Source organism: Girardinichthys multiradiatus, chromosome 1 (assembly GCF_021462225.1).
Source record: "Girardinichthys multiradiatus isolate DD_20200921_A chromosome 1, DD_fGirMul_XY1, whole genome shotgun sequence".
In the NCBI taxonomy this organism is placed as follows: domain Eukaryota; kingdom Metazoa; phylum Chordata; class Actinopteri; order Cyprinodontiformes; family Goodeidae; genus Girardinichthys; species Girardinichthys multiradiatus.
In genome coordinates, this window is record NC_061794.1 from 42,319,215 (window position 1) to 42,463,393 (window position 144,179).

General features: G+C 38.5%; 3 protein-coding genes across 8 annotated transcripts; 2 read left to right on the top strand and 1 right to left on the bottom strand.

The window, feature by feature from the left end:
* Positions 1-1,344: 1,344 nt before the first annotated feature.
* Positions 1,345-8,394, bottom strand: cd40 (CD40 molecule, TNF receptor superfamily member 5). 4 transcript variants are annotated; one of them, XM_047371063.1, is made up of 9 exons: positions 8,241-8,394; positions 7,677-7,758; positions 5,725-5,844; positions 5,498-5,641; positions 5,291-5,384; positions 3,778-3,836; positions 3,316-3,405; positions 3,205-3,236; positions 1,345-1,817 (listed from the first exon to the last, which is right to left on the bottom strand). In XM_047371063.1, the coding sequence occupies exons 1-9, from the start codon at positions 8,277-8,279 to the stop codon at positions 1,566-1,568; spliced, it is 912 nt and encodes a 303-aa protein (XP_047227019.1). In that variant the 5' UTR covers positions 8,280-8,394; the 3' UTR covers positions 1,345-1,565. The 4 variants fall into 4 exon arrangements, with proteins under 4 accessions (XP_047227019.1, XP_047226940.1, XP_047226856.1 ...); XM_047370984.1 differs by having other exon boundaries at positions 1,345-1,820; XM_047370900.1 differs by having other exon boundaries at positions 3,199-3,236.
* A 5,357-nt stretch (positions 8,395-13,751) lies between these two features.
* LOC124872927 (formin-H) lies at positions 13,752-78,103 on the top strand. 3 transcript variants are annotated; one of them, XM_047373366.1, is made up of 17 exons: positions 13,752-13,932; positions 14,523-14,630; positions 15,347-15,433; positions 15,889-16,062; positions 16,151-16,308; positions 17,312-17,500; positions 17,695-18,328; positions 19,108-19,270; positions 36,136-36,247; positions 37,630-37,720; positions 57,299-57,385; positions 62,739-62,891; positions 67,279-67,408; positions 67,568-67,600; positions 67,768-67,865; positions 71,502-71,585; positions 77,571-78,103. In XM_047373366.1, the coding sequence occupies exons 1-17, from the start codon at positions 13,861-13,863 to the stop codon at positions 77,670-77,672; spliced, it is 2,475 nt and encodes an 824-aa protein (XP_047229322.1). In that variant the 5' UTR covers positions 13,752-13,860; the 3' UTR covers positions 77,673-78,103. The 3 variants fall into 3 exon arrangements, 1 of the variants encoding a protein (XP_047229322.1); XR_007039401.1 differs by lacking the exon at positions 67,768-67,865 and having other exon boundaries at positions 77,571-77,634; XR_007039400.1 differs by lacking the exon at positions 67,768-67,865 and having other exon boundaries at positions 67,279-67,600; positions 77,571-77,598.
* Positions 78,104-108,833: 30,730 nt separating this feature from the next.
* cbln4 (cerebellin 4 precursor) lies at positions 108,834-118,639 on the top strand. Its single transcript, XM_047374678.1, has 3 exons — positions 108,834-109,755; positions 114,074-114,190; positions 118,409-118,639. Exons 1-3 carry the CDS (start codon positions 109,489-109,491, stop codon positions 118,604-118,606), a joined length of 582 nt encoding a protein of 193 aa, XP_047230634.1. The 5' UTR covers positions 108,834-109,488; the 3' UTR covers positions 118,607-118,639.
* Positions 118,640-144,179: the final 25,540 nt, after the last annotated feature.

Sequence of the window (144,179 nt, forward strand, 5' to 3'; positions counted from 1 at the left end):
GCTGTTTGCATTTTTCCATTCAAATGCTGATGATTTTTCTTTGGTGATGAGCTCCAAGTTTTTTTTTTTAGATTGGAAAGTCTCCTTGTCATCACCCTAATCTTTAGCTCTCACTAATCCTTCTCTTAAGTCAGGTTTCTGTCTTTGCCACAATCTGTTCTAAGGTGTGGATCTGGTGGTTTAATGTCTGTTGTTGGTCTGTTTTTAACCTCTCAGTAGATCTTTGTTGCACTTGGTTGTATGAAAAGTGCTCAAGTTGTACATATCATGCCTTCTACAGTGTAGATTACACTTCATCTATCATATCTCTATTTAAAGAGAAAACCCTAAATAAGTAATTTTTTTGTTTATCCTGTGGTTGTATATACCCATTGCAAGCACCCTCAATTTTGTTGTACCCCCCAGTAGGATGACAGTAAAGACTATTATATTCTATTCAACAAAATTTTTTTTGTCATTAAGGGGAGGTAGAAAAAGAATTTGAAAACTACAGCTAATAGTGGCATATCGGGGTGATGAGGTCCCCATAAAAACATTTTTACGGCTTTTGATCTATAATACTTCTGCCAAGATGACTGGCACTTTAAGGGTGAAGTTTGAAACACAAACGAATGTGTCAGGAAAAGTTTCCCTGATATACTTTTATCAAGAAAAGACAGACACTTAAACTCTTAGAAAGACACAACCAAATTTAACTTGCAAGGAGTTCAACCAAATACAACCTGTACAGTGCCTCATTTGTCTCAAGTTGGACTAACAGGGAATGCATCTCATTTATCTACAGCTTCCAACCTCCACACATACTTCCGTTTTACACAAACTATCATCTTTGCATCGTTTGGATCACAGGGCTCTCCCTTTATCTCAGGACTAGGGTGAGAAAACCTCTAGCCAATACTGTTTAGTGGAGTTTGGGCTTTAGTCTTTGAAGGTCACATCATTCCTGTGAGAACTTACATCTGCACATAAGTCCATACTCAGTTCAGGGTGTACAAAGCAATGTAACAATAATGCTAGTATAAGTATAAAGGACCTTAACATTACAAGCATTTGTTTCTAACAAAATGTTAATCCTTTTCAAAGTTGTCCTCAATGTTGAGCTAATTTTCTACCACCCAGGATGCACTATTAACACTAACTACCAACCAGTTAATTTTATCTTATTTTACTTCAACAAATTCCCTGGATTGAGAACCTGTTTCCTTAGTTCAATTTGCAGCATTACGTTTAGATATGTCTGCTTAATTTATTTGTGATTAAGTGAGCCACATTTGGGACCATAAGTTCACAAGATGAAGCACACAATCCTCTAAAAAAAAAAAAAAAGGAACGAATGCAGTATACTAAACATAAATAACATAATTTATGTGTTTCATTATAACAATCAGAACATCTAAACAGAACACAGAATTATACAACAAAAACAGCACAAGATGTTACACATTATTCCACACAATTTACATTGATTCAGCATCATTTACAGGTACCTTACAGTCAAATAAATACAGCTGTGGCTTGGAGAAAGTCTGTTCCTATGACACAACAAATAATCCTCAGTTATATAATTAACTGTAGCTGGTGGTAGAGGAGGCCGATATCTGTGATTCCTGACGGGGGAGACATGCCGCTTTCCCCTCCTCCACCACAGGACACACAACTTTTCCGTTCTCGCTTCTTCCATGTTCCTCAGAGAACACCGAAGGGATGCTTGAGTCTTCAGTTTCCACTGGTGTCCTTTCCATCATAGGCCTCATTGTTTCTTCCCGTGGATCATATTTCACCGTCTCACGTGTTGGTCCGATACATTCAACACACACCTGCTAGAGCATAAAAGAAAAGCAAACAGACATTTAGAAAAATTACATTGTGTTTGTTATGAATAAATAATATTTAAATTCATATGTAAACACATGAAAGAAAACTGTTACAGTGGATTTATTTAAAACTTTGTGCAGGGATCTCATTTATACATACTCTCTCAGGAATACAACATGAATGCTAAAAAAAAATAATCACTTATGATTCACGGCTAATTTAGAATTTTAATAACCTTAAGATTTTTCTATTTTCTTTTTGTCTCATTTGTTGGTTAAATATTAAAGGTAAATGCCCCTCACAGGTTTATACTTTAATTGATCTGATGCTGGAGGCTCAGTTTTGTAAATAAAAAGAGAAAAATGTAAAAGTTGAATTATACGTTTAAATTTAAAACCAATTATGTCATTTGTCTTCAAGGAAGCAAAAAAAAAAAAAAAAAAAAAACACACCCAAAAACTTGAAATTGTTCACTAATAGTTTTAAACACTGTTTGGCTTACCACTTAAAAATCTTCCATTCCCTTTCTCTTACTATGAATAGAAATAACTACTACAATACTACTACTACTATAATATTGTAATACTGTTGTGTGATCTGTATGTTCAAAAATGGAATTTAACAAGATTTTATAGAAAATAAAATAAATAAAAACACATCCCTCGCTTATGAGTGCTCTAAACATGTTAAACAACACAGGTGAAGAGGTTTTAGAAAGAATTAACAGCTGGGGGCCCAACAGTAACTTTTTTTGAAACGATTATTTTTCAATATTACATTATTATGATTTTGTAATGTGGGGTTATGCTACTGCATTAAAAAATACAGAATTTGAACCAGGTGAAGCTAAAACTAGGCCACTTCAGGCGTTCTGGATAGAGAATATTAACAAAGGTTTTTCATCTTAAATGCAAAATGTACATATTTTTTGTACATTTTTTGCCTAGTTATTGCTCTGAGTGGGTTGTTCCTTCAGTAAATGGCATGCTTTAGAGTCTGAATATTCCACTTAGCGATTATTCGATTACTAAATTAGTTGACGATTGTTTCAAAAATCGATTAATCGCGATCTATTGTTTCGGCCTACTTGACACCATCTCCAGCGTTGCTTTACAAGTTCCTCTTATATTATGGGTATCACTTGCTAATTGTGTTGGACTTTATAGATGCTGAATGTGTTATTGTTGGGTGTTTGTAGTTTCCAGTCCTTAATTTGCCCATGAATTGTTTTATAATCTGTATTTTTAAAATACACAGAGTATACGTATCAATTCAAGCACATCTATTTTTTACTTGTATGCAAGGTTAACAGGAAGTGCAGGCAGTTTTCTGAATTTAAACACATACTTATCATTTTGATGAGCAAATTAAAGCCAAACTTACATTTACCATTTTTTCCCCGTTCTTTAAACTTCGTTTACCTAGCAAAAAAAGAGATAATTTGTCAAGACCGATTAATGCGATTTACAGCATGGTACGAGCATTCAGAGAGGAGCTTACTATGACGATGCAGAACCCATCCAACTATTAAAGCTGCTATAAAGAGGGCCACGACAGTGCCAACTATTATATGAAGCCGCTTGTTGCTCTCTGTAAGAGAAGCAGACAGCAAAAAGCAACAATTACATAATGCAACATGAAGTCATATTTAACACTGTCACAGTCATCTACTTATTTACATTTTTAATGTTCGCAACAAATTTATTAAGCAAGCATAAAAGAGGAAGTATAAAGTTTGTTTTCATTTGAATAAAAAATACATATTTAAAATTGTTTCACTGTTCCACAAACGTAATATAAACATTGCATTAGTAAACACTGCTGCTCCCTCACTCAAAACCAATATACCAAACGGTTTAACAGGCCCTTCAGTGAGAAGGTTTCGTTCTGAGACTCAGAACAATTTCTAACCACAGAGGCAGCAGATAAAGGTGAGAAGCCTCTGAGTCACATAAAACTCACCACATTCGGTGTCAGATCGGTCTGTTCCAGCTACTCCAACAGTGAATCCCAGCGAACATCTGTAAAGAGTTTCATAAAGTTTACTTCCTGCTGTCTATTGTGAGTAAAATTCTAACTGTTTGTACAATCACTGGTAAAGCTATTCACACCCACTGAACTTTGCCACAATACAGCCAAAAACATCAGTGTGTGTTATTGAGATGTTATGTGATAGACTGTCACAAAGTAGTGCTTAACTTTCAGTAGGATGGAAATGAAAGGTGGTTTGCAAAATCTTGCCTTGTATTTTAAATTGGATTTAGGTTTTTACTTCAACTACCACCATTTTCTAGCCCTGACTGTACATTTAAGGTAACTGTTCTGCTGGAAGCTGAACCTCCACCCCAGACTCAAATCACTGGCAACCACTAACATGTTTTCTTCTAGGATTGCCACATACTTGTTCCATTTTCCTGGTTTCTCCTAAATAAAAGCATCATGCTTCTACGACTGTTCCACAGTGGGTGTAGTGTATTCAGAGTGACTCAAATGAATTACATACATTCTGATTCAACTTTAGTCCCAATACAATGCAGCGATACTCAGATTAAAAAGCCAGCTGGTAAATGGGTTTCTATCTAAAGAAATCCAGCATATTGCTTTGAGACTTTGCAGCAATTCCTCCTCCTAAGCGAGCACGTGAGCAAGAAAAATGTCAAATTTGGTCTTAGAGCGCTGTGTCGCCTGCATTGCTTGTTGTAGACTTTAAACGGTACTGTTTGTGGTTTTTCAACAAATGTTTTCTTTTGCAGTTTTAGTCTTTTAACTTTCAGAAGTTGAACAGAGCTCCGTAAGATATGCAACACTTGGGATGCAGTTTGAAAACCTAAGTGTGCTTCAAAGTTGTTCACATCTTTATCTCCAACCTGTCTGGTGAGCTTCTAGGTCTTTATGATGGTGTTTGTTCTTACAAACCTCAGAGGCCTTCACAGAACACCTGGATTTCTACTGAGAATAAATTACACACAGGTGGACTCCGTTTCATAGTTGGATGACTTTTGAATGAAACTGGTTGCACTGGATTTTCGTTAAGGGTCTCAGAGTGAGGGCCGTTAAATAAAAGCGCAAGCCACACTTCTCAGATTTTCTTTTGTAAAATGACCTCAATAGCATATATTAAACGTTTGTGGCTAAAACGAGACAAAATTGGAAAAAGTTGAAGGGGTAGGAATGAATAGTCTTGCTAAGCAGAGCGGCTGTGTGCTGTGTGCTGTGACGCATTCTTTATAATGTAAAAAACAAACCACTTTATATGTGGTACATGAGCTCAAAGTGGCTATTAAACGATTAAATATTTACAATAAAAAATGAAAGACCTAAAACTTTAAAAAAAGAGAGATAATAGCTTTCACCATTGTCAAAAGTCTCAACACAGAAATGAGATAGGTTTTATTTAAGAACAGAAAATAGATTATGTGAACCTCACTTAATTTTACAAGCATTTTGTGTCTCAGTTTACAGCTTCGGCACTTACATTTTGTGTTTAACACAAGGTTCAATCATGGAGGTCTCATTGGAGAATGTCCCTTCTGCACACTTTTGACACACTGTATCTTGTGTTTGGTTCCCTGAAAACCAAGGATGATCATTTAAAAAAATCGACTCAAGAGGAACACAAAAGCACAGTCTGTTAATTGTTATGCAATAAAATAAATGAATATAAAAATACATTTTGTCGTACCTACGTACAGAACTCCCTCTCCCGGCCCGCAAGTCTTGTGCGGCACGCAGGTAATACAATATTCGCTTGAGCAGTGGAACCCTTGGTTGCAACTGCAGATGATTTTCTGTTTACTTTGAGGGACAGGAGCCTCAAAGTTTTTATCTGAAATAAAAATGGGGCCACAGTTGTAAGAGACATCTAGTAAATGAAAATACAAATTTGTGTGAACTGTTGAAATGTCTTACTTGGGTCACAATATGGCTGGGGAGAACACTTGTCTTTAGTGGTGTATGTATCCTGAAATTCGTTCTCGCCACATGACTCACATCTTGGATGCTTACAGTTATTAGATAACATTTTTGTTCCTGCAAAACAAATGATAGGGCATTGATTTATTTTCTTATTTGCATAAAAAACAAACAAAAAAAACCCCCCTAATCTTACAGAACCTGTTTCTACCCGATGATGACAAACTCCTTCCAACATCTCCTCTACAACTTATTTGTTAGTAAAAGAGCAATCAAAGAAACTAAAATTCTTTCTTTCCAACGCATTATTCTGTGCAGAATTCATCCAAAAAAAAAAAACATGAGTGAACACATCAGCATAACATTGAAGCCCTCATCTACTGTTACTGAGCTGCATGTGGCATTAGCTGGATTTTGTGCAACTATTAGCTCCATTTCAACGTGTTATAAACTGAGTAAATAGTGCTGATGCTACGCCAGTGCAAACACGACCCTCAAGAGTAATAAGTAAGAGGTATTTACTCTTGTGTCAGTTCACAGTTCTCACAGCATAAAAGTTTTCTCACAGCAAGCGATTTGCCAGACAACAAACATATCAACCACCAGCTAATATTTATCCTAGGGTGGACCCTACTGGTCATCGCAGAGTAAAGTCCTGCATGTTTTTGAGGTTTCCCTGCTTAAACACACGTCATATAAATGAATGACATGTCTCTGCATAACTTGATGACAGGCTGAGGAGATAATTCAACAGCTTCAACAGGATTTATATAAAACATGTAGGACACCAGTCCTTTAGGGTTGGAGTTTTCCACCTTTGTTTAACTTTCAAAGTAGGGTGAAAAATGCATTTGAGGTCAAATTAACAAGATTTGACACTTTTCTATATTTTTAGTTTTTAGTATGTCTTTGACTGTGATAGACTGACAACCTGTTCCAGGTGCTCCTCACATCTCACCCACTGACTACAGGAGATGGCACCAGATGGATGGATGGGTCCTGCCTGGGCTGAACAGACCATGTAATAGTATAAGTAATATTTTCTTGGCCCACACTGAGCCCCCTAGTATCAGCTAAGCATTGTTTAAACACCACAGACTACCTGAGTATTATAGTTGCCATGTCCATCCCTTTATGACAACAGTGTACCCATCTTCTGATGTCTACTTCCCAAAGAATAATGAACCATGTCACAAAGCTCAAAACATCATGATGAGTTTACTGAACTCCAATGGCCTCCAAAGTCACCTGATTTCAATCCAACAGAGCATCTCTGGGATGTGGTGGAATGGGGGATTCAGATCATGGTTGCGCAGCCAACAAAATCTACTGCAATTGTGATGCAATCATCTCAAAATAAACCAAAATCTGGAAGGAATGCTTCCGAAACCCAATTGAAGCTTTGCTACGAGGAAATAAGACAGTTCTGAAGGCAAAAGGTGGTCCACCTGGATACTAGTTAGCATTAATATCACTGAAATGCTCAACATGTTGTATTACTTTAACAGCAGTAGAAATAACTGCTGTTTTCTTTTTAAATAACAGCAAACACATCATGTTAGACTTTTTTTTTTTCTTTTTTTCGTATTTTCAATAAAGGCTATTATGCCACAGGAATACTGTGGAATCCCATACTTAGCCAGGCCTACTGAACAGAAGAAATGTACTGTCCTTCATCTTTATACTCTGGACCAATTAGGACCAAATGCCACAGCCAGAATGTGGAACTACCCAAAGAATGGGAAAGTTAAAGGGAAGTACTAGAGGAAAAATTAGTGAAAGCAAAAGTTAAAGTGTGTGGTTCTGCAATAGCGTCATGTTCCGTTTTTTGTACATCTACAGTATAAACATCATATATGAACCCCAACCTATTAAGCCTATTAGCAACAAGAGATGCCAAGGCAAGCCAAACCCACGCTCACTGATCCTACTGGTTGCTGTTTACATACCTGGTCCACACATCTGGCAGCACTGCCCACTGTTTTCATACTGGGTGAAGGGGTCGCAAAGGGGCTGGGAGGCGCTCACCGCCTGCAAAACAGGAAAAAAAAAAAAAACAAACTCATGATTACACGCCTGACCTCATATGATCTCTGGCGCAGTTTCTGACTGACTGTAGCTTCACTTCCTCAGTCCGCACTGCTTGGGGTGGACTGGAAAGTACCAAAAAAATTCAACATATCCAAAGCTTCAGAGGCTGCAGGTGCAGTTAAAAAAAAAAAAATGTTTTTCATGCCGTTAATAACGACATTTTACGTGTTAGGTGTCCATCGTGTCGAAAGTGAAAGTAGGGAGCGCTCTTAGCGTGAATTGACACAAATCGGCCTAAATATCCGAAATTAAAGTAATGCATTAGAGCTGAAGTTAAATAATGATTTATGAACCTTATTTATAACCAGATATAAAACATATAGACGAAAAAAAAGTTTTTCGAGCTTCTTCCAGTTTAAAAACGGCCCTTTTTTAAACAACAGTACAGTACAGACATAAGCATACTTATGATTACTACTCACCAAGAGAGCGCTCAGAAAAAGCAGCAGGAATTCAAACATGTTGATAAAAAATGACGCAGTCCTGTTTCCTCTGCAAACGCTTCAGACAAACTGCTCTCTGCCTGCTTTGCTCCACGCAGTCTTCAATGCACCCTGGGAGGAGCCGAAACTGGTTTTCCACGTGATTTTTATAATTTCTTGACCATTTCCTGTAAACGCGAGCTGGATCACGGGGATTTTCCCTCTTCACATCCTAGCTTGTTCTACTGCAAAGTATCAACATAATAGCCAAAAACATGAAAGTTATGGGATCATTGTGCAATTCAGTCATTCCCTGCAGTATCAAAATGGGTTTATCGTGCAAATATGTTATGTCATTTAAGCATAAAAGAAATACTATCGATATAAACACTGCCGGAAAAATGACTTGGCTTATTCTGGTTAATCCTAAAAAGTATTTATACTTATAATATATAGTAACTATATTTTGTTTCATTTTGGCTGCTTCATTCTATTACACAACATACTTGTCATAGCATGTAACTCCTTCCTCATGTGACAAAACCTGACTTGTTTAAACTGTATCATTTTGTCTTAAACAAATGTCTCTTATTCTGCATGCTAAATATAATAAATACAGTCTAATGTTGTGTTCCAAATATTCTAAACGCACTTAAAGAAATGTTAAAACGCCTGCAGCTAAATAAAATGATAATAAATAAAGTAAATGTGTTCTCAACTAAGCCATTGTTTCTCAGGAAATACAGCATGTTTTTGTTTTCTTTGCCCTCAACTAAACTGTGCTTGATTGTAGGGATTCCCCAAAAACTTTTTATCGGGGTGGTTTCCCACCTCTCACTGCTGTGTAGTATTCCCCTCGGTTCCTGCTACAAGCAGTTTTCTAAAACACGCTTCCCTAAACGATCAGTTCAGTCTAACAAGCCTGGATATATTTTAGAGCTGGAATCTACATTACCTTACCTTTGCTAGTGGTATTATGTAATGCAGTGGGAGAAACCAATGAGCACAAGCAAGTCTTTCGTCTCTCTATGGAAATTCCCAGTTATTGCCCTCCTCTGGCTGTGTGTTAGAAATGAAGTTATTGTTCAAGAAACCTGTGAGGAATAACACCACAACACCAACACCAGATGTGTACTTTTTTTCTATCTATCTATCTATCTATCTATCTATCTATCTATCTATCTATCTATCTATCTATCTATCTATCTATCTATCTATCTATCTATCTATCTATCTATCTATCTATCTATCTATCTATCTATCTATCTATCTATCTATCTATCTATCTATCTATCTATCTATCTATCTATCTATCTATCTATCTATCTATCTATCTATCTATCTATCTATCTATCTATCTATCTATCTATCTATCTATCTATCTATCTATCTATCTATCTATCTATCTCTCTATCTATCTATCTATCTATCTATCTATCTATCTATCTATCTATCTATCTATCTATCTATCTATCTATCTATCTATCTATCTATCTATCTATCTATCTATCTATCTATCTATCTATCTATCTATCTATCTATCTATCTATCTATCTATCTTGTAAAAGCTTAGTTTTCCTCACTATTGTCTCTGTACCGCAACGACTTGCAATTTACTGATATTATGGCTGTTTTTTTGTCCTTTTCTAAATGTGTTTATTTTTTTTCTTAGGAGTTTATAAACAATTTCATAAAGTTGGTATGAGTCAGATTAACAATTCAATATGGTAAGCTTAACATATTACTATTCACCTAAATCAGGGATGTCCAAACTGTGGCCTGGGGACCATTTATGGCCCTCGGAATGATGCGGTCCTTGACCACAACTCAGGAATTGTATTAACCTGGTTTTCCAACTCAGGTAATGGATACAGATACAGAAGTTAGACTACTTTGCTTGTTTCATAAAAAAATTGTGTGTTTTGTTTATTGGGTAACAATGAAAAAAAGTTGCTACTATATATAAAAAAAGACAAAAATCAAAATTTGTTGGCGCCTTGAGTGCTATCAGTTAGACATTACGGCCAACATGGCAAAATGTTTGAACACCCTTGACCTAAATGATGAGATAGTACAAATACAGTGACCAACAAATCAGATAAATTTAGTACATGATACTGGTAAAAGCAAGAAAAGCAAGTATGGTTATATTTAAATTTGCATAAAACAATTTTAAACAAACTGTATGATCCCTGTTCAGATGAGATCCCGTGAAACATGTTGTGCAAAAGGTGTGGTTTGGCTATAAGCAACTATAAATAAATATAATTAATAACTAACAATTGTTAACACACTTCTTAATACAGATAGAATATAACATTTTCAGTCAGATTTACAAATCAGAGCACCAATGTTTGGCAACAGTGACTGGTCTAACTATTAGGAACTATTAATAATTATCAATTATTATTATCAGTAATTAACAATTAATTATTACCAGAATTACTAATAAAGTTAGAATATAAAATCTTCAGACTTACAAATCAGTGCACCACCTGATCAGAAATCAATAGCCAAATAGTTTTCAGTCAGTGAGGGATTTTCTTGTGAATACCAGCCCAATATGGAAAGGAGAACAATCATAGAACAATATATGATACAGCCACTGGCGTTTGAAACAGCAAGCTCTGCACATATCTACAGATTAAACATTATGACTCAAAACATTTAAATTTATTAACAAAAATGATTTTGCTTCAGGTTAAATACTTTAGCTAACAAACTCTTCTACCAGAGTATACACACCCAACTACAGTACTAAGTAAAAATGAGAAGAATGAGGAAAACTAATATCTATAAAAAGGGAACAAAAAAATAAAACATAACTCATAAAATGATGCAGTGATACACTCACCAGCCACTTTATTAGGTACACCTTGCTATTACCGGGTTGGACTCCCTTTGGCCTTCTGAACTGCCTTAATCCTTCGTGGCATAGATTCAACTAGGTACTGGAAACATTCCTCAGAGAGTTTGGTCCATATTGACATGATAGCATCACACAGATGCTGCAGATTTGTCTGCTGCATCCATGATGAGAATCTCCCGTTCCACCACATCCCAAAGGTGCTCTATTGGATTGAGATCTGGTGACTGTGGAGGACATTTGAGTCCAGTGAACTCATTGTCATGTTCAAGAAACCAGTCTGAGATGATTCGTGCTTTATGACATGGCGTGTTATCCTGCTGGAAATAACCATCAGAAGATGGTACACTGTGGTCATAAAGGGATGGACATGGTCAGCAACAATACTCAGGTAGGCTGTGGTGTTGACACGATGCTCAATTGGTACTAAGGGGCCCAAAGTCTGCCAAGAAAATATCCCCCACACCATTACACCACCTGCACCAGCCTGAACCGTTGATACAAGAGATAATGGATCCATGCTTTCATGTTGTTGACGCCAAATTCTGACCCTACCATCCAAATGTCGCAGCAGAAATCGAGACTCATCAGACCAGGCAAAGGTTTTCTAATATTCTATTGTCCAATTTTGGTGAGCCTGTGCGAATTGTAGCCTCAGTTTCCTGTTCTTAGCTGACAGGAGTGGCACCCGGTGTGGTCTTCTGCTGCTGTAGCCCATCCGCCTCAAGGTTCGACGTGTTGTGCATTCAGAGATGCTCTTCTGCATGACCATGTTGTAACAAGTGGTTATTTGAGTTACTGTTGCCTTTCTATCAGCTCGAACCAGTCTGGCCATTCTCCTGTGACCTCTGGCATCAACAAAGCATTTGTGGCCACAGAACTGCCGCTCACTGGATATTTTCTCTTTTTTGGACCATTCTCTGTAAACCCTACAGTTCATGGTAGTTTGTGAAAATCCCAGTGGATCAGCAGTTTCTGAAATACTCAGACCAGCCCGTTTGGCACCAACAACCATGCCACGTTCAAAGTCACTTAAATCACCTTTCTTCCCCATTCTGATGCTCGGTTTGAACTGCAGCAGATCGTCTTGACTATATATACATGCCTAAATGCATTGAGGTGCTGCCATGGGATTGGTTGATTAGAAATCTGCGTTAATGAGCAGTTGGACAGGTGTACCTAATAAAGTGGCCGGTGAGTGTATATCACAGTTCAGTGTGAATATGTCCATTTAAGAACCAAGATTTGCCTGAGTCTAAACTTGGGGTTGGTGTTTTGTCTCTAATATTAGCTACACAATCTCAGGAATGAGTTTCATTTCAGAATTTCAAATCAACAGGCTGTTTCAGTATGATGTAATAGGAAAGCGTAATAATATTTGTCTAACTGATCAGTCATACAGAAAGAACCTCAATAGATCATCGGCCACCTCCAAGCCAAAGTCGAGCCCACTGCTTGATTCTGCACGTTGCCATTATGGGGCACTGTGAACAAGCCTTCATATGACTTTCGGTCATGGTAAATTCTGCTCTGGCCGGAAGCTTTCAAAATTTGACAAAAAGGTGAATCAGTTAAGAAACCTGTGATGTGGTTGCCAGTGTGCAGGGCTAAAGTGATGTCATCAGATGACCATGCCAATGTGTTCAGGATTTGCCCACATGATGCACACAAAATTTAGGGGTTTCGATGATGGATGAGGGAGATAAAGCTTTTGAAATTTCATAGGGGGTGCAGTTGATCCAAATTCCAATGTAATCCAACAGAGCTGTTCAGGGGATGTCAAAGATCAACCATATTCAGTTTGGAGTAAATCAGACCATGGATGTCTAATTTAAAGACAAATGTATGCAAATGGAGATATATAATAATTTGTGATGCCGCCAGGCCTACAGAGTCCAGTCAACCTTAACTGTTCCCAGTAGGATTCAACATCACCTTTTTGTGTGATCAGACACTGCTGGGAGCTTGTATTAATGAGAGTGTAATTGGAGGAGATTCACCAGTAAAACATGTGACTTCTTGTTGTAAGTGGGCGGGTCTAAAGTGATGTCAGCAAATGCACCTGTGAATGTGCTGAGAGCTGTGATGAGTCCAGCTCTGACCTTAACTATGGAAGTTATTTATATATCTTTATTAATATTTCAAAATGATGTGCTTCTTAGTGGGGTTATTACATAAAATCCAAATAAAAAACATTACATTTTGTGAAATGACAAAATGTTGAAAGGTTTAAGAACTATTAGTACTGCATGGCACTCTACATTCTTTGAAGTTTGGAGGGGATTTTTACCTGAATTGTGCAGGTATGATATTTTAAAACAAGTAAGGAATGGTATATTTAAAGTTACAATTTATTCTCCTACAAGCTATGGAGTATTGGTGTACATATTTGACATATCAATTCCACTATCAACTTTTATTAAGTTATTAAGGCTAATCTAAAGTAGTGTCCTGACAGAAAATAAAGACATTGTCATGCAAGTGAAGACATGTTGGCTGAAATCTCTGCCGCTCTCCTCGGAAAACCTCGGCTATGTAGGCGTGGCTGACCAGACAGAAGCTATCATCTAAAAAAAAAAATTGTAACATGAGATAAAAGAGGGCGGTAGCAAAGAGAGTGGTTCAAATCAGTGCATTTCCTCCTCTCTGGTTATTGAGGCTCTCTGTTCAGTTTTTGCATGATATTCAAAAATAAAGCCAAACACTGCAGCAGTAAAGAAGCACCGTGATCTGTTGCATGGATATTTGTTTGGGATGCCTGGTTTAGGATCAAAGAAGAAAGACAATGTGTCCAAAGCGGCCAGACCCATCGGAGACTTGCCCCAGGTAAGAATCATAGTTAACAGTAGCAGGCTGGAATAATCTACTAACAGTAACTACCAAACCCTTTTCCATGTTAATGACAACATTACATCTGCATCTGTTCTGCTGATATCTGCCAACAGCTTGACATTATGATTAGTTCTGCAGAAGGCAGCCTTCTCAGTTTCATTCACGTCACATCAACACAGAGAGTTTTGGTTAGGTTTGTGGGGCTCTTTTAAGCATTTCTTACTTCCTCAATTCAACCTGACCTCCCTAAGATTAGTACTTTCTTATAATGGGGCCGCTTATTTACTCAGAAATGTGTCACAGAATAAGATTTTTAAGGAAGGTTACTGGTAAACCATTTGTTTGGTCTGATAATTGACATTTCATCATAATGTTTTTCCACTGAGAAGTGACTCAAACATGATCTCAACATGAAAGATAATTTGCTTACATGTCTTTATAGAAAATCAGAAAAAGTCATGAATGTCACTAAACAATGTGGAAATCACAATAACAGCCACAAATCGTTACTCATATGTCATGTTCATAAATATCAGTGTAGTGTGCTTTTAATCAAACCTTTAATCTCTGTGTATTAATTTCAGCTGAGCAACGAAATGCAGCTTAGCATCATGAACAGGGTGAAACATGGAGAGATATCTATCGACGATGCTCTGGACCAGGCAAGAAAGGAAAGAGAGCAGCTTCTCCATGTGGGTATCCAGTCTAATCACAAACAAAAAGCTGATTCCTGTAATTATAGTGCAACAACAATGAATTTCATTGGTGTTTGTAACTGTCCTTATGTGGAAGAATTAAAATAGTTTTTCAGCTCAGGGCTTAGATCGGCCATTTTGTCTCTATTATGATACCAACAGGAGGTGTTTGAGAACAAATATGGGACCTAAAAAAGAATGAATATTAAAACAATTTTTACAAAGAGGAGAACATATAATTGTTAATGCTCTATTGCAATCAGATATGTCCATAAAAAGCAGCTTTTAAAATGTTTGCAAAATTTAAAATGTGCCTGTGTTATACTTGCCTTAGTTATGCTTAACTTTCCAAAAATACCTGTCATTGCAGGTGTACTCTTAACTTCATTTTTTAGGCTGATGTTTTAGATTTAGCATGCAGGCACTCAACTGTTTTTGTTCATTACAAGCTTGAGCCTCACATTTGTCTTTAACATTATCTTTGCTAGTATCCTGCTCAGCCAGCTGGATCAGTTTGAAACCAACTCTTCTTCTGAACAGCTTCCTTCTGCCACACTTATTTTTACAATATAATTGAGGAGTATCATATGTTTCCTTTGTGCAATGCTGTAGCAGGAAACAATAAATAGTCCATTGTTGAAAAGTACTGTGCCTGAAATGTTGGCTTCAGCCTTTATTGTGACTTCCTCTTTGCTTTATAACTTCTGTTACAGGAACAGCCTCAGAAAAATACAACACAGCAGTACAACTTCAGTGTGCACAAGCACAGCCACTACAGGTGGCAGAAGCGGGTTTTACAGGTGAGTTCGAGCTGCTTGTCCACTAGTGGCAGGGCAGCAGGGCCTATTACGCCCTGTAGGACCAAGTTTATGCTAAAGTACTATGCAAAATATGTCTCACCTCTTTTTTTCACACCTTTACAACCATAAACTGCCATGTATATTTTTTGAATTTTAAGTAGTAGACCAACACAATGTAGTGCATAATTGCTACTGCAAGGAAAACCCTACATGGTTTTTCAAAAATGTTTTACAAATAAATATCGGAATAGTGGAAGCAATTCACAGCACAATGCTGCCATGACAATGTTTCCCAGTGGGGATGACATATTTAGGTCAATGAGCCGTGTTACTTTTTCACCAGAGCTTTTCCCAACTGGGACTGTATGTAAGAACCAAGGATGTACTATATGCCTATCTATATGCCTATAAGGATTGTGTCTCATGCCCACAAATTTCAAACCTTGTTCTTCTAGATTGATTTCAAGAACAAAATGTTGTGCAGCATAGAGAAAGGCATTATCAACCGCCAACTGCCTTTCTCGATTGTCAAAAGCTGTGATGATGGAGTTGGCTCTAGGTTTTCCATTTCATTTAAAGGACACCATGACTATGAATTGGAAGCCACATCCCTTGAGGACAAACACAAGGTAAAGCTGTGGCTTAATCAGATGCGTTTAAGAAATACAAATCATTATGTTGAGATATTCCATGCTCGCAGTGTCTCTTGTTGTGTAGATGATGCAGCTTGTGAATCAGATCATTCATGGAAACATATACAGTGGTTCTGAAGATGAGAATTCAGAATCGCACCAGGAGCCTCAAGCATCACAGAGCCTGAAAGAAGGTGGATTGTTACTGTACAGAGGAGGACTGGCATCATTCAAATGGGTGAAGTACGAATGCATCTTTCTTATTTCAATTTTACTAAAAAAACAAGTGACAAAAAATTAAACTAAAAAACTGACCATAGGACAGTTTTACTGAAATTTAAACATGAATGAGAGCCATGAGACAGTGGTGAGGTGTGCTGTATGTGTGACAGAGGAGTTCAAGGTAGATGTGGGACTGGATCAAGGAGCTGCTCTGAGGCCCTTCTTATTTGCTGTGCTGATGGACAGGCTGTCCAATGAGGTTAGACAGGAAACTCCATGTGATGTGTCCAGATGACCTGTGATCTGTGCTGAGAACAGGGAACAGGTGTAGGAAAATGTAGAGACATGGAGGTTAGTCCTGGAAAGGAGAGTAATGAATGTTAGCCGGGACAAGATGGAATACATGTGTGTGAATGAGAGGGACCCAAGTGGAGCTGTAAAGTTGCAGGGAACAGAGATAAAGACGGTGGAGTATTTTAAGTACTTGGGGTCAACAATCCAGAGCAATGCTGGGTGTAGAAAAGAGGTGAAGAAACGTGTCTAAGACAGAGACGGTGGTACTGAAGAAGAGACAGAGCTGGAATTAGCAGAGATGAAGATGTTGAGGTTCTCTCTGGGAGTGTTAAGGATGAATAGGATCAGGAATGAGTAATCAGAGGGACAGCTCATGTTAGATGTGTTGGAGATAAGGCCAGAAAGGCCAGACCCAGATGGTTTGGACATGTAAAGAGGAGGGATAGTAAGTACATCAGTAGAAGGATGCTGAGGCTGGAACTGCCAGGCAGGAGGCCTAGAGGAAGACCAAAGAGAACATGAAGGTAGGGGGTGAGAAAGAAGAAGATGCAGAAGATAGGTCACTATCGCAACCCCAGAAAGGGAAAGCTAAAAGAAAAAGAAGATCTGCACTAACAGAGCATAACAGTTCCTAGTAGCTAATAAAATTGTTGGGTTGTGTAAAGCTAAAACTTACAGTTAAGATCGTTGTTTTGCTGTAAACCACAGATTTCCCCTTATGTTGTTTCAGATACGAAGCTCAGCTCCACCCAGGGGAGCTAACACTGGTCCCATTCAGACAGCGAAGCAACATAGATGGTGATATGACATCCTCAGTTCCTCTTTCCACTGTAATTCATTTATCAGATGGCGACACCAGTGTACAGAAACCATATGGTTTTGACACCTTTGTTCTGTTCACCCACAGAAATGAGTACCAGTGAGTAAGAACGTGCTTTCCTTTAATTTTAGGCTTACATTTTGATACCAAAGTTTTAGAGTTTTTTGCACGACACAGTTATTGTCGTGCTCTGTTTGATTTATAGCATAATAAACATGAGGTCTTTAGTGTTACTTATCAGTGTTTTTCAGCTAAACAGGGAAGTTTGGTGAAGTTTTATTGATATTTTGCAGGTTTAAAGTCCCTGCACCAGAGGAAGCAGTTTCTCCTGGTGCTGTACAGAAGGAGCGTGATGACTGGGTCAAAGCCATTGACAAACTGTGTTCACACTGGAAGAGGAAGTCCAGGTCTGAACACATGTTTGCAGAATCAAAGTCCTTACAACAAATCAGCATACCTGAACATGTGATTGACAGTAACCCAGATCTTGAGTCACGTAGTGAATTTGCTGCTGAGAATGACAATAAAAATTCAGATTCCACATTCAGAGACAGAGACTACTCATATGCAGGGGAAGCAGGTCACAGTTTTCCCTCTGCGGATACAGAGCCTGTCCCCAGACCTCGGATTGGCAAGACTGCTGTGCATGTTATGGCTGGATCAGATCATTTGAGCCCAATCTCGTCTCCAACCTCTCCCTTTGCTTCTGTCCCAAAATTACCCTTCTCCCCTCCACCATCACCCTGCCATGCTGGCCTCACATCCTTTTCTTCAGGCTCAGATTCTCAAAAACCAGTTTCCCCGGTTGTGAAGGAATCTCCACCACTGGTCATCCCAGCTCCGCCACCTCTGCCTGTCAAACTAATAAGTACGTTTAAAAAATCCCGTACAAAGGCTTTCCACTGGGACCTAATTGGGTCTGAGAAGGTAACCATCATTTTTTTACTTTATCTTCTTTCACCAGAAGATGCTAAAATACCCCTACAATAAATAATATGTTGATAACCTTAAGAAATATTTCATCATTTAAAACTCCTCGCCAATCTTCATGAGCTTTCTGACCTTGCCACTAAGATCTACTGTATGTGCAAAGATGAATAGCCAACGATCCCTCTTTCTGTGTACTCGAGACTCATAGGAGAAGACTAAGTGCTGTTCTGTTGACACAAGTAGGTTGTCAGTAGTATTTACAGCAGCAAAACCAGTAGTTTCCCACCAATGATTTTAATAAAAGCCACTATTCATTAGTAGAGATGGGTAGTAACTAGTTACTTTTACTCTTCTCTTGGAGTAGTTTATTGCACCGTAAGTTGTACTTTTACTTGAGTAATGCTACTCTTACTTTAGTGAAATTTCTGGCTATTTTACCACCTCTAATTACTTCACTGAATGAAGAACAAGGAGGTTTTAACCAAAAATGCACCACAAACTCCCATCTTCTATTCAATTTAGTTAAATTCAGCTTAGTTGTAGAGAGTTATTCCACTCTTACTTGGGTACAATTTCTGGCCACTCTACCTGCCTCTGTTTGCTAGCATGAGATCCCCCCCAAATAAATTTATTGTAATTTTTCAAAAATGTTCAGTGTGAGTTTATGCAATTGTAATGAAAGTATATTTTTAAGGTGTTTTTTACACATCTTTGCTAGGGGCACCAATAAATGTATGTGCGTTTAAAAAACAATTATAATATTTTTATTTCAACAGATTGCAAAAACATTTTGGGTTCAGGAAAAGAGCATAAGGCCTGAAATCGACACATCACGTTTGTACGATCAGTTCGCTGTCAAAGATTTGGGAATATTTGCTACAACGGACTCGAGTAGTTCCCAGCACATAATGCTCAACCAGAAGATTGCACACAATTTCAGTGAGTAATTTGACTATGATTTCATGCCTGAGTTTGTTTGGGATGTTATTTGCAGCAACATAGTGATTATTAAGATGTTAGTGGGAAGATTAAAATTCATTAAGTCATTTCTTTGTTGTGAAACCAATTCTTCCGCATTAAGGCCGATAAAGAAGCTAATTTCCATGGGTATTAATAGGCAAGATCCCGGGAGGAGGACAACAAATGACTCATAAACTCTAAATGCCAACTGTAGACAAAAGGGAAATAAAACAGGTTTACTGATGTTCTGCTAATTCTACAATACCTCAGTTTCTCATTGAAGACTGGAACACTTTGGCTGTAAAGCAAAGATGGTTGTTCTGTATGACTGCCAGCAGGGGACAGTGTTGAAGCAATCTTTAGGGTCATGTCCAGCCCAGCGGCAGAGCCACAGTGGATTGTAAGATATTCTACCTCTCATCTAATGGCTTTTCAATTTTGATTACCTGAGGCTTGTATATTTCAAGACCTCACCCGAGGGACAGCATTTCCAAAGCTTCCCCTCAAAGGCCCTCCTTTTAGCTCAGTTCCAGTTGATAAGGCGTACACATGTGGCAGTGGCTGGCTGCTAAATAGGATCAGAGTGAATGTGCAGACTGGCAACATAATTTGAGTTCACATGTTTATGAAAAATAAATGGGAGGGTATCTAAGAGACAGTGGCAGACATTTCGTGCCCTCATGCAGAACACACTGTTGTTTGCTGATAGTGCTCCTCGACTTGTTAACTTTCAGTTGTGTCAGGAACTGAGTGATGACAGCCTGCGGGCAACCCGGGGCCATGCATCCCTCTGCTTCCAGCTTTTTGAAAAATTGTGACATTTGATAAAATTGGGAGTAAGCCTGGCTTGATGTTCCTCCTTCCATTGCTTCTCTTCACACCAACATAGAACATCACATCTTTGCTTTGAAGTATAATGAACCTTTGCAAAACTTTATTCACAGTACTGAAAAAATAAAAATAAACTTGTTGTGTGAGAATAGTTTCTGAAACATTTATTTAGTAAAAACAACACATAAATATAATAGGACTCAGTTTCTATCATTGAAATATTAATCTTATAAAAGCATTTTATAGTAAGCAGTACATTTAAAAATGCGTATTAATGCATGACACTTATGTGTACTTTAAAGTGTCTTGCAAGTCTGATTTGGAAAGTATAAAGTACCATAAAAGGTTCTATCCAAAGTAAATAAATACAATACTTGTGAATTCTGTGTCTTTGCAAACATATTCATACTTCTCTCTCTTTCTTTCCCCATTTTGTCACATTGTAATCACAAATTTCAATATATTTTATCAGGTTTTATGTGAAAGGCCAACGTGAAGTAGTGCATAATTGTGAAGTGGAAGGAGGGTATATGGTTTTCAAAATATTAAGAAATAAAGATATGAAAAGTGTGGTGTGTATTAGTATTCAGCCCCTTATATTCTGACGCCTCTAAACAAAGTCCAATCTAACCAGCTGCCTTCACAATTTGTGAGTAGTTCAATCTTAGAATCTCAGGACCCTACAGGTTTACTAAAAATTATACCTGTCACATTGTTGCATATTAGTATTTTCTTTCAGTGGAAGACTTGTTGCCATAAGAAAACAGAGCTCCCACATTGCCCTCCTACCATTTTAACACTAGCAAATGTTGGTGGCAGCAACATGCTGTAAGGATGCTTTTCTTGACAGAAACAGGGAAGCTGGCCAGAGCTGATGGAAAGATGGATGAAACTCTCCATCCAATCAAACTGAACTTGAGCTCTTTTGCAAAGAAGAACTGGCAAACTTGCGGCAGTGACCTTTCTACGAAGTCTTCACTCAGAAGACTTTGAAGAAAATCATGATTATTTTTGCTTGTAACATGATAAAATGTAAAATGTTCAAGTGGTATAAATATATTTGCAAACCACTGCAGAATACAATTGTTCATAGGAGTTCTCTCTGCATGTCCTCACAGTCTCACACACATTCACTGCTTCTGTTCGCATCTTTATCACCCACAAACCTGGCTAAATGTATACTGTTTATGCACTTCAGGTATCATTTCTTCACATACTATTTATCCATCTGATCCCATCACACTGGGAGGCCCAAACACATGCAAGCTTTCCTGCTTTTTTTACACTTACAGAAACACCTTGGCTAACAGTGCGACTCCATCTTGATTAGATTATAAATTACAAGTATACAATAACTAATTTATGAAATAATCAACAGAGAACACAGGTGATAATTAGTACAGGTATGTAGCATCTCATCCCTGCTGCACACCACAGTGGAAACATAAAAAGGTGGTAGTCTTACAGTGCCTTGACTGTGGATTAAAGTATCCCCTGAACTTTTTCCACATATTTTCTGATTACTATAATTTTTAAGTATTTTATACAACAGATCAACACAAAGTAGGGCAAATGCAAAAGCAAAAAGACACATCTTTTTCTTTTATTTTTACACATCTGAAAAGCATATTGTGTACTTACATTCTGCCATGTCACCTGACACTGAAATTACAGCAGCAAGTCTTTTACTGTATGTTTTTACCAGCCTTGCAGATTTCGAGGTTGCAATTTTTACCTATTCTTCCGTACAAAATAACTCACTCTCCATCAGATTGGATGGAGAACATCTGTTATTTTCCAGTCCAGAACTTTAACTAGGCTATTCTAACGCATGAATATACTTTGATCTATTCTAAACCATTCCATTGTAGCTCTTGTTTTATGTTAAGGGACATTGTCCTGCTGGAAGGTGAACCTCTCCCATAGTCTCGGGTCTTTTGCAGCCTCCAACAGGTTTTCTTACAGGATTGCTGTGTATTCAGCTCCACCAATCATCACATCATCTCTGACTAGCTTCCCTGTTCCTTGCAGAAGCAAAGCATTCCTACAGTATTTTTCTGCCACCACCATGTTTAACAGTGCAGTGTTAGTTTTCCTCCAGACATTGTGCAGGGAAGCCAGAGAGTTCAATTTTGGTCTCATGTGACCGAAGCACATTCATCCATCCATTTACAGCATCCCCTACATGGTTTGATTAATAGTCTTGACTCTTTACAACTTTTTGGATTAATACTCTCATTGCCTGTCAGCTTAGGTGGATGGCCATGTCCTGGTAGGTTTGAAGTGGCACCATACTCTTTCTATTCTCAAAAGATGGGCTTAGCAGCGATCCATGGAGGTCTTAATTAATTAGGTAACATCTGAAGAATTGGATGCACTAACTATAATTTGGAGGTCTCAGAATGAATGCATGCCACTTTTGTTTTTGGAAAGATTTTTATAAATCGTGTTTCATTTTCCTTCCGCTTCTCACTTTTAAACATTTAAGACCAAAATCCTTCATATCTCTGGCAGATTTATGTTTAATGTAATCTTTGTTGTTTCATGCATGTTTCTTCTGATTGGAAGTAATACCAACACTGTGGAGTGGCCAATCCTGGGTCCCAGCTTGAATCTCATGGAGAATCTGTGAAGGGAGCTATATATTAGGGTGATGGGAGGAGGGCCTAGTAACTCAAAGACTTGGAAGCTCATCAGGATACATTGTCAAAATACCAGTGGAAACATGCAAAAAGCTGGTCAGCAATTACAAGATGTGTCTGGTTGCTGTAATGCCAGTTAAGATTTTTTCCTTTGATTTTGGAAATGAATATAAGTAATTTACTTAAGAAAATGTGAATAAAAACAATTTGTTTTTCAAAATTGTTTCCCCTTTCACATTAATGGTCTTTTTAGAGATGCCTGTTTCCTTTCCTATCAGACAAAAAATTCTTGATTAAAAGGAAAATAATTTTAAATCTAAATCTTGCAGGAGTTTGAATACTTTTTGGTTTAACTGTCCTGTTTTGTTTTAGCCTATCACATTAAATTGTTTATGGCTACAGTGGGACAAAATCTTAATAAATTTAAGGGCCATAATGACTTTGGCATAACACCGAATTGTTGATGTTTTGCCCGGTTTTACCTCATGAGAAAAAAAGTGCTTACAGGCAAGTATGAACATCAGTTGCATCAAAGTATCCACAAGAAAAAAACTGCAATGATGTGGACATTTATAGGATTTAAAGCTCATCAGGAGCAGAAAAGGCTCAGTGTGGCTAGATGACATCCAGACAAATGATCAACATTTAACTATAAAAAACATCAGCTTGTTTTGCATATCAGGGCCTGTTTTTGCCCTTTGAATGTTACTCTTCACTGATCCCTTTTATATGTTACCTACCTCAACAGCTCATATAACAACACAGCAATTTTATTTCCAACATTCAACTATAAGTCATGATATTGATAATACTTGAATTGTTTCTCATTACTTTTAATTGGGTTTGGAGGCAAAACAGTCATTATAACTTGAAGCAGATTATTACCATGGGTCTTTTTAAAATTTTTTCTTCATTGTTCTTAGTAACTTTACATAAGGGTAAAAGTTCTTCTACTGCTTTCAATGTCAATATTCAGGTAGAAAATATCATATATAAAGCAGAACAACTTGTGTTTGGAATTCCCCAAACACTACGGTGTTGATGTTTTCCATCATCACACTCTTATGATCTTCGTTTTCAAATGGAATTCATAATCGTGTCTGTAAAAACACTGAGAAAGTGAACTGAAGCATTTGTCCTGTCTTGTTCAGCAGAAAAATATTAGGCACAAAAAGATTTATGGTTCATATTGTTATTTACTGCGTTGGAGGCTTGAGTTAAATTTCTTTAGTTCTGGCTGTGATAGCGGACAAATTTTGTGGTATGAAGATGATGTTTTAGTTGAAAACTGAAAGATTTTTCTTCAAGATGTGTCTCTTTGAATATACTACATATGTTAGTAGCTGATCGAGAGAAAAGAATAAAAATAGCTTCAAAACTGAATATTTAAGACCAGATTATGACAAAACAAAACATTAACAATACGGAAATGCACAAATCTGTTTAGAGAAATAAAAACAAATTCAAGTCTACTGATTTCTAGAAATAGGTAACCAAAGGTCTTGGTTTTTTCTGTGTGCTTTGCTCAGACAAACCCTGAAACACACAGAACTCGCTCATGCATACATTAATGTTCTAAAACTTTGTACACGCCCCTGTTAAAATACCTTGTTTTTGTGATAGAAGATGATAAATGATTTTAAAACATTTTCCATGTCTAATGTCACATGCTGTATATCCGGTACAATTAAACTGAGAAAAATAAACAAATGTGTTGAGGTAAAAAGAAACACCATACAGACCCATTAAAAAAAATTTATCATTAGAATATGTTATATTATATATAGGTTTTGGACTGTGGGATCCTGGCAGATGCCTAACAAACAATGATTGAATTCTGAAACTGAATCAAAAGTTATTGTACAAAGTATTAGTTTAGGGCTGTGCTCACTTATGCAACCAGGTTATTGCAACTAAATAACCTGAATTTATAGATTTTATCCCCTAACTAATATGCTTATTTTTCAGTTGAATTGTGAAAGATGGATGTGCGTCACATTAAAGCTGGCATTTTAAAAATGGGTGATGGCAGTTTTTATATTGACTTACATCACACTCATTAAAGTACAGACCATAAAATAAGCACTTGCAGCTGACAAACTGAAAAAACGCAGAGTTCCTTATAAAAGATAAAAAACAAAACATAGGGATATTTAGTTAGCAGTTTCTTTTGAAATGTTAAAAGGCTGCTCATTACCTTCCCCTTATTGTTGAAAAAGCAGTTTCCTATATTTGACTGGGTAATCTTTAATGCAATTTCATCCCTACGCCAATAAAACGTGTTTGGAGGGCTGCATCACCACACAGGCCAGCCAAAAACACCTACAGAGCAGATGAGAGGAAGACATTGAAAGGTTTTGTGTGAATGTGTGAGAAGGACTGCTGTACATTACATTACAGCACTTCTAAAGGCTGCGTCTGCTTGCATCATGTTTAATGTTTAAGTCAGTTAGATGCAAGTCAAAGGAATAGAAAACATTTGGACCTTATTGGATCGTGTTAGTCCCTTACTGCTTCATGATGATAGGGTGTAAAAGTAAAATCAACAAGGTAAAAGGGCATGACTTCTTATCTTTCCAGAATAAAAACTCTTCCATTTGACAATTTTTTACATCCCTTTCTTTTGCATTTGAACTGAAGTGGTAGTCTGACAGTTATAATTGACAATTACCTATTGGGCCATTAATAAAAATTGTCACAGTGAAACTGTCATAGAAGTCTAGAAAGAAATTGGCTCTTTAGTACAAATGTGACAAGTTGCCCGAAACTGATTCAATCCTGTAAAGACTCACAAAACACAAAGATGCCGATTAGAGAAGTTAAATAGCAGATGTTTATTTCTTTGACGCTCGGACCCCGGAGGAAGACATGAATGCTATGAATGACATGATCTTGAATGAATGATTTAGGATTAGGATTAGAGATTTCTCCCCCCCCCCGGGATCCGATACTGGTGATGGAGGCCCGATAATAAGGGAGTTGGAAGGAGCTAGGAAGCCAGATGGTTACGATGGGGTGGAGGAGGGTTGAAGCTCGGTGGTAGAGCAGGGAGATCCATGGTTGGAGGTCCTTAAAAGCAAAGCCTTGAAGGGTGATTGACTGAGGAGGAATGCAGACTTGACACTCATTGGTTGGAGCGGAGACGCATGATGGCGTCATAGTACGGAGCCAGTCAAGTCAAGTCAAGTCAAGTTTATTTATATAGCGCTTTTCAGCAACAAGGCACTCAAGGCGCTGTACATAAGGAAATAAATTTACAGCGATACAGAAAATCAAACAACAGAGGTAATTTAAAAAATTTAAAATAAAATAAAGAGAATAGAATGATGCATAAGAAAATGAAAGGAAAATTGGACTGAATACGTAACTAAAAATATTTAGATGGGACAGTCAAAGGCCACTCTAAACAAATACGTTTTTAATCTTGATTTGAAGACACTTGGGGTTTCGGCGCTTTTACAGTTTTCTGGGAGTTTATTCCAGATTAGTGGAGCATAAGATCTAAAAGCTGCTTCTCCATGTTTGGTTCTGGTTCTGGGTATGCAGAGTAGATTTGGGCCAGAAGACCTGAGAGGTCTGGGTGGTTGATACAATGACAACAAGTCTGTAATGTATTTTGGTGCTAAGCCTTTCAGTGATTTATAGACTAACAGAAGTATTTTAAAGTCTATTCTCTGAGTTACAGGGAGCCAGTGTAGGGACTTTAGAACCGGGGTGATGTGCTCCACTTTCTTAGTTCTAGTGAGGACGCGGGCAGCAGCGTTCTGGATCAACTGCAGCTGTCTGATTGACTTTTTAGGCAGACCTGTGAAGACACCGTTGCAGTAATCAATTCTACTAAAGATGAACGTATGAATTAGTTTTTCAAGGTCCTGCTGAGACATTAGTCCTTTAATCCTGGAGATGTTCTTTAGGTGATAGAAGGCCGACCTTGTTACTGTCTTTAAGTGCCTCTGAAGGTTCAGGTCTGAGTCCATCACTACACCCAGGTTTTGAGCCTGACTGGTGGTTTCTAGCTGTATAAACTGAAGCTGTGTGCTAACTTTTAAACGCTCTTTCTTTGGTCCAAAGATTATTACTTCAGTTTTGTTTTGATTCAGCTGAAGAAAATTTTGGCCCATCCATGCATTGATTTCTTCTAAGCATTTACCCAGCGCTTGAATGGGTTCATAGTCACCTGGTGACATCGTAATGTATAGCTGTGTGTCGTCTGCATAGTTATGATAACTTACATTGTTGTTTATTAAAATCTGAGTTAGGGGGAGCATGTAGATATTGAATAGGAGGGGCCCTAAGATGGACCCTTGGGGAATGCCACATGGGATTTTTGTGGTCTCTGATGTAAAGTTACCTACTGACACAAAATGGTCCCTGTCCTTCAAGTACGATTTAAACCAGTTGAGTGCTGTACCAGAAAGGCCGACCCAGTTTTCCAGGTGCTCTAATAAAATGGAGTGATCAACAGTGTCGAATGCTGCACTAAGGTCCAATAATACCAGCACTGTGGTTCTTCCACAGTCTGCATTTATACGGATGTCATTAAAAACCTTGACAAGAGCAGTCTCTGTACTGTGGTGAGCAGGAAGCCTGACTGGAAGACATCGAAGCGGCTGGTCATTGTAAGGAAGTTGTTTTAATGTTGAAACACAGCTTTTTCAATAATCTTACTGATGAAGGGGAGGTTTGATATAGGCCTGTAGTTCTGTAGTAGCAGCTTGTCCAAGTTGCTCTTTTTCAATAGAGGTTTGATAATTGGTGCTTTCAGGGCCTGGGGGAAAACACCTGACAAAAGGGACGTGTTTATTATTTGTGTTAAATCAGATGTTATGACAGGCAAAGCTTTCTTAAGGAAAGCTGTGGATAAAACATCGAGACAGCAGGAAGAAGAGCTTAGTTGCTGTACAATTTCTTCTAAGATTTTGTAGTTTATTTGGTGAAATTGGGAAATTTTGTCAAAATCAGTTCTAGTTGGAGACAACATTGGTACTGGAGTTGATGTGGATGTGCTGACTGCCCTTCGGATCTTTTGGGTTTTTTCAGTAAAGAATTTAGCAAATTCATTGCAGGCCCTGGTAGAGTGGAGTTCAGATGCTACAGTTACAGGAGGGTTTGTTAACCTGTCGACCGTGGCAAATAATACACGAGCATTGTTAATGTTTTTGCTGATGATCTCAGAAAAGAAAGATTCCCTTGTATTTTTCAGTTGTAGGTTATATCTGTATAGTCTCTCTTTATAGATAATATAGTGAACCTGGAGTCCAGTCTTTCGCCACCTGCGTTCAGCTTTTCGACACTCCTTTTTTTCACTTCTGACTGGTGGAGCACTTCTCCATGGAGACATTTTCTTCCCAGAAACGACTTTCACTGTAATTGGAGCAATTGAATCAATGATGTCTGAGATTTTAGAATGAAAGTTTTCTACCAGTTCATCTACAGTGTTACAGGGCAAAGTGGAGGTAGAAGAGTAAATCTGGTTAAAGGTTTCAGCAGCATCGTCCTTAAAGATGCGTTTTCTTATCATGTCTCTTTGGCAAACTGAGTCATTAGAGATGATGCTTTCAAAAATAACAGAAAAGTGGTCAGATAGGGCAACATCAGTTACAGACACCTTGGAAATGTTTAGACCCTTAGTGATGATCAAGTCCAAAATATGTCCCTGTTTGTGCGTTTGCTGCTTAACATGTTGAGTCAAACCAGAATTTCTAAGAGTGTCACATAGATCTATTGCACTTCTGTCTTCAGGATTGTCCATCTGAATGTTGAAGTCTCCCACAATAATTAAACACTCATAATCAACACATATCACAGATAAAAGCTCATTAAAATCACTGATAAAGTTTGTTTTGGACTTAGGAGGCCTGTAAATATTTAAGAACATTGTTCGGACCGGGCTCTTTACCTGGAGAGCCAAATATTCAAAAGAGTCAAATTTGCCCAGAAATACTTTTTTACACTCTAATAAATCTTTAAACAAAGTGGCCACCCCTCCACCTTTTCTTTGCTGTCTGCTCTCACAAAGAAAATTGTAATTCGGAGGCGTCGACTCTATCAGAATGGGAGCTTCATTAAATTCATGTAACCATGTTTCTGTTAAAAACAGAACATCAAAATTGTGGTCAGTAATAAAGTCATTGATTAAAAATAATTTTCCTGACAGAGATCTAATGTTCAATAAAGCCAGTTTATATGACTTAGTTGCTGATATTAACTCTGTGTCTGGTTGTACCTGACAGTTTATGGCTTTTTTTGATTGTTTATTACTGGTGGAGGTGAGTCGTCCAGATTGAATTTTTGTCGAAACTCCATTTCAATCCTGTAAAGACTCACAATAAAAACACAATGATGCTGATTAGAGAAGTTAAATAGCAGATTTTTATTTCTTTGGTGCTCGGCCCCCAGAGGACGACATGAATGCTATGAATGACATGAGCTTGAATGAATGATTTAGGATTAGGATTAGAGATTTCTCCCCCCCAAAAAAGGGCCGAGGCCGGGCTGAGGCTAAAATAAATGATGTGGCAGTTCTGGTAGCTCTGGTCTGACAAGCGGGGATGGATAAGATGAATCAAGTTGAATAGATGAAGGACAGAGTTACAAAGGTGCACAGAGGATGAAGTTGAGCCGCGAAGGTACTGAGGAAAGTGAGACAGCAGAGGCCTGAGAATGATAGGTCGAGCCATGAAGGTGTTGAGGATGATGAATGAATTGTGCCGCGAAGGCAGGAGAATGCTAAATGGATGCTGGTGAGTGAGCCTGCGAAGGCAAGAGAATGATAGATGAATTTACATAGACAAGAGAATGGTGACAGAGTCTGCATAGGCGTGAAATGATAGCTTATGCAGCGATGAAGTATGTACTGAGCCACGAAGGCATGAAAATGATAAATGGATGCAGGTGAATGAGCCTGCGTAGGCATGAGCATGATTTAGACAGAAGGACAATGACGCAGCTGAACCTGATGAAGGGGAGAATGGAGATGACGAGGCGGTGAGAGAATGAATGAATGAGGATGACGACGAAGGACCATGGAGAAACAGGGACAAGAGACATGAATTAAGATAAGACGATCTGTCTAAGATGATAAATACGATTTAATGAAGGCCCATCCATCACCAGATAATGAAAGAAGTTGTTGTTGAAGGGAAGCTGTTGAGACTCCTTGGGTGGCTGCAGTAATGGCTGCCCCTATTCTAAATGAATGGCTAGAAAACTGGCCGGGGGCAGGTTGCGTTGGATTAGAGTCTGTCTAAAATATATGAGGAACCAGGAGGCAGACATAGGGCTCCTACTGGAGTGAGAAAGAGGGGCATGATGGGTGATGTTTGAGTGCGAATTTGAGCATGGCTTGAAATTAGCTGAACGGGTAATCGAGGCGAACAATAGAGATTAAACTAGACCTTCCCTTTGGTATATTGAGATGGGCTTTGAAATGATCAGGATAGAACTTGAAGTCTGAGAAGACTAAATATTCCTAACCTGAAACCCGTAGAGGGCTTAAACATCATGGAATTAAGATTAGATGTGTCACCCCCCAAAAACCGAAGCCAAGACCGAGATATGAATGGAGGAGAAGGGTGGGGAGAAAAAGAATCATAAGAGCCTGACAGGCGAAGAAGGGGAAGGACATGAATCTGGCCAAAGTCAAGGGAAAGGAAACATAATGAAGTGTTGAGTAAGAGCTAAGCTGAGCCTAACGAGTGAAGGAGAAAGATGAAGCAGACTGGCTGGAGAGGGAATGGAATAAACTGCTTAGGCTGGAACGCACCTGATGAGGCGTGGATGGGACATGATAAACCTGACTGCCTGACAGGCGAAGGGAGAAAATAAGTGATAGCTGACAACAAGAGGATGGAACTTGGTAAACCTGATGAGATGGGCAGAGAGAAAGACTTGATCGTGTCTGACAGGCAAGAAGGGGAAGCAAGGATAAGTTTAAACTGAAAAGGCCAACCATCACCACTTAATGCAGAAGCTCTTACCGAAGAGCTGATATATCATTGAGCAGAGCACAGTATGAAAGTTAGGGCGGACATATGAAGAGAATGCAGAAGTCTACCAGCGGCTGAGTTGTTGTAGGGAAGCTGTGCAAACTCCTTGGATAGTTGCTGAAGTGGCTGCCCCGATTTTAAATGAGTGACCTGAGAACTGATTAGGGGGAAGTTTGCACTGAACTAAAGTTTGCCTCACAAATTTGAGAAACCAGGAGGTGATCATGGGAACTCCTTCTGGAGTAAGGAAAAGGGGCATTAAGGGTGAGCTGATTTGTGACGTTTGAGAACAAAAGAGAACATGCCTTGGAAATGACAATACAGGCCATTGAGGCGAGCTATGGAAATGAAACATGGACCTATACCTTTAAAAGGGTTTGAAGTAAAGTTTGAAATGGACTGGATAGAACTTGAGGTCTGAAAAGGCTAAAACTCTAGATGGCACTAATGAATTAGAAGGAGAAGTAAATTCACTTAGTCTAATTAAGCCGTAGAAGGTGAAGAGAAAGGCACTGGAGAGAAGAGATTTGAAATTAGTTGAAAACGAGCAGAGCGAAGGGTCATAAGACTTATTTTTTTTTCCTCTTTAAAGAGGGGAAGTGTAATAGATCTCTGGGAGTCAGGCTGTGGAATGCAAAGATTTGAGATGCCTTTGAGAAGAAGTTTAATGCCTTGATGAGTGAAAAGCTTGGCGTGGGCTCATGAAGATGATCTTTTGATAAAAATGTATGCCTGCTAATAGGCTGCAGATGTAGGGGAGCTTAAAATGACAATGTTCAAAACAATGAGTAATGAGAGCTAGAGCTGTTTGAATGCGAACCGGGTACGACGGTGTGTTATAACAAGGCAAAATTTACAATGCTTTGCCAGGCGAAGGAATGGGATTTGAAAGTGGAAGGAGCTGAGATTGCTGAGATACAGCAATGTTTGGCTGATTGCGACAGAGGAAGGAGAGAGGAATTATTGGAGTAGGCTGATGGACAGAGACGACGGAATACCTGAAAATTTAAAAGGAGACAGGGCATCACAGATGTTGAGCTTCTGTTAGCATTCACCAGGAAGATTTATTCTTCTTCTGTGTGCCCATAAACCTTCTCTATGCCACCAATGCGGCAGACGCCCCTTAGCGGCTGGATGTGGAATAGTGAAAACTAACTGAAATAACACTAAAGGATGCATTACTAGAGAAATTCAGGATAGAAAAATAAAAAAATAAAGTTGGAGTGTCTTTTTTCCCACTATACACTTAATTGGTCTTTTCGTTCACTTATAACTACGTGTTTTCACCCCTCTACACAGTCAATGGTTATATTGTGAAAACACTTTGTCCAGAAAGGTGCTGTAAATCGATTTGCGCAAGCTGAACAGAGCAGTGCCGAGAGAAAGTGTGGACCACGATTATAACTGGAAAAGATATAGTTAAGATGTATCAAAACAGTAAATGGTCCTTAGCGCTTGGATGATAAGGGAACAAGGTTGGTATGAATGTTCGAATGTGTAAATGAATATTTTGATATTCAACGGAGCAAACAGGTCGCTGTTATATTTTAAGTAGTTTCAATATTATAAGCTAAGTAAAGTCACTGACAATTGAAATATTATGTGTTGCATTATTTTGTTTAATTGTACAGGGAAAATAAAGAAGTTTACAAGTTTAATAAATATACGTGGTAAAACAGGGTCAAAGCATTCAAGGGAAAAATTGTCAACGATAAAAGGGTGTTGTAATAATTTAAGGTAAATAATTCATTTATGGTAAATGATAAGGCAAAAACGTTAAAAGCAGCATATTGTTAGAGTTACTAAGGTATTACGTTCTGTATATTCTTAGCTCTAATGATGTGTTCACATGCAAGCTTTGTCAACAAAGGATTGTGAACCATCCGTTCGAGAGGCCATCTTTTGGACCGGGACTAGAGACCGTAAAAACTGAAACGAGTCAGCCGGGAGAACGACGTCTTGAGTTTGGCTGGGCTGGAGTGCTGGAAGAAAGGAAGAGAAGAACAAAGAGCGCTCTGATGGCTAACTGAGCTGCAGGTATCAGAGGTGGCTTGCGTCATGATAAAATTTCAGTGGCGAGAATAAACCAGTAAAGGCAGACTCCTGATTGAGTGAGGGTGGATGCAGCTTGGCAGAGAAGGATTTGTGATATTGATTGGGAAGCCATGTTTGAAATGTAGGTCGACGATGAGGGACGGATGGGATTGAGCTTATTCAATGGGGTTTAAGAGCAGAAGACGTCTCTGAAATGCTTAAAGGCGGCATAAGCTTGCCAAAAGGGAGATTTGTTAGTAAGGCGGGGATGTGATGACACAGTGGACAATCTCAGGAGATGGTAACAATGAGAGGAACCAGATTAATGAGCTTGCCCTGCAGGATTTTGGAGCAGCGCCTGAGGAAGATGTTAGAATGCGTGGGAGTAAATGATCTACCTGAATGTAAAAGAGGAGTGGGAAACAGCGTGCCTGAAGGGCATTTTAATGAGGAAATAGAGAAGAGAGAATTAAGTGATACATCTCACCTTTAGAGACGAGCCAGGATTGGCATTGCGAGGGTGAATGTCAGTGGGAGGAGCCAAGGAGTGGGTTGAGCGTCGGCAGAGCGGAGAAGAGGAAGTGCTGATGTCGCAGAGTTGGAGGCGAATTTCCGGAGAAGCTGAATAATGGATGATAATGAGCGCTGGAGAGAATCGATGAATGGAATGAATGAAGCAGGGAGGATTGAGGGACAACTGGGGTAGAAGAAGACATGGAAGCCCGGGGTGCCAGATGATCGCTTGGAAGAGAAGCTGCTGCTGGAGACAGCCAAGTGATGTGCCGGCGGGAGCCGGGTTACAGGCAGGACTATCTTGTTGATGCTTAGAAGGAGAATCGAAGCTCGGCAGGAGAGCAGGGAGATCCATGGTTGGAGGTCCTTAAAAGCGAAGCCTTGAAGAGTGATTGGCTGAGGAGGAATGCAGACTTGACGCTGATTGGTTGGAGTGGTGACGCATGATTGAGTCATAGTATGGAGCCAGTGGTGGATGTGAGTCTTCCAGATTGAATTTTCGTCAAAACTCCATTTGACGGGGTTAAAAGACCCACATATTAATTTAAAACTAAATCCTTCTTTGATAAGAAAGTGCAGATGTCGGAAAGTAATTTACCAAAATAAATCTTGTTTTTCTCTTTAAATTGTAATGGAGAAAAAATGAAAAATTTATAAAAAAATGAAAAAAGATTAAATATTCCCTATATTAATTAGATGAGATTTAGTGAAGATTTGTATGATTAAAGTGTGTTTATGTTTGGTAGGTCTTTTCAACTCATATGAATATTTACCTTGAGAGTCCCTCTGCATGAGGCCTTTTTAATGCAAATTATCGCAAATGTCGCAGTCCTAATTAAAAGTATACCTGTGGCATCCTGACCCCAGTGGGCTACCCTCACTGTCTCTGAACTCCAATTTACCAGGACAATGTCCAGTTTGCCTGAGAGCTAGTGGACTATGGGCTTAATTTTCGCTTACATGTTTGTATGTGAGGGTCTGGAATTTTGGGTGGGAGAGGTGGATGGGTCACATGGGACTATGAGCAGTTCACAAAATGGTTCAGATGTTTAATGTCGAAATTCTTCATTTGAAAATGGGACATGAAAGACAGATTTGGCCCAGGTGGGGGAATTACTGTCTCACGTCTTCAATATCAAGGATTCAGAGGCACGTTGATTTACCTAATGCTAAATAGAGAACCATTTAGCATTATTTTATCAATCAGTCATGAGAGGATTTTTATGAGATTGGTGATTTGATTTAATTTAATTAGTCATTTGGACTGCAACTGTTGCAGTTAATCTTTCTGAGGTACATTTTATGGAAAAACAGTGTATCACCCAAGTAGAGGTTATGGAGAGCATAGTTAAACAAAATAAAGAAATTAGTACGTTTTTAAAGGTCAGTTTTAATTCTTCCAAAGATGAAGAAAGACCAACGAAGCTAAAATAAGTCAATCCAGCCCAGTTTCAGCTCGGAAAACATGCAAGAAAAAGAAGCAGTGAAATCAAAGGAACGGGTCACTAACCAACAAGACAATAAAAACAAAGAACCCAGCAATATGCAAGTAACAATGATCAGTTTGTCAACAACAACAAAAAACTTCTGCTAACTTTAAAAGTAAAAAGAAAGTTAAAGAAGACAGGTAAAGAGAAATCCTTTATACATGATACCCTCCAAATATGAGACATCCAGAGGCATTTTTTCTGTCTTATTAGATCTGCCATAATTGTCCATTTAGCCTGGAAAAATGCAGTAAAAACTGAACATTGTTAGCTAAAATTTTGCCAAAACAAAGACATTGGAATTCAACAATTTTTAGTATATTTAATCTGGTCCAAAGTCAGCCCTGACAATTCAAACCTTTTAGCAACATTCAGACATCAATAGGCTTTGATGGGCTTTGCACGAAGAGACAAGCCACACAAGGCCATTGCTAAAGAATTAAAAGCTAAGTGGAAGGAAACAATGAGATTAAAGAAGGTGCACAAGCAACAAGACAACTGCTGTCTGAGAATGTTGTGAAGCAAAACCCATTCAAAAATTGTTGGTAGTTTTAAAATCATGGACCGTGGCTGGAGTCAGAGCTTCAACAACCACCACACACAAGCATAACCAGGCCATGGGCCACAACTGTCACATTCCTGGTATTAAGCTACTCCTAGACAGAAGGGTTTGGCACCTGTCCACACTGTGGACCAACACCTAGTTCAATGATCATGGTATCACTGTGCTTGATTGGTCAGCAAACTGTTCTGATCCAACCTCAATAGAAAAACTTTGGGGAACAAGAAGATGAGAGAACAGTCCCAACAATGCAGATGAGCTGAAAGCCAATGTTAATACAAACTGGGATTTCATAACAGTCTTCATGGCACATTGCATTTATGCAGTAATTCATACAAAAGTAGCATCTACTATCTAAAGAAAAGCCAATGTAACCCTTTTTCCAGGCAAATAAATTTTTCCTTTGTGATTCCTGATTGTAAAAAGCTGGATACGATTTTTACTAATTATTTTTGGTTTTACTGGCTGGAGAAGCTCTATTTAGTAAAACCTCTTATTGTACAGAGATGTCTTATGTGCTCAGGTTACATATATTACCCTTACTTTGAATCCTGAAATATGCAGACATTTTACACATGATACAAAAATCCTATACGCTTTGACTTGATAGAATGCAAATTTGTGCATTTGCCTGAGGCATTGGGGAGAAAGTAATTAAGTAAAGGTCCCTTTGTTTTTGGAATGCATTTTTAGTCATTTCATTGCTGGATAAGAGGAGTATCTGTCAAGAGGAAAGCTTTCATGTACCATTGAGTTGTTGACTTTTTCTAATCTATTGTTCTTCCAGACATTTTCCTCAGAAGTTTTCTAGTGCAGCCGGGGGAGCTGAAGGACAAACTGTTCATTATTAATGAGGAAGATGGAGGCCTGTCTGATGAGCACATCACCTCTCTGAGAAGGTATGACTTTGTGCCGAAAAGTGCTAATTTGTATTCAATTCCTAGCCTGTCGCATAACAACCAAAGTTTAGAGTAGAATGACATTAGGTACCCTATTCTGAGAGTGTTTGGTACTTGTTTGAGTGGCATACTAGCAGCTCAACAAATGCAAGGTATGGGGTTGCATGGTATATCCAGATTGTGAAACATTGAGAATCCCAGCCAGATGGTGAACAGGACACATGGTTTACACAGCAGCTTTCACCATTTTCTAATACTAAAAAAAACTTTTATCTGAATGGCTTACTGATAAAACTTTTATTTCTGGTTATTTGTGGAGATGGAAACTATTGACATGCCCCCAGGAATAAGGCACTGATAGAAGGTAAAATGCTTCCTGGCTCTTACCTGCAGTTAACACTGTAGCTTTGGACATTTTCCTCCTGGAAGGCAAAAGTGATCTAAGGTACTCTTCTGTGGAGGATGTTATTTATTCTATGAAAACGTAATATATATTTTAATGCGCTCTGGCATAGGCCTGGGGAAAGAACCACTCCCAACAGGTGCTGCAATATTAATGGCCACTGTTGTGCTCAAGTGATACAGCAGAAGACTCTTCTTGTCAGGAAGACTGTGTTTTTAAGAAGCTAGTAGGATGTTCAGAAAAGACAGGAAAAGGAACTCCAAATGAAAGAGTTCAGATTCAGTGCCAACAAGTAGACGGCTACTCCCACCAGTGTCTAGCTGCTTTATAGAAGCTGACAAAAACCATCAAACCATCTTGGCTCTAAATAATTCCTTCAGGTCATTGTAAAGCAATCCAATAACTTGCATTTATGAGGGGTCATGTGACTGCACAGAGAGACAAAATTCAACAGAGAAAACATGACATTTCCATTTATGATGTCTCTTTTTTGAATAAATATTTCTTGATAAAAGTATTTGGGGATCCCTACAATTTACCATTAATGTAATACACAATTAAAATTGCAGTGGAGTTTACCACATTGTTTAAAGCTCCATTTATTTCTTACATTAATAAATATAAAAGTATGCTTTAAAGATGATACATCTTTCAATTTTATTGGTTACAAATCTTATCTTACTCTGTGCAAATCTACTTTAGTGTGAATGTGTAAGTGTTTTCAAACCAAATATGTGCAAGAGTGTTCAAACAGTCTAACAATGTACTGACTAACGCTATAAAGTTTGGCCCATTGCCGTTGTACAACAAGCGGGAAATTCAGGAATGTCTCATGTAAAACGCCTAAAACTGTGTGTTCTTGTTGGAGCCCACTTAAAGTTTGATGTAATTTTAGCAAAAAAAGATTTTTTAGACAATTTGAGGATAAGTATTCTATTTGCATCCAAAATGAAAACCAACCTTGTTTTTATTTTTAAAGGTACGTCCCGACTATGGATGATGTGGAAATGTATAAATCCCACAAGGGACCAGTTTCAGAACTGCATATTGTGGACCAGTACATGATGGAGGTACAGTTTACTGTTTTTAGAGTTATAATGTGGAGGGAAAGAAGTGAACATGTGTTTTGAGTCATGTATTCCTCTACAAATATCTTAATATTTATACTGATCTGAAACTTACACCAGATGCTGGTAACAACCTCACATAGAGAAATAAATCAACACAAATTAGCCCACAAATCAAGTTATGTGCAGGGTATCCATGGGGTCTTAAAAGTATTAAAAAAGTCTTGAATTTTTTACAAAGAAATTAAGGCCTTAAAAGTATTACATTTTGAAGAAAATATATAAAATGTTGTTTACAGGTCTTAATTTATTTTGTCCTTTAGTGAGACAATAAATGCCTAAATGTCCTAAAATACTGCAGTAAAATGTGTTGTTTGTGTGTGTGCGAAATGACGAATATCCATTTTACGAAGGGCACGTCAGCCGACTTTCTCTCGCGGGCTCAGTGAGGGTTGGGAAAACAAAACCACCTTGCTAGTAAGTTAACTTAGTGTGCTTCAGAATGGACAAGTGTCGTTTTAACCCGAAGTGGCAGCAGAATCCAAAATACGAGTGGGTTAAACCTAACTCGGACAATAACCATGAGGCCCAATGCTGTTTGTGTCGAAAACCTTTTAAGCTGGGGATGATGGGACTAATGTCATTGGACTCCCATATGAAGAGTGCCAAACACGTCGCCTATGCTAGAGCCCACCAACAGCAGGCACCTATTGCTCAGTTCTGTTCAAAGCAAGGCTCTACTTTAACAACCAGCAACGCGGCTACTGCAAATAATACTGAAGCCACCGCATCATCGGTAGTATAGCCGGTGAACCTGCGAGCTCATTCGCCAACTTTTTGGGCAGAGGTGATTTGGAACCTAAAAACCATTTCGGACCACCACTCATTTACTTTGAACGACACAATTAGCGCAATATTCAGAACAATGTTTCCCTATTCTGAAATCGCGGCTAATTTCACCTGTGGATACAACAAGACTGCATACATCACCAAATTTGGTCTGGCTCCGTTCATCACTAAACAGCTGACTGACCAAGTCAACTGCTTTGTTGTCATGTTTGACGAAAGCCTCAACAAAACAACAAAGACTAAACAGCTAGACCTTCACCGGCGCTACTGGGTTCGTGACCAGGTTTGATCAAGATATTTTGGGTCCTAGTTTATGAGTCATGCAACATCGGTGGACTTGCTCAAACATGTTAAAGTAAGTATCATTTACAAGAGATTATATTATACTTTGCTAATGCTTTAGCACAACCTGTCCCACAACCTGTCCTCACAATGTAAGCTAAAATGGATATGGTTTAAACTGTTATAAAATGCTCGAAATTCATGTAGCAAGTTGAGCTACTAAGTAATGTTAGCAGTCGTGGACAGCTAGTAGATTAGTAGATTGACAGAAATGTAGTTAGCATTGATCATTTAAGTCATTTGTTTGATGCAAAAAAATTTTTTGGTTCCAGTTTCACAAATTTGAAAATCTTCACGTTTTACTTTTGAGTATTTGAATGTATTTTTTATTGTTTTTGAGGTGGACTGACAAAACAAAATTTGTGAAGATGTCAATTTTGGGCTCTGGGCAAATGTGACATTTCTATTTTATTTATTTCTTTTATTTCTTTTTTACAGTCCATTAATGAAGAAAATAGCTGGCAGATTATTGCATTGTGAAAGATATTGATTACAGTGTGATATAGAATGGTTCTACCACAACCATTTGTTTATTTAATTCTGCTTTTGATTACTTTTACATTAGTACTTCCACATAAATTCTGTTCTAAACAAAGGATCTGAATACCTTGTCTTCCACTGCTAAGTAATCTGTTTGTAATACAAACTAACATACCTATGTGCACATATTATGCTAAAACTAGCTTTTGATTCCTATAGGAATGTCTACGTGACCTTGAATTAAGAAAGATGGTCTCTTTGTCCATGGATGGGCCCAATGTCAATTGGAGTTTTTTTGAGATGCTGCAGCAAGGGCATGCAGAACAGTTTGGGGGGGGGGGGGGGGGCTCAGCTGGCAGTGGTGGGGAGTTGCGGCCTCCATACTCTCCACAATGTGTGGATTCACTGATTGGCACATAGAGAAGTTTCTCAGGGCTCTGCACACAATTTTCCAAAATGTGCCTGCAAGAAGAGAAGATTTTTGTAATTTCACTAAATCCAGTCTTCGCTTTGCTACCTCCCAGTAGTGGAAAGGGCCCTCAACGTCTGGCCGGACATGATAAAGTATGTCGAGGCTGTCACAACCAAAAAGCTCCCTCACCCTGGGACTTCCTCCATTACCAAACACCCTCTCATTATGGCCAAATTGCATTTCTTCATGGCGGTCTCACAAAGTATGACACCTTTCCTCACCAAATACCAGACTGCTGAGCCTGTGCTGCCTTTTTTTGGAAACGACATGGCAGAGCTGCTGAAGGTAAGGTGAATGTTTTCATTGCACTGTGAATATTATAATTAATCATCCTTTGTTCAGTAGCACAAAGCACTGCTGCTGAGACTGATTCATTTGATGATGTATAAAAAATGTATAATAAAGCTGCTGCCCAGGAATACATTTAAGATTAGATAAAATAAACCTTCATTAGTCCCAGAACTTGGAAATTAAATTGTCACGCCAAAAAGTGGAAAGTACGCGATAATAGAAGCAGAGACCAAACAAAAAATATGGTATATGAAAAAAAAGCATATAATATACATTACACACACATACATATGAAGGCATATATATACTAAAACAATTACACTCCGTAAAATAGTGCACATCAGTGGAAAAGCACCATGCCCGCAGTTGTTTGTTTATTTATTTATTTACATATCTCACATTAAGAAAAAATTGTTAATTTCTTTTTTATTTTCTAATAATGTGATTTTTTTTTTTGTCTTCGCAGAGTTTGCTGAGGTGATTTACCAAAAGAGAACTTCTCCATGATGTCACGCCACTACGACTGGTCCGTCTTGATGTCACTGACACGCAGTCTAGGGTTCATCCAAGAGCTGTTGACATTGGCATTAGAGCAGACTCAGTTCTAAAGGGATTGTTGAAAGAATCGTGTGTGTGATTGCTTGTGGAAATGACTCTACTCACTGGGTCAGCTGGCAGAATAGAGGAGGGAGAGGAATACATTTACTTAAGTTGGTGCCTATTTACAGCTTTAGGAGCTCCAGCAGCAGAGAAGACCCATTATCGGGGAGCTTTCTGTCCTCTAGTTCAGAAAGGAATGCATGGAGTGTGTAGGACCCGAGTGGTAAGCTAATAAATAAGACTGCAGGTACCATGGGCGGAGTTTTAAAAATGAGCCAATAAAAGTTAACAATAATGTTTTTTAAAAAAGGACAGAGCCAAAATGAACAGCAGAATAAAATGGATAAGTCTATATAAGGAAGGATGGACTCTTAACTAGCCCAAGGGGGGGCACGGTCCGTCCCTCCCATCGCCAGCCGACCAATCCTCCACGGTCACGGGTGAGCCTTGGCCCTCGATCTGACCACTCGTGCTCCAACCCCTGGTCGTCCGTTCCTCGACGGTGGCCAGTTGGATGAATCTCCGCAACAACCAGCATTCCAGTGCTGTGATCTGTCCGGCTCCACCTATGATCCATCCGGCTCCACCTGTGATCCGTCCGGCTCCACCTGTGTTCTGTCCAACTGCACAGCTACTCTTTATTACCAACTTCCCGGTGTGCACGCTGCTTAGCTAATGGAGAAGACCTGTGCTGCTGCAGTGGGCGTCTCCGGGTATGAGTGGTACGTCACCTCAAAAGCAAAACAAAATCAAGAAAACATGTAATACAACAAACCAAAAATTGTACACAAACTAATCCAATAAGAACAGTAAATTACTTCAAAATATAACAAGCAAATCCAAAACAACAATATAAGAAACATAAAATTAACTCAAAAGGAAAAAACGAGGCCACATTTCCACACCCCCCACACATTTTAACAAGGTCAGTCCCGGCCGATATTTACTCTCTATAACGAGAAGGACATTGTCCTCTCGTAGCACATGTAGAGCGACGCACATGTTCTGGTTCTTCATTTATTACAGGGTAATAGATCATTAAAGGCAGTTCAACGGGAGGTTGCTCTCTCAACGTGTTGGCGGAAGGAGCAATACAAGTCTTCAGAACATTTCTGTGTAAGGTTTGTTCCTTCCCACCTTTCTGTGGGCCTAACACAATAAACCAGCCCTGTGTCCCCAACAACACCCACAACTACAAATGGCTCTGGATCCCAGCAACCATGTAGTTTCCCTTGTCCTTGTCTGTTCCTATCGTGAACCCACACGCGTTCCCCAGGGAGAAGTGCACTGGCTTTTGCTTTTTTGTCATAACACCGTTTTTGATTGGCTGCTACACTAGTCATCTTATTCCGAGGTAGCTCATAAGCATGAGACAACTTCTGATGGTGTTCTAAGACCCATCCCTGCAAATCTCGGCGGGGTTGTGTATCTAACACACCCAAGCTCAAATTGACCGGGAGCCTGAGATGACAACCAAACATGAGGTAAGATGGGGCAAACCCAGTAGCACTGTGGATAACATTATTATAAGCATGCAACAACTCTGGTAAGTGCTCTGGCCACCTACTCTGTTTTTCAACCTCGAGTGTAGGAAGCATGTTCAATAATGTTTGGTTCATCCTTTCTACTCTCCCATTACCCGCTGGGTGATATGGGGTTGTGCAACTCTTAGAAACGCCATAGAAGCTACAAAGCTCTTTCATAAGTTCTGATTCAAAATGTGGTCCCTGGTCAGAATGAAAACGCGCTGGACAACCAAACGGTTGAGTGACATGAGACCAAATTGCACAAACAGTAGTTTGAGCAGTTTGATAACGTGTAGGAACAGCCCATGAATAGCGGGTGAACATATCAGTCATTACTAAGATATTTTGATAAGTATCACTCGGCCGACGCAAGGAGAGAAAGTCAAGAGCTACTACTTCTAAAGGGTAGGACACTGCTATCGGCTTAAGAGGTGCTCGTGGTTCTACACGGACTTTTTGTAGACTACAGACAACACACCCATTCTGGAAACACTGAACCCCCTTTTCCATGATTGGCCAGAAAAAAGGGCGCCTTAGGTGAGCGAGGGTCTTCTCCACTCCCGCGTGGGGTGTAGCTTCATGACATTTCTTCCAGACCTCCTGACGCTTAGAATCTGGGCACATAATCTGGAAACGGGGTTCACACACATAAGAGTCAAACACACGTCTGCAGAGAACCCTTTTGTGTATGCAGAGTCTCTTCCAATGTTTAAGCAGCTTTTTGGCCGGTTCACTTAGAACTGCCTGCTCAGTCTTATTGGGGTCTCTTCCCCTTTCCACATGCACTCGTACCTGCTGTATGTCTGGATCCACCCCCTGTAGGGTCTGCCAGTCGTCCCCCAGCTCAAGTGAAGCCATGTCTTCTGCATCTGCATCCATTACAGCTGCTACGGTGCTGTTATGATTCTGGCAAGTCTGCTCTACCCTGTCTCCCTGGCTGCAATCAGCAGATGAGATGCACCTGGTGGCTACTGCAGTGTAGTGCAATCTGTGGAATGCCAAGCACCTGTGTCTTCCCTGATATATACTGACTCTGACAAGCAGACGGTGCCAGATTTTTGAAAGCCATTGAGTGAGTAGATATCCAGCGTTCCTTCCTGTCTGATCATTGTTCTTGACCTTGCCTTGCCTTTTTGATTTATGCCTCTGCCTGCCCCTTGCCTGACGCCTCTTGTTCCGATCGTTGACCCTGTTTCTGTCCTTGGATTATTGAGCCAGCCTAGCCCTCGGATTATTCAGCCTGGAGTCACTTCTTACCTGTGCTGTGGAGATCACTGTCTGCTGCCCACTGAGGTTTCCCCTTTGGGTTTCAAGTTCCACTCAAGACAAAAGCAGGTTAGTGGCTTTTCTGATCACTGCAAAATCTGGAGAGACTACAAGTCACTAATCCCTCTTTCTGCCTCAGTGATTCCTGGAAGCTGTGAGGAGTGTTACCTGTGTGACGTTTTCCTGTGGCCGAATAAACCTTTTAAACTTTCAGGACTGTGTCTGGCTGAATCCTGGGTCCACCTTTTTCTGATTCATAGCAAATGCAGCCAATGTCAGTTGTATCCGTGGGGTATCTGGACTTTTCCTGCTTGATATTTCACCTCGAAATTGAATGGGGCCAACTGAGCAACCCACCTTTGTTTTACAGCCCCAAGCTTGGCAGTTTGTAGGTGGGCAACTGGATTATTGACAGTGAACACTGTAAACTTGGCACCAGTTAAATAGTCCTTACATTTTTCAGTGATTGCCCATTTCAGTGCCAAGACTTCCAACTTGAACGAGCTGCAGTTTGCATCATTTCGCTCTGCATGATGTAAACTGCGGCTGGCATAAGCGATTACTCGCTCTTCTCCTTCTTGGTTTTGTGCCAGTACTGCACCCAATCCATGATTGCTAGCATCAGTGTGCAAGCTGAAAGGGTGGGTGTAATCTGCATAAGCCAGTATTGGTGCTTGAGTTAATGCCTCTTTTAGTTTGTCAAATGCAGTTTGGCATTCTAATGTCCAGTCAATTAATTTGGTGCCATGCTTCTTATCAGTAGGAATGCCTGTTAACAGAGAATTAAGTGGGTGTGCAATTTTGGAAAACCCTGGATAAAACGCCTATAGTAGCCAGCCAGGCCCAGAAACGCCCTCACTTCTTTGACGGACTTGGAGCAGCCCACTCCTTCTCTGGATCAGGCATAACTCCCCTCTGATTGACCACATGGCCCGGAAATCTCACCTCTCTCTGAAGCAGGTTGCACTTGTCTGGTCTGAACTTCAGGCCGTGCCTCCACAGACACATGAAAACTTCTTCCAGATGCTGCAAGTAGGTATCAAAATCAGGTGAGTAGACAATTATGTCATCCAAATATACAAGTAGGGACTCAGCAATCTGACCACTTAGACATTGTTGCATCAATCTCTGAAACGTTGCAGGTGCATTGTAGAGACCAAATGGCACACGCTGGAATTCAAAAAGGCCCAAAGGTGTAGTGAAGGCAGTCTTTTCTCTATCCTTTGGATCAACTTCAACTTGCCAATAGCCGCTGGCCAGATCTAAAGTGGAAAACTACTCTGCCTTCGAAAGGGAGGTTAGTGTTTCTTCAATCCTAGGGAGAGGGAAAGCATCCTTGTGAGTAACAGAGTTTAGTTTTCTATAATTGACACAGCTCCCATCTTTTTTCTTGACCATAACAATGAGTGCAGCCCAAGGGCTGGAACTTTCAGTTATCACACCTTTGTCCAACATGTCTGCTAGCAATGATCTAATTTCTTTATACATAAGTGGTGGCAGTGGTCTGAATCTCTCCCTTATAGGGCGTGCATCTCCCGTTGGAATGGTGTGCTTGACAGTATCCGTCCGACCAAAGTCCTCATCGTGTTTAGAAACACTTTCTCCCATTTTTGCAATAGGGTGGTCAGCTTACCGGCTTCGACAGGTGTTAAACCCAACTGTTCCACTAGCCTTTGTAGGCCGAAGCCTTGGCTCTCCTCTGGGGAATCCACAGCTTCCACCAGCCTGACCTGTACCACGCCACTGTCATCAACAGCCAGGTCAACATCTCGACCTCCGTGGACATCCATGTTGTCGACTTGATAGAGGTGGCCAATCTTTTGGTAACGCCCTAGAGTGACTGGAAAATTATTCAAATTTTTCAGACAAACAGGGAGCCTACCGTTTCTGATGACAGCAAGGGTGCGGGCCACTGAGACAGTATTGAGCCCCTCCAAGGTTTCCACCAGGCCGCAGTAGTCTCTCCCTGCTGGTCCCGTTCGAACTCGTCCCCAGATTACCACCTCGCTTCTTGCCGGAATCATGACCCCTCGTCGCCGAGCTGGCCAGACGTATCCCTTGAACTCGTCCTCCATGGCAACAGCTGTCTTCTGGCAAAGGGAAAAGCCTACCGCCACGCCCACTGGGACCTCGGGCTCTGGCAGCAAAAAGACAAAGGCTTCCCAGGGTTACGGAAAACCACACCCAGCAAGGTCTGATTATATTCATGCCAATAATAAAGGGATTGGTGGAGCGTTCATCAGTCACCACAAAAGCACCTTTCTGGTTAATATCAACACCCTCAATCTTAAAGTCCATTAGGGCATAGCCTATGCAGGGGATCTTAAGGCCATTCGCCGCCTTAAGCTGGATGTAAGTGGGAACATTATTAACATTGCAATCAGGAAAATGTTTGAGGAACAGGCTCTGTTGCATAAGTGTCACCTGCGAGCCAGTATCCAAAAGTCCCTCCAATTTAATTCCTCCCACAGACACAGCCACATATGGGCAATTCTCCACTAAATTAGTAGTGGCCCTTCGATCTTGTCGACCTGATCCCACTGCATGAGCCTCAACAGTAGGGTGTGTTAGTTTAAAGCTGGCTGGTTTACAGAAGACCCTCTGCAAAATTGGGCTATATGACCCAGTTGTTTACACACCCTACAAATAGGCCTACCGTCCTCATCCCATCGATAACTGGTGTGACGGTCCTGATGCCGTTTCCCCCGGGGATGTGGATGGACAGTCCTGGGGTGTACTGACGTTTGCGTGGGACCCGTTAATTTCTGGTCTCTAATTATCTCACGGGCAAGGTCCGTCATCTGGGCCTTCACCTCCTCCATGAGTTCCTTTCTCAACTCCTGTTTCCACACGTCACTCTGTTGGTGAGATTGAACATTACCGCAGCACATGTCACTTCAGGCCATCTTCCTTCCAATAGAAGAGCCTCCTGTTGAACGGCACTGAAGGTTGCATCAGGGTCCAGGCGCACAACTCGCTTTAACATCTGAAGTATGGCACCATCTTCCTGGCCAAGCAGGAATTGGTCCCTAAGGTGGGTCCCTAATGGGTGCTTCTGTCGCATCAAGTTTCTGTAGTTTCCGGTACAGCTCTCTCAACCGGAGCCCATACGCCTGCACAGACTCACCCGGTTTCTGCACACAAACAAAAAATTGTGACCGTAAAGCAGACACAGGACCCTTCTTTGTATACAAGTCATCCAGAACCGAAAATACTTTTGTCACCCTATCACGTTCATCATCACAGAGCACATTAATTTGGCGTCTAGGTAAACCAGACAAAGCACCAATCAAAATCTTTACTTTTTGTGATTCAGGTAAGTCATTTGCATCTAAAAGACCTTGTATTTGCTCCTTCCATTCATTATATTTAATATCGTCATTTTGCCCTTCAAATTTAAGGATCCATGGGGCACCCGGATAAATGGGCACCATCATTTTTGAAAGGATAAAACGACAAAAATTTCCGTTCCCCCTTTTTTTTCCTAAATAAATCTATTAAAACTCTGCTCACAATCCTGTCACAGCAACGGCAGATTCTGTAGGACCCGAGTGGTAAGCTAATACATAAAACTGCAGGTACTGCGGGCAGAGTTTTAAAAATGAGCCAATAAAAGTTAACAATAATTTATAAAAAAAAAAAAGATACAGAGTGAAAATGAACGGCAGAGTAAAATGGATAAGTCTATATAAGGAAGGATGGACTCTTAACTAGCCCAAGGGGGCGCACGTTATATTTTCCGGCACAAAATATAACAAGCAAATCCAAAACAAACAATATAAGAAACATAAAATTAACTCAAAAGGAAAAAAACGAGGCCACATTACCACACCATGTCTATCCAGAATGGTGATGAAGATTCAGGAGAAGAGCCCCTTGACTTACTTAACTGTGAGACACATGACATGTCTTAACCCAGCCATGATGTATTCAGATCCAGACTAAGGCCCCTCTCATACCGGAGCTCATGTCCTCTCTTACAGCAGCTAGTACCAGATACTGAATACATCTTGAGAATGAGAGAAGAAAGAAGGAATCCGAGGCAAAGGGGCAGAACAGAAGGGCCATGGAGGAGCATCTTAAAAAGAGTAGAAGAGCCATCCAGGAAGTGACTGAAGGTCTGGCCGGAGATGCTGACAAGTTAGCGGACGAGGCTGAGGGCAAGCAAGTTGACAGTAAGATGGCAGAGCTCATTAGTAAGTCCAATGCTTTCAGAGGAAGCCACAAGGAGAAGTTGGCTGAACTAAAGAACTTGGATGAACAAATTGCAGCCAAGGGAGCAAAGCTTCAAAGATTGTAGGCTCTTGTGTCATTCACGGACACACACTCTAGCTGTAAAGATGATTGCTGTACTTTCTGAGCCTCATCTACTGCATTTTATCCCTTGTATAACCAAAAGGTTGTTTGTAAGGCAATAGTGAGTGGTGTTGCCTCTTAATGTGAGAAACATGCATATTTTTTTTATTTTGTTATTGCACATCTCACAAAGTTGATGTCTATTATATATGAAAGTCTAAATAAAATAAGTTCAAGTACCTGGCAATTATTTTTTATTATATCATTCATAATTTTATCGCTATAGCAGTGAAATTGGCATTAAATGTCCTTTTAGGTGGTCTTAAAAAGTCTTAAATTTCACTTGAAGAACCCTGGTGGTACCCTGTATGTGTAATAAAGTGGAATGATAAATGGAAAAGGCATTAAACACATGAGGAAAAGGGTGACTTAACAGGAATAGAAATCAAAGAAAGTCACTAAATTCTGTTGATATTTGGATAGCAACCTCTTTTAATGCAAATTAATTAATCAGATGGTTTAGTTCTTAAGACCTTCACAACCTTATTGTTGCAAAATATACTGAGGCACTAGTTACAGAAAAATTTCAAAATTTCCAAATGTTACAAGTATAGTTTGACCATAATGTGGAAATGGGAAGAACATAATTTCATTATAAACAAGGCCCTGACCAGGAGCTCATCACAACAGTTCTGACGGAAGAATCAAACACTAATCAGAAGAGTTGACCAAGAGCCAAGGGCCACTTACAAAGACACCTGAAAATAGCATGTACATTTGTTTCAAAAATAGGAAACTGAGTAATGCACTAAACGCCATGGCTTCTATTTGTTACTCACTGCGGAAGACTCCACTCCTTAAGAAAAAGTATGTTGAAGCTTGTTTAAGTTTGCTGTAAAACATTTGGACAGTGAGAAAATAAGTGGTCAAATGCAACCAAACATTTAACTCTGTGCATGTCATTGCACACACCAGGTTTTCAGGACTTCCACTGCACATAACCTAAAAAACACTGTCCCAGCACTGAAGCTTGGGTGTGGGGATATCATAGTTTGGGACTGCTTTCAGCATTTGGTACTTGTGAGCTTCAAACTCACTTCCAAAGAGACTTTTCATTACCTGACTCGAATTAATTGTAAATCTATGAAAACACCTGAAGATCAAAGTACACAGCAGAGGCACCAATAACTTTCATGATTTCAAGATCTTGAAAATAGAAGAAACCATTTGAAGGACAGGCCTAAATTGCACTTGAGCAATGCGTGTAACTAGTGTCTATATAAAGTAGACAGCTTTTTGTAGACTTTACTGCTAAGTATTACATAAATTTCATTAGCTTGTTTAGTGCTTATTCCCTGTGTAAATCCACTTTGTCACACATAATTGAATTTATGGATTAATTAGTTTTAATTTCTTTATTTGAGGTCTTACTGAGATGTACTGACTTTGATGCCCCATTGTGTCAAATTTATATACTGAGAAAAATGTTAATGTGCTCAAATATTTATTTCCCTTGGTTTTTTCCAGCTAATATGGCTGACTTTTTTTTTTTTGTCCACCATATAAAAACTATGCAAACCCCACACAGATACCTGAACAATTTTAAGCCCAGAGCCTTCTTGTTTTAACACAGTAGATCTAATCAGGACACCACCTTTCTGCTTTAATTAGAATTATGATTACAATAATTAAGGCAGCAAGTACCTTTCATGTACAGGAGCTGTTTCATGTGCTGCTCCTGCACATGAAGCGTTTTCGGTAGAAAAGCTTTTTGAATCTTCATTCACCTGCCTCCTTATTCACACACAGCAAGTGTTATGACAAGCTCCACTTGGCAATCACCTTCCAGGAAACCAGATGATTATCTGGCCTGCATACGGAAGAGATAACAGATGAACAGCCAGATAATGCTGCTGAGAAATATCTGACACCTGACATAGGGGCTGTCAAATGCAGAAGACAGGGTTATGGTCCTTACGGAGATGCCTTTGGTTTTAGATTGGAGCAGAATTTGAAATGAATAAAATGGAAAAGAAAAAATATAGAAAAACAAAATACAGTGACAATTCCTTTGACTGTTATTTTGACATGCATTGACACCAGCATTTCATTTATACATAGTTCAGCACTCAATGTATTTGTGATGTTTCTTCATTAAGCTTCTTTTATTTCTTAAATATACATTTATACGTTTCATGCTTGAAACACATTTTAAAAAGAGGGAGGGCAACAGTTGGAACAATAATCAAAAGTCTTCCTTCAAATGATGAACTTTGAACTAAATTAAACCGAATTTGTTTCAAGATTTGTTGGGAACAGGTCAGTCCTGTACATGCACTTCTATAACCAGGCATTTGTAGTGTGTGCAAAATGGGGGTTTACATTGTCTTGTTAGAAAAATGCATATATACATCTGAAAAAAGTTATGAAACCTGAAAGCAGGATAAGCTGCTATAAAACCTCTCTTGTAATTTTCTGCCTTAATGCTGAAATAATTTTTCTAAGGACATTGATACAATCACGTACTGTTACCGTCTGGCTAAAAACTGTTCATTTCAGTTTTTACTGACAGACTGGAAATCCTCTTCTTGTCTTTTCTCAGCAACAACAAACAAAGAATTTAGTGTTTTTACCGAGTCATGATCGCAATCACCTGTCGGTATCCTTTGATACACAAAGAAACATGTTGGTGGCTGCATCATGCTCTTGGATTACTTTTCCTCAGTCAGATTGATCTGGGTTTTATAACTCTGTATTTAACAAAAATCTAACTAAATGTAACATTTCTCAAGTTACAGCGTCTTGGGGTTCAAACCAGCAACCCACCAGTTACAGGATGAACCCCTTCCACCTGAGCACCGTTGTGAAATGCAGTGTTCAGAATTCTCTTTTGGACATTCTGGTTTGCTTACATTGCAATATTTGACAGCTCCTTGTGCCTAGTTCATAATCAGAGTGCAATGACTTGTTTCAACAGGCTAATAATAAGAGTACGTCACATTAAGAAACATGCTGTTCTGATAGGTTCTTAATAGATCAGGATAGTCGGGGATTTGCTGTTATTTTGTGGAATCTAGTCTTTTGCCTGTCTGAGCTGTGTTTCCTGTGGCACAGTTGGAAACACACCTCACACTTTACAGCTCGCAAGGTCCTCTTTTAATCAAAAAGCTGTTCACTTTTCTTTTTTTTTTGTATCCAAAGAACTCAATTTGTCTTTACTTACTTCAGACACTGAATTTATGATGAGGTTGCAGGTAACGAGTCCTTCTGATGGCTCTTCAACACAGAGCCTGTTTGTTCTTGAGAGCTGCATATAGTAAAACAACATTCCTGCTAGCTGTCCTGTAGTTTCTTTGTTTTCATTTGTTCCTGCCAGACGGAGAGTTTTTAAAGTTCCTTGGTGTTCTAAATTTGGTTTTGACCTCCATAGTTTCCCTTGACGTGATTTTTAAAGCTGTGGTAATACACAAATACTATAAGCATGTTCTTATACTTCATGATGCTGTGGACATCCACAATAACATACAATGTTATTGACTGGGTCAACTTGTCTGTTGTTAACCTGCTTTATAATTCATAGTACAGCACAGTGTTGGTGACCAGTAATATATATATATATATATATATATATATATATATAAATAAAAACAACCTTCAATTGAGTGTATTCGTTCTATGGTAAACAAATATTCATGTTATGAAATAATTTGTTTTTAAAAAATCTCCTGTGCCACATATTACTTGACAAACCCAGCAATTCCTATAAAATAATTTTAACTGAAACACTTTTTCATGAATCTCTACTTGATAAAAAATAAAAAAAACACACCACTTGATATAATATTTTGGGACTTTTAATTAAAAATGTTATTCCATCACTTTTCTGCTTCCCTGGGGTAGAAATAGGACGTGACACAGACACCCATTTTTTTCACCCACTGGCCACTAGGTGAGGTAAGGTTGGTAAAAAAAATGCTGGCTGTCAGAGAACTGCAGCAAAGAGTGGCATCTTGGAGCCACAAAGTCTTTATAAGTTATTGTACAGTGTGCTTCTATGTCCTATCATCACAAATATAAATGCATATAGTTAGCTAAACTCTACCCAGTCTTCAACTGGAATCATGTGCTTGGGTCAGATTGATCTTATAAGCAATAAATAGTTGGTTTTGTCATGAAACAAAGAATGAATTTGTGGAAAAGCCCTTCATGCCCTCTTAGGTATGATGATATGTGATGTTGTGGGCAGTTTAAATAAGAATCTGGTGGTTTGCCAGAAAACCAAAATCAACACTGCAGTAGAATAAACTAAAAACTTATGGCCAGAAATGGTTCAGTCAAAAAAAATCTAACTTCTCTCATGGCTTCTGGTGGGTTGAACTCAAGAGAAAACATCATTAGAGAAGACCAAGGATGACTCAGAGAGATTGTGCAAAGAGAATTGGTCAGATATTTTTCTCTCTTTATGCCTCAAATTTTATGAAATGTTATAGAATACTAAGTGAAGCCTCACTGGTAAAAGGAGAAGTTCAAAGTAGGGATAGCAGGTGTAAACCCTGTGAAAAAAAAAATAAAAATAAAATAAATCTTAATGTTGGAATCCCCCCCAACTCATTAAATGTACAAACAAAATCTGTGTAACATTTTCTTGCTTCATATGCTTCTTTGGCAGGATGTTTCAAATAGTGTGTGGTGTTGTTTGTCAACTAAGTTGCATGTGCAGAATTTCACAAAAAAAGCTTTTCATTCTTCTTCCTACATATTCTTGCTTCTTTTACCTAATGTTTGCTTAAAATTATTTATTTCCTTGGTTTATAAATTATTTTTCTACAATTGTATTTTGAGAAAAGATAAACAAAAATTTATAGAAAAAACATTTACAGTAGTGGGTTTTAAAAAAGATTTTACATTAGCAATTTCAGTTAAGTAAATCATTGTACTGTATATTACACTAGATCAAAAAATTTGGCAGCTGGGGTTTCCATTGTCTGAATGAAAGAGTAATTTTGCTTTTACCACCTAGTAAACGCAAACCGATTTTCTGTGGTTTTTCACCAAAGCACGAAAAAGAATCCCAATCACCTTTTCTAGCTCAATTGCAGCCTCATCCAGCAGTGAAATAAGCTGTAGAGTTTTACCTTCGTGGGAAACTGTTCTTATCTGTCTCACAGTTCTAACAATTTCCTCATCACAATGAACATTTACAAGATTTTAGGTATTATAAAAGAAAACAAAACACCTCTAGTTTTTTCCCCAAAGCTTTCTAACCAATCTTTGAAAGCAAATATTTATTCTGTTTCCATAATCTCCCATAAATGCACTATGTTTTGTTGCATGTGTCGAGCTCTGAAATGAAATGTATATAAATGAAGTGTATGGTAATTAACAGTTTGGTGCAGTTATAATTGGACCTGATAAAACCAGACCTCAGAAAAAACTCAACACCTGAAGGTGTGATTTCCCTAAATAATGTTTATGTGTGAACATATTTAGAGCCTGCAGAGGTTTTAATACATAACAGCTATCTTTACAGTTAGGGTGAAATGTAAATACACACCATTTCAATTCAAAGGTTAAACAAATCAAGGGCATAAAGAAAATCTTCCCCTAACAGTTCATATAATTTAAATCTAGCATTTAGTAGCATTTTGACCCAGTTGAGGTCTGAACTTTGACTGGGTCATTGCAACACCTTGATTCTTCTTTTTCTGATATTCTGTTGTAGATTTGCTGGTGTATTTAGCATTACTGACCCAGTTAGAATCAAGGTTCTACTGTTAGAAAGATGAACTAATATTTGATCCGGAAAACTTAGTCACATAGAGAATTACATGGTTGAGTTAGTGACTACAAGGTGTCCAGGTTGAATGACAAAACAAACCCATTTTGTCATTCCTCCACTGTGCTGGACAGTTGGTATGAGATGTTTGTGTTGAGATGCTGTGTTTACCTTTTATCAAACATGTTGCTGTTCATTATGGCCCAACATCACTATTTGGTCTCATTAGTTCAGAGGAAATTGTTCCAAATGTCTTGCGATTCATTCACACGCGACTTCGCAAACCTAAACCATGCTGTCATATTCCTGTTAGTATCACGACCAGAGACAGAACCCAAATTCAGCCAAACACAAAGTGATAAGTTAAAAGGTTTATTCAGAAACTCAGGAGAACAGCAGTCAGCTTCCAGGAACCACTGAGAACAGAGAGACTAGTTAGTGGCTGAATAAAACTCAGGATTTGCAAGGAGTTAGATAAAGCCACTAACCTTCTCAGTCTGGGGATGAGGCACAGAATCCAGGAGAGGAAGTGATCCAGACAGTTAATGAGGAAGCGTCCAACAGACTGAAGTTGGATTGCCGACTGATCCAAATCCTCAGAGGAATCAGCTGAAGCTGTGACAGGAACACAGAGACCTGTGATTGTCCTCTTAACAATAATTCCAGGTGGACTAGAGAGCCAGGCGGGCTCAGGTTGAATAAACCAGTGGTTAGGCTGAGGCGTAAATCCAGGGACAGAAACAGGGTCGAATTCCAGGGCTAGAGGCATCAGACAAGGGGCAGGCAAGAAGGCAAAATCCGTGAGGCAAGGCAAGGTCAGAGAACAAGATCAGTCAGGAAGGAACGCTGGATAATTACTCACAAATGTTTTCGAAAATCTGGCACTGTCTGCCTGTCAGAGGGCTGTATATAACTGCAGCTCCACAGGTGTGTGGCATGACGGTGATTGCGCAGCAGCAGACAGGTGAAGCAGATGAGTTGATCGCATGAGTGAGAGCAGAGCAGGCTGATGGGCTAGAATCATAACAATTAGAAAGAAGAACCTTTCTCCGAGTAGCCCTTCAAAACAATCCATACTTGTTTAGTCTTTTTTTAAATTTTACTGTCAGGAACTTTGACATTTAACATGCTAATTGAGGCCTATAGAATCTGAGGTGGAGCTTGGAGTTTTGCTCCTATACTCAGAATTGCACAGTCTTACCCTAAGGTGAAGTCACTGGGACGTTCACTCCGCTGAAGATTGGCAGCCGTCTTAAATGTTTACTGCTTGTGAATATTCTTTCTCCCTGTAAAATGATGGACTTCACATTTCCTTATACCTCTTCACAGATTGATGCAACGGAACTGTTGCTTAGCTATGGTCATTGCTAATGAGTTTCTGCCTTGGCATTGTGTTAATCCACACCAGTATGATAGTGGACGCAACCTCCCAACACTCCTGCTGTTGTTTCAAGGATTATGATCAATTACCCAGGACGCCCCTCCTCTTCAACGACCCTCCCTTCCCCCTCCAGATGGTCAAATTGATGATATGTAAATAAACCACACCACCTGCCTATCACATACAGGTCTTTTTCATCCAATCAGAGTATTCCTTGCAAATACTGCATTCAATGGAATGAAAAACAACCAATCTCTACCAGCAAATGTCATATAGTGCTGAGATTCGGTTGGACCAAAGTGCAAACAAGAGCGCAGATGGGACATGGTGAGGAGAATCTTTGTTTAGTTAAATAAAGGCAAACTTACTGCACAGCAGGGCATAGAACAAAGGCAATGACATGGAGCGTATAGAAGCCAGGGTAGTGTACAGGGTTGACATCAGGTAGGAAGCAGGAAGAACCAGTGGCAAACAATCAAAACCAGAGAGCTTAAATACTGAGGGAAGTGGAAAATAAACCAATGAACTGAGGAGGCTAATCAGAGAGAGAATCAGGGGCAGCCGGTGGAAGGGAGCCTAAATAACACTGAGGTACTATTAACACAAATGAGCAGACATTGCAGGGAGGTAACCAAAAAACATCTAATGAACTGCGACAAGTAAACAATGAGACTAAGTAAAGAACATTAACAAAGTGGAACCAGATCTATAAGGAAAATATAAACTAATACATCTAACCAGGAATGTAATAAACACCTAAACAGCAGAATAATTCTAACAAACCTGAATAAACTAAAATAAAGCAAGTGCAGAATCTGGCAGTGAAGAGATAGAAACAGAACTCAAAACAAAGGCAGATCATGACAGCAAATCAAAATACTGCAGGAAGCGCCAGAAAGAAGATATAGATAAAATGGTAGAATTTATAACCTAAGAATATTTAGTCAAGTATGCAAATGTGCTCACCTACATTGTACATTTTAGGTAACATTTCTACAGTTCCTGAGCTATTAAGTGATGTGTAAAAAAAGGCTTTAGTCTCATTTTCAGGATTTTATTTTTCCAGCTTCTGAGAGGTGATGCATAATATTCTTTGGCTTCTACCAAAGGAACACTTATACTACATCTAGAGTAAATGTCTAAATTATTTTACTGTAGGTTTTTGGAGATAGACCCAGATGAGACACTCTGGCATCTGAAGACAATTTTCCTCTTATAATTTCACCATTTCCATTAAATTTTCAAATATTTAATACAAATTGCTTTGTTCACAACTATTCACACACTTCAAAACAGCAAATAGAAATGCCTTTATTGGCATTATGGCATTAAAACATGTCTTATAATTGCTTACAAACCTTTTGGATGTTTATGGTATTTTTGCAAGGAACAAGAAGTCTTTAGAGTTCTGAAGGCCTCCTTGCCATAACCTTAATCTTTAGCTCATTTCAAAGTCCGGAGTCTGGGTGAGATGCTCCTAGGAATGTTTTGTCTAATGTGTATAAATTGATTAAAGCAATAAATTGTTATATCGCTGGTATTAAAAGAAACACAAAAACCATGTCTCCATTAAGTTTTTTTGTCGGTTCCCACACCACACCACACCCCCACCCCAAGACGAATAAAGTGCATTTGATTAGCAACTGGCTGCTACTATCCAGTTGAGGTTAAATGTAAATAATTACAGAAGCTGATAAGAGGCTGATATTTTAATTAAATTCTGATGCATAAACCTCAGAAATTTAAAAGGGTGTACTTTGTTTTCTCTGACTGCACATTGTTCAAAGTAACAATATTAAACGTTTTAGAGAGTGAAGCATGAGGAAAATGATGTTGCTTCTGACTGTGGAGGGTTTCACACTGTAAAATATCTGCAAAAACTGCAAAAAAAATCCAGATAATTACATGGTTTCCAGCACTAATCCTAATATCTTTCCTCAAGTATCTGTCAGACTAACTGCCCTTTGGCTTTGAGGAGATGATATGTGAGCATGAGTGAGACGGTCTGACAATGTGAAGTGATTTATTACAGGTTACCTCAGACACAAAGGTTGCCCATGCGGCCCAGCCAATCGTTTCAAAGTGTCAAGCCTTCAGTTTGTCTGTTAAATCAACCTGTCAACAGACCTGCAGCACAGCAGGAATCAGATGAAAGAACATGCTGCAGATACAGTATAAACGGCTTCAGCAGCTGTTTTAGATCTTTCTGAATAATCACATGGAAATGGGTTGTCTAATGGTGTAATAATTGGACTCTCTTCTCCATGTACTCATTAGCCTTGCGTGTGTTTTGCTCCTGCAGATGTGCAACATCTCCCACCTGAGCGCCCAGCTCGACCTGCTTTTGACTCTGAGAGAGCTCCCGATCAGCACGAACGACCTGCAACCTGTGAGTTTGCATCTGATCCACTGAGTCAAGTCTCCCACTGAATTCCATTTCTTCACTTCTTTACATTTAATTCAGGTAGTGGTTAAAGTGTCCTACCAAGAAAAAGAAAACTCCATTAGTAGGCTGATTTCCACTACATAAACATATAAATAAGTCCACACGTATTGATTTAATGTATGAATGTTGCAGTATATGAAGGCTTGCAATACTTTTTATGCTTGTCGAGGAAGAAGAACAATATAACGCCAAATGTACCCTATAGATGGGGGCGTGGAGAAGCAGTTGAGGGGGTGACCCATATACGGAGGTTTCAGTCCTCGATGCAGCTGTTCCGGGTTTGAGTCCGACCCCGGCAACCTATTCTGCATATCTTCCCAGTCTCTCCGCCCCACTTCCTGTCGGCCTACTTTTGAAAAAAATATCAAAAATGAATGCCACTAGTCATGCAGAAAAATCTTTAAAAAAGTACCCTATAAATAAATAAATCTGCATTAATTAATTACATTTTCAATAATGTACTGAAAGTATACCAACAAAAATATTCTACATGGAACAGGAACATTTCTGTAAATTAGATTATCATCAGAAAGTTAATATATTTCAGTAATTCATTAAAAAAATTCAACTCATAAATTATATACATTCATTACACACAGTCATACATTACAAGTGTTCATTTCTGTTAATTTGGATAATTCTGGCTTATCGTGGTATATTAATTAATTAGTAATTACAGCTAATGAAAACCCAAAATTATGTGTCTCAGAGAATTTGATTATTACCTAAGGCCAAACAAAATAAATTTTTAATGCAGACATTAACTGAATTTTGTGATGTCATTAATTTAAGTTAACAGAAATAAACACTTGGAATATACCACTATGTTTTTAAAGATTTACCAAATATCAGTTTTACAGCTTAAATTGAATTATAGAAATAAATTTCCTTTTTTATAAAAAGTGTTATTTTATAATATTGTTATCTAGTAAGCTCCAAGTTAATATGGTTGTTCCAAAATGACAGTTCATATTAAATACATTTTTCGTCAAACATCAGATTGAACAGTATTGACCTGTTTTTCTGGGTGCAAATATAATGAGATATGTCAAAATATTATATACATACAACATACAATTTTACAAATTTGTTTTTCATGTTTCACTATGTCTTTATTTTTCCTTTGCTTGTTGAGAAGAAGAGAAGAACACTGTCAAGCATGGTTAGCATTAAATTGTTCTTCCTAATGTTATTGTTGTGGTAAAATATTTTGAATTGAGAAATAATCAATCTTTGTTTTGTTTTATAATGATTAACTGTAATTAACAGTGTAGCATGTTAATTGTTAATATTGTTAAATCAGTTTCATAATCTATAAAAAGTCAGTCTTAAGGGTTAATTGTTACCTTCACATTGAATAATTCTTCTCACATATATAAAAAACCAAAACAGATTGCTTTGTATTTCTCACTATCAAGATTCAGTAAGCCTCAGTTAACAATAATTATGCTTCAATTCAAATGAAAAGAAATAACAACCAGACCTGCTATCAAGAACAAAATTTATTTTTTTAATCAAACTGTCTATTTAATAATGTTTGTTTTTGAGCAAAAGGAAACACAAACAAAGATAAAACAAATATGTGCATGCTGACTTCACTTGAGGTGACTGTGGCTCAGTGAGACGAGTGAGGGTTGTGGGTTCAATTCCAGTTTCCTCCTGCCACATGTCAATGTGCCCCTGCACTTAACCTCAAATTACCTACAGTTCTGCATATTGGTGTATGAATGTGTGTGCATTAATGAATGCGTCTGGATGTATGTGGCTCTACTAGTGTAAAGCACTTTGAGTGATCAGTATGACTGGAAAGGTGCTATATAAGTTTAGTCCATTTACAAACTACCTGTTTGTAAGGGGGTGTGATTACAACTGAGGAAGTGAATGTTAAGAGTACTAAAAAACTGATTAAAAATCTAACTTTTATCATATACGGAGGCTGTAGACCTCGGCTTGATTTTTGACCCGCAGTCCATTTACTTCATGTCTTGCAGTTCTCTCCCCCTTCTTCCTGTCCTGCAACTAAAAATGGCCACCAGCGCCATAAAATATTTAAAAAAGAAAGGAACATTTCAAATGATGCAGCAGAGTGGTCATGCTGTCATTCAGTATAAGTCCACAGGAGAAATGTTAACATTTGTGAATGGATTTGTAAATACACTTACGTCTTCATTTCTAAGTGTGCCCCTCAAAAAATATCTCAGTTTTTATGAGCTAGATATCTTTTTCCCTATGGCCTACTGTGCAGAAACGGTTTCTAAGGACACCTTTCACTTTAGAACCGTTGGGTAGAGGGCTGCGACCGAGGGGCTCAGCCTAAAGGCTGAAACAAGTGTTGAGACGATTTAAATTCTGATCCATACAGCAGGTGCTGGTGAAAATTAACAGCTGCTTCCATTTCAGCAAACAGACCAACATTAACTCCCCCACCCCCCTCCACACACACATACACACACAAACCTCATTTATTCCTTGATGCAAACCTTAATTATGACTTCATGAACAGATAGAAGTTGAAAAAAGGCCCTCTGTAGACAAGTTGAAATTACTACATAAAAGCTTTTTCTCCCAACTTTGACTTTTATGTTTGAAGTGGTCGATTAAGTATATGTTTCATTCCGTTTGCTGGTTAATAGTCTTCAAATGGAAAGGTATGAGGGGCACTTTAAAACACTTCTCTGATCAAAATGAAAAGATGGATCTTAATCAAATCAGGTTCAATTGTTCTGTAGGTGGCGTAAAAGTGCTTCAAACTCAATGAAAACCCACTCCGGAGTTATAATGGGAGACTTGGAAACTTTTACTTTTGTCTGTAAACTTCTGCTCTCTATTCAAATAAAGACTCTTAAATTAGTCCAGGTAGAGTCAAATAAAAGGTTACACCAAAAAAAATATTTCTTCATAATCTCTACATGTTAAAACAGAATCTGTTAGTCTTGTTCAGTATCCAGACTGTCCAAGTTTATCATTAGACAAAGTAATCTTTAACATTCTCACAGTGGATTGTTGTTATTGGCATTGGGGTCCGCAGGCTGTGAAGATATTGCAGTCACACAAAAACACCTCCCAGCTCCTCAGTTTTTAGTTTTTATTTGATTCTCAAAAGCTTTTCTTTCTTTCTGCACCGCTGATTCAGTCCTAATCTCCTGTCTGCTAACTGTCTGAAAATGAAGAGAAACAGCGGATAAGAATGATGGCGCTGTGATCCATTCACTGCGATACTAATTTTTCTTTGTCTTACACACAGAGACAAACATATTGCGTGCCAGGAAGATGACTCGAGAAGAAAGATTAGCAATTTCATTAAGTTTCAATTTACTCTTGGCTCCCTGCTCTTGTTGTTTTTTTCTCCCTCCTGCCTCAGATTTATTTGAAAAAGGTCACTCAATCTTAACTATGGGATTTGCATGCATGTGCTTGGGAAAAATAACCCTGATCCTTAATCTTCAGTATTTCCCTCTATATTGTGTTGAAAGTTTAGTGTCCTATTAGCTTAAAATACCCTAAATCCCCGTATTCTCAGGGAACGACTTTCATAAGGCCTGAACACTGAGATGATTTAAATGCCACCTGTCAGAGAGAGAACAGAGTCACGAACCAGGGATGCTTTTCACCTGGGATGGGCTTTTTCAGGATGTTTCCAGGATGACAGGTTTTACTTTGAGTTGTGGACCAGGCTCAGTCTTTAAACCATTTGATGTGTCCAGTTTGATGCCAAATGTAAAAGAAAGTATTAAAGGCCCACAGTGTAAGCTGGCGATCCAGCAAACGGTGAGCCGCTACCTGAAGGTGTGATGCACACCATGGCAATACCAAGTGCAACGTTTTCAGGAACTTCACCGCTGAATGTATTCAGAGTCACAGAGAGACAAAAGCTCCAGCATCTTTATTTGTTTTTTGTTGGGACTGAATGCCCTGTTGAGGTAAAATCACAGATTCAAATTAAACATTTCATATGACAAGTGAGAAAATGTGACCATGGGTGTTAATTTAAAGCAACATGAAGGGGGCTGATGCTGTTTTTTTATTTTGTTGCAAATGGATCGTTCCAGTAAGGAAACGAAGGGAATGAGATAGGCATCTTGCAAAAATTTATAAAAAATGTAAAAGAAGTAATAATATGGAAAAGAAAGTCTCTTTTTCTTTACATTTTATTAAAATGGCACATCAAAAATTATTTATACCCTCCCCAATAATAAATAGAAAAATCATTTTTGACATTACAGCACTTAAAACCTTGTTATAATTGCTGACCAGCTTTTCACATGTCTTTACTGGTATTTCAATGACTTTTCTTTGGCAATGAGGTTGGAAGGTCTCCTTGCCATCATCCTAAGCTTTAACTCCCACCACAGATTTAAATCAGGGCTCTTAATTAAAAGATTAGTTTGAACCTAAATCTGCCAGGTGTATAAATAATTTTGGGCTTAACTTTAATTGTGATGTTTTCAGAGAATTAGAACAAATGTTAGGCATTTTTAACACGTGCCTATAAAGGAATAGCAGCATGATTCATAAAAATGACAAAAATATACATGTATTCTCCTGTTTCCTATTTTTGGTACAATTTCACTTCCATACAACTTTCAAAGGTCCAATGGAAGCATTTGAAATAGTTTTGAGCTGAGCTGGTTGCTGCTGAAGTACAGTAGTTTTTCACAGTCTTACAGATGATCCTATGCAGAGCCCATTTAGATGATGTAGCTGGATATCTGCTTTCTCCTTGGTTTAATTGAGACTGTCCCAGTGGTAGGCTTAGGGAGGTTATTCTTAAAATAGGAACATATGGCAGGATTGTTGGTGCTGGCTGGCATGGGCCATATTTGGAAAAAAAAAAAAGTTTTACAAGTGCTGTAATTCCCATAGCACCTACTCCCTTTTTCCACTAATACACCATTGGCAAAACCTAAAATTCCCACTTTGATTTCTCTCCAGCATGATTCCTATCCATATTCAACAGGATCTGTTCAGAGATGGTTAAACATGGAAATTGTGTGATATTCTAGGGGGATATTTGTACTTGACACAAATGCATAAATAATAATCAACAGGGTACTGATTATTCATTTTCTGAGGTCTAAGGAGGTGCTGTGATAAGGAAGGGTGTTAATATTTGGATTGTAAAATTACTTGAATGATTTTTGTTGACTGTCAATGTATAGAGTCTAAAAAGCCTGATGCTACCTCCATTTCACAACGCAGTTCTATGAACAAATGAATGAGTGAGCATGAGCGTGATATGGGAGCTTGATTAACAAACAAATGACTTTGGTCTGTGTTCCGTGTGTTTGTCTTGCAGCTGATTAACCAGAAGATCCGAATGTGCAAGCAGCTGGTCAACTGCAGGTCATTTGTTACTGTACTGGAGTACCTCCTCGCTATTGGCAATTACCTGAATGAGAACGCCGGAAAGGAAAAGGCCAAGGGATTCCGCCTATTGTCCTTAACCAAAGTACGATTCCAACACACTTGTCTGACCTTTGATTGAGTTTCGCCTCTGCCTAATAGCTCTGCTCATTGACATACACAGCATGGTCCCAGAGCTTCTTGCAGTTTTCTCTCAGCCAGGTAGATTCAGTCAGGTCTGTGATTGTGTCACCGCCCGGCTCCACAGGAGAAATCAAACTTTTCACAAAATAAGGACATGAGTGTTCTTTGTGCCTTAGATCGTAAAGTGGAGTCGGTTGATCTTGCATCAAGCAAAAATGTATGTCTAACAAAAAGCAAGGTCTGCTCAGAGCTAATGTTTCATGGTTAAGACATTATGGTTTCACATTTGCACCAAGAAAGCTTTACATGACATTCTTACCTCCTGGAGGTATCACAGTGTGTGGATAGCTGTTTCTGAAACCTGAGAAAAATACCAAAAAAAGCAGATTCATTTCTAATAACTATAACAATTTTAAGAGCGTATTGCCAGGATGAAAGCCAACCCTTAGCTCCTCTGCTGTTGCTTAAGTTTTAGTTTTTCCTTTGATTTTTCCAACAAACTGCACACAAATGAAAAGGTTATAGACGATCACAAGTTGGAAACATCCAGAATATGTTAGGAACAAATCAACCCCATTGCTTCCTTTGATTTACACTGTCAATGTGTGATTGATTGATGGCCTGAGAGACATTAACCAACTTCAGATCTGGCTAACTGTCAGCTGAAAGGTCTGAAAACATACACCAAATGATTTAAATGTTATGTTATGTCATGTTTGGACAGTTCGCAGAAAAAAATATTTAAGTGCATCAATGCAAATAAATTCTTGAAGTGGGTTCATTTAATGACCTTTCTTCTTGCTAGATACTACAGTAAATTTTTCCTTCAATAAGCCAGGCTTTGCCCTCATTCTAAGGTGCCCTGAAAAGGTATTTGCCCCTGACAGATTTCTTCTCTTTTCACATCAGATGAAACTGATTTGTATATCAGACAAGGATAACCAGAGTAAACATAAAATGCATCTTTTTAATTATGGGTCCATTTATTAAGGGCAAAAATAAATCCAGGCAAACCTGGCCCTATGTAAAAATATTGCCCCCATGGCTAAACACAATTTATTAAAAAAAGTGAAAATGCACAGTAATAAAAAAACTGAGACTATCCTGTTGATATGACTGCAATATCATCTGTAGTCCCTGGTAGGTTTATGTTTACTCTGGTTATCCTTGTCTGATATAAAAATCGGTTTCATCTGATGTGAAAAGAGAAGAAATCTGTCAGGGGCAAATACCTTTTCAGGGCACCTTAGAATGAGGGCAAAGCCTGGCTTATTGAAGGAAAAGTTTACTGTAGTATCTAGCAAGAAGAAAGGTCATTAAATGAACCCACTTCAAGAATTTATTTGCATTGATGCACTTAAATATTTTTTTCTGCGAACTGTCCAAACATGACGTAACATAACATTTAAATCATTTGGTGTATGTTTTCAGACCTTTCAGCTGACAGTTAGCCAGATCTGAAGTTGGTTAATGTCTCTCAGGCCATCAATCAATCACACCTCTGAAAGATTTAACAAAAAAGCAAAAACAGAAGGAATAGGGAGCAAATCCTTTTTTAGCGTGCTGCAAACATTTAACGATCATGTCGATGTAATAAGACCGAAATTCTTTTATTGTGTGTCTTTAAATTGTATGTTTTAGCTGAAATGTATATTTCAAGAGAGAGTATGATTTGGGTTTGGTGCCTAAGCCACTTTATTACTAGAGAAATAGAGCCAAACATCAAATGATATGCCCCTAGAGGAACGCACCTTGAAGTCTACTCTTGGTGACTGAAGATGTTATACTTCTTCAATGCTGATTTAGTTAACGTATGCAAAGGTTTTCTCTGTGACAAGGTGATGCCAGTGGGTTTTATTTCAAATTCCTCTGAATTTAGTTTGTACTACACTTTGGAGTGTGACTCCCTCTGCTGGGGGAGTTTGAGGGCCAGTGTTCTGGGCTCAGAAGTAAAGCGTCCTCGGCTCCGTTAATAAAGCAGAGACCTTGTATTCCCTCAGAGGTCTTGCCAGGTCTAATTGAGAGAAGTAAACTGTGCTGCTAAGGACAGACTCTCTTTAAATTAATGACCAGCCGCTTTCAAGAAAATGCATCGAGGTTATCTCAGATCTTTTTTTTTTTTTGCTTGTGAGCATCAATACTTGGTGCAGGTCTTGCATATGTAGCACTCAGAGGCTTAAGCTGGTAAACAACTTAACCTAGAAAGGAAAAAAAAAGACTGAGGCTGTTAAGGGATAAGATAAATCTTTTATGAATTTCAATTATGTGCCAATACCGACTCTGAGATGGCCGGAGTTTTGTCATCATTATTATTTTATCATAATTATAACCATTAAAAACATTTTATTTCACAATCTATCAGATTTTTGCTAATTCATTATATGATTTACATCAAATTATTATATTTTTCTATCAGTATAATGACACCTATGGCAGCTGCTTTGTTTTGCTCTGTTTTTTATTTATTGTCGTACAATGTTATTATATATATAAAATTTTTTTGTTTTTGCAAAATCACCAGTGCCTCAGTTATTGGCACTCCTGCTGTTAGTTCTTAAGACAACCTGCCTTTACCAATAAGACATCATAGGCTATGTTTACACTGCAGGTAAATGCCACTCAAATCCAACTTTTTCATGCCATTGACAACGGCCCAATTCTGATCTTTTCACTTCCAAACAAATCTGAATTGTGCCACTTTCAAATGTGGTACTAAATCAGATATGTATCTGATGGTTTTCAAAACGTCCGCAATGGTCACATTTCATCCAACTTTTAATGTGCTGGCTCCAACGACACATCCACACAGGCTTCTCTGCAGAAGTAGCAGTCACTGTTCCACAAAAGGCCATTGTTAATAGTTGTGCTTTGTCTTGTTATAATGTGTCTTGATCTGGACATTTATTTGGGGTCATTTATCTAACTGAAAGGCCTAATGAGGACCCATTTAATTTTCTTGTGAGGCAAGAGGTTTTTTATTTAAAATCTCCAAGTATTTCAAAATGTTTTTTATGCCACTCACGTTAACAAGTTTCCCAGGGCTTTTGGAACAGGAATAGACCCATAACATCTCAGATTCTCTATTGTACTTAACAGTGGACATGTGGTGCTTTCGACATATTCATTTTTTATTTCTTCCCAGATATCCTTCTCCGTGTAGGGAGCTCTTGCTCCTGGCAGGTTGTGCAGATGCCTGGGGTGACCAAGTTCTGGGCATGGTGTGCACTTTGGGCAGAAAAGGCCACTTCTTTCCATGTTTGATCTCGTATAGTAATCTAATGGTTGCTACTTGGTGACCCCCAGGGTGCAATGTTTTGTTGCAGTTTTCCAGCATTAAGCATTGGGGATTTTTAAATCTCCCCTAATTTCCCATCATTCTCACTGTGCAAAGTGGTAAGATAAACTTCAGTCCTTGTCTACCCTTTGGTGCCAATGCTCATAGTTACAGTTGTTTTAAACATATATATTTCTTCTTTGCCTGTGGATGTGCAGCAATTTAGGTGAGTAGCTATTTTCTGGTAGCCATTTCCTGAATTTTGAAGATCAAATTACATTTGACATGACATGGACATGAAATTGGCCTCAGTTTTACATCACACTGACACACCAGGGAAACATGAACTAATTGATCTCTTAGTGAAAGGTCCCAAATACTGATCAGATTAAAGTAAAGTTTAAATAAGAAAGAGTTTCAGTTACCTTTTTGTGCCTCCAGGGGTATGATTAAAAACAATTATTCCCTAATGTTGAATTTCTTCCCTACTAAATAAATGTATTCAAATTAAAGGTTGATTTTGTTTCTTAATTATTTTAGCGTGAGCTTATGCTTCTGTGATAAAACATAAATTTATATAAAGGTTTTTTGCACATCTTCACCAGAGGTCCAAAAAAAGTGTGCAGAGCGCTGTATCTGTTGTCTAAATAGGCAGCTTGTGTCTCACTGGTAGCTATGAGTCTGGTGTCATATCTTAAACAATTTTATTTCAACATGAGTCTCAAAGTTGAGGTTAAACTAAACCATATTATAGAAGCGGCACTTTGATGTTAAGCACAATAGAAAATCTAAAATATGAATTTTGCCTTTGCATGAATAATTTAACAGCTATTTTTGACTTTCTGTGTTGGTGTTAAGGTAAATTATTTTTCTCTAATCAACTATTTGCTTTTAAGATGTGTTTTTAAATTCAGTGGGATTTGTCTGTCTTTTTCAATATACTGCAAATGCACCTAAGAAAATAAGAAAACACTGTGGTAAAAGGGGGAAATTATTACAGTAATTAAAAGTAATAAAAACATTCTGTCAGCTAGTATGTTTTCCAATCTTCAGTCTCCTTTTTCTCCGTCATCAGCTTTCCCAGCTGCGTGGGAGGGACAAGAATTTCACCTTGCTCCATGCCCTTCTGGAGCAGATTATGTTGCACGAACCGGGCTTGGCCACTTTTACCCAGGACTTGGCAGAATTTGAAACTGTTCCTGGAGGTATTTGCTCATCAAGTTTTGATCAAAACAGCAAAAAAAAACCAACAACAACAAAAAAAACATCTGCGAGGTGCTTTTCAGTTAATGGCTGTTGAATGAAATGGGCATTCATATTTAATATCACTGTTGTTTTTTTTTCTTCCCCTCTTCTCTGGAAAGCTTCCATCAAAGGCTTGACCGCAGAAGTGGATGGTGAGTAGATCACATTTTACTACAGGGTCCAAAGACTGTTGTTCACTATATTGATGTATTTGGAGGTATATGTGAGAAAGTATTACAGCAACATTCAGCTGTCTCATTATATTTCTGTGAAAACCCTACAGTTCAGGATGTCATGTTGTATGAATATGTTTTTACAGTACTGAAGAATGAAGTGCAGAAAGTCATTCAGTACAGAAAAACCATTAGGAAGAGAAACAGTGGAGCTCATCACCCAAACTTCTCTAAAGATCTTAAGGTGAAGTAACCACATTTTTATCATTTACAGTGCCCCTCCAAAGTTAATAGAAAATAAAACCATTATTTTCAGAACATTTAATCTGTGGAGAAAAACAACTCTATTTTTTAGAAATCTACAGTCACTGGCAACCCTGGGAACAAAAGCAATAATTTCTGTCTTTCCTGCATTAAGCTGGAGGATGTATGTACATTTTGGGCACTTGGGGACTGCAGGAGAATGTGTTCAAGTGTTGACACAGAAATATAAAGAGTAAATACTGCAAGATATGTTGTGGTACTCTTTGTAATTTGAGCTAGGGGTATCATGTGGATCTTGAATAAAAGTGGCCTGAAATTGGAGCCTTGAGGAACCCCTCATATGATTTTTGTGTTTGTGCAGAATTATTATTTGTGTATACTATTTATTATAACAGAAAAAAAACCACTAAACATAAAACTAGGAATCACATAACTGTCATGATTTGAAGGTGTTTGAGTTTAGTTTTTGGATCCTCCCTCTGATCATGATTGTTTATGTTTTCCAGGTGGTGCTTTAGTTCATCCCATTGGGTTCTTTCTTGTTCCGGTTATGGTTCACATTAGTTCTGTTACTTTTAGAGTTATCTTTTGGTTTCATTGTCATTGTTTCTCTGTTCAATTTCTGTAATGTTTTATCACTATTTTCAGCCACTGACTCCATAATCCGCTTCCTTCGGTTCACCTACCTCATACCGATCAGTCTCCCTGTTTTTGCCAGTGCTATGCTCTTTATTTACTCTTCTGTTCTGTTTACTCCTTGCTGGAGTATACGTTTGCCATGCCACGCCTGTCCATGACTACTAGTTTCTTGCCATATAAGCTCCTGTTCATGCCTGTTTTTGCTGTTGCTCCATGATTGGCCACCTCATGCCTGCCTAGAACGTTTTCGTTTTATTTATTCAATTCTTTTTAAATGAATGTTCTGCTCCTGCCTGCCTATCTACATTAGGGTCCTACTTCAAGAGCCACCTTCCTGACAATATTAGCAAGAGACTTAAATAAAAATGCACACTCAAAGACTGATACACTATACCTGCTATAAAGTTTTATTCAGATTGCTTGTTTTTTTTTAATCATGTTGATAGTAATGTTAAAACTGTCCTCTCTTGCCACTTTGCAGAATCATAATCTCAGTCTAAGAGCTGTACAATATATTAAATCCTAATTATCATGGCAGTATTAATTCTTACAATACAACAATTGGAAAGGACTGCTTGGATGCAATATGTGTTAGTCCATTTTATCTGAGGTTCCCTGCATTCACACTCTGCATGCCATTCATGTCTTTGACAATCAATATCTATATCATTATCGGACTATTCCATAGTATTGCAATTCCATGTTTTCCTTGTATAATGCAACCTTATTTAGCAACATCCTTTAAATGTAACCTAAGTCTGCAGATATATAAATAAATTAAAGATTATTATGATTTATTTATTAGAATTGATTCAAAAGCAGTATCTTAACTCACAATAAAAAGGAAGCTGCACTGGATTTCAGTATAGAACACACTTGTATAATTATTCTTTGGGGGTGAAAACAAATTGAATTTTGTCACCAGTACAACTCTCTATGGGTAGGAAAGGGGACATGAAGATTTCTGGTGAAACTTTCAAACTCCTTTAAATAATTTCTGCACAGAGGCAAAAACAAACTTATGTATTACTGGCTGCTTCAGCCATGTGGGAGCAGATGAGACCTGCTGTCAGAAACTATATATCAGAAAAACAAACATCTCTTGTTCTGTTTCCATGTTTTTTGTCCTGAGCAGACAGCTTTAGCAATGCATCATCATAATTATGTTAATTTGCATCTTTCTGACCTGCATCTTAATCCTATTCTGGGTATGTAGGCTAAACAGTGCAAAAGGTTTTCTTTTGCTTTTACTATAAGGTGGAATTTGCAAAAATTTGTCTCCACTGTGTTAAATGCAACTAACTGTCTATGTGAGGCCATTCTTTGACCCATTTACTATCATGTGAATAATCTGACATTTATTTGTCCAAAATGTTTCAACAGGACTTTTTCCTTTCATTCTGTGATCTCTGATATACAGGGGTTGGACAATGAAACTGAAACACCTGGTTTTAGACCACAATAATTTATTAGTATGGTGTAGGACCTCCTTTTGCGGCCAATACAGCGTCAATTCGTCTTGGGAATGACATATACAAGTCCTGCACAGTGGTCAGAGGGATTTTAAGCCATTCTTCTTGCAGGATAGTGGCCAGGTCACTACGTGATACTTCCTGACTCGCTCCTCCAAAACACCCCAAAGAGGCTCAATAATATTTAGATCTGGTGACTTTGCAGGCCATGGGAGATGTTCAACTTGACATTCATGTTTATCAAACCAATCTTTCACCAGTCTTGCTGTGTGTATTGGTGCATTGTCATCTTGATACACGGCATCGCCTTCAGGATACAGTGTTTGGACCATTGGATGCACATGGTCCAAACATGGTCAAGAATGGTTCGGTAGTCCTTGGCAGTGACGCGCCCATTTAGCACAAGTATTGGGCCAAGGGAATGCCATGATATGGCACCCCAAACCATCACTGATCCACCCCCATGCTTCACTCTGGGCATGCAACAGTCTGGGTGGTACGCTTCTTTGGGGCTTCTCCACACCGTAACTCTCCCAGATGTGGGGAAAAACAGTAAAGGTGGACTCATCAGAGAACAATACATGTTTCACATTGTCCACAGCCCAAGATTTGCACTCCTTGCACCATTGAAATCGACGTTTGGCATTGGCATGAGTGACCAAAGGTTTGGCTATAGCAGCCCAGCCGTGTATGTTGACCCTGTGGAGCTCCCGACGGACAGTTCTGGTGGAAACAGGAGAGTTAAGGTGCAGATTTAATTCTACCGTGATTTGGGCAGCCGTGGTTTTATGTTTTTTGGATACAATCCGGGTTAGCACCCGAACATCCCTTTCAGACAGCTTCCTCTTGCGTCCACAGTTAATCCTGTTGGATGTGGTTCGTCCTTCTTGGTGGTATGCTGACATTACCCTGGATACCGTGGCTCTTGATACATCACAAAGACTTGCTGTCTTGGTCACAGATGCGCCAGCAAGACATGCACCAACAATTTGTGCTCTTTTGAACTCTGGTATGTCACCCATAATGTTGTGTGCATTTCAATATTTTGAGCAAAACTGTGCTCTTACCCTGATTATTGAACCTTCACATTCTGCTCTTACTGGTGCAATGTGCAATCAATGAAGACTGGCTACCAGGCTGGTCCAATTTAGCCTTGAAACCTCCCACACTAAAATGACAGGTGTTTCAGTTTTATTTTCCAACCCCTGTATCTTATGTGTAATGTTTAAGCATCTACACAAATCTTCTTAAAGTTTTTACTAAATGTGATGCATTACGCTGGAATCATCCACAGTTGTCTCTTAGAAAGATAATCTCATGTACTCTTAAAAATGTGAAAATAAAAATGTATTCACCATCCTGGAATCTTTAGATCAGTGGACCTTAATTAGTTTTTCTATTTTATCTAATTTCCGCTCTATAATCAGGTCAGTTTTACAGTGAATAGAGGTGTGTGTGTGGTTTGAACAATTTACAAGCTCCATGTGCTCTTCCCAATATCGCAGATGGCAATTGAGAAGTACAATATGCAACTCGAGATGCTGACGAAGACTTGTGACGAGATGAAGAAACTCTACTCTGCCATACTGGTAATCCCTGAGTTATTGTTTCAATCTCTCTTTTGTACAGCTTCAAGGATGGATGCCCACACTCCTTGTCCTAGTAGTGTCTAGATTGCCCTCTTCAATTATTTGTCACCTCATCTCCCTGATGCGATGCTGCTGGAGCCACATATATTTCAAAGGGGCAAGGTTACTTCTATGCACCAGGTGTCCATAATGCATGTTATTAATCTACAGTGCCTTGCAAAAGTATTCATAGCCCTTGAATGTTTTCACATTTCGTCACATAACAACCATTAACTGTATTTTTCTGATGGTCCAACACAAAGTAACATAATTCTAAAGTAGAAGGAAACATATACATGTTGTGGATTACCTTGTAATCAGCCTCTTAGTCAGTACTTGAATTATTAGATCAAAGCATTTACATGAATATGCTTTGATTTAAACCTTTTCAGCTCTGGCTGTGTATGTTTAGGTTTGTAGTCCTGCTGGAAGGTGGACCTCCATCTTAGAGACTGAACAGGATTTGAGACTAACAGGTTTTCTTCCAAGAATGCCTTCTATTTAGCTTCATCCATCTTCCTATCAACTCTGACCAGCTTCTATCAAATCAACCCACAGCAAGATGCTACCACCAACATGCTTTATGTGGAGATGGTATGTACAGGTTTTTTTTTTTGCCTCACGTGGGTCATTTGGGGCAAAAAGAAAATCCATTTTGGGTCTCATCTGACCAAAGCACAATTTTCCACATTCTGGCTGTATTTCCCACATTACTTTAGGCAAACTGCAAAGCAAAATATATATACCTTTATTTAACAATGGCTTTCTTTTTGCCAATTTTCCATGAAGGCCAGAATTGTGGAGTTCACAGCTAGTAGTCGTCCTGTCAACGGATTGTTCTGCCTGAGCTCTCGATCCCTACAGCTCCTCCAGAGTTACCATCAACCTCTTGTCTGGTTCTCTGAATAATGCTCTCCTTGCCTGGCCTGATATATTAGGTAGAAAGCCATGTTTTGTTGGCTTGCAGTTGTACCATGTTCTGTGAGATGTTCAAGCCTTGGAATATTTAATAACCCAACCCTGCTTTAAGCTTCTTCACAACTCTGTTCCCACCGGTCTGCTTTGCTCCTTGGTTTTCACAAAGCTTTTTGTTTGCTGTTGTTCTCAATATATTTCTGAAGCCTTCCCAGAACAGCATAATTTATTCTGAGATTAAATTCCAACTTGCTAAAATTTGAAAGCAGTTGGTTGAGCTGAATTTTATTTCAGTGTAGTACAGTAAAAGAGGCTATATACTCATGCACAGTGCATTTTCTTGTTATTTACCCTGTATATTTCTAAACGTCTTTTTTTTTTATTTGCACATGTGCTTTAGTTGTGTTTGGTGAATGGTCATTTTCAAAAAGCCTCTACAGAGTTTATGAAGAATTTGTGATTTAAGTGCTCTCTGATGTGCACCGGCCTCTAGAAACAGTGACAGGCTACAATAAGTCTGTCTGTGAACAGCCCTCGCCTCTGAGCATTCGTCTCGACAAGAAATCTCCCATAAAGCAAACTCCTCTGTCACATTTATCAGATTTTGTGGAAACGCCGCTCCCTTTGTAATCTTTCATCACTCCGTCTATTAAGAACATTTTTTTTGCTCACCAACCCACCTCGATTAGGCTTCCTCAGCTCAGGCCCACTTTTGACATCTTAACTGGTGCAATGTCTTTTCCGTATAGAGTTTCCCACCAAAAACAATCAATACAAGAATAGAGCCAAGTTTCTCATCATTTTCATATGTCTTTGGACAATCTATCATCATAGAGTCCACTCACCCTTCCTGCTGTATTTGAAAACTGAGATATGATAGTGCAAGATGGAGCTTTGGGCCAGCAAGGGAATTGTATTGTTATTACACCCAATGAAAGTCTCCCCTGCAATTCAAACAGTCACACAGAAGTGGATGCAGAGGGACCCTCAGCATCTCTGTATAGCCCCATTTATATTGCTGATGGATGAGCTTATTTGGGGCCTTTTTAACAGAATGCCGAACCGTTTTTTTGTTGTTTTTTTTAACTTTTGAAGTAAAAAAAAGCTCATTGAGCTTGAACATATGCATGTTTGCTTCTTGGGGTTTTATAGTAATGCACACCTGGAAGGCTCAGTTTAGCACAAAGACAGGAAATAGTTTGGTTGGCCCCCAGAAAAGGACAGTTTTTTTGTTTAGTAAGCTAGTAACATACTAGCTGCTAGGAGCTACACCAGAAAAACAGTGTCACACTTTGAATCTTTGACAACTAGATATCTTATTTTCTTAACCTTAAACAACAAACATTAGAACATATTGAAAGCTGAAGTGACAAAAGTAAAAAAAAGGGTAAAAGAAGTAAAAAAACAACATCCAAAGGGATATTCTTGAGCACAGGATCAGTGTTTGATAATTGGGTGTAATTGGGTGAAACATGTGTGCAGTTTGTGTAGACTCTTCGACCAAAACAAGTTAAAAGATATTTAAAAACTGTGCTTGAGGGTGAGTACCAGGCTTAATAGAGTTGACAGTCTGTGCTCACGTCCTTTATTTCATGGAAGATCTGTTGAGAACTTAATCAGTGTCATGAAAGTTCACTGGATTTTTCAAGTTAAAGTAATCACAGAGCAAGGCTGAGAAGCCACTCGGTGGAGTTTTGTGGAAATATCACCCTTCATGAAAGCAAACTTTCCCTTTTGGAAAGGTTAGCAGGTTATTATTTGCATTAAATGAGTGAAGGTTGTTTGATTCAAAAGCAGCATCCTTAGAGCGGTTCTGATTTTGGAAGAAAGTAGAGTTAAGGGGGAATAAAATTTGCCTTGTTTAAGTGGGCTTAAACAAGTTTATACAACTTCCTAGTGTTCTGTGGACAGGTAGTATGTCTGCTCACAGACATCCAGGAAGTCAGAAAACTACCAACAACAACATCTAAAGCACTGTAGGCCTCAGTTAAGTCAGTGTTCATAAGCTATAAGAAAGAGACCGGGCAATAATGGCATCCATGGGAGAGGATCACGACCAGAACCACTGCTGACCGAGGCTGGTCCCACATTTACCAAGTCTAAATGATCCCTGAGACTTTGGGGGAAACATTCTTTGGATTGTCGAGACAAAAGTGGAACTTTTTACAAAGTGTGCGAAGGTGTAAAACTAACAAAATTTCTCAAAAATAACATCATACCAATAGTTAAGCATAGTTGTGGTAGAATAAAAGTCTGGGCTGGTTTGCTTCTGGCTTCTTCTGGATGAATTTTTTAACTGATGGAACCTAAATTCTGCTCTCTTCCAAACAAATCCTAAAAGAGTATGTCTGGGCCATTAATTTGTGACCTGAAGCCCGGGTTCTCAACTCCAGTCATTGAGAGGTACTGTCCTCCAGCTTTCAGATGCATTCCTACTCCAATACACTTGAATCAAATGAATGGCTCATCTTACAAAACTAGGGCAGTAATGAGCCATCGAAGAGGTAGTTCAACCATTTGATTTGGAGAACCCCGCCTAAAGCTGCAGAATGTTTGGGTTAAGGAGCACAACAATGATCTGAATCACACCAGTTTATTCCAATCTGAATGGCTAAAACAATAAAATGGAGGCTTTGAAATAGTCAAGTCAAAGCCTAGCCTTAAATCCAATTGAGATGCCGTGCCATGATGTTAGACCGACCCTCCAACAGGGTCGAATTAAAACAGGTCTGCAAAGAATAGTGGGCCTAATTTTCTTTACAGCGATGTCAAAGACTCATTGCCACTTAGCCTTATTGTTTGACGGCAGCTGGTGTCCCCAAGGGAGCACAACTATTTATCATATTTAGGGTGCAAATATTTTTGCCAAGTTGGTTTGGGTAACTTTTTTACCTTAATGAATAAAATCCTCATTTGAAACGGCGTTTTTTGTATTTTTATCTGATTTTTAAGTGAGGTCCAACATATTTAGAAGGCACATTTAAAAACACTACAACAGTTGACCCACAGCAATAAAAATAAGCTTAAATATCTGAAACATATAAATTGGATTAAAAACGCAAATCGGAAGAATTTCGTAAGGGAGCCCATAATGTTTCACGGCACTGTAAGGTCTTAATTGTAGATTCTGTGACATCCCTTTAAATCAAACACCACAGGAGTATCTTGCAAGACTTCTCCTTTAAATATATTTGCACCCAGTGCTCCTTCTCAAGTACTTCCTTCTTTTTCACTCTAGGTTCAGTAACATTTGAAGCAAGTTAATGCTATGAAAGATAATCTACAGACTGGCAGTTTCACAATGGCCAAATTAGCAAACTGAGCTCAGAGAAGCACTAAGCACAAGGTAGAAAAGAACGTGACTTGCAGCTAGCATTTGTGTAGGCACAGCCTTTGCATTGCACGGCCTGCATTGCATTACCAAAAGATGGGTATAATAGAATAAGAGCTCTGTGCTTAATTCAAGCCAAATATTATGAAGCAACAACACCAGCATAGTGACATTCAATATTTGGCTTGACTCATTTTCAGAGCTTTCAATCTTATTTTACCTATTTGATTTGACTGTTGTTTTCAGAGGAAAAATGTTGACAGAACAATAATCAGCTGAGTACTCCACAAGAGTGGCAATAATAAATGTTGTATAAAACAATGCCATTAGAAGTACCACTTGCAATTTGCCACAAGACACGTAGGGAACTCAGCATACATGTGGAAGAAGGTGGTCTTGTCAAACAAGACAGAAAACTTTACTTTTTTGCTTAGATGCAAAACAACGTGTGAACCACTAACCCTGCACAGCAACCTGAACACTTCTTCTCTATGGTCAAACAAGGTGGAGGCAGCATCCGGCTGTGGGGATGCTTTTCTTCAGCAGGAACATGGAAGCGGCTCAAAGTCGATAGGAAGATGATGAAGATGAAAATAAATACAAGGCAATCCTGAAAGAAAACCTGTTAGAGGCTGCAACATACTTTAAATGAGGCAGAAATTTAACTTCCAGAAGGTCAAACCCTAAACATTCATACAGAGCTACAATGGAATGGTTAAGATTACAGCCAATGTGGGGTGACTTGCCTATTGATGTTCACAGATGTTCTCTATCTAATGTAACTGAGTTATCTTTTTAGCAAAGAATTGTCAAAAATATTCGCCTGCAAGCACAAGTGCTGCTTCTACCACAAATGTGAAATCAGACAGGAAACAATGGACACATGGAGAATGTTTCTCCTTCTTACAGAGAGGAAAATATGTATTTTACTATGAATGGCACAATGAGAACCGGGAGACAGTTGTCCTATGGGCAATGTTCAGCTACTAGTTTTGTAATATTTAATAATTACTACAGTGTTTGTCCATCCTTAAAAGGATCAGATTTAAAGATGTCTCTGGCAAAGTGATACTTTTAGAGCAGGCCCTTATATATACATTTATGAATAAGCATGTTCTCAGTCTAACGGAGCTCAGCAGTGCTGAAGGCTCTTTGATACAGTTTCTAAGTTCATACTGTGTATTTAAAAAGAATGATGTCTCTGCTTTAGGACAGTCAGTGTGTTAACAAAATAAGTTTAGTTGATTTTTTGTTTTAATTTGTGAAAGTTAATATAGGGAAATGTAAAATAAATGCCAGAGAAGCTCAGGTCTGAACTTCAATCTGTGCAGTCAATAGCATTCAATAAGTCAATTAGCAACTGTGACCCTTTCAGAATAAAATTTGACTTAAGAAATTCCTTTGCCTATGACCCTTAACCACCATGGGGTAAGTAATAATTAAGCAGAACATGTCTGGCTCATTTTATGAGTGCACTCAAGAACATGAATGCATGCCGAGGCAGTGTATGAGGTAATTACATCAGGAAACCATGCTTAGAAAGAACATGGACGACTCAGACACCAGATCATTAATGAAAGTAAATGTAGTTATTAATTCTTAAACTGTTTTTGGGGACCCAAAGGTCTCATGAAGTGTAATTGCTGTCAAGCTGAATATTCAAGGAAGTAATCTTGTCTTGTTTTTTTTTTTTTCTGTAGGTTAAATTTGGCGAACCACCGGATCAGGACTCTCAGGAGCTGTTTGGGATGATCTATCAGTTCCTCCATGACTTTAGAAGGGCACACGCTGAAACAGTTTGAGCTGAAACTGTGATGGCACAAATTAGTGAGGCAGAAGCTTTATGGGGCTTATTTAACTGAAACACTGATCCCACTGTAGTGGGTATGATTAATGTCAAAACTATTTTTACACAATTACCAATCTGGGTTGTTCATTTTGTAAAACAAAAAGAAAACACAAAAAAACAAAACTACAAATCTAAACCCCAATGCATGTAATGGTCATACTTACATGTACTGTCTTCTACAGACATTGTTAGATTTGAAGGATGCTAAGTAATAATTTAGAAACATTAATATTCTGATTTCATGACTTCTGGAGCATTTCAAATAATCATAATCAGAAAAAATCTTTTTTCTTACACCTTTTTTTAAAAAAGAGATCCTTAAGTTCCCGTTGTGACATGTTTTTATCCTGTGAGCAACATTAAAAAAATATCAAAATATGAAAATTCAAAGGCTCTGTACCATGGGGATAGCAAAAAATAGAAATTCTTTATCCAAGCTTCACGCCAGCATGTGAATCAGTTATCAGGACATTTTGGAAACACTTGCGCAGGGATTATTCTTGGAAGAAGGCTCTATTAGGGATTTTAGGAGCATGTGGAGTTTTGCTGGCCCTTCTTAGGATGCTGTTGTTGGTCAAATAAAAGACTGCGAAAACCTTCAAGGATACAAGTCCAACTATGAAGTTTAGTTTTGTTGCTGGGTGATTTAAAAACAGTCATCCTTATATAAAATCTAAACACATAATGGATATAGTGACTGTGGCTCAGTAGGAAGAGTAGTTGTCTTGCAATAAGAAGGTTGTGGGTTCAATTCCAGCTTCCTCCTGCCATATGTCGATGTGCCCCTGGGCAAGGCACTTAACCTCAAGTTGCCTACCGATCTGCGTATGAATGTGTGAGTGTGGTTGGGTGAATGTGGCTCTAGTGTAAAGCGCTTTGAGCGGTCTGTATGACTGGAAAAGCGCTATATAAATTCAGTCCATTTACTATAACAATACGCCTGTTAGCACAAATTAAATAACTCAAAAAAGAAAAGACTTTTTATGTTTTTATGATCCCTAAGAACACAATTTTTAACTCAAATTAGTCATTGGCATACTGATTCGCCACCATATTCTCCTCATGACATTTAAAGTGATGTTTCAGATTTTTTAAAAATGGGATTCTTTTTCAGAAAAGAGCACTCAATATCTCACCTGCAGCAGATAGTTCTTTGAATGACCTCAGTCTGGATTACAAGACGTTTTGACTAATCGGCCAGACTCCGGGTAAGCTAACAGATTGCCAGAGTTTGGCCAATTCCAAAGTAGAATTCTTCACAATGTTAAACTAAACTTAATCATATATATTGTTTTATTTTAATTATTTTATTTTCAGCAGTTTATATAAAAACAATAAACACCACCTTAATTTTTTCAATTCAATTCAAAAATACTTTATTAATCCCAAAGGGAAATTAAATGTTGTTATAGGTCATATTATGAAGGTTTCCTCAAAGAGCCGTTGTAGATGCTGATTCTGTGGGCAGGAAGGATCTCCTGTAGCGCTCCGTCTTACAGCAGATCTGAAGAAGCCTCTGACTGAAGACACTCTGTTGTTGTAGGACAGTCTCATGAAGAGGATGCTCAGGGTTCTCCATAATGTTCTTCATTTTATGAAGAATCCTTCTTTGCACAATGATCTCCAGAGGTACCAGAGGAATCCCCAGAACAGAACCAGCATTTTTTATTAGCTTGTTGAGCTTTTTTGAATCCCTGGCTCTGATGCTGCTTCCCCAGCAGATGATGGTACAAGAGATCACACTTTCCACAACAGACTTATAGAAGATATGCAGCATCTTGCTGCAAACACCAAAGGACCTAAGCTTCCTCAAGAAGTACAGTCTGCTCTGTCCCTTCTTGTAGATGGCTTCACAGTTGCATCTCCACTCTAGTCTGTTGTCCAGGTGAACACCAAGATATTTATGCTCTTCCACCTCCTCCACTTCTTCTCCCATGATATAAATGGTGTTTGACCTATTCCTGTTTCTCTTAAAATCCACAATCATCAGCTTTGTTTTATTCACGTTTAAAATGAGATGATTGTTTCCACACCATGCCAGCAGCTCCCTGTACTCAGCTTCTTGTCCATCTCTGATCCACCCCACGACTGCAGAATCATCCGAGTATTTCTGCAGATGACAGGAGTCTGTCTTGTACTGGAAGTCTGAGGTGTACAGAGTGAAAAGGAATGGTGAGAGTACAGTCCCCTGTGGTGCTCCTGTGCTGCTGACACAGTTTGTGAGACCTCCAGTCTCACAAACTGTGGTCTGTTTTTCAGGTAGTCTTTGATCCAGGAGATTGTTGAGACCTCCACCGGAGTCTTCTGGAGGTTCTGACAAAGCAAATCATGTTGAATTGTATCAAATGCACTGGAGAAATCAAAGAATATATCCTCACAGTGCTGCTGGCTTTGTCCAGATGGCAGTGGGTTTGTTGAAGCAGGTGTATGATTTTAATTATAAAGTTATTTTCATACAAGCCTATAGTTAGTCGGTCTGATGTGTATTAGCAGTGATTTTCCATGAAAGTGTTAAATATTCCACAATAAAACCACATTCCTCTAGTTTAGTCACTTATGCCTGTGCAGCATCATATTGGCGTGGGATGTACTCCCTTCTACCACATGACCCACAGTGACTCACACAACCATACACACAAGCACTCACAATAAGGTCAATTTAATGGCACCATTTAATCTAACATGCATGTTTTCATATTCTCCAACATAAACCAACATATTCACATAGAGAACATGTAGACTTCTCACAGTAAAAAGATCCAGTTGAGATTTGAACAAAGCATCTTTATGCCATGAGGCAACACTGCTTTCTGTCTGGTACAGTCCTTCAGGTAAAACAAGTATTCTAAAATGGAACAAAACAAAATACTGTTCACTTATTTTAGAATAATTTTTTTACAGCACATCACGATTGCATCGGGCAGTTAAATCAGTCAGTTATGTTTAAAAAGTTATGTTCGTGTATATATCAAGTTATATACTTCTGGTGTTCACAACATATGACGATTTTGCATTTTCCTGTTGTTACTCAACCGTGCAGCATGATGATGTGAAGATGTTTCTGGTGCAAACCTTTTGTGCATTGTAACAGTGAACTTGAAGTCACAGAGAAAAATGCTATGTGAGTTCTGTAATTTTATGTTAATTTTGTCTTTCACACAAACAAAACAACAGTAAACCTCTTCATATTCTTAAGTACAAGTGCACAAATTATATTCTTTGAGTCACACATCAAAAAGCTCTTACAGTTGCAGTTTTGCTCCAGTTGATCCAAAACAAAATCATACACCTGTATTAACATCTTCCACAAGTCTTGCAGCGCTGGGTGTGATTTTGAACATATATGCCGTTTTTCCACTGGGTCTATTTAGCCCGGCTCCACTCCACTTGGCCCGCTTTGAACGTTTCCATTACTGTTTTTTCTGGACTGTTACCTCCTTTTTTTCATTCCAGCTCCTGAGCAGGTACGATGTGAACAGACTGCTGTTCACTGATTGGCTATGGGACCAGGAGAAAGTATTTCAAAGAGGTAGTGCAGTGAAAAGTTTATAAAACTCAACAGCGACTACAACAATATTCAGGACCACAACGGTTGGAGCAGGTATTAAATATCATTAAAATCAGCTGATCACATAAAATCAGCTGTTTAGATGCACAAACATTTTCCCCAAAACACACAAAACAAAACCATCATGAAACAGCGTGTTTGGTTAGGAAAATTATTCATCGTGAACCGCTGAATGCAGGAGGAGGGAGCGGGCAGAGAGCAGCTGGCTGTAATCCGACTGCTTGCATCGAATAAAATTGGAGGAAGACCACGGTGAATCAGCGGAGCATGAATATCCAGTATACAGCCTAAAAATGTCTTCACTGTGGTCAAAAGTCAGTGATTTTGCGCTTTAAAGTCCTTGTCCTCATTATTGCCATGGCTGAGAAAAAAACTTCCTCAAAAAGCCCAAGATTGTAACTTCTTCAGGGAAACTGAAGCATTATCAGTCCTGACAACATCAAAATCCCTGTGCCTTATTTTATAAGTTCTGGCTGGACTTTGGTCCAGATAATCATCACAGTGGATTACTTTATACATGAAAAAACATTTATAAGACATTTTTGCATATACAGTTGTTAACCTTTCCTGTTTCTGTCCCCTGACCGTAGTCTGATGACACAGGGGAGACGCTTTCTCCAGGGCCGAAGTTACTAGTTTCCTCGGGGTTAACTCCCTCACTCATACGTTGCTGAGTTGAGCATGAAGAAACTGCATCAAAACACTGAGTTGTTAACGAGATTCGGGGTTCTTTTTAATGACTTTGCAGAACGTAAAACACAGGGCTTACAGACTCATACACCGCTGCTCCGGTCGCCGTCTCTACCCACCCCACACACACAACAACACCGACGTCAATCCTTCACTCCCGACCCTCAGCCACGGCAGCACACAGCGCCACCTCCGTCCGGAGGAGCAACGTCAACATCCTCCACACGCACACACAAAACACACACCGAGCCTCCAACCACACACAGCTCAGGCAACTCCTGCAACACAGTAATAAAAACATTATTTGTATTTTCTTTATTTATGTTTTTATTTCCTATTTATGTTTTCATAGGGTCACGCAGATTACTTTAATGTGATAATATTATACAGTAACGTTAATAGTGGCACAGCACTAGACTAACGGCTAGAGGCGGGGCTTCAAGCCATGTCAGTGGGTCAGTGGAAACACAACAGGTCTTGTGCTGAGTGGAGTGGAGCTGCACCACTTAATAAGAGCCGCTGGAAAAGGGGCAATAGTTTTGGCTCAGGGACATTTCCTCTACAAAAACACTGCAAGAGAAGCTTCAAGCCTCCCAGTAAGTCAGTAGCATGTCTGTACTGTGGAAACATCACTTCCTGGTGCTGGTAGAATGTGTCTGATCAAAGAAAAAATTAATTAGTAGGAAAAGTTGGCCAGATGTATTTTAAGGAGAACATGATGACTTTAATTAAAACTCACAGTGTGCAAAAACAGCCAGTTCATTAGCAGGAAAGAAAAAAATTTTTTTTTACATGTTTCTTTTACACACATCAATTTTTTTAAATGTGATAAACTTGCACCAAGATGGCTAATTAAGTACTATTTTTCTGCTTACACAGCATCCGTTTTTTTGCTCTTGGAATAAATAAGAAACAACACATGGTTAATTTTAATGACAAAAACAAAGATACTGATGAAGCCACTTGAGCAAACATTTTGACAGTTTTGCATTCCACCTAAAAAAAAGTATAAAAATAGTTGAAAAGCAAAGCTGAAAAGATGCGCAGACAGCCACAGATACCTAAATGTCGTTGAAAAGTTGTTAGATCTGCATTTAGAACATATCAGCTGGGATGACCAAGGGTAACTTTTACCATCTTTGCTAAGGCTAAATTTTTTAGAACATCTGGGTCAAAAAGTCCAATTTCCAATGTGACTTTCTGGGCTAAATGGTGACAATGACCAGCCATCTACAAATAACGATAAAACGGTTGCTTCTGGGTCCATGGCGAAAATCAGCTTTCGAACAATTCGTACCCATGTTACCATTTTGTCTCAGCCAACTTTTGCTTTTTTGCCATGTATTTAATGTATGTGTCAGTTTACTTTCTTGTTAATTAGGTTTTTTGATGAATTAAAAGAAATAATCATAAAAATGGCTAAATGTCTTACATAATTTATTTTAATTTTTTCTAATTTTATTAACCTTTTGTATTGTACCCTATTTACATTGATTGGGATTGTGATTCTGATCTCCATTTGGGTCAGTCAACTCTTACTAAAAATGTGAGATTGTGATATCTGATCAAACAATAAAAGGCTATAAATCACTTTCTGCTGATTGGTATTACTCTTCGGAGTCCCATCATTACATTTCCTCACAGTAGACTATGGGCACATTATACTCGGTTGACAAAGCGTCAACGAAATTTCCAAGGTTAGTCAGAATTGATGCAGGGTTCGTACAAAATGTCCTATGGCAGACAGTTCCTTCTCTAAATTGAAACAAATTGAGGCAACAAAAAAAACAAAAAACAAAACTGAAAAGGTACAAAATAAAGAAGTAGAAAAATCACTAGCATTACAAGCACAATGTTTGAGGGGACCTGGTCCCCTTAAACTCCAACAATAACATATGGGTTAGAGACAACATACTGAGTTTCCAGCCCCCCAAAAGTAGTTGAAGAAATTGAGCTGCAATGTTAAGATTACCAGTGAGTTTAGTAAACTCTCATTCTCTATTATAAGCTAAAACCACTAACACAGCCCAATGACCTTAACATTGTTATACCCCATAATTTTACCATCTTTTACTACCTTAGTTAACTAGCTAACTACCATATGCTAACAGTAAAAGGCTGATGTTATCTTTAGAGAACAACCTCGTTTTCTGGTATAGGTTAAAATAATAATAATAATAATTGAAAATTATCTTACGACCCTAAGACTACTAAAAACAAAAATTCATTTAGATTTTGGTAGCAATGTTCTGAATAGAATTGGAGCAAAAAGGTAAACAGAATGAATGTGTAAAAGTTGTACATAGCCAGAATGTAAGTTTTTGACAATAATGTCAAACCTGAACCCCTAAAACACAAATCTAACTTTATTCATGTGTATACATAACTTTTTTAATACAAGGTGTTATGAATTATACAAATGGATGGAGGTGGGGCTCTGCAAATGGCTTTCCATCCATCCATTTTCTATACCCGCTTCCTCTGTACAGGGTCGCGGGGGAGCTGTTGCCTATCTCCAGCAGTGTATGGACGAGAGGTGGGTTACACCCTGGACATGTCGCCAGTATGTTGCAGGGCAACACAGAGACATACAGGACAAACAACCATGCACCCACCAATTCACACCTAAGGGCAATTTACAGAGACCATTTAACTTAACAGTCATGTTTTTGACTGTGGGAGGAAGCTGGAGTACCCGGAGAGAACCCATGCATGCATGGGGAGAACATGCAAACTCCATGCAGAAAGACCCCCGGCTGGGAGTCAAACTGAGGACCTCTTTCTTCAAGGCAACAGTGCTACCAACTGCACTATGGTGCAGCACTGCAAATGGCTTTCCTTATTTCAACTTCCAAAAGTTGGCAACCTCTAACCCAACAAACTAGTGTACAATTTTTGATCCAGTGTCCAGTTAAAACTATACAACTCCATCCCAACAGAATAAACCCAGCAATTGGGTTAAAGAAAAAACTCTTAGTGTGTGTATTTTTTCAGCATTTCCTTGATTTCAAGGTGCCTGATGACAACAATAAAAAACTAAAACCTTCACACATGTTACATCTTAATGTAAGTGATAGCAAACATATTGTTTTTTGGAGAATCGATTCACTTTACATCTAGAGTATCTGGCTCTAGTGGTGAATATCCAGTAACAATTTAGAAAACATTTTAAAACAGCATTTGAACTTGACCACACTGTAAATTTAGGAGCAAGATTTGACATGTGAAACAGCAAATGGACAAGAAAGAGAGACATTAAACCTCAACGGTTTTTGAAGAACTTTCAGACTGTAAAACTAGTCTTGAGTTTTTCAAGTAGTTAGATCTTGAGATGAAACTAAAACACTGTCAAACAAGCTTGGCAAAGATAGATGTAAAGTATCACAGACACTCTGAAACTCCTTTGTTCCATGCTGAAGCCACACAGCTTTAGCTGGTTTCTTTTCTCAAACACGCTAGAGACCTGGAACAATATGTTTGCAAGCTGTTTCCTTAACACATCACTTCTCATTATCTTATAACAAGTAAATTGACACAGAAAAATATGTGGAACATTTTAGTTTACAGAAAATATGCCTAAGACATTTTTCATCTGAATCTGCATGAGATGATTTAGGATCTTACATAGGCAGTCAACTCTAGCTCTCAAATATCGCTGAAAACATCAGCAGATGAGTGGTTGACTTTTCAGTAAATTTGAGGCTCTTTTAGATTGCTTTCTCCTCATTCAACAGCATGACATATTACAGTACATATTGATATGAATTGTTATCTTCATAGTGAAATAGCAACCTGCTTGCTATTCACAATGTGTTAGAAACAAAACACAACTGATTTCCACATCATATTTTTTCATCTAATCATTCTGTCTTTTCACCACCCAAACCCCAGTCTGTAATACATTCAGTTGTGTCTCTCAAGCAGTGGACCTTCTGCATGTGAGAATGCAGATGAATGTGTGCGTGTGTGAGCTCCTGTAGTTAAAATCTAGGCATGATTTGTCATACATTTATTAAAGTTCACAGCTATATTTAATGCATAAGTTGTCTGCAATTCAGGATTTTTTATTGAATCACGTATTGCTTATTTTCTCCTGCAGAAGAATGTCATTAACAAACAGCAGAAACTGTGCAGAGGTTATTGTTCTATCATCAGAGAATGATTAGGCTGCATATTTGTAGGATTTTTTTCAGTTTGTGGCTCATACTAACAGCTTATTTACTCTTATTGTTTCAAGGAATTATCAAAGCACAGATGCTTACTGCTGTAGGTTAGATCATTTGATTACACTGTCTCCCTTAAATGCACAGTATTTTTTGTAAATTTGTACTTTAGATCAATTTTAAATGTTAGAACAGGTTCATAATGTATAAACATGTAAATGTGGTGTCATGTAGGGCTATTTGTGACAGGTCAGGTTTCTTCATATCACTCCCTGCCTAACTGACAGCTAAGGTAATAAAACATATTTACATAGGACCCAACCTTAACATCTTCAGGGTCACTTTTCAGCAGCTCTATTCTGCATTTTTAATATTTTGAATCTGTTCTGGTCAATGCTATTACAATAATAACTGACCAAATATCGGTCACATATATTTACAGCAATTATTTAGTTGTTGTAAACTGCACATAGTTTTATTGTAACCGTTCTCAAAGTTGCTTGAACATAGCAACTGTGCTGTAAAGCATTCAGCTTTCTTGTTGTGAAGTGCTGCTTATGGCAGCCATTTGCTAGAGGATACTGAAACACCAGAGTCTGTATCTTCAGTGAGGCCTTATTGTATGTCATCAAGGACTAAGAGGGTGTCCACCGGAAAAGAAACATCTACTCCAAAATAAACACCTTCAAGCTCAGCTGACGGTTGCCACTGCCCCACGTGGACAAGCAAAATGCCTTCTGAAAATGTTTTAAGGTTAAACCAGACAGATATTAGGCTCTGTGGCGTCAATAGCAAGAAGAAGGTTTGAAGGAGACAAGATGGGGCTTTCAGAACTGTATAAACCATCAGAAACTTTGGTGTAATACAGTTTCAGTTTATACCTGTTAATAAAGTGGTGAATGTGGTTGAGTGTCAGTAGTTTAGTACTCTCCAGCCCATGCGCTGTCACCTCAGGGGGCCATGGTGTTTATCATACACTGCGGTGTACTTTAGGTGACACTTCACAGGGTGTACTTTACATGAGAGGGTTACTATGTTTTTATTTTATCAGGCTGTTTGGATGGACTTAGTCAGGTTTGGTGTGTGACTGGAGATCTCACTTTACAAATAAAAACCAAGCTTCTTTTTCTGGTGCATGCTGTTATGATGATGATAAGACGAGAAGAATACAGGCCCCTCCAGCTGATTTGTAAGCAGTGTGTTTTCAGACAAGCTGAGAGGATGTTTACCGAACAATCACATGTCACCTACATGGAAGAAAATCATTTGCTCACTGATAGAAAATACATATTCTTACAATATAAACTCAGTGATACAAAAAACTAATTTTCTTAATATAATAGTCTTACATTTGTGTGAGGCTGAAGGAATTATGCATAAGATTTATGTCTATATACTAATACTGACCATGCAATATGTTTACTTGAAGGATTCCGTTACCACTGGGACTTGTACTAATTCTTCTAATGACTATTATTTTTTAGTGTTGTGCTATTCAAAGGCATTCATATAAACACCCTGTGTTCAAGGGAAATACATGTTTTCCATATATTTATTAGTTCATGAGTTTCTGAGTGTGACACAGTTTTATGAGCAGTAAATTGTTCTTGCTTGGAAAAGCTAATCTTTTGATGGATTCTTATTTTTCACCCAATTGTGACACCCTCACCTGTCACCAATAGTCTTCTGAACACAAAAGCTTCCACAAAAGATTTACTTTATATTCTCTAAATCTTTCTGTCTTTCTTTGCATCCGACCCATATCAGATTTTCACCAGGATTGAATTGTGACAGGAAAGTCAGCCCCTCTAAATCAGAGAGAGCAATTACTTCTTTGAGTCAGTTAAGGTCGTTCACGTTGACGCCAGCTTTGGAGATTTACTGTGCGTATCCCACGAGGAAGAGAATCTGAAACAGACCAAGTATCTACTAAAAGAATTATACATCCCTTATGCTCTGGGAATGCCTTGGGATTTCCATTTAGTAGCTGGATTGTGGTTTTAGGAAGAGAGTTGTCTGGATTTCCCATTACCTTTGTGACCCAAACTTGATTAACAGGAGAAACAGGGTTAGATGTTCTGTTGGCATCATATGGTTGATCTTCTTTTAAATATTGATTTCTAAATACAGCTAAGGTTTTGAATAAAAATATTTCAGTCAGTCAGTCATTTTCTACCGCTTATTCCACAGTGGGTCACGTGGGAGCTGGCGCCTATCTTCAGCAGTCTATGGGCGAGAGGCGGGGTACACCCTGGACAAGTCGCCAGTCCATCACAGGGCAACACACAAACAACCATGCACACACTCATAAAAGTTTTAACTTTATTTTATTTGTGATTGTTAAATAAACATTCAAAGGAATTAAGATACAGCTTGATTTTCTTTTATGATGTACTTTAGAAAATTTCCCAGACATTTCTGGAATTAGGTTTGTTATGGAGCAACATTTGTTTTTTGAGATACATTAAAGAAATGCAGATGAATAATTCCATAATGTCATCAGTTGTTTGATGCAAGTTAAAGTTTTAATTTTATGTGATTGTCACAAGCAGTGGAAGGAAACGTTTAAAGATCCCATCAATCTGGCCATCATGTCCCTGGTGGCATGGTGCCAGAAGGTGATGAGATTTAAACAAAGATACTGAGGGCTGTGGACATTGTGGGGGTGTTGTGGTTTAAATGCATCTTCAGTGTCACATGGGGAAAAAGGACACACCTGTGTGGAGGCAAAATGTGGTGGTAATTACATTTTTTTAGAAGGGGACCTAGAGAGTGCATTCCAAATATTGAGAGATCACACTTTTTAAGCCTCCCTGAGAATCCCTACTTTGCTTAGGGGTCTACAACTCCACTCCTTGAAAGCTACTATCCTGCAACTTTTAGATGCATCTGTTCCTCTTAAGGACTAGAGATGTACACCGCTGTTCTAGGATGTTGGAAAGGATTCTCCAACTGACTCTTGAACCTTGGATTCAGTAAAAGTAGGGTGGTTTCCCTCATGGCCATAAAACCGTGGACCAGGGCCTGTATTCACAAAGGATCTTAAGAAAAGTCTTAGCATTTCTCAGATTCCAAGATTTTTCCTCGGTAAGACAAGTGTTATTCACAAAGCCCCCTAGGCCTTAAGAGAGCTCCTAACGTGCGGAGATGTTAAGAGTAGTGAGGAGGACGTTTAGTGAGCCTAAGGGTGTCTGAACCAGTGAAGATGGAGGAAAGACAGAGAGAAAGGAGAGATATTCTCCGAACAATGAATAATAGCAAACGAATAAAACACTACCGGCTCAATTGCACAGGGATCCACCCCCTAAATGGTCAAGTAAATGAGCAAATACATTTCTATAACAATCATACAATTATTAATAATGAGATAAGATGAACTTTATCATCTCCCTGGAAGGATATTAAATAGTTTCAGCTGCAGGACAAATTAAAGGTGCACCTCTAGTAAGGTAATATTAGTAAGGATAAATAAACAATAGAAACAATAATAAATAACCATGAATAAAAAGTGAACAAACTTATAAAGAATATCGTACAGAATTATTTAAACACTAACAAACTGTAAAATGCTTTCAAAACTAAATTTGGTAAAAATTGGACAAACTCGAACTCTAGACAAGACACAGTACAATAATCTAAGCACTATATGCATAGAGAGAAGATGTAAATGGGATGAATAAGTATTTGCTGTATTGTACATGATGATGTCAGCAGCCTATGCCTAAATGGTCATCTACAAGGCTCCTATCTATGGAGAAGTTATCTGGTGTGCTGCAACGTCCTCTAGCTTCAGAATGCAGCAGGAACCAGAGCTGCTCACATTTATCTGCTCGGGAATGTTTGTTCCCACAGTGATCCCAGGATCAAGTCTACCTTGTTGTTTTTTTTAACAACCAATCAAAGCTCTTAGAAGACAGCGTCACCTAGCAACAGAGTCAATCACACATCCTCACTAAAATAGGAATTTCTGTCGTGTCCTAGGTCAGACTTGCGTTCAGCGAACTGAATCACTCTTCAGCTAGGACTCTTTGCCAGGAACTTTGAGGCTATTATAGGAGCTCTCTGAGAAGATTCTGAGAACCTCTGAGATTACAGGACCAAATCTTTATACTTGCAGAACTGTTGGAGGGGTCAAGGAAGTTTGGTTGTCTAGTCTACACGTGGACCTGTGAATCTGTGGATCTTACAACCAAGTCCCACGAGGCAATTTATGCGGGATGCTGTTAGAGTGGGAAATGCTTGTAAAGGCTATTCTAATCCTGGCATGATAAAAGCAAGAGCAGTGTCCATCTCACTGCAAAGTCGAGCTTGCTACCAGGGCAGTATACAGGTCCTTCTCAAAATATTAGCATATTGTGATAAAGTTAATTATTTTCCATAATGTCATGATGAAAATTTAACATTCACATATTTTAGATTCATTGCACACTAACTGAAATATTTCAGGTCTTTTATTGTCTTAATACGGATGATTGTGGCATACAGCTCATGAAAACCCAAAATTCCTATCTCACAAAATTAGCATATCATTAAAAGTGTCTCTAAACGAGCTATGAACCTAATCATCTGAATCAACGAGTTAACTCTAAACACCTGCAAAAGATTCCTGAGGCCTTTAAAACTCCCAGCCTGGTTCATCACTCAAAACCCCAATCATGGGTAAGCCTGCCGACCTGACTGCTGTCCAGAAGGCCACTATTGACACGTTTTGGAAAGTCAAAATTTACAAGCAATGTTATTAAAGTTGCCTCACAAAAGTATTTATACCCCTTGATTTCTTTCATTTTTCAGTCACAACCCAGCCACAAACTTAAATGAACTGAGAGAGAGAGAGAACCACAGTGCCACCACCATGTGTCACTGTGGGGATAATGTGTTCAGAGTGTTTTGCATGTGAGCCACGCAAATTATTTTACAAAAAAGAAACATCTCCCATAGCATGATGCTGCCACTGCCATGTTTTATAGTGGTCATGCTGTGTTCAGAGTGATGTGGATTGTTAGTTTTTCCTCTACAAAGTCAAAAGAGTATATATATAGTTCCATCTGAAAACAGCATCTTCTATTTTTTCCCCATGGCTTCTCACAAACCTAAAGCTGATCTTCATGTGGCTGTTTTTTCTTGCCACTCTGCAATAAAGGCCAGATTTTTGGAGTGCTGAACTAATAGTTGTCCAGTTGACAGATTCTCCCACCAGAGGTTTGGATCTCTACAGGTCCTTCTCAAAATATTAGCATATTGTGATAAAGTTCATTATTTTCCATAATGTCATGATGAAAATTTAACATTCATATATTTTAGATTAATTGCACACTAACTGAAATATTTCAGGTCTTTTATTGTCTTAATACGGATGATTTTGGCATACAGCTCATGAAAACCCAAAATTCCTATCTCACAAAATTAGCATATCATTAAAAGGGTCTCTAAACGAGCTATGAACCTAATCATCTGAATCAACGAGTTCACTCTAAACACCTGCAAAAGATTCCTGAGGCCTTTAAAACTCCCAGCCTGGTTCATCACTCAAAACCCCAATCATGGGTAAGACTGCCGACCTGACTGCTGTCCAGAAGGCCACTATTGACACCCTCAAGCAAGAGGGTAAGACACAGAAAGAAATTTCTGAACGAATAGGCTGTTCCCAGAGTGCTGTATCAAGGCACCTCAGTGGGAAGTCTGTGGGAAGGAAAAAGTGTGGCAGAAAACGCTGCACGACGAGAAGAGGTGACCGGACCCTGAGGAAGATTGTGGAGAAGGGCCAATTCCAGATCTTGGGGGACCTGCAGAAGCAGTGGACTGAGTCTGGAGTAGAAACATCCAGAGCCACCGTGCACAGGCGTGTGCAGGAAATGGGCTACAGGTGCCGCATTCCCCAGGTCAAGCCATTTTTGAACCAGAAACAGCGGCAGAAGCGCCTGACCTGGGCTACAGAGAAGCAGCACTGGACTGTTGCTCAGTGGTCCAAAGTACTTTTTTTGGATGAAAGCAAATTCTGCATGTCATTCGGAAATCAAGGTGCCAGAGTCTGGAGGAAAATGCCAGAAGTCCAGTGTCAAGTACCCACAGTCAGTGATGGTCTGGGGTGCCGTGTCAGCTGCTGGTGTTGGTCCACTGTGTTTTATCAAGGGCAGGGTCAATGCAGCTAGCTATCAGGAGATTTTGGAGCACTTCATGCTTCCATCTGCTGAAAAGCTTTATGGAGATGAAGATTTCATTTTTCAGCACGACCTGGCACCTGCTCACAGTGCCAAAACCACTGGTAAATGGTTTACTGACCATGGTATCATTGTGCTCAATTGGCCTGCCAACTCTCCTGACCTGAACCCCATAGAGAATCTGTGGGATATTGTGAAGAGAACGTTGAGAGACTCAAGACCCAACACTCTGGATGAGCTAAAGGCCGCAATCGAAGCATCCTGGGCCTCCATAAGACCTCAGCAGTGCCACAGGCTGATTGCCTCCATGCCACGCCGCATTGAAGCAGTCATTTCTTCAAAAGGATTTCCGACCAACTATTGAGTGCATAACTGTACATGACATTTTTAAAAACACTTTTCTTTTATTGGTCGGATGAAATATGCTAATTTTGTGAGATAGGAATTTCGGGTTTTCATGAGCTGTATGCCACAATCATCCGTATTAAGACAATAAAAGACCTGAAATATTTCAGTTAGTGTGCAATGAATCTAAAATATATGAATGTTAAATTTTCATCATGACATTATGGAAAATAATGAACTTTATCACAATATGCTAATATTTTGAGAAGGACCTGTACACTCTGTCAGGTGGCCAAGTGTCACTGATCCTGTTTGTGGTGATCATAAACAAGAACTCAAGACATGAAGTAAAGGATGTCCAGTATGGACAATTCTGGATCTCATCGTTGCTTTGGATCAGTTTTGCTTGGTTCTTGCTTTGGTTCTGTTGGCATCTTCAGGCCATTTCCTTGAGTGGTTCACAACTGAGTATGAAGAGTATGAGTTTAAAGCTAGGATTCTCAATCAGAAAAATGTGGACTGCTCCACTGGGTTGGGAGTCAATCTTTGCCTAAAGTGGAGGAATTTAAGTATCTATGTGTCTTGTTCAAAAAGGATGATTGGATGAAGTGGTAACTGAATAAATGTCCTAGGGCCTTGTCTACAGCAAAGCAAGCTCTGCTCTGTCATAGCGAAGCAGGGTTTGAGCCACAAGGAGATGCTCTTGATGTACCGGTCTGTCTACTGTATGTTCCAACCCCTCACCTATGGTCATGAGATATAAACCTTGACCAAACAAACGAGACTCTGCATACAAGTGACTGAAATGAGTGTCCTCCGTAACCTGACTGGACACACTCTTACAAAGACATGCCTGTTAGGTTAATTGGTCACTCTAAATTGCCCTTAGGTGTGTGAATGAGTGTGTGCATGGTTGTTTGTGTGTTGCCCTGCGATGGACTGGCGACTTGTCCAGGGTGTACCCCGCCTCTCGCCCATAGACTGCTGGAGATAGGCACCAGCTCCCCCGCGACCCACTATAGAATAAGCGGTAGAAAATGACTGTCTGACTGACAACCGAGGGGTGGATGGTTACCTAAAATGTTGCAGGTTAGTTCATAGTTTGCCAAAATACTTGAAGATCATTACAAGTTCATCAGTCTTTTTCTTATTACATAAATGGCTGTGATGAAAACTTTGTGAAAACCTCTAAAGAACAAAAGAGTGACAAACAAGGCAGCTACACACCTGAAGAAAAAGCCTGCCTAATGAGCTGAACAAAGTTAATTACACAAGACTGAGAGAAACAAAATATTTTGCATGCAAACAGTGGAGAAAGGGATTTTGCTGCTGGGAAGGATTGCCTTTTTTATACTAAACCACTGTAACATTCATTTGATCATGACTTCTTTTTTAAATGTATGGGAGCAACTTGAAACACATCCCTGCTTCCTTTTTCTGTACATAGACAAAACTTAAAACTTATTACATAACTCCACACATAACATTTTATAATGATTCTGTTCATCTTTGATACTAAGTTTACCTATGACTGATGGTGACTTAGAAACATACACTTCTTTACTGATGTTACATTATTAGGAAATTTCCCTAACAAAATGTGTAAATATCACTCAGGGTTAACCGCTGTCACTGTCACTAACGAAATGGCCTTGACTGCTTCTTTGATTGAAAAGAAACATGCACCACTTTGTATATAAAAGCAGATATAAGTGTAACTTTATTTTCAGGCATGGTGTAGAAATTTAACTGTTCCTTTTTCTAAATTATGAACAGTACTTACTCTACACAATCTAATGTGGTACATGCAGATTACATATTCATCCTTTGATGCCCAATTACTTTTACAATCAGCCAGTAATGAGCCTTTAATTCAGGTGTTTTTTTTTCTTCTATTGGATAATAAATGTAAATATTTTGTAATCCCAGAGAGACTGGATGGCTATACAAACTGATGAAGTGTTTAGCTTTGACTGGATTTTTAGTACTAAACTACTGAGGCTTATCGTACTATGTTAATGTATTTATGTTTATTCATTTAACAGATGCTTTTATCCGAAGTGACTAACAAATGAGGATATAACAATGCAGTAAATGTCAAAGCTAACAATAAGCTACTTAGAAGAAAGGCCACCAGTCGGATTCTGTCAGCGGCGACAGGTGAAATATTCTAGCACACTTCAGGTAAGGTTACATGGGTTTCACAGTGGGTATAGATTGTGAGCTAATCTTAAACAACAACAAAAAAGTTAATATGAGTACACAAGGGTATACTACGAACTTTCTGTCTATTTTGGGCAGGAGTATTTCCATGATTTGCAAAACACTACTGCTGTAACGATGGCTGCTCGTGAGTGTGTGGCCAACAGCAAATTTGAAAATATGAATTTGATTGGGAATATGTTAAAGCTAGCATTGATACACAGAGTAATCTTCTTACTACTATTACTACTTCTTACTACTAAACACTGATTAACACACTTATTTTTCCTTTCTTATCATTAGGCAAACTAAAATAAGATAACTACAGAAAAGAGTTTTGGTAAAAATTGTATTTTATCTGAATTTAAATAAAGGTCATGAGTCCAGAAGTACAGGAAATTGATATCTTGACTTCTAATCATAAGCAAATATTTATATAAAGTAGAATATGAGTAGACACTGGATCAGAAGATGGAAGGACATGAGGGTGAAGAGGACCACTGGGAACTTTTGGGAAACTGGATCCAAACTTGGAACTGTTGTCTCTCCTCCTGAGGAGCTGTCTGCATAAAACTATGAAGAATGGAAAATAATAAATTCAAACTTCACTAGGTTACGTTTACATGAAAAGTCAATCTTAGGGAAATGTGTATTTTTTATGTAGATGGAAAATTTTAAGTGCTCTGATCATCAGTACTTCTTTAAAATATTTTTCTTACAAAACTGAGGCGAAGCAGTTTATAATTAATGCCTATGTTGACTTAAATGGGACATATCATGCTTTTAAGTCCTTCCTTTTCACCCTTAAATCATTCAGTTGTGGTCTGAACTCCTTGTTATTGTAGCTCCACATGCCCCTCTTTTGTCCCTGTTCTGAGGTGCGTCTGAGAGCAACTCATTTTGGTGCTGTCTCTTTAAATGCTGCTGAGACACTTCGCACTCCACCCCCCTCCAGGTCAAAGATCGCTCCTTTTTAACCCATTTGTCCATTTTTGCAGTTTGTTATCAATTATCTAGCACTGCAGGAACAAGAAAAAATGGCAAAAAAACAATGCAAAACTGTTAATGTAATAATAATATTCAAAACACGCAGTACAGTTATGTCCACAAGGAACTAAAAGCAGCACATAGCAATAACATAAGCAGAAGGCACGATGCTACTGCTATCAGAACAATGGCCAGGACGTCATATCAACACACAATAAATTCATGTCTAAAACAAAGTTTGTTGTTATTTTAGTGTTATTTACAGCTTACAGCTTTGATGTATCCATCATTCCATAGACGGAAGGGACTGACCCCTTAATCAGATGAAGTCCTTCACCAAATCCTTATTGATATTGACAGAGGTTGCTGAAGGCAAGGAAATAGGAAATTTGTGTGGACATTTCCATGAAAAATAAAATTTAACCAGACATGCTGGGGGAATGGTGTAACAAATTGTGTGGGTTAATACACCCAACAACCGAACAGAACTTATACTATATTACCCTATATATATATTATTTATATTTTATTTAAAGGCTAAAAAAGTGGATTTTGCATGATATGTCCCCTCTAAAATGTAAACAATTTCTGGCAAAAAATATAGATTTTTTAACATGTCATAGGAAATCCCAGATTGTCCAACTGTCTGGTTAGCTTAGGTCAGTTGCTCCAAAAACTCCAAAAGAACATTTCAAACCAGGCTCATTCTTGATGAACTGACTGCCAGATGAAGTTTGGAGGTCTACTTTCTCGATTAATAGCTTAAAACTACTTTTTGTGACAAATTAATGGTATACAACGGATAGATTTGTACACTGTGTTGCAATGCTTTGCTGTACACAACCCCGCCCCTTTAACAAATCCCAGAGAAATCTGAAAAAGTCCTACCTCAGACTAGGACCTTTTACCCGTGTAAGTAAGGCCCCAGGAAAGTGAAATTACCCGGGTAAATTTGAAATGTGTCCTGGGCTTTCCACAAGCAATGGAAAGGGGCTATTGTCAAATCTACTCGCTCACCCATTCAAATCCTTGAATTCAGGTTTTCCAATCAGTTCCCATGGCCACAGGTTTATAAAATCAAGCACGCAACATTCTGCAGAGCAAACTTCAAGTTTGGCCCCTTAATGAAAAGACCTCTTTATGCTTCAGCATATCAAAACAAATGTTACAATTTCTTTTTCCCAACTTTGTGAGAATGTTTGAGGGATGGCTCCTTCCTGTGCCAACATGACTGTGCACCAGGGCAAGAAGCAAGGTACACCAAGATAAGGATGTCTTCATGGACCAGGCTAACTGGTCTTAGAAGGCAGCTTGCTCCACACAAGGTTAACTACCAGGCTTAGTTAATCTCAAAATGTTATTGCATTTACCATTCAGAGGTCCTGAATATTTCTGAAATAAAGGAGCATTTTTTAACAGGTGGGCCACACAGTAGCTTTCCAGGTCAGATGTCTGCGTTACTGGTACACATTTTACAAAATGTTACATATGTTGAATGCTGGGCCAAAAACATCAAGCACAACACTGAGCCAATAACAGGTGTACTTTATGTCTAAAATATGAGCTTAACAGATACAAGCTACTCAGGACAATTAACAAGTATATTGCTGTCCCCAATATAATGCTGTATGATCAGAGCAGATAAATCTTTCTAAAAGAGGACATAAATTAAAATTAAAGACTTTTTATTTTTTAATTATTGTGGGAGACTTGCCGCAGAGCCCCACCACCTCCTAATCTATCTCCTCCTAATCAGGACCTTCAAATCACTTGTCTGTGATACAGTCTGGGCCCCAGTGGTAACTCTATCAGAAATGAGCATGTCCAGGAAAAACTTGGGCCCCTAATAGGAGATAGTTGTAAAATCTCTGTGCTTATACATGACAGAAAGAACAAAGCCAAAAGGATAAGAGACAGTTATAAACAATCAAAAAAAGCCATAAACTGTCAGGTACAACCAGACACAGAGTTAATATCAGCAACTAAGTCATATAAACTGGCGTTATTGAACATTAGATCTCTGTCAGGAAAATCATTTTTAATCAATGACTTCATTACTGACCACAATCTTGATGTTCTGTTTTTAACAGAAACATGGTTACATGAATTTAATGAAGCTCCCATTCTGATAGAGGCGACGCCTCCGAACTACAATTTTCTTTGTGAGAGCAGACAGCAAAGAAAAGGTGGAGGGGTGGCCACTTTGTTTAAAGATTTATTAGAGTGTAAAAAAGTATTTCTGGGCAAATTTGACTCCTTTGAATATTTGGCCCTCCAGGTAAAGAGCCTGGTCTGAACCATGTTCTTGAATATTTACAGGCCTCCTAAGTCCAAAACAAACTTTATCAGTGATTTTAATGAGCTTTTATCTGTGATATGTGTTGATTATGACTGTTTAATTATTGTGGGAGACTTCAACATTCACATGGACAATCCTGAAGACAGAAGTACAATAGATCTATGTGACACTCTTAGAAATGTTGGTTTGACTCAACATGTTAAACAGCAAAGGCACAAACAGGGACATATTTTGGACTTGATCATCATTAAGGGTCTAAACATTTCCAAGGTGTCTGTAACTGATGTTGCTCTATCTGATCACTTTTCTGTTATTTTTGAAAGCATCATCTGCAATGACTCAGTTTGCCAAAGAGACATGATAAGAAAACGCATCTTTAAGGACGGTGCTGCTGAAACCTTTAACCAGATTTACTCTTCTACCTCCACTTTGCCCTGTAACACTGTAGATGAGCTGGTAGAAAACTTTCATTCTAAAATCTCAGACATCATTGATTCAATTGCTCCAATTAAAGTGAAAGTCATTTCTGGGAAGAAAATGTCTCCATGGAGAAGTGCTCCACCAGTCAGAAGTGAAAAAAAGGAGTGTTGAAAAGCTGAACGCAGGTGGCGAAAGACTGGACTCCAGGTTCACTATATTATCTATAAAGAGAGACTATACAGATATAACCTACAACTGAAAAATGCAAATTAATCTTTCTTTTCTGAGATCATCAGCAAAAACGTTAACAATGCTCGTGCATTATTTGCCACGGTCGACAGGTTAACAAACCCTCCTGTAACTGTAGCATCTGAACTCCACTCTACCAGGGCCTGCAATTAATTTGCCAAATTCTTTACTGAAAAAACCCAAAAGATCAGAGAGGCAGTCAGCACATCCACATCAACTCCAGTACCAATGTTGTCTCCAACTAGAACTGATTTTGACAAAGTGTCCCAATTTCACCAAATAAACTACAAAATCTTAGAAGAAATTGTACAGCAACTAAGCTCTTCTTCCTGCTGTCTCGATCTTTTACCCACAGCTTTCCTTAAGAAAGCTTTGCCCGTAATAACATCTGATTTAACACAAATAATAAACACGTCCCTTTTGTCAGGTGTTTTCCCCCAGGCCCTGAAAACAGCAATTATCAAACCTCTATTGAAAAAGAGCAACTTGGACAAGCTGCTACTACAGAACTACAGGCCTATATCAAACCTCCCCTTCATCAGTAAGATTATTGAAAAAGCTGTGTTTCAACATTAAAACAACTTCCTTACAACGACCAGCCGCTTCGATGTCTTCCAGTCAGGCTTCCTGCTCACCACAGTACAGAGACTGCTCTTGTCAAGGTGTTCAATGACATCTGTATAAATGCAGACTGTGGAAGAATCACGGTGCTGGCATTATTGGACCTTAGTGCAGCATTCGACACTGTTGATCACTCCATTTTATTAGAGCACCTGGAAAACTGGGTCGGCCATTCTGGTATAGCACTCAACTGGTTTAAATCGTACTTGAAGGACAGGGACTTTTTTGTGTCAGTAGGTAACTTTACATCAGAGAGCACAAAAATCACATGTGGCGTTCCCCAAGGATCCATCTTAGGGCCCATCCTATTCAATATCTACATGCTCCCCCTAACTCAGATTTTAATAAACAACAATGTAAGTTATCATAACTATGCAGACGACACACAGCTATACGTTACGATGTCACCAGGTGACTATGAACCCATTCAAGCGCTGGGTAAATGCTTAGAAGAAATCAATGCATGGATGGACCAAAATTTTCTTCAGCTGAATCAAAACAAAACTGAAGTAATAATCTTTGGACCAAAGGAAGAGCGTTTAAAAGTTAGCACACAGCTTCAGTAAAACAGCTAGAAACCACCAATCAAGCACGAAACCTGGGTGTATTGATGGACTCAGACCTAAACCTTCAGAGGCACATAAAGGTAGTAACAAGGTCGGCCTTCTATCACCTAAAGAACATAATAATAATCATCTTTATTGGTCATTGCACATGTACATTACAACAAAATTTGTCCTCTGCATTTAACCCATCCCTTATAGGGAGCAGTGGGCTGCCATTGTGCGGCGCCCAGGGAGCATTCTGGGGCTAAGGGTCTTGCTCAGGGACCCTGAGTGGCAATCTGCGGGATATGAACCTGGCCCCTCTGGAACGCAAACCTCCTGTTCTAACCATTAGGCCACCATCTCCAGGATTAAAGGAGTAATGTCTCAGCAGGACCTTGAAAAACTAATTCATGCATTCATCTTTAGTAGAATTGATTACTGCAACGGTGTCTTCACAGGTCTGCCTAAAAAGTTGATCAGAAAGCTGCAGTTGATCCAGAACGCTGCTGTCCGCATCCTCACTAGAACTAAGAAAGAGGAGCACATCACCCCGGTTCTAAAGTCCCTACACTGGCTCCCTGTAGCTCAGAGAATAGACTTTAAAATACTTCTGTTAGTCTATAAATCACTGAGTGGCTTAGCACCAAAATATATTACAGACTTGTTGTCAGTGGATCAACTACCCAGACCTCTCAGGTCTTCTGGCCCAAATCTACTCTGCATACCCAGAACCAGAACCAAATATGGAGAAGCAGCTTTTAGATCTTATGCTCCACTAATCTGGAATAAACTCCCAGAAAACTGTAAAAGCGCTGAAACCCTAAGTTGCTTTAAATCAAGATAAAAAATTTATTTGTTTAGAGTGGCCTTTGACTGTGCCATCTAAGCATAATTAGTTACGTTTTCAGTCCAATTTTCCTTTCATTTTCTTATCCATCATTCTATTCTGTTTATTAATTTATTTATTTTTTATTACCTCTGTTGTTTGATTTTATCATTTGATTTGTTTTTCTGTGTCTGTATCTGTTTATTTTCTTTGTGATTGTATTATAATTGTATGTACAGTGCTTTGAATGTTGCTGAAAATTGCTATATAAATAAACTTACCTTACCTTATAGATTTGGTTGTCAAGCAGAATGATTATATTAGAAAATTTGCACTTGGAAATAAAACATAGTTTTAGAAACATTTGGAGGTATATTTTTATACATTTTGGTCAACCTTGAATCTTTTTTGAGACACAATAATACTTCTCTTAAGAACTACTACCCAACAACTTCAAATAATTTAAATATGAAGTCTCAGTATCACTATGATGCTTCATTAAAAACATGCAGGATATCAGTACATAATCTTATTTGTGGGAGGTCAGAGGTCCCCATCATTCTAACCACCCACTGGAGTAATGGTGCTCTCTTAAAGATCAGAACCTCTCTGACATGCCCCAGCAGGGGTCAGAGATCCAATCCCTGCTATCTGTGATAAATCAAAATAAATAATATACACTGCCTGGCCAAAAGAAAAACTCACCACCAACAAAAATGGTCACACACTCTAATATTTTGTTGGACTGCCTTTAGCTTTGATTACGGCACGCATTCGCCATGGCATTGTTTCGATAAGCCCCTGCAATGTCACAAGATTTATTTATGACACAAGAGTCTGACCGCTGCGCAAAGTCTTCTCCAGCACATCCCAAAGATTATCAATGGGGTTAAGGTCTGGACTCTGTGGTGGCCAATCCATGTGTGACAATGATGTCTTGTGCTCCCTGAACCACTCTTTCACAATTGGAGCCTGATGAATCCTAGCATTGTCATCTTGGAATATGCCCGTGCCATCAGGGAAGAAAAAATCCATTGATGGAATAACCTGGTCATTCAGTATATTCAGGTAGTCAGCTGACCTCATTATTTGAACACATACTGTTGCTGAACCCAGACCTGACCAAGTGCAGCAACCCCAGATCATTGCACTGCTCCCACAGGCTTGTACAGTAGGTACTAGGTTTGATAGGTGCATCACTTCACCTGCCTCTCTTTTTACCCTGATGTACCCATCACTCTGGAACAGGGTAAATCTGGACTCATCAGACCATATACGACCTTCTTTCATTGCTCCAGAGTCCAATCTTTATGTTCCCTAGCAAATTTAAGCCATTTTTTTTCCCAGTTAGCCTCAGTTATTAGTAGTTTTTTTAAGGCTACACAGCTGTTCAGTCCCAATCCCTTGAGTTCCCTTTGCATTGTGAGTGTGGAAATGCTCTTACTTTCACTATTAAACTTAGCCCGGAGTTGTTTTTCTACTATTTGATTTCACCAAATGTTTGAGTGATCGTCGTTCACCGTCATTCAGGATTTTTTTTCCGGCCACATATCTTCCTCGAAGATGATGGGTTCCCACTATCCTTCCAGTTTTAAATAATGCATTGAACAGTTCTTAACCCAATTTTGGTAGTTTCTGCAATCTCCTTAGATGTTTTTTCTGCTTGATGCATGCCAGTGATTTGACCCTCCTGAAACAGACTATCTTTTCCACGACCACGGGATGTGTCTTTTGACATGGTTGTTTAAGAAATGAGAAGCAACTCATTGCACTAATTGGGGTTAAATAACTTGTTTCCAGCTGAAACATAATCAACCATGCAGTAATTATTATCCAATGGGAGGCTCGTACCTATTTGCTTAGTTAAAGCCAGGTGGCGACTTTTTTTTGGCCAGGCAGGGTATTACTTGTTAGTTTACCTCTGTATACTTGAACAGTAGCCTGCTCCTCTTTAGCCTGGCTTTACTAGCTTTGTCAGGTCCAGATTTCTTCTCTTATCCTGGATTACTCAGTTATGCTTTAGTAATGTGAGGACTTACACCATATTGTAGAATCCAGCCTCATTGGAAGAAATTATGAGGAAATAGAGTGAACAATTCCAGCCTGTTTTTTGTGGCACTAGTAGCCTTTGTTTTTATTTTATGTCTAAGTAGGCAGACAGGAAGTGAGGCAGACAGATAAGGAAGTCATGCAGCATAGGTTTCCAGGATCGGGACTCGAATCCGGTACAACTGAGGCCTCTTTAGATGAGTTGCACGCTCTACTGCTATGCTGCGCCCTAGCTCTAGCCTGTTTAATTATGTTGAGATACAATAGAGCAACTTAAGAATAGTTAAACTACAGGGAAGGAGAGAAAATGCCAGGCAGATATACAGGCAGTACAGTGTTTATCTTATAGATAAACTGTTCTCTAGTCAAATCTTCCTTAAAGATGGCTTACAGTTTCATTCCACAAGCTGGTGTTATTTTGTTACAGTGAGTCTTAAGGAGCTGCAGCAAAGCAGCGTTACATGCTTCCCAGACAGATCATGCGGCAGGCTACATATTTATATTTTGTACTGGGTTCTTAGAACATAAATGCTTAAACTGCAATAAATAAATATTCTTTCAGGGCAACGTAATTATTACGGTTATTTACCCATTGTACTACACCATTTTTTTTTTAAATGTCCTTTAACCATTTTGCCTTATACTGTCATGTTCAATGCTTAAGATGAAATTATAAAATACAGTGTATTAAGTCGTTTCTTTTTTACTTTTACAGAGGCTTTTTTCACCCCACAGACAAGTCCAAAGACTGCTCATACTCTTTAATAAATTTTGATTTCTTTAGAGGCTGCACACAGCATTCCAGAGAAAAAAAGGATGTGAGTCACCTGACCTTGAGGGTCTGGGTTACTGTCGAAGCTGCTTGACTGGAATTTCAAAGAAATGAAAAGGCATTTAAAATCTGTTAGATAGTTTAGGAGTTGTTTTTGGTGAGATTGGGAATGGTAAATTGTACTTTACTATGCACAGCTCACTGACTTAGTTAATACAGTGACAGACACTACTCAAGCTGATCTCCCAGTTAAAATTAGGAGCTTTCTTTTGAAAAGAACTCAAACATTAAACATAGATTTTAACATTGTTGTGTGTTCCAGCTGATGAGGTGAACTGATTCAGCTGACAACCTCAACTAGGGATGGGTACCTTTCACATTTGAAATGATACTCCTTCACTTGAGGCAGGAACTCTCCTCCAACCCAGACAGGACAAGCCACGCTTTAACCGTCGAGAACCATGGCCTCAGACTTGGAGGAGTTGATCCTCATCTCCCTCGCTTCGCACTGAGCTGCAAACCGCCCCATGATATGCTGTAGGTCTTGGCTATAGGGGGCCAGCAGGACCACATCATCTGCAAAAATGAGAGATGAAATCCACTGGTCCAAACCAAACACCTCCGGCCCTTGGCTGCACCTAGAAATCCTGTACATGAAAGCTATGAACAGCACCAGTGACAAAGGGCAGCCCTGCCAGAGTCCAACATGCACCGGAACAGGTCTGACTTAATGCTGGCAATGTGAACCAAACTTCTGCTCAGTTTGTACAGAGACCGGATGGCCCCCAAAAAAGGGCCTCTGATTTCGTACTCCTGGAGTGTCCCCCACAGGGCACCATGAGGAATATGGTTGAATGCCTTCTCCATGTCCACAAAACAAATGTGGATGTTATGATTCTAGCCCATCAGCCTGCTCTGCTCTCACTCATGCAATCAACTCATCTGCTTCACCTGTCTGCTGCTGCGCAATCACCGTCATGCCACACACCTGTGGAGCTGCAGTTATATACAGCCCTCTGACAGGCAGACAGTGCCAGATTTTTGAAAACATTTGTGAGTAGTTATCCAGCGTTCCTTCCTGACTGATCTTGTTCTCTGACCTTGCCTTGCCTCACGGATTTTCCCTGCCTGCCTGCTCCTTGTCTGACGGATTGGATTTCTGGATTTCGACTCTGTTTTCTGCCCCTTGTCTGATGCCTCTAGCCCTGGAATTCGACCCTGTTTCTGTCCCTGAATTTACGCCTCAGCCTAACCACTGGTTTATTCAACCTGAGCCCGCCTGGCTCTCAAGTCTGCCTGGAATTATTGTCAAGAGGACAATCACAGCTCTCTGTGTTCCTGTCACAGCTTCAGCTGATTCCTCGGAGGATTTGGATCAGTCGGCAATCCGAATTCAGTCTGTTGGACGCTTCCTCATTAACTGTCTGGATCACTTCCTCCTCTGGATTCTGTGCCTCATTCCCAGACTGAGAAGGTTAGTGGCTTTATCTAACTCTTTGCAAATCCTGAGTTTTATTCAGCCACTAACTAGTCTCTCTGTTCTCAGTGGTTCCTGGAAGCTGACTGCTGTTCTCCTGAGTTTCTGAATAAACCTTTTAACTTATCAATTTGTGTTTGGCTGAATTTGGGTTCTGTCGCTGGTCGTGATAGTGGACCGGTTGGCCAAACTTCCAAAATCCTTCGAGCACCCTGTAGAGGGTAGAGCTAGTCCAATGTTCCACAGTGTTGTGATTATTAATCTGAGAATATTATTTAATATTTAATATTTAAATATTTTATCAAATAATAATTCGGTCTGTTAAGGGTTGTCCTGTGAATACCAGCCCAGTAAGGCGATGGTATTAGGACAAAATAGAAAGGTGTGAATCAAGCTCTGACATTATTGAACAGCATAAACTCTGCACACACATGGAATGAATTCACACAATTTCTAAAAATACAAGAATTTATTAACAAAAATAAGTCAACTCAAAGTCAAACATATTTCAATCAACAAACTCTTTACTATGCTAAAACAATCCAACTAAACTACCAAGCAGAATTAAAGAATAACGAAGACTAATGGGCTCTGTACAATATAAACACGTTGATTAAAGATGATTGAAAATCATGACCAAAAGAGTGATGCAACATTACCATGCAATGTTTATGTTTGAGAACCAAGGATTATCTTGAAGAATCTGGAAGTTAAGTTAGTCTTGGAACCAACTTAGGCAATAATCAGCATACCTTTAGACAACCCTTCACAATGCAAGATCAGATCAAATATTATTTAAATAAAATAATGTTTTAATGAATCTGATCTACTGAATAAAACCAACCTTCTGGATGACTAATTCCCAACGGTGTCTCATTAGCTGCCTTCATTTATTAAAATAATGTTTAAAGAAATATTAAGGGAATGGTCAAATATTTAAGGAGGTACTTTGGAAAAGAGCCAAATCTTTCTGGAGAAATGGGCTTAATGGTGTTTACTTAGTTATCTTATTCAGTAAAATAATGTTCAGGGACTATTATTTACTAGTTTGAAACTAACAACCTTTCTGGGTAAATATTCTTTAACAGGCAAGCATGTGTCCTAAGCTGTTAGCAGTTTAGGGCTAAAAAGAGGCTGATAGCTTAGCACCGGAATCAAACACACACCTTTAAAATACCGTCAATAAAAGGGTTAAAACGCATAAGCGCGGACGGCGCGTTGTGGCCGATCTTCTGTGTTTAAAATCACCCTTTAAAGTTTGTCTTAACTTTAAAAACACACAAACACAGAACACAAAGCTGAGCACGTGGTGCTGAGCAGATAGCCTGCTAGCGCCAAGATAGCTGATTTCAACACAAACAAAACCAAACTTTATAAAATGAAAAATTTTTAGATCATTTCAATCTAACCTTTTCTCTCTGCACGAAACCTAACCTCATGAACCGTGCTTAGGAGTTGTCCAGGTGACGACGAAGTTTGAAGAAAGCTCCGTGAACAAAGGGTTAGTTTCCAGCTAACCTCCGGAGCAGTGGCTGGGTGGCCCATTCTGTCCGCTGACCACACTGCACGTTACCACGGGATGCGGCCTCTGTTCTCCTTCCTTCAGACTTGGCTTTGTAGAAACCCCGTCTCTGCAGGGAACTCTGGAACACAGTTTGCTTCTGCAGGCCTCAGAGAGAAGGTAAAGCAATGCTTATACCTTAATCTCCCTTTTATGAATGAATACCGGATTCTTTCAACAGTAATTCATCAGTACTTAACTTGTGCATATGATCGCATGATCTTATGACACCCTTGGATCCAGTTTGAAGAGTTTATGTCTTTTTGCCAGCAAAGAGACATTAGCGCGCTTGCCTCCCCTGTCCCGATGATCACCGGTGGGGAAAAGACAGGATGTAGCAAGAGCGGTGCTTTTATTTGGACAGTGATGTCACAGGAAGTCTGCAGTTATCCCATTTCCTGGCTGTGCCGGAAGTAGGTTAATGCAATTTATTTTGAAAGTTCCAGGAAAGTCTGTACTGGCTTTCACGTTGTAACCATGGCTGTGGGTCCCAACAACAGCCGCATCAAAAACCACACTGCTCCTCCTAAAGCCGAGGTTTGACTATCGGCCGGACTCTATTCTCCAACACCCTGGCATAGGCCTTCCGGGGAGGCTGAGGAGTGTCATCCCCCTGTAGTTGGAACACACCCTCCAGTCCCCTGTCTTGTGAAGGGGGACCACCATCCCGGTCTGCCAGTCCAAAAGCATGATCCTCGACTGCCACGCGATGTTGAAGATACGTACAAAACTGTAGATGTTTAATATTCAGTAACATACTTATTAAAACGTTTATCAGCATCACCTAAACATCTAGCTTCCCATCTGCAGTCATGATGTTTACAAGACTAGTTGGATGTACTGTTTCGTATGGTAGTAAAGGTAAAGTCGACTTTGAATCTTTAAAGCAAGCATATAATTCTTGCTTTATTTGGTCAAACATGATATTTCCAGTTACCTGGTGATTATTTCGTACTTATGTTTTCATGCATAAATTGAAAAGCTTTTAGTAGTTTGAGCTCTATCACATTTTGTGCGGGAAAATCTAAAGGGACTTTTACCCCTGTTGCATTGTAGACCCACAATAGCACCTTGCTATTTGTATCAGTCGCAGAGATATCTTGATCATCAAGTTTCAGGAAAAAAGAAAAGAGGAGAGTGCTTTTCAAAAGAGACATGGTTATCTGAGAGTGACTCATTAGTTAACATGTTAATGAGCTTGTTAATTAGGGAGCCAGCTTATTTGGGTTGTTGACAGACAACTTTATAATAGACAGAGCCATGAGGTGACAATGCAGGTACTCCTTTGCTTCAGTAAAATAAAAAAAACACAAAAAGCCAATAGTCTCACTGGCTGCTGTATTAATATAATCTTAAATCTCTTTTCCTCTTGAAAGATTTAACAGAAACTTTGAAAGATATTGACATTTCCTATTTATTTTGGTCTTTATAGCAATTTGTGTATAGTCATCAGGGTTAGAAGTTTGAATCATATTGTAAATGAAATCACTGATAAGCCTACAACACAAGCCTTTGGTCTGTGGAGATAACCCAGGCAGCCATGGAAAGAAAATACAAGAGTATTCAGCTGAGGCTCAAAGCAGGATCCTTCCTACTGTGAGGCAACCATAATTAGTCTTGACTTGATCTGAGCTGCACAACTTGTCGTATCTAAGACTCTACAGCTCCTTGTTTCTTTAATGTTGACTGTCTACCTCTAAGATAAGAAATTTTACACTTTTAATCTGAAAATTAAATGACTTAATTCTCCAATCTAATAATCTAAACTACTGCTGAAATGTAGAACATTACAATGCATTCAACACACATTATTTCAAAAATTCGGTAGGTTTTCTTTTAATTGCTGTAAAGCTGTGCATTCATTCACTTCATTTGGGTTGGTTTTGAAGTTTTAAATTATGAAGCACCGTCTTAATTAGATGATTTTTTTTTTCCAACAACCACACCCCTTTATGAGTAATTCTGTCAAATCTTCTGTTGACTAGCCCTTTCCCCCGAAAAGGCTAGTCGACATCCATCCATCCATCCATCCATCTAGTCCAGCACAGCTCCAGCTGCGTGATGAGATTAAGATGAGTCACAATGGTAAAACCAGACCCCCTTTGGACAGAAGTAGAGGTTTTGGTTATATAACAGTTGTTTATGGGTTCTTTATTACAAGCAAACTTCCAAAACAGAGACGGCAAAATAAATTTAACTGGTAACAATTTCCTGGAAGGTTTATTATTTTTCTCCATCTTCATCTGATGTATGTTCTAATTACTATCAGTTAATCATGGTCTAGATTGAGTTTGAGAAGAACAAATTATTTTGGAGAGAATGAGAAAACGTAGGCTTTGGGACATTTACGCAAAGATAGTTCGTTATTCTTCTGCCACACGTGCGTGCGTAAAGTGGAAGCCTGAGCGCGCACACAGGCGGAACATCACTGCGGGAACAGCTGTTACCAGACGGGCTATTCGGAGTAGGAGTGAGGGCTATGGACGGTTCATCAACTGATTTATCCCCTTTCACAGGAACCTTTTTTTGATCAGCATCCAGAGTGGTCCACTTTGGTCTCATCTACGAGTTCTAAATGAATTCCGACTGAAAATGAGAAATTCAGACAACTGTATAATTTCTTTTTTTTGTTTTCGGAACATGAATTAGAGCTAATAAGGATTCATTATCATTGATGGTTCCGTCGAATATGGCTCATCTCTTGGTCCAGTAAGAGAATCTCACAGCGTCAGACGCGTCTGAAAACCAGTGGAGAGACTGGAAAACTCGCGCCGCACAGGAGCCGGTCTCGCCCTCTCTTCAAATCGGAGCTGTACCAGGAATAAACGAACGCCATGGTAAACTCGTTCATACTGCTGCTCAGCTGGACAGTGATCTCCGGGGTTGCGAGAGCTCAGAATGATACGGAGCCGATCGTCCTGGAGGGCAAATGCCTGGTGGTATGCGACTCCAACCCGGCCACAGACTGGAGGTCCTCATCCTCTCCACTCGGCATCTCCGTGCGCGCCGCCAACTCCAAGGTGGCTTTTTCTGCAGTCCGGAGCAACAATCATGAGCCGTCAGAAATGAGCAACAAAACAAGAATAATCTACTTCGATCAGGTTAAGATCTTTTTATATTATTAATTTTATTTTAAAAACAACTGATTAATGCGCGTTTAAACATCAATTCTTTTATATTGCCAGCATGTTTAACTGCAATTTGAAACTAGTTTTACTCATTTAGCATTTTATCAATAATACAACTTGTCTCTTATGTGATGCAGAACATAAAAATCTCTTCCCAGGTTTAAGTGCAGCTGCACCCCAGAGTTTATTTTGACAGTGATTGCAGCTGACACGCAGATTTTGTTGTTGTGCGCATGTTGCACACACGGAGGTCCGAAGCAACCGGATCTTGTGTTCTGCAGGAGCCCGCACACACGCACTTGTGCTTACAACCACCACCGCCATGCACGTCCACCAAACGCTCACCCAGAGCCGGTCCAAGACATGCGCGAACAAAGCTGCAGTTTAGGGCCTCCCCCTGCCAGCAAGCTCCCCCCTACCCCAGCTGAACTTCTCAAAAAGAATATAGATCTTAAAACTTTGCAGTTTTTTAACCTAAGTGACAAATTTCTTTAAAAGTTAAAGGCAGTTTTATTAATTAATTTTTTTTACAATAAACATAGGATTTATTGCACACCTGTCATCATATGAAGCAGGATCCAGGCGCAGACTTAAGTGTTGGGTGAACAAAAATATGTTTAATAAATGACAACTGAGAATTTACAAGGGGGCACAAGGAACACGGACAGTCACAGGCACAACAACAGGGACAGTCACAGGAAATACGGGAATGTTAACGGGAAGATCAAAGGACAATATGATTAAAAGAGCTTAAATACTGAGGGAGATGTGGAGATAGACATCAGATGCAGGTGTAAGTCAATCAGAGGATAAGTGGAGCAGCTGAGACAGAGTGCAAGCAGAGAGCTGAGGGAGGGAGACAAATTAACACAGGAGGTGAACAGAGATACACAAAAACAGTATGGGATATCTAACAGAGATGACAAAAGACACAACTAAAATGAACTAAAATGGCAACAAGGAAATGAAGAAAAGAGACAAAAAGGAAACCCAAACACCTAAGGATCATAATAACACCACAACATGATAATGTATACAAATATCAATCCCTTACTGTGTATGTATTCATAAATAGAACAGTATTAAGGATTACCAATCAGATTTGATTAAACTGGAAATAAAGAAAATTTTTGTTTCCGTTTTACTCTTTACCCTACATTTAAAATGTAATTACTGAAACCATAACAGTTAAAAATGACTTGTATGTATTATCCGTACATATTATTTATGAGTATGCTAAGTCTCATTCAATTAGATGTTAGCATTCTTAATCTGATTAAAAACTGGATGAAGTCAAATTGATTGCACAAAGTCTGCACATGAACACATGCAGTCACATTGTTTATAAGCAAACATGCATCCAACTGGTTCCATAAACACTAATGCAAGGAAAAAGGTAGCAGACAAAAAACTTGTCTAAATTCTACAGTCAACTGTTTAAAAAGAAAATAACTCTGGCTTTATGTTTATTATTGGCTCATAAATAACCTCTGGGTGTCGTCTCTACAGATGCCCATCATGCACGGTGCTTGTGTTAATGTGGTGACATAATGAAAACTTACAGAATGTCCAAACCCCATTTTATCATTATCAAACTGCAAGTACTTTCATAGAGTAGATTACTTCAGCTTTTAAAAACTTGAAAAAACGTTTATAACTCAGCTCATTTGACAGAACAAAACTAAAAGAAAAATCTATTTAGTGCAAACTGTTACTGTAAATTAATAAATAAATGAGATTTCTTCATATATATTCTTCCAAGAAGAATCCATTTAAATTGCCTATTTTTTCCAACGTTACTGGTATTACATTGAAATACCGCACTCACACTTTCATTTTCCCCATAATTGATTTACTGCTACATATTTATAAATTATGTCAAGTAAATAATAGCAAAACATATTCTAACATAGAGTTAATTTCACCCTTACTCCCCTTACACCCTTATTCATATTTAATGGCATTATTGGACCTTGACTGACACCATAGTACAAACTTCTAAGAATTCCCTCATAATAAGTGTCTGTACAGAATTTATATATGAAATAAATAATCCATCTGAATTGAATAACTGAATGATTATTATTAATAAATTTGTGTGTCTAGGAGGAGGGACCGTTTACTTTTTTGGGGTTTACACCATTTGTTTTGGGAAAAATGTTTGAAATCACCGATCATGCCTTAAGCTTAACTTAAAATGATAATAAATATGAAATAAAATGCATTCTAGAACTGTTTTGGTACATAATACATTACTATTTCTACCCATTAGAAGTATTTTGCACAATCCTCACTGTTACATCACAAACAAGCCTCTTAACTGCTATCTGTAATTATCAATAGTAATTCAACGATAATTAAAACAGCACACAAACTCAAAAAGGCCTATTGCATTCTTCCCAGCTTCTCTTGTTACCTTTTAAAATTGAGCAGGTGCTTGACTCTGCAGGAAATGTGGTAATTGGTGTAAATGTGGTTGGAACACAGACAGATTTTCTAAAAACACAATTTTCCTTGGTTTCTCCTACACCGCTGAATCTAAAATCCATTTGGGCATCTTTTGGAGGGAATTCACAAAACAACGCAGCTCTTACAATTGCTATTCGCTTCAATTCTACATACAGTTCACAAATCCAATTGCAATAAATACATGCAGGAGCAATCCTGTCCATCGAGTGGAGATGTGAGGAATTTTAACACATTTTTGTATCAGTATGCCCACCTGACTAGAGAGGAAGATTTGTACCTAGACTAGTTTTGTGCAAAGCAAACATCACAGCCTGTTACATTTTTTTCTCTACTGTACCCCGATCACCACCAGCTTTCCCCAGACTGTATTTTATTGTGGAATCTGGCTCTTGATTTTAAGAGGGAAATTGTCTGTAATTGACATACAAATGGACAGGCTTTTCCCAAAATGCATGCATAATGCCTCATTTGAATATGGGCCAACTGCATCAGCAAGAGCAAAGCTGTTGGCTCGGTTCAACTATTTTAGGAGCAGGTCAGCCTTTGCAAGTCCAGAATTAGAAGCACATGCAAACACAGGTTTGGAAACATTTAGCACCAGCAAACAGCTTTGTCCATCTGCCCCTCAGTGGAGAAACCTTTGAAACACCAGTACAAATGTATAAAATATTAAAATTTATTTTTGAGTATTTTGGGCATGTTTGTTAAAGCTATTACATTTCAGACTGAAACAACGACATTTCAGGCAATTCTAGTTATGTGCAATGTCAAACTACATCAAAATTGACTCAGACAGTATGTAACAGTTAATTGTTGACTTCCAAGTAAACCATGAATCTATGGGTGTTAAACATGCAGAACATGCAAACAATCAAGCTTGGACAATTCAAAACAGCTATACTATGGTGGGTGACTGGCTAAACTAGAAGAGAGGCCCCAAATCAAATACTGCTTACTGCCTCAAACATTTTTGAACTGGCCATGCACTCTCCCATAAATAAACAAACGAAACAACAGCCCAAACACAAAAAATGTGAGTAGATGTGTGTACGTAAGCAGCATGAGGTTTTGGGATCACTGAAACAATCCTTTGCCCTCTAGTCTGAAATGCACACAATATTTTTTTTGGCGTCACTGCAAAATGATCTGGTTGGTGTAAATTGTGTGAATATCATGAATAGATTTGTGAAGGGTACTGATTCAGCCTACGTTGGTTTTGAGCAGCTGCAATTTAGGAGGGTGAGAAAATGCAGGTAGGAAGAGAATTGCTGCCTACATTAATTAAAGTCCAAAAACCTTCTCTTTCCATTTTGCTTTAATGACTACAGCTCTAATGTGACTGTAGTGTTGCAGAAAAACCTTTTAGTGACACCATGAGACGATTGTAAAGGGTCTACTGGATATGCTGACTGGCATATTCAGGTTACATAACTTTTAGCATGCAAATGCTTAAAAATGTTTTTATTTATCTATTTTTGTATTGTCAGTAGGTCATTCTGTGTATAATGAAATATGACAAAGCCTCTAAGTCATTTCAGGCATGAGGTTGACAGCGCAACGTGTGATGTTGCCGCAAAACATTAAAAAAGGATGAAAACCTTTAATCCACCTAAAAACACAGTAAAATAAAATGCTTTGTGAAGTGTGTTATATAAAGTGTATGTCTGACCCTGGGGACACAAGTAGGAGTGAATTTGGAATGACTGATTGCTCTTTATTATTTATCCACAAATTTGAAATGTATTCATTGATTTAAGCGTTTAATATATAAAATATGTTCTCACAATACATACTGTTTTTGTCTGTTTCCTTTTTCTCCCAGGTGCTTGTGAATATAGGAAACTACTTCACATTTGAGTCTGTGTTTCTTTCCCCAAGAAAAGGAGTCTACAGTTTTAACTTCCACGTGATTAAAGTGTACCAGAGCCAAACTATACAGGTACTGGTTTTAATTAGTCCACACACTTGCTCTGTTTTATTTATGCCTGCCTATGATGCCTGTATCTCAGAAAGAAAACATAAAATGAATAGACGTTAGGCAAGAAACAAAAAAGGCTGATGTATTATGGCAATATTTCCGGAAATATTTTTTGAAACATTCTGATTGTCATCTTAAGTACTGACACAATTATATCAGCCTTAAAAACGGCAAGTCATCAAAAACTTTAAAAAGGTCTACTTTAAATATTACTTTCAGCATGCAATGTTTATACATAGAAAACAGGAAATTATACATCGCATGTAAATGTTAGGAGGTGCTTACTGAATACATTTATAACAAATACAGAAGTGTTGGGTTAGAATGGTAAACCATTTTTAAAAGTATTCTTATATTCAGTATTATGTTTATGAAATGTTTATCTCAAAGCTGAAATAGAGCAGTTTCAAAAAGACCACCAACATTTAAATGATCAAAAATTGCTTGCATTAGCATCTAGCTAACAAAACCATCTATTGAAGCGACATCTAACAGTGCATTGCATCTGTGCTCTGAAGTTGGAATTGCTTAGTTCCTAATTGGAAAAATGGGGATTTCAGCTGAAGTTGGAGGTTTTCTCATCCACTCAGATCTGAGGTAAAAGGAACAGACCATAGCGTTGTGCTAACCACGGCCACTGACAATAAATAAGCTAGTCTATGAATAAAAATGTAGGTATAATATTAAAGTTACATAAACTGTTTTTATTCATTTTCTCTTGCCCTTGTAGTGGTGGTTAAGAACAACCGCCCCCCAATGTGTTAAATAACATTTGGGGATTTGTGTTACCTTTAGCCTTCTATAGTAGGAATATTATCCGGAATCTGTTCTAATAAGAAAAACAAAAACAAAAAAATCCAAAGTCTGCACCAGATTGGAGGGGAAAGATTAAATGAAGAAGAGGGTAACAGAGGGTATGGTATATATGAATCAATTTTCTACTAGTTATAGAATACCGTGGGTAGTAGCACATCTAAGTTTATCTTGTCCCGGATCCAGTCAAGGCCATCAGCTGGCCTGGTGCTAGCTAACCATGCTACTATCATACAAATGCATGGTCTTTTGATGTCAGACTTTACTCATCATGAGCTTCTCATACACTTATCATATCAGTAATTGGCAAATAGATTTAAAAAAACTAAGGTCATGTGTTTCTAAAGTAAACACTTGATGCCTCATAGAACTCAAGGGAAATGAGGCTAGCAGGTTGACTGTGTAAAACCTTGTTGATGTACAGTCCAGTACAGAAAAACAAGGGCCAGGTTGTGGTTGTTGTGAGAATTGCCAATCTGCTTCTTTATATTACATGTCCCACTGTTTCAGAGCAGACATTAATGCATAAATATCAAAACATTTTATACACTCACCACACCAGAGGGTTTAGAAATCTGGAATTATCTGGGCAGTTTTTGGTAAAAACAGATTTAAATGGCAAGAAAACAGAATCTTTGCAGGAGACCAGCAAATATTGTTTTTAATCAGAACTTAGTAATATTTGTCAATCAGACCTTAATTTTGTTAATTCAGACAAACAGTACTGAATAAAGAATATGCTTTTTGTTAACCACCATGAAAATACATTTCTCACCATGAGTTAGTCATATCAACTTGAAGAGAGCTTTGTAAGCTCAGTAAGGAGCTACTCTTATTGCAACAGTTTTAATAGTGGTAGCAATTCACCTTGAGTTCTATTGGATTTTTGCTTTTCCAATGCCACAATGCTCCTTCAATTCTTAATAAATTGGTTTAGTAGTGAGGAGTCCAGAGATCCAGTAGTGAGGAGTCCAGAGATCCTCTGCACAACTTAAACTAAAAATCAAAACAAATAATAGTTAAGCAAATGTATGCTATAAATGTTAGAAACAGTACTTGAGAATAATTAAAAGTAATATTGTATGTATGTATAGTGATGTTTCTACCATCACATCACCCTGTTTAATTGACAGGGTTGTATGCTTAACTGTTGTTTGTGGTATGCTTAACTTTTATTCAGGGTCTTTCCACTGCTATTATGTTGGTCAGAGGCTGAAATGTTTGGGTACCACTGGTTTGGACAAATGGCAATGGACAGATATGACAACAAAAGCAAGATCAAAGAATGTATGAATACAGTTATATGATCAACTGGATTATACTTATTTAAATAATCATTTAATGAAAACATATAAAAACAATACATTATAACAAATAAAGTTTAAACTGAGAGCCAGGTAGGTTACTTTGTTGTCCAAGTAACCAACAGTCTCCATCCCAGAAGACAACATATGAGGAAGAGCATACATATGTTTGTAAAACAATGTGTATTACATTCTGTAATACAGTTTTAAAATCATGTAACATTTTCAAAGCTAATGCCAAATATGTGTTTATTATTATATATAAATTATATATAAAATATATAATTATATTAATATTTAATATTATATATTTATGATTTCCCTTTGGGATTAATTTAGTATTTTTGAATTGAATTGAATTGAATATTTAAAGTTTATTCAAGGGCAAAGATATAAATGTTTCAGGGAACAGTTTTAACTTTTTCACAAATCCTCTGATTTTAGTATCTTAGTTTAAAACCAGCCCGAGGTGAGTGGTTTTATCTCTAAAGGTTTATACAATGTGGAAAGTTGACCTGAGGATGCAGTTACACTTCAGACTGACATAACAATATTCAGAATTTACCAGCATACCACACAACTACTCTTAATTTTCATAAAAGTCTTTATTGCAGTTTTGTGCCTGGTTTTTTGCATAATGATATCCAGTAATAGTGGTTGCTTACAAACCAGGCAACCTCTAGTCAGATGTTTAAATATGGTCATCGTTGGAGTTAATCTAATTTGGGCTGATAATGATCCATTTACATTGATGTTTTTTTCAGGGTGGCCTTATTATACAACATGCAGCTTCAATGATTTTTTAAAACAAGAACTAATAGTTAGTTAAATATGTCTTAGCAAGCGGCAAAGAAACCACCTACTGTTCGCATATTTTAACTACCATCTGGTATATTTAGGCTTGTATATTTGAAATGGTTTGTTTGCTGGCAGGGACCAGACGTTTGAGCATTGCCCACAAACTCATCAAATAGAGTTAAGATCTGCACTTTGGTAGGCTATTTCAGAAGTACCAGTACCGCTGGTAGCAAATCCGACCCACAGCAGGATGCTACCACCAACAAGCTTGACAGTTCAATATTCTTATGCTTGAAAGCCTTAATTTGACTCCTCCAAACATGCTTCTTGTTACTGTGGCTAAATAGGTTATATATGTCTGACCATCAAACCTTTCTGCTGATTGCATCTGACCCTTCCATGTAGCTCTGCTGAGCACTTTCTTTAAGATGTCAACTTTGAACTAGGGGCTTCTTTCTTGGTCGGCACCCTCTCAGTCCGGCTTCATTGTGTGCCTTGACGCGTGTTTCAGTCTTCCAGTTTAGGATAGACCACAGCCCTAGTGGTACCTATACATCCATTCATCTGAGACTGACAGGTTGGGTCAGATGGTTGCAACTTGAATATCGTTGGTTTTCCATCAGGACAAAGAACCCAAACACATCAGAACAGATTTTTAGAATGGTTAAAACAAAATAGCATTAGGCTTTAGGTTGTCTTCTGCTAGCTCTGACCGCAACCTTGAGGAAAGAATTTGTGAACTATGTTTAAACATCAGGTCTGTTCCAGGAAGCCTACCAATTTAAACAAGTTCTACTAAATTTGACAAATGAAAACATCAAATGGTCAGCTAGAATTAAGCCAGAAGTTTGTTTATGAAAACCATGTTGCTTCTCTGAGGGACATTTGATCAAATATGTACGTTTAATTTAGACCCTACTACTGAAGTTCTTATGGTGGTAAAATTGATTTTGAAACAGATTCACAAACATTAGTCAAATACTAGTACGTTTATAACCTTAAAATCAAGAGATTAAATGTTTTAATGTTTTGCCCTTTTTTTAGTTTCTTGTTGAAAATGCAAATAATTGCTAATAAGGGCTGAGTTGTAAAATGTGTCCAGATTTAAAATCATTTTCTTGTCTTTTATGATAATGTTTACAAAGTCTTATTGGTGTATGAGACAATTATGTAATAACAAATAAGAAATACTCAGAGCTAAACTATATATTTCACCCCTTTACGTGCATATTCACTAACTCTTACCTTTCTTTGGATTATTCAGGTGAACTTGATGCTAAACGGAAAACCGGTCATATCTGCCTTCGCAGGCGACAAAGATGTGACTCGTGAAGCTGCCACCAATGGAGTTCTACTTTATCTTGAAAAGGAGGACAAAGTTTACCTGAAGCTGGAAAAAGGAAACCTAGTGGGTGGATGGCAATATTCAACGTTCTCTGGCTTTCTCGTTTTCCCTCTGTAAAAAGAAAAAATAAAACAAGAAAAAGAAAGACAATTGTAAGTCTACTGACTTCTTCATAATGTGTTGTCACAGTATAATCAAAACATTGCTGCTTCATCTGCTGGATTCAGTCTGTTGACTGAAAAATGACATGAATAAATACATCACTACATTAAAAAGGAAGTAAGACTTTGGAAATTGCTCACATTCTGGGGAGTCTTGTTCTGATCAAAGGAGACTTGAAATGTTTCCAATTGCTACCATGTGTTCCTGTCACCCCAGAAGAACATTTACAGAAACAAAAAGTATCGTTCAACCTTTGATTTGCTGAAATATTATTAGGATGCCGTGATTTTTTTTTTTTGTCATGACTATGGAATTTAGTAACATCTGCTTTTGTTGGTGTTAACTGTATTTACATTTGTTAGCTGCATTTACTGTCATCACCAACGTGTATGTGCAGGTCCTTCTCAAAAAATTAGCATATTGTGATAAAGTTCATTATTTTCCATAATGTCATGATGAAAATTTAACATTCATATATTTTAGATTCATTGCACACTAACTGAAATATTTCAGGTCTTTTATTGTCTTAATACGGATGATTTTGGCATACAGCTCATGAAAACCCCAAATTCCTATCTCACAAAATTAGCATATTTCATCCGACCAATAAAAGAAAAGTGTTTTTAATACAAAAAACGTCAACCTTCAAATAATCATGTATAGTTATGCACTCAATACTTGGTCGGGAATCCTTTGGCAGAAATGACTGCTTCAATGCGGCGTGGCATGGAGGCAATCAACCTGTGGCACTGCTGAGGTCTTATGGAGGCCCAGGATGCTTCGATAGCGGCCTTTAGCTCATCCAGAGTGTTGGGTCTTGAGTCTCTCAACGTTCTCTTCACAATATCCCACAGATTCTCTATGGGGTTCAGGTCAGGAGAGTTGGCAGGCCAATTGAGCACAGTGATACCATGGTCAGTAAACCATTTACCAGAGGTTTTGGCACTGTGAGCAGGTGCCAGGTCGTGCTGAAAAATGAAATCTTCATCTCCATAAAACTTTTCAGCAGATGGAAGCATGAAGTGCTCCAAAATCTCCTGATAGCTAGTTGCATTGACCCTGCTCTTGATAAAACACAGTGGACCAACACCAGCAGCTGACACGGCACCCCAGACCATCACTGACTGTGGGTACTTGACACTGAACTTCTGGCATTTTGGCATTTCCTTCTCCCCAGTCTTCCTCCAGACTCTGGTACCTTGATTTCCGAATGACATGCAGAATTTGCTTTCATCCGAAAAAAGTACTTTGGACCACTGAGCAACAGTCCAGTGCTGCTTCTCTGTAGCCCAGGTCTGGGGAATGCGGCACCTGTAGCCCATTTCCTGCACACGCCTGTGCACGGTGGCTCTGGATGTTTCTACTCCAGACTCAGTCCACTGCTTCCGCAGGTCCCCCAAGGTCTGGAATCGGCCCTTCTCCACAATCTTCCTCAGGGTCCGGTCACCTCTTCTCGTTGTGCAGCGTTTTCTGCCACACTTTTTCCTTCCCACAGACTTCCCACTGAGGTGCCTTGATACAGCACTCTGGGAACAGCCTATTCGTTCAGAAATTTCTTTCTGTGTCTTACCCTCTTGCTTGAGGGTGTCAATAATGGCCTTCTGGACATTACATTATGGAAAATAATGAACTTTATCACAATATGCTAATGTTTTGAGAAGGACCTGTATATGATAATATGAGACTAATGGCCCTTGTTTAGATCAGTAACACAAAATACTCAATAACAGTAACTTATTTCAGAGCCGGTCCAAGATATAAATGAACTAAGCCACTTCATAGGGTCCCCAAAAGAATTTGAATTCTCTTACATATTACAGAGCTAAAAATGTCCTTTGATTTTTAAGAATTATTCTACTTTTCTATCACTTTGTTGCATTTCAGTGGTGTAGGAAGATATCTTGCCATGGGTGAAAAGGATCCAGGATCACCTTTCCGCCCACTGAACACTGTAGCAAACAAATTTGATGACCAGCTGAGTCAGGCTACCGATTATTTTGGCATGTAAAAAAATTCAATAGCATGAGCGGTGCAGCTTTTACACACCATGTATACCACACATGTGTACCCCTGCTATTGCATTTGTATAACTGCTACTCAAATATTGTAGCAGAGGCAGACTAATTACTAACCTAATGATATGAAACACTATACAGACCCTTTGTCTGCGCTGATGAAGAATGACTCACCTCAAGATACCAGATGCTTGAAACTTAATATGAAACTGCCAACTTGTCCTACTTTTTTATTAACGAGTATCTAAATACAACAACAGTCATGGCAAGATAGAAACAGTCTTGACAGCAGTGAGATTTAAAATGCACTTGTTCTAGAAATGTTAGGGAACATTTTCATATTTTGATCATAGTCCTAATATCAAGACATGAGTTTAGTAAGCTCTCCTGCTAGTGTCACGTTAAGAGCATATTGTAACTTTAAATAACTTCAAATGAATCTCTCCAAGTAACTGCCAATCTCTTTTGTCTCACCTTCTGAACCTTCTGAACCACCAAAACAGATAGGCCAGAATTTTCAAATGCAGTGCACCGGACAGCCTTTCCTGACCAAATGAACAAGTCACTCAAACAACCCTATTTCCACAATTTTTTTTTTTACCACTATAATTACCTTAAAAACAAAACAACATTTTCCCAAGTGCTATTGCACTATTAAATATTGTGAAGTAACTTATTTCTAAAGCAAAACATTATTTTGTACAGTCCATTTTAAGAAATTAGCTATTTGCTTACTACTTAACTGTAAAACATTCTCTGTTAAATGCAACATTTGTAGATGATAGGGCATGGACTGCTGTTTGTAAAATAGATATTTATGTGGCTCTGCTGGGTCAGGGTTGAACTGGAAATGGGATTCTAAATCAAATTCTGCTTAAGGCTTTGTCAAGCTTTGTACATTGGTTTAATTTTACTTGATTTCCTAAGGAAGAGTAATGATTCTAAAATATTGAACAATTTATTGTAAACTGAGTTCTGAGGTACAGATAGATTGCTGAATGTGTCATATTTTTTAAAATTACGCGTGACGCAGAGAACCATAAAAGAAACCACAAACAGCATATGTAATGTCTGCGTCCATATCCGCCTCCCTGTCTATCCCTGTGTTGCCAACCCAGAATGAGCAGGTTTGTAATTTAGGTCAGGTGTTGTGTTATCCAGTTGGCAAGAGAGGCAGACACCTTTGTTTTCAGATTTCCAGCATCATAATGTGGCTTTAGGGATGATTTAATTTCCAAAAAGTTTTGCTTATAATAATTTTAAGTGTGTAAGAAGCATCCCTTCTTTCACAAGCAGCTTGTAGTTCATGAGCCCTGAAGTTGAAAAGGCTTCTGAGGACATTTATTTGTGAACATGCATTTAACATGTACATTCTTGCAACAGCTGCTGTATAACAAAACTTCTGTTAAGGTTTTTCAACTAACTGCAAAATAACTGAATAACTGTTGCTACTTAGCTCAGCATGTGATGGCTTCCCTGTGAACCTTGAAGCGGATTTACTCCTTTTGTCAACCATGGAACTCACTATTAGCTTTACACTTTATCACGTGAAGTGTTGTCTTACACCAATTAAACCAATGGTTCTTAGTTCTTGTCCACTATTTTTTGTAATGTACTGATAAATTATCCTAAATATCACAGTTACACTTTGTAAGAAGGTATGAAACACCTAGAGGAGACAGACTTTCAGGTAAAGGTGCAATTAATTTTAGCAGACGTACTGACAGTTTTTTAGGGTTACAAATCAGAAGCTGCACGAGAAAAGTCAAGCTGCAAATGCATTCACTGACAAAACTCTTTCCCCAAAGGTTCTTTCCAAAGTACAAAAAACCTCTAGGCATTTATCACACTCCTCAGTAGATATTCGTATTGGTTGTTGGTTTAATTTGTGTTACAAAATTCATACAAATTAATTATTTTGTGTATATCTGGACTACATTTCTTTTGTGTTTGCTCACACTGATGGGGTAAAATTCCTGCTGATGGTTGACAGTGCTGCTAAAATGCCTATAGTTTCAGTAGGTGATTATTTTATTATTTTGTATTAAGTATTTTTTCCAATAAATGTTTAATTGTATTCATTCGTGTATTAATGTATTTAAGAATACTCACATTGAATGATGAATAAAAGTTGTTTTTTAAAATAAATAATTGCATTTAGACAGATGGTTTTTTAAAGGTTTTATTTAAATAAAGAAATATGGTTTTTTAAAGGTTTTATTTAAATAAAGAAATATGGTTTTTTAAAGATTTTATTTAAATAAAGAAATATTTTTTATAGTTTTTTTTTTACTTATTCAACTTCACAGCCCCTTTTACAGTCATTTATCTCAACTAAGAGCATGTTTAGACCTGGCAATAACATAGCTTATAGATGAAACAGCTTTAAGTAAGACTGTTCACACATTGCTTTAAAATTCTTGCTGAATGGTTAGATTTTACTTACCCACTCAAGATGCTACTAAACAACAATTTCACAACTAATAATGGTTTGTGGCTCTCCAGATGTTTTGCTAGAGCAATGATCAAATTCAACATAAGAAACTAACTAGTTTAGATTCACCTGAGGTACTCTTTGGTGGGAATATTTATCAACAGAGATCTTGATTAGCTGGCAATCAAGATCAAGATTAGTGGTAAGAAGAAAGCCCCTGTTAAGGGAAAAGCATGACACCCTCTGTCTGCAGTCTGCCACAAGCCATTTAGGAGACACAGCAAACATGTGGAAGAAGGTGATGTAGTGTACATCACCTTGAACACATCATTCTGATGGTGAAACACGGTAGTGGGAGCATCATGGTTTGGGGGTATGGTTACCTTCAGCATACTGCAAAGACAGAATCCAAATGTAATGGTTTAGATTAAAGTATATTCATGTGTTAAAAGAGCCCAGTTAAAGTGCAGACCGAAACCCAATGTGAATCTGTTACAAGACTCGAAAACCAATGTTCACAAAAGCTCACCAGCCAGTCTGACTAAGCTTTAGCTACTTTGTAAAGCAGAATGAACAAGATCTGAGTAAACAGATGTGCAAAGCTGTTAGAAACATAACCTGAACGACCCGCAGCAGTATTTCCAGCAAAAGGACAATGACACACAACTTTGTATTAGTCTATCACATGAAATCCCATTAAAATAAATTGAAGTTTGTGTTTGTAAAACAAACTGAAAAGTTCAAGAGCTATGAAAACTTCATTGTAAATATGAATATTAACAGATTGTATGGGAAATATGTAAAGGGGCATTAGATGGTTTAAGAGTTTACTCAGTTTAGGCTATGAACAAATTATCCTTTTTAGTTTTTAAGACACTCAACCCCTTGCTGGACATCTTTCATCCTGTTATATGGGAACAGAACCATTTTGTGTAAGTTGATGTGAATGTGACATACTGGATTTCAGCAAGAAGTCTTTACTTGTCTCTGCTGTTTATAGGATGTACCCAGGTAACAACTCTGCTGCTTGACTGAAGTCATGTCCGGCCAGTGAATGGTCCTTTAGGGTGTAGGACCATCCCCTGACCGGATCTACAGGGTGCAGGACGGTTGCCTTGAGCCCCTTTTACATTATAGTTCCACAATAAACAAACAGCTGAACCCTGTATTAAGAATCACTTTGTCCTTTCATATTCTTATAAGATAATTTGCCAAGGCCTGTATACGCTTTCAGCTCTTGTTGCTGCGATTGAGGTGTGGCTCACACACAGCCTTTAACTGCAGGGATTACCTGCATCCAGTGGTTTAAATCCAACTATAGTTGTTGCTAAACAAACTCAGTTCTTCTTCTTATCAACATATTTTGCAGATGACATGATGTCTCTGTTCTGCGCCACCATGGGACTGAGCTGCTGCTGCTGCTGTCTTTGATTAGTACTTTGCACCACTCGCTCAGCAATCCCATATTACCCCTTACAGTTCAAAGTAGTTACGGCTTTTGTTAAGAAGCACTAAGTTCTTCTTTAACTTTTTACATTAGTTCCAGAGTGTGGGATTACTTGAACATTGTGTGTTAATATACAGCAGAATTGTTTGCTTGTTACCATGTGGGTGTGTCTTCTGTGGCAGCCATCCGGTGTTCCAGCTAAAGAGGAGGCCCGCCTCTAACCCAGCTCTTATATAGGAAGTGGGCTGATGAGAGCAGGAGTTTGATTGACTGAAATTGTGAAGAAAGTCAAAGTGATTTAAAAGAATAATTTGACTTGTAAATTGTGCACCTGTTTACATACCATGTTTGCTAAATGTTTCATTATTGATAAATAATTCTTAATGTCTTCATTATTTATGTGAAAGTTAACTTATTTGTTTCTTTTCCCACTCTGGAAGACTGAGATGATTGGCTAATTTGAATTAAGTAGATGGGATCTGGAGTACATATAAGACGAATGCTGGATGTAGCAGAGAGACTGACAGAAGGACTGCCATTTTGAGAACTGTTGTGATTGCTATAAAATAATAAACCAACTTGGTTTGCTGTACAGCAAAGTCAGAGGAATGTTCCCTCTTTTCCACACTACACCTTGCAGCGTAACACCTTTATTACTACTTCCAGAACTGGATCAGGGACATAATATTGTTCAGTCAATTCTGTCCCTCCATTCTGTGTTGTGACCTTTCAGTTTATTCAAAGGCATGCTTAGCTGCTGGAAACAGAACTGATGCTAAATAAGCAAAAAAGTGCTTCTTTTTACTGAAAAAAACAGAAAAACGTTTCTATGGCATTAGACAAAATTTACATTTGTTTAAAAAAGAGCTACATTTTTAGATAACAGCAATAATCTCAAAGTTTACACACTGTTGTCAAACTATAAAATTACTGGGCCAAGTTAGGGTTTTTTAGGACCATTGGGTTTTTCTTGTAAAATGTTTTCATTAATAATGTGATTATAAAGGAAATAATATGGTTACATCTTTAAGATTACTTTTATTTCTTTTGTTTTGGTTTTTCAGTCTCCTTGGGTATTGCTTGTCTAATTAAACCTCTACTTTTGTGCAACCATTATGAGTTTCTTAGTCATTTATTCTAGTTAATAATTACAATTATGATTCAATTTATGATTCATTTGTACAAATGAAACAGTCAATGTTGTCTCTTTGCTTTCTGTCTGCTCTTAAATCTCCCATTAATAGAAAGAGGCTGGGTTCTGGGAAATATCTTGAATCAAAGTCAATTAATGAGTATGCAGGCTCAGGCTCCGTGAAAGCTGATGCTATATCCTTAGATTATATTTATGCAAAACAGTTATTTTATCATGAGACTTCTCATGGTTTTATCTGGTTTTCTTCAATGCTTGAAAATGTTTTTCAGTGTTTCAAATGTACATAATAGTGAAAGGATTGACCTACTGTTCTAACACTGCAAAACTCAAATTCTGTGGACATTATTTTAACAAAAGACAAAGAGATCCTTAATATGATTCACTGATACAGATTTTTGATGATGATAACTCGTCTTAAAAACAAGTTAAGTGTGTTCAGTCAGAGCTAATAGTAGGGTTGCTGCTTGTCCAAGAAATAATGTCACCACTTTTATCCAACTCGATCAGATTTGAGTGAGTCATTCAGCATTTATTAAACTGTCAGTCAGAGTTGTTTGGTGCAAAATACTGTAGTGCTACAGTACCAAAGAATTAACTACCTTGAATTGAAAAAACATATTTTGTTCAGACATGATACTCATGCTGCTGTTTCATGGATGCAGTAATGAGAAAAAGAACATGCACTCTTTTTGACACCCTGAATTGTCTACACTACCTTCATATCAGTGCCTGGTATGCCTGGTATGTAGCCATATAAGAGGGGGGGTGGGGGGGCACAGTTGTTGTTTGTGTACAAATTTGTAGTGAAAGAAAATGCAGCAGCATCTGGACACACATTGGTGACATAAACACATCAGACATTAAATTACAGTCCACCCATATCAAATGTAATTCTAAATTGTATTTCAGAATAATTCAAACTCTGATAACCAAGCGAAGATACAATAAAATTGCCATAAAAAAAATATTTGCTTGGAGATGCTGTTCAGGGGAGAAGAAAGTTCCTGCTAAAAAAAATCATTTTAAGTAAAGCATGTATTTCTGTTAATTGTACACCAGCTTAAATGATGGGACTTCATATATGCAATCTAAGGTTCCAAAAAACTAGTTGGTTAACTGAACAGAGGAGTGTTTGGTTCTTATTCCACATTGATGGAATTTCTGGAGAACTGTCACTGAAAGAGCGGGTGAAACACGTTTCTGAAACCCCAAAATGCCATCACTGATTACATTTGCTGTGCTTGAAAACATCACTGGTTTTCAAAATGAGCTCATCTGCTTAGGAATGTGAGGAGGTCACTCACACAGCAGCTTCTGTCTTCTGCATAGTTGATAACTCTTTCTGTATGCCTTTCCTATTTAAACTATACAAAATAGTGGCTGTGGACTAACATTTGTACGTTCAAACTATACACTATAGTTGGGAGAACAGAGCCTAGATTTTTCATGATCTAACTCAGCTAGCTTTCCACCTGAGGTGTGCAGCTCCAGAGACCGTTAAATACATTTAAATTTGGTTAGGCCCAACAGTTGCAAACACACTCCCACAATGATGAAATTTTACAACTCACTCATAAATAAGAATTAAAGAAAAACAGTTAGTCACCTACTGCTCCTCATATACTGCCAACAAACTGTGTACACCTACTATTGAGCTTGATAAAGTCCCTGTTAATCAGTGTTTGTGCTTTTGGGCCATTTCTCACCTCCTACTAGTTTTCTTTCTAGTTGTTTTCATGTTGTAACATTTTGAGATTAAAAAATGTAAAGTGCAGTACACTTTAGGAGTTATTTTTAGAGGACAGATTGATCAGATCAACTTCCTGTCAGATGTCAGAAATTTGAATCCTGCAGCATAACCATCAATGAATAATGACTATTTAAAGTCACAATCTTCCTCAAAGAGCTAAAGCAAACACAAAAAACAGGCTGAGTAGTCAATGATGATTTAAAAGGGCAGGAATGGCAAATGAAGTACAGAAGAGTAAATCTGTTAGCTCAATCCAAAACAATACACATATATTGCTCATCAGAAATGTTCAGGCAGACTGATTTGAGCCAGTTGCAGCAAATCTGGCTCTTAAACTGAAAGGAGGGTCAGGGAGTCAAGGAAGGAAACCCTGACATGTCTCTCCCCAGCAATACTCTTCTCACTTATTCTAGGGAACCTGCTGGCAATCTCAGGCCAAAATGAATAAACAGTTCCTCCAACTTGTGTGTCTGTGTTGGGGTCTCCTCCTCGTGGACTATCCCCAGAAAACCTCCAAAGGGAGGGGCCCAGGAGGCATCCTGATCAGAACCACTTCTACTCCTTTTGATGCACAAGAGCAGCGGCTCTACTCTGAGCTCCCAGATATGAATGAGCCACTCACCCTGTCTCTATGCCTGAGCCTGGCAACCCTACAAAGGAAGCTAATTTCAGTTGCTTGTATACGGCTTTTCTGAAATCATTTTACGTTACTTTTCTTCACTTATCTGGATACAGTTATAATAATTATTGAAACAAACCTGCACAACCACATTAAAAAAGTACACATGACAACATAAAACAACATAACACAAAAGTCATGTATATGTGTGTTTAAGTTGTCTATATTCATTCCTTGTATTGCATGAAAAAACTCAGGAAAGGAATACTTTGATTAGTTTACAACAACATGGTACTTGTTACATGACACATTAGCCAACGTATGTCTTAGATGGTTTGTTATCTTTTTGTTGGTTTATATTCAAAAGGGCACAAGCCGACCAGTACTACTGCTGTTGTAGACCTTGTGTTTAGCATTTTATTTACTTCTGCTTATGTCGCAATCTGAAAAATGTGTCTGATTGACATTTGTATTCATTCAGTTTAATATGTTTGTTGTTATTAGAGGCTAAAGCATGTTCAGTCACATGATTCTGAAGTTAGCTTTGGAGACATGTTAAAACCCACTGAAATAATTATAATTTTCATTACTTGCAATGATTAAAATCTTCGGATACCGGTTTTAATCTCACTTGATGAAGTCTGTTCTGGTCATTTAATACTTAAATCCTATGTTAGGGATCTGAAGAAAAAACTGGAAAAACGTAGCTTGTTGTGACTGCAAACAGATTTGAATTTGTGTAAAGACCATAAAATATGCTGTTTAGATTTACCCTTTGTGCTTCTACTTTGGATGTTAAACCACTGTATGATAATGTGGGAGATATTAGCATTAAAATGCGCTTAAACATTAACATAGTGGCAGATGCTTTCTCTCCAGCCAACACAATTTGGTGCAGTGAATGAATAACATGGACAATCAAATCAGTAATATTTAAAAGGTGTTAATTCCTTGTAATCCTCTCCTCTATGTGACTGGAGGCAGCAGTCATCTTGACTTAGTAAACAAGTGTGGAGATAAGGCGACTTTGTGCTTCAGGTAGCAGAAGATGAAGATGGGAGTTACATGATTCATGAGATCAGAATCAGCCTGTTGCCACTTGCAGGGAGTAAACTCAATTGCTACAATACAAGAGAATCGTGAAAATAGTACATTTTAATTCAATTCAAAACAAAAACTCAGCAATAAGCATTTCCTTCATAAAGCCATTGTTTATGGTTTTGCTGACGTTGTGAGTAAGTATTGAATATGCTGCATTAGATCTAATACCTGAGGCGGTTCTTGATTGAAGGCTTTATATTTTTAGAAGTGTGATTGTAAATGGGGCCCCAGAGCCTGTAGTTGTCCACCAAGTGTCTCAGTTTCAAACAAACTGAGCATTTTCGCACAGATTATTACCCAACATAAAAGCAGCAGTTTTTCTGTGATAAACATTAAGGATGTGGCAGATAGTCTTCCAGCATGAGTTGTTGGAAAATTGCCACCTCAATCACTGGAATGTAAGTGAAGTAGAAACTCCTCATCCCATAGAGTATTATTATGGCCTCAATATGTAGAATACCTAAAGAAAACGCTGGACTTATAACAGAATAAAACTACCTTCACAGTATTTTTCTACATCAAAAGGCCCCAAACATTTTAGGCTCTACAGAAGTTGTAGTACTGAAAATGACTGATGCATAAACTTAACTACCTTTTCTGTTTTGAATTAACTGTTATAAAATTCAAATTAGCAGTAATAAATGTAAAATGTCATAATAGACATATTGCATGTAAAATATTCATATGTGATGATGGCATTCTGCATGAAAATAATCAGCCGAAAAGTGATTAAATCTAGTGTGAAATGACTGTTTGAGAACTTTCATTTAAACAAGAACATGCTAGTCTCTAATTGGTTCCTTAAACATTCTCTTTGGGGCACAGCTCTCTGCGGACATGGCAAATCAGCGCTTTTTGTGTCATTCTACATCCAATGTGATTAATTCATGATACCTGTCAATTAAAGTCACACCCTTGGCAGCTTAGATGCGCAGGTGGGTATGTCTTATAAACATACATATGCAAACATGGGACTACAACAATGAAAAGACAGGAGAGAATGGCAGCACTTAAAAATCCAGCTGCATTCAAGTGACCATGGATGGAGCACACCTGGGGCTTTTTCTGCCTGTGCTATGCCAAACACAGCTGGCTAGCTGGATGTGATGTTAGAAATGTTTTTTTGTGCTTTCCCTGCCTGCTTTCTCAAAGTATGGACAACCATAGGGGTCAGAGACCTTAATCATCCGTCTGAAAATGCAAACGACATGAAAGTAGCCATAGCCTGCTTGACAACTGCATTGCTGAACAATTAGATGAGGGCTATAGCGTAGGCATTATAAGGCACAACAAAGAGGTGGCGAAAAAACGTACATACAGTCCAGAAAAATTGATTGTGAGAAATTTTGAGAGGAATTTGAGTTGGCATTATCATACCATACCATATACCATACCATACCACTTAATTTCTAAAGCATTTAAAAAACATCATCACAGCTGGCCAAAGTGCTGTACAAAAATAAAGGACAGAGAATAGGAATAAAAAAGTTAAACAGCTATGAGAAAATACAAACATTTACATGGCAATGAGAGTGAGAGCTCTGTTAACCCTGCTTGCGACCGCCACTGTTTTTAAGGGTACTTTAAAATCTTGTTGGGACCCACAGCCATGAGTTACAACAGGAAATGCGGTACGGACTTTTCTGGAACTTTCAAAATAAATTGCATTAACCTACTTCTGGCACAACTTAGGAATTGGGGGTAACAGCGGACTTCCCATGATGCCACTGTCCGTATAAACCCCCCACCTTTCCAATGGTCCGATTTCTACCACCTGGGATTCCGCTGAGAGACTGGCCGGAGAGGAACAGCACGCTAATGTCTCTTTGCTGGCAAAAAAAGACATCAACTCTTCAGACTGGATCCAAGGGTGTCATACGATCATCGATCATATGCGCTAAGTTAAGTACTGATGAATTACTGTTGAAAGAATCCGGTATTCATTCATAAAAGGGGGTTAATTAAGGTATAAGCATTGCTTACTTTCTCTCTGAGGCCTGCAGAAGCATACTGTCCCAGAGAAGTCCCCAGTAGAGACACTGTCTCTACAAGCCGAGTGAAGCGGTTTTCCCTGCCTGAGAGAAGGACAACAGGAGCCGTGGTTACGGTAACGTGCAGTTTGGCCGGCCGACAGAACAGCCGCCACTCCCCACAGCTGAGGAGGTTAGCTGTAGCTAACCGTTTAAAGACTGTGGACGTTTCTTCAAACTTCGCCGCCTTGGACAACGTTCCTCACCACAGTTCATGAGGTTAAGGGTTTGGGCAGAATAATATAGAAGTGATTTAGATTGAAATGATCTAAACGTTTTTTATTTTATGAAGTTTGGTTTTGTTTGTGTTGAACTCAGCTATCTGGGTGCTAGCAGAATATCTGCAGCACACATGTTCAGGTTGTGTTCTTTGTGTGTGTGTGTGTTTTTAAAGTTAAGACAAACTTTGTTTAAAGGGTGATTTTAAACAGAAGGTTGATCATAACGCGCCGTCTGCGCTTATGCATTTTAACCCTTTTATTAACCCTGGCATTTTAAAGGTATGTGTTTGATTCTGGTGCTAAGCTATCAGCTTCTTTTGTTAGCCCCATTTCTCCATCTTGGTGCTAGCAGGCTATCTGCAGCGCACGTGCTCAGGTAGTGTTCTTTGTTTGTATGTTTTTAAAGTTAAGACAAACTTTACTTGAAGGGTGATTTTAAACACAGAAGATTGATCATAACGCGCCGTCCGCGCTTATGCATTTTAACCCTTTTATTGATGGTATTTTTAAAGGTGTATGTTTGATTCTGGTGCTAACCTATCAGCCTCCTTTGTCAGCTTCAACTGCTAACAGATAAGGACACGTGCTTGCTGCCAAATAATATTTACCCAAAAAGGTTAGCTTTCAGGGGCTGCATGGTGGTGCAGTTGGTAGCACTGTTGCCTTGCAGCAAGAAGGTCCTAGGTTCAATTCCTGGCCTGGGGTCTTTCTGCATGGAGTTTGCATGTTCTCCCAGTGCATGTGTGGGTTCTCACAGGATACTCTGGCTTCCTCCCACAGTCCAAAGACATGCCTGTTAGGTTATTTGGTCACTCTAAATTGCCCTTAAGTGTATGAATGAATGTGTGTGTGGTTGTTTGTGTGTTGCCCTGCGATGGACTGGCGACCTGTCCAGGGTGTACCCTGCCTCTCACCCATAGTCTGCTGGAGATAGGCACCAGCTCCCCCGTGACCCACTATGGAATAAGCGGTAGAAAATGACTGACTGAGGTTAGTTTTCAATCCAGTAAATAATGTGTCCCTAACATCATTTTACTAAATTTGATAACTAAGTAAACACTACTAAGCCCCATTTGTCCAGAAAGATCTGGCTCTTTTCCAAAATATTCCCTTAATAATATTTCTTTAAATATTATGTTAATAAATAAAGGCAGCTAATGAGACACCGTTGAGAATTAGTCATCCAGAACGTTGGTTTTATTCAGCAGATCATTCTTAAAATAGTATTTTATTAAAATAATAATTTATCTGATCTTGCATTGTGAATGGTTGTCTAAATGTTGCTGATTATTGCCTAAGTTGGTTCCAAAACTAACTTAACTTCATTTTCAGATTCTTCAAGATAATCCTTGGTTCTCAAACATAAACATTGCATGGTAATGTTGCATCACTCTTTTGGTCATGATTTCCAATCATCTTTAATCAACTTGTTTATATTGTACATAGCCCATTAGTCTTCGTTATTCTTTAATTCTGCTTGGTAGTTTAGTTGGATTGTTTTAGCATAGTAAAGAGTTTGTTGATTGAAATATGTTTGACTTTGAGTTGACTTATTTTTGTTAATAAATTCTTGTATTTTAAGAAATTGTGTGAATTCACCTCCAGCAGACTATGGGTGAGAGGCAGGGTACACCCTGGACAGGTCGCCAGTCCATCGCAGGGCAACACACAAACAACCACACACACATTCATTCATACACTTAAGGGCAATTTAGAGTGACCAAATAACCTAACAGGCATGTCTTTGGACTGTGGGAGGAAGCCGGAGTATCCTGTGAGAACCCACACATGCACTGGGAGAACATGCAAACTCCATGCAGAAATACCCCAGGCCAGGAATTGAACCTAGGTCATATAATTAATTATTATAAAAATGAATAATAATAAAATAAACTTAAGCTTGTGGTTGTGACAAAAGATGAAAACATTCAAAAGGCATTGATATTTTTGCAAGGCACTGTTTGTATCCACAATCCCATCCTAATTCATAATGCACTGTGCCTTACCTCTATTTACTGTAGCTGGTAAAAGCAGGGAAAGAACTCAAGAAAGAAAGAAAGAAAGAAAGCCAAAACCCAGACATTTGTGGATCATAAAATGTTTAGTATGGGTTTATTTAAATATTTTTCCTTTGTTTTACTGGACTGATTGCACCCTGAAGACCAATAACCAACAACTTTTAAAAATGACTTCACCTACCAGGAAGTTGCTCTGAGAATAAGTGGTTAATAAAGATAAAGTGACACAGATGAAGGGAAGATTCCTCCCCTCCTCTGGGGTAAGAGTGAAATGCATAAATCAGAGATGGCAGGAATGAAGACAAAAACAATTACGTTAGCTGGCAATAATTAGGTAACTCCTTGACCAATATCTTATTTAGCCTGTTACCTGGTGGCCTTTACGGCTGGATTTCCAGTGAGAAATAATAGTAAAGGCAGAGTAAGGTGGAAGTAGCAGTTGGTGTATTCAGGCACACACCATTCAGCCTAACAGCATCAAGCCTCTTGAACAAGACACAATTGCAGCCTTAAAGAGGCACAGTTGATAAAGAACTAAACCATTCTTTACAATAATAATAATAATAATAATAATCATCATCTTTATTTGTCATTGCACATGTACATTACAACGAAATTTGTCCTCTGCATTTAACCCATCCTTTATAGGGAGCAGTGGGAAGGAATTACAAGGAATTTAACATTTCACAACTTCCAACTCAAACATATATTTGATCAAATATATACATATTCCCCCTAAAATGATATTTTATATTTTTTAAACCTACAACCAAACACCATAAAACCTCACAACTACTAAGTGCACAAATCCCCCACATTTTCCATGGTCTCTCCCGTAACCAATAAATGGTGTCTGGACCCCCGGAGAAGTATTTGTCCAAACACCCTGGAGAAGAAACAGAAAAGACAGGTGAGTTACTTTCTTAGCACAACACGTCTCCTTCACTCACACTTTTAAACTGATTTTACACAAACATTTGCTCAAGTTTCAAAACAGTTGACCTTATTTGCTCTGAATAATAATTCTCCCTTCACAAACACCCACCCCACTTCCCAATGAGGAGCAGTTGTGTAGAGCCTGGAACAAAAGGCTACATGCTCATTATTAAAATATTCAATAAATATTCAATAAAGAGTTAAAACTTGTGTGCAAATGATTATGTGCAAATCCATTCTTAAAGTGCAGTGCTAAATAAAGTATTTGTTAAAGTGCTAGATAAAGTGCTTTTAATAAAGAGCAAAGGTGCTATTAAAGTGCTATGAATTACTTAAATAAAAATAGTCCAAGTAATGAAGACCTCTTCATTACACAGCCCATGTGTGGAAGAGAGAGGCTCCCATTTTTAAATTCAACATGTTTAGCAATAAAACTATAGCCACTGATTATTACACTTTATGCTGTAACTCAGGTAGAGTCACAAGAAGCTCCATGGAAATATTTGAACTGTAAATTCAATCTGAAAAGACTCACAATAAGAAACACAAAGATGGCGATTAGAAAAGTTTATTGGCAAATGATTATTTCTGTGGCGCTCGGACCTCGGAGGAAGACATGAATGCTGGGAATATCATGAGCTTGAATTGACATTTATGGCTTAGGATTAGAGATGTCTTCCCCCTGGGATCCGACTGGTGGTGGGGTGAAGGCCATAGGAGGTGAGGAGACCGGGAGGAGATTGGAAGGAAGATGGTGGAGGTGGGGTGGAGGAGGGTCGAGCTTGGCTGAAGAGCAGGAGGGATCGATGACTGGTGGTCCTTTAAAAGCGAAGCGTCAGAGGGTGATTGGCTGAAGAGGCATGTGGACTTGACGCTGATTGGATGGAGGGAAGTCATTGGATGGAGCAGGTGGTGAGCGTGAGTCTTTAAGTCTGAATTTTTGTCAAAACTCCATTTTATTTTAAGTTATGTTAGCTTAATAAACTGTCTTTAATAGTCATAATTTGTGATTTTTTCACAGTGGTATTACTTTAAGCTATATTACAGAGGATGTCTGTAACAATCATAGAAACAATTACATGAACCCCGCATACAGCAAGGAGTGGTATGTGGGGTTCATGTAGTTATTTTTTCATGTGTGCCATGAATGTGGACCCAGCTGTTGCATTGTTAATACAATGAACAGACAGACAGCCACCCAAAAATTCTCCAGCACACCCAACCTAATGCATTGAGGGAGATGGTCTTAAGCCTCCAGATCCACAAAGAACATGAGGATGTGTCCACCAAATGTCCATTATCCCCTCAGCAGTTGCACAAGGAGAGAAACCTGGCCCACTTTCTGCAGCCGGGCAAAGCCACACCGCTCCTCCTGTATCCAAGGTTTGACCATTCCAGGATTTTTAAGTTGTCTAATAGCAGGATCTTCCCTCTGCATCAACCACAAATTTTCACTCCAGCATCTTACCTTGTACCTGTCACTTTCTGGTGGAGGCCCTTTTAATCAAACAATGAATTTGATAATGTATCATTCTCCCGGTCAGCTCAGCTAAATAATGTGTTTAATACTGCTGCGTTATGCATTAGGAAGATCAAAGTTTTGGTCATTAAAATAATAATGTGCTCTGATCCCAAGACAAGAAATGAAAGCTAGGAGGAGAAAGCAGTTTTTCAGTCATTTCAAACTGAGTTGCAAACAAATTTATGCATGAAACAACGAGGTTGCTGTGAAATTTGTACTTTTGCAGCGTCGTGCTGAATATATGAGTGCTGTATGCAAATAGGTTTGGAACAGAACAGTTGATTGTTGGGTTTAGAAATTGTAGAAGCCACGTTGGCATGCAGAACAATTTTTCAGAGCACCGCTGCTAACAACAGGCCTAGTTCTGATTTCTGAATACCTAAGGAGAATCTCATTTGATTAAACTCAGAGGCTGTGGGTTAGGGTCAGAGAGGCTGCTCTGAGTAACTGAAAGACACTCCATGTAATAATATTTGAATTGGATCAGTACACACATTTCTACCTTTGCAATTCAGGCAGCTTTCAGGATCCATAGGGAGTAAGAGCTGCAGACAGAATAATAGATATTTTAGGCAAACCACACCATGCAAAGAAAAAAATGTCAGCTTGATCGTATTCCCTACATCTAAATTGACAAAAGAAATAATACAAAGCACTGTGCATGTACAGCAGTGGAAGAAGGCTGCAGCCAAACAAAATAGGTCTATCATAACCCAGTATTTAATGTGCTTTGCAAATGTATTTGCACCCCTTGAACTTTTCCACATTTTGTCACAGTTTTTATGTTCTTTTATCTGAAAAGTGTGGAGCGCTGTGGTATTCTGCCCCTCTGAGTCAATGCTCAGAACCACTTTTCACTGCAATTATGGCTGCACATTTTTGGGAAATACCTTTTGTACATCTAGATACAAAAGCATTTCCCATTCTTTGCAAAATGCTCCATCTCTGTCAGACTGGATGGAGAGTCTCTGTGAACAGCAATTTTCAGTTATTGCTACCTATTTCCAATTGGAACAAGGTCTGGACTTTAACTGGACCATTCTAACATCTGCTGAAAATGAATCAATCTAAAAATAATCCTTTGCAGCTCCAGCTGTAGTTATGGTCATTGCTAAGCTTCCACTGCAGCCTCTTACACATCTATAAGGCTTGCCCTGTATGTAGCTCCATCCATCTTTATTTTAACACTGACTAGCTTCCCTGTCCCTGCTAAAGAAAAAGATTCCCACGGCATGATGCTGTCACCCCGTTATTTCACTGTAAAGACAGTGTTTTCTGGGTGACCAGTGCACTGTCCTCCACATGTTTGCTGTTTCCCTACATAGCTAGTGGTCAAATTTAAACAGAAAGTGTTGTGGTCTATGTTTAATAACACAGATCTTGTTACTCTTCCATAAAGGCCAGATTTGCTGCATGTATGACTAACAACTCTGTGGATTGCTGCAGCTCCCTCAGTTACCATAGGCTTCTTGGCTGTTTCTCTGAATAAAACTCTCCCTGTCTGGACTGTCAGTTTGGGCAGAATATGAATACATGCCTTAACGGTCTCATTTTGTTTTTAAAACAAAAACGTTTAAGTATATGTTCTTTTTCCTTCACTTGATAATTATGTACTACTTTGTGCTGGCCTATCACATAAAATACCAGTAAAATTCACTAAATTTGTGGTGCTAATGTGACAAAATGTGAAATTTTCAGACATAATACATTTATTTAAGCCACTGTATGCTTCGTTGGTCCATGCTTCTTATCAGGAAATTAAAATTCATAAATAATTGTCCTTTTTTGAAGGCAACTTTCATTTTTGCGGGTAGCTCTATATGCTAAAGCTTTATTTTGAATGTTTTGATAAAAATTCAGCTCAGTCATAGCTCACTCTGCTCTTCCTTGATGACTTGGTGATAATAACTGTGAATGACAAGCTCATCTCTCAGGATATTGTACTTTTCCTTTGACTGCATTCTTGAGGGAGATGAGATACATTATGTATGAAAAAGCACATTAATGGTAATGTGGATGCCACAATGAAGATGAATTGCCTTTGCCTTGTCAACTGTCTTCTGTGAAACCTCAGAATGAGGAGAGGGAGACAGGATGGTTACTTACTGGCAAGGGAGTTTAGGAATGACTCAGATAAAAGGTGCATTAGTGGCTTTGATGACAATAGGCATGTAAGTTGTCAACATTTTGCATCTAACACCCAGAACAGACCAATTATGAGACAGTCTTGAGATGAATATTCAGGACCACGAAAACAAAACAGCACCAATCAATCAACCAAAGACATTTAAAACTTGCTTGAAGCTGAACGAGATGCATTTGAGGCGAGGTAAAGTCGCTATTTTTCCCTGATATTTGGTGCCTGTTATCAGTGCAGTCTGTTGCTGACTCATTCAACTGCTGCTGTTATATTAGTCTTGATTTAACCTTTAGAAACCTTTTATCTGAAATGTAAACAGATCAGTGTGAAACCAAACCTCTGATTGTTCTGCTCCATGAGTGTGTTTGGACAGGGTGTGACAGACCTAATTGAAGGGCTTCTGCAGCAGGTCATTCCCATGATGAGCTTGGATTACACTGACACAGTTGGCATAATAATAGCACTTGTTGAGCTGGAGCTGATTGCGGTGATTATGTCTTCAGTGTTATTTATAAACCAATTGCCTACCTGCTTGTATGTATGAAGAATCTGTGGATCGGATTAAAGACTTTAGGTCCAACACAGTTAATTAGAATCATTATGTTTGGGTGGATTTTGGTTGCATGTATTGAAATAATGCAGAGACTTAAAGTTGTCACTGATAAAAGCAACTTAGATTTTTGTAATCAGCTAACAGATAACATGCAGGTATATATGTGCAAACTAGCATTTTCAGGTTCACAGTGTTTTTGTTTTTTTTTAATCAAAGGTTCTCAAACTTTATGTTCAAAGGTCCAAATCTGATTTCTGAATCTGATCAAAGGATTGGAGTGAAATCAGGGGGTCAACCTTTCGGAATCAGAAAATTCCTTTTATTAAGCTTGCTTACAACTAACAAGTGAAAGAATTTGCACTTTATGCCTAATATTTGACAGTTAACTATAATAAGAACTCTAATGTTATTAGAAATGTTAACTTAAACTTGATAAACTTAATTTGTTTTCATGTTTTAACATACAATGTGCCTTTCTTTACACTCAAGATAAATAAATAGATAAATAAATAAACAGTGCAACATTAAAGGGTGAAATCTACATCTCCCCACAAAAAGTTAAACATGCAGCAACCCAGTGTGAGAAGCTGCTAAAACCTGGGGCCCCTATGAGATTTTATCTTCATTTTTCTTTATCAATTATTTTTGTTTTAAAATGTAACATATTCTTTAGCCTTAAAAAGTTTCAAGTTACATGGTTAATGTATACATTTTCAACAGTCCAACAGAAAAGAATAACCCACATTTATTTTAGGTGATTTAATTTCTTTATAACTATGACCTACTTGTCTGTATTTTTTGTTTTGTAATTGAATAGAAATATAGATGTTTCATTATAATGGAAGGACGCTATTCCTTTTGTAAATACATACATTTCAACAGTAGTACATGGTCCGCTATGTGATTACGTTGTGACTCACACAAGGATGAAAATCAAGTTTTATTTTTGAGAGTCACTATTTTTTCCCCTTTAGGTTTGGAAAATCTTCCTCTGCTTCATCATGTTTACTGGGTTCTACAAAGCTGCCATAACGTTATAACCATGCTTTATTTAAACCATGCTTAACTTTATCATTTATTTCTAGAGAATCATCAGACTAGGCAAAAACATAAAAACTATTTCAGTAAACACACATCTTGCTCTGCTGAGGGTCTTTGCTGAGGGAGGAGTTTGCAGAAATTTCCGGCTAGCATTAGCTCTCGTCCTCCATGTGTTAGCAGACCTTGCAGTTTTTATGTTGATGTTCCCCTTGCAATTCAATAAATCATGTCTGGAAAAAAAAATACAGAAAGAGTTCTCCTGCTTCATTAACTACTATTAAATGCAAAGTGCATTTATTGCCATACACAGTTTGTTTGCTGTGCTATGCTTAGATCTCTTCCATTCGGTTTGATCTTTGGGAGCTCTAAGCCTCGACTGAACAGACAGACCAGCAGCCACCAGGACAGTCTCTTACTGCTCTTTCACTGAAACTCAGCATAAAGGATACACTGACACTTAGGTTGTTAGGAAACACCAGATCTGTTAGATAAATATGTCTAAATCTACAGCTCTTCACCTTGTGGTGACTGTGTCCATATATGGTAAGGGGGAGTTTTATCATATCCAGCTCCTAATGCAATAAAACAAAAAAAGGAAAAATTTACACTTTCTTATCCAAATATTTTAACATTTTAGATATGTTACTTTTCTATGTTTGTCAATATTTGGTTTTAGGTAAAAAAAAAAAAAAGTTTGTAGTTTGGAGATAGATGAACAGGTTGTCATTTTGTTCGAGAGATCTGACCCACATACAGAAGAACACTCAGAAGAACAACTGAATCAGTGAAAGGTGTTTTATTTACAAAGTGATACTGGAACATGAACAGTAGAATTGCCAACTGCATGGAAAGATGGGAAGGAGAACTGATGAAAACAACTATAATCTTGAGGAATAAACAAGTAGTAATTATGTTAATAGTAGAACGGCTTACTAAGTGAGTGTAGTCAGGTCACCAGGGGTAGAGGGAGTCGGGACCCAGGTGTGTGAAGCGGAGAAAATCCAGATAGTTTACTTGAGCTGTAGAGTGAGTTCTGGTGAGTTCTGGTGAGTTCAGGAGTTAATTCAATGTTCAGGTACTTGTGATGGAGGGTGGACAGGGTACGCTTCACCAGACATAGGTAATCTTGATCGTCCAGAAACTCCTGGAACCGAAGTCAAAGTTCAATGAAGAATGATCAGAAGGTTCAGATTTCTGCCTGTAAAGGAACATAAACAACATCAGCTTAGTGACAAAGAACGAATTTTATGTAATTAGTTTCTTTTTATAGTCATGGTTGAAAAAAGGAAGCAAACGTTTGTTAAAATGTAGCTTTTAAAATTTTGAACATATTAAAATAATTAAAACAACCAATATGTCCTTATTAAAAAATAGACAAACACGGCAACAGGTGAAAAGAAGACCAGCACTTATTAAACCTTTTTTAAAGCCAAAATTAAGCCAACGGGTAAAACATTTTTTTGAAATTAATAGTACTATGTTATTTAGTGCCTTGCAAAGTCACCTTTAGCAGCAAAAATATTCAAGAAAAATAGTATAGTATAATCATAAATAAATTGATAAAAGCAGAATTCAAACACAAACTAATTTGACTTTGGTTCCACATGCACTGAGCATATATAATTTTAAATGCAAATATATAAACTGTTGAGACTAAGACTTGGTCCTTTGAACACCTGAAGTATTAGTAAATACTGTAAATAAATAGTCTTTATTTTTGGATGTATTAAATAATAACTTTCTTTGGACACTTTTTAACCATTGTTGATGACTAATGATAAAAATCTAATAACATTTCTTTTCATGCATTTTAATAAATATTCAGTTTGAACATGCTGAATCCTCATCAACCAGATGAATACATGCAACTTTTTCTCTGCAGTGACAAAACAAATCCTGACTGTGGTCCCAGTAACTACTTATTAACAATGACATTAAACGATTGCACTTAAAATATGAAATAAAATATCTTGTACTCGTACTCATCGTCTTCCGCTTTATCCGGGAAATAAAATATCCTTTTATAATATTTTCATATTGACTTAACACGTCACACAACATTTTTCCATCCTTCCTCCTCAGCCAGAAGAACTCCTGCTCCCACTGATCTCTACTACCGCCTAACTGCTTTGCTGCCGCTTGCTCGCTCCATAGTTGCAGAGAGCGAATGACTTGTTTGTTCGACATCTGCCACCACATATGGCCCTCTTTTTTCATCAGTTTTATTAACGTTATTGTGGTTATTGGGTGAACACAGGTGTTGTTTTTGAGTGTAAAGTTTTTCAGATAAGAAACTTTTTATTTTACAGTGGGTTCCATGTTTTATGTCTGTAAAAAGTTTCACTTGATGTCTCCCGATTGTTGTAAATCAATAAGTGGTCTCACTTCCCTTAACAAATTAGCTTCCACTGCGCAAGTTTTTTTTTCAGTGTGTTTTGATTATGTATCTGAAAATATTATTTGATTGACAGAGAGAGGTATCCCAATACTTGTGGTTTTTAGTATAACAATGACCATCAGTGGGACCCTTTGTGAGGTGCCTTGAGACGACATTGTTGTAAATAAGCGCCGTTTAACTAAATAATCTGAACTGAAACTATCTGTGTAGTTATGCTGCTATAGGCTTAGGCTGCTGGAGGACATAATGACCACTTTCACCCTCTTCGCTACATTTTCACACTACTCTCCCATTTTGCATTATTTGCTGTTATTTCAGCTTTTAACCTTGTTCTCTCTTTTCTCTTCCTAGAAGCTACACCTGGCCTGGCTCTGTGTCTACCTGTGACACCTTTCTGGAGAGGGGAATTGTCTGAGCTTCTGCTGGCAACGGCTTGGTGCTCACCCTCTACCGATGATCCACATAGCCCTGTCTTTTAGTGTTTAACCCTTTCTCTCTCCTAGATATGGCGATTGACTGAGCTTAACTGTAACTAACTCTATGTGCTCTCTTTCAGACTCCAACCTTGAAAACTGGCTCAGAGTTTATCTGTTCTTTCTTTCTAGGTGAAACGACTAAAGGAGCTACATCCATTAACATTTACTTTTCCTTCCCATAGAAAGGACTTCTGGATCAGTGCTTCTGTGTTCTTTTTGTGTCTCTGCTCTGTTCTCTCAAACCCCCAGTTGGTCGTGGCAGATGGCCGCTCACACTTAGCCTGGTTCTGCTGGAGGTTTCTTCCTGTCAAAAGGGAGTTTTTCCTCTCCACCGTCGCTACATGCATGCTCAGTATGAGGGATTGCTGCAAAGTCAACGCCAGTGACTGTCCACTGTCTCTACATGCTCATCCGGGAGGAGGGAATGCTGCAAGTCACTGACTGGATGCAATCTGCTGGGTTTCCTTAGACAGAAAAACTATTTATCCAATTGGAATAAATAACTAACTCTGACTACACTGTTCAATGGTTAGGATTAATTGGAATGTATGTACCTGACTGTTGTGAAGTGCCTTGAGACAACATGTGTTGTGAATTGGCGCTATATAAATAAAACTGAATTGAACTGAATATTTTAATATTTTATCAAATAATATTTCGGTCTGTTAAGGGTTGTCCTGTGAATACCGGCCCAGTAAGGCGATGGTATTAGGACAAAATAGAAAGGTGTGAGACGAGCTCTGACATTGAACAGCATAAACTCTGCACACATGGAATGAATTCACACAATTTCTTAAAATACAAGAATTTATTAACAAAAATAAGTCAACTCAAAGTCAAACATATTTCAATCAACAAACTCTTTACTATGCTAAAACAATCCAAATAAACTACCAAGCAGAATTAAAGAATAGGGAAGACTAATAGGCTATGTACAATATAAACAAGTTGATTAAAGATGCTTGAAAATCATGACCAAAAGAGTGACGCATCATTACCATACAATGTTTATGTTTGAGAACCAAGGATTATCTTGAAGAATCTGGAAATGAAGTTAAGTTAGTCTTGGAACCAACTTAGGCAATAATCAGCATACCTTTAGACAACCATTCACAATGCAAGGTCAGATAAAATATTATTTTAATAAAATAATGTTTTAAAGAATGATCTGCTGAATAAAACCAACTTTTGGATGACTAATTCTCAACAGTGTCTCATTAGCTGCCTTTGTTTATTAAAATAATATTCAAAGAAATATTATTAAGGAAATGGTAAAATATTCAAGAAAATATTTTGGAAAAGAACCAAATCTTTCTGGGGAAATGGGGCTTAATGGTGTTTACTTAGTTATCAAGTTTAGTAAAATAATGTTAGGGAAATATTATTTACTGGATTGAAAACTAACAACTTTTCTGGGTAAATGTTCTTTAGCAGCAAGCACGTGTCCTTAGCCGTTAGCAGTTAAAGCTAACAAAGAAGCTGATAGCTTAGCACCAGAATCAAACACACACCTTTAAAAATACCGACAATAAAAGGGTTAAAATGCATTAGCGCGGACGGCGCGTTGTGGCCGATCTTCTGTGTTTAAAATCACCCTTTAAATAAAGTTTGTCTTAACTTTAAAAACACCCAAACACAGAACACAAAGCTGAGCACGTGGTGCTGAGCAGATAG

Bases quoted from the DNA above. Each gene is read 5' to 3' on its own strand.
- cd40 (XM_047370820.1), bottom strand. From the start codon at position 8,279: ATGTTTGAATTCCTGCTGCTTTTTCTGAGCGCTCTCTTG. The intron at 3,237-3,315 runs GTAAGCTCCTCT...TTTTTTTGCTAG, and splicing joins ATGGGTTCTGCATCGTCATA to GTAAACGAAGTTTAAAGAAC. The intron at 1,821-3,198 runs GTAAGTTTGGCT...TTTATGCTCTAG, and splicing joins ACGGGGAAAAAATGGTAAAT to CAGGTGTGTGTTGAATGTAT.
- LOC124872927 (XM_047373366.1), top strand. From the start codon at position 13,861: ATGCCTGGTTTAGGATCAAAGAAGAAAGACAATGTGTCCAAAGCGGCC. The intron at 36,248-37,629 runs GTATGACTTTGT...TTATTTTTAAAG, and splicing joins CACATCACCTCTCTGAGAAG to GTACGTCCCGACTATGGATG. The intron at 67,866-71,501 runs GTGAAGTAACCA...CCAATATCGCAG, and splicing joins ACTTCTCTAAAGATCTTAAG to ATGGCAATTGAGAAGTACAA.
- cbln4 (XM_047374678.1), top strand. From the start codon at position 109,489: ATGGTAAACTCGTTCATACTGCTGCTCAGCTGGACAGTGATCTCCGGG. The intron at 109,756-114,073 runs GTTAAGATCTTT...TTTTTCTCCCAG, and splicing joins GAATAATCTACTTCGATCAG to GTGCTTGTGAATATAGGAAA. The intron at 114,191-118,408 runs GTACTGGTTTTA...TGGATTATTCAG, and splicing joins ACCAGAGCCAAACTATACAG to GTGAACTTGATGCTAAACGG.